The sequence below is a fragment of the Rattus rattus genome, chromosome 6, assembly GCF_011064425.1.
Source record: "Rattus rattus isolate New Zealand chromosome 6, Rrattus_CSIRO_v1, whole genome shotgun sequence".
NCBI lineage: Eukaryota > Metazoa > Chordata > Mammalia > Rodentia > Muridae > Rattus > Rattus rattus.
The window spans coordinates 14,730,561-14,874,739 of NC_046159.1; the positions used below are offsets into that span (position 1 = coordinate 14,730,561).

General features: G+C 45.5%; 2 protein-coding genes and 1 long non-coding RNA gene across 6 annotated transcripts; 1 reads left to right on the forward strand and 2 right to left on the reverse strand.

Annotated features, from left to right (window-relative positions):
- Nucleotides 1-4,587: 4,587 nt before the first annotated feature.
- LOC116903172 lies at nucleotides 4,588-5,503 on the reverse strand. Its single transcript, XR_004388257.1, has 2 exons — nucleotides 5,410-5,503; nucleotides 4,588-5,212 (listed from the first exon to the last, which is right to left on the reverse strand). It is a non-coding gene; the product is annotated as an uncharacterized LOC116903172 (long non-coding RNA).
- Nucleotides 5,504-9,095: 3,592 nt separating this feature from the next.
- On the reverse strand, nucleotides 9,096-92,651 carry Borcs5 (BLOC-1 related complex subunit 5). 4 transcript variants are annotated; one of them, XM_032905541.1, is made up of 5 exons: nucleotides 92,554-92,651; nucleotides 91,444-91,609; nucleotides 75,366-75,509; nucleotides 34,191-34,348; nucleotides 9,096-9,529 (listed from the first exon to the last, which is right to left on the reverse strand). In XM_032905541.1, the coding sequence occupies exons 3-5, from the start codon at nucleotides 75,475-75,477 to the stop codon at nucleotides 9,302-9,304; spliced, it is 498 nt and encodes a 165-aa protein (XP_032761432.1). In that variant the 5' UTR covers nucleotides 75,478-75,509; nucleotides 91,444-91,609; nucleotides 92,554-92,651; the 3' UTR covers nucleotides 9,096-9,301. The 4 variants fall into 4 exon arrangements, with proteins under 4 accessions (XP_032761432.1, XP_032761433.1, XP_032761435.1 ...); XM_032905542.1 differs by lacking the exon at nucleotides 92,554-92,651 and adding an exon at nucleotides 92,271-92,289; XM_032905544.1 differs by lacking the exons at nucleotides 91,444-91,609; nucleotides 92,554-92,651 and adding an exon at nucleotides 80,251-80,562.
- A 172-nt stretch (nucleotides 92,652-92,823) lies between these two features.
- On the forward strand, nucleotides 92,824-111,485 carry Mansc1 (MANSC domain containing 1). The gene is made up of 4 exons (XM_032905545.1): nucleotides 92,824-93,035; nucleotides 99,051-99,396; nucleotides 104,355-104,495; nucleotides 110,433-111,485. The coding sequence occupies exons 2-4, from the start codon at nucleotides 99,177-99,179 to the stop codon at nucleotides 111,329-111,331; spliced, it is 1,260 nt and encodes a 419-aa protein (XP_032761436.1). The 5' UTR covers nucleotides 92,824-93,035; nucleotides 99,051-99,176; the 3' UTR covers nucleotides 111,332-111,485.
- Nucleotides 111,486-144,179: the final 32,694 nt, after the last annotated feature.

Consider the following 144,179-nt stretch of genomic DNA (forward strand, 5'->3'; position numbering starts at 1 on the left):
GGAAATGGATTTCCTTGGCTTTTTTCTCTATGGTATGCAACAAGGGTAATATTTCTAGAATCCTCTTCGACTTCCAAACTTTCAACGGGCATTGGTAAGCAAGAACCAGTCAGAATAGAACACACTAGAAAGGTTAAGAAGGGGCTGTTGATTTTGGTTAGTTTTGATACAGGAAATCTCTTCTCCAGAGCTACCCAGCATGCTTCCTGAGGAAAGGACACATCAGAGTAGAGGTACCAAGTGGCTTCTTGGTCCCTGGCACACAATCTCTGTAGACTCAATCCTGGCAGCTGAGAACAGGAGGTGATAGGACAGGTGTGCACATGACAGTACATAGCTGCCTTTCAACTTCCTGGCTTGAGCTGTATCCTCCAGATACAGCCTCCTTAAGGCCTTAATTCACTCGCGTCAGCAGGGTGTGGGGGTGGGTAGATGTTGTCATTGTTCTTTACTGTAAGTGTAGCTAGGGGCTGACTCATATCTCAGGTTTTCTATGTCAGTGAATGGATGGTCCTTTGACTAGGATCTGACTTAATGTCCTATGGTGATTGTAAAACCAGCATAGAATGGCGTGGCTCAAAGCTGACGGGCTGGACCATGCTGAGCGCTGTGAGCCTCGTGGGCATACTGGCTCTGGACAGATAAGCTATGTGTGGCCTGAGATGAAGGCAGAGCAGAGACTGCACAGAGAGCACAGGCCACTCCAAGACACTGGTCAGCAGCCTGTTTAGACAGATATCTAAGGTTCTCGAGCTTCACAGTAAAATTGATACATTGTGTACACACACTCAGTAGTAAGAACCCACCTTCGTAAAATCTGGTCACCCAGTGAGACAGTTCCAGAATGAAGCAGCAGCTCCAACAGTACATCTGTCCTGGGAAGACTGGGGATTTGGCTTCAGTGTCTTTGGGCAGTACATTGCCTAATGCCATAGTCATGAGGGAGGTGCTCTCTGGGCTGTGCTTCCTTCCGTGTAGCTGGTAGTCATACACTACAGCTGGCAGTCCTTCATCACTAATGTCCTATCAGTTCTTGGAATCACAACTACCATGTTGAAAGGGCTGCCCCTAGGCACATTGTGGGTAGTGTGGTGGTTAGGTCTCCTCATGTAAGCACAGGGAAGCCTGAAGTCTCCTGGGACGATGCAAAATGGTGATTTTAATGAGCAAAACTAGACTCTGTGAGAAATGCTGGAAACTGTTTAGACCAGTTATAAAGTTAGAGAGGAAAGACTGTATAAATGTTTAATATGAATATAGTGTTCTTGGAGTAAGGCAAGCTGTTGAATGGTTCACTTGTGCATTTCTCATTTTGAAGTGTCATGTATGTTAATACGATGAAATAAAATCAAAACTGGTACCTGTTTATACATCAGTGTGAGAAGTGACCTCCCCTTGCTGCTCTCACCCTTGGTGGGAACCACTCTGTCTTAAGTTGCAAAAAAGGGGGCCACAGAAAGAACCACAAGTGACAGTGTTCACCATTTAGAATGAAGGTGGTCACTGATATATCACATGTGTCACTCACACGGGACAGAGGCAGATGCTGCTCTGTGTTCTCTGTGCCAAGCACACGCTGAGGAAGCCTTCCTACCTGCCTGACTTCAGGATACACAAAGGCAACTGCCTGCATGTGCACCTACCACAAACCAGTGAGTCCACAGTCCTAACAGGGAAGCCGAGGAGCACGGCCTTTAAACGGTGTCCTTGGAAGCTGAACCGAGGCTCAGGTGGCAGAGTGCTCCCCTCACACTCATGAGGCGCTGGATTTGGTCCCTAGCACTGTGTAAACCAGACATGGCAAATGGGAATCCCAGCATTCGTGTGAAGGCAGAAACCTCAGGAGCTTACAGTTATCTGGGGCTACACAGTGGGTAAGGAGGCCTGACTATGAGACCTCATTTCAACCAAAAACCAAAACTGTTCCCCATGCTAGATAGACCTTAGTGACATTTGATCATATAGAAACTTGGCCTCACCACCTTAACCAAAGTCCACACTACAGAGATGAAATGCTGCTGGCAGACAGACGGCTATAAAGGAAACCATGGGCCAGTGAGATCGATCAGTGGGTGTCAGGTACAAGAAGGAGAGAGGCAGCAAGACAGACTGCCGCTGGGAATGTTCTCAGCGGCAGAGTGCTTACCTAGCATGTGCAAGGCCCTGGGTTTGATTCCCTAGCACTTGAACCACAGAGAACACAAAACCCAAACAAAATCAAACCATTCCTCTCTCCCAGCCTATGGTATTCCTGGAACTCATCAAAGGGTTGCTCTGTAGACAACACGTTTAGGTATCTAGGCTCACCATATATTTTACATTCCAAAGTTACTGCTAAAAGAAGGCAAGAAACATACATACAGATACATGATTATATAGTATGTATATACGATTACTAATGACACAACTTCGAGGGAAACAAAGATGTGTCTTGGGTCACTGTTCCTGTGATGAAACCCCATGACCAAAAGCAAGTTGGGCAGGGAAGGGCTTTTTGCCTTACACTTCCACTGTTCATCACTGAGGGTACACACTCAAAACCAGACAGGAACCTGAAGGCAGGAACTGATACAGGGACCATAAGAGAATGCTGCTTACTGCTTTGTTCTTCATGACTTGCTTTCTCATAGAACACAGGAACCGGGTTATTACTGTGGAGTAAGTGAGCTGAGCGCTCTCACATCAACCATCAATCCAGAAAACGCACGTCAGGCTCGCCTACAGGTTAAGCTGGTGGGAGCATTTCCTCAGTTCCCTCTTTGAAAATGACTCTGTGTCAAGCTGACATAAAAGTAGTCAGCAAAGGAAGAAATATAAAATGATGCCCTTGGAGTGTAATAGGTTTTTTGTGCGTGGGGGTTGTCTTTTGTTGTTGTTGTTACTTGTTTTTGTTTTGAATATCAGGTTCTACTGTAGTCTAGATTGTCCTTGAACTCAGTGCTTAGCCCAAGACGTCCTTGAATTCACAGTGATCTTCCTGCTTAGTCTTCCAATCACTGAGACTAGAAATGTGCACCCACCAGACTTCATTATCATTTGCTTTTAACACCAGCCAACATGTATGTACCGTGCCTGGATGTAAAAGAAGAGGGAAGGCCAGCTTCAATTGCCCTTCACTGTGGTAAAGACCCTGCAGTCAGCGCTGTTTGCCCCTGAATACAGATACGCACATCACAGGGAAGCAAAGGTTCTTGGAGGCGCAGTGGAACTCTGGTTTGCAAAGCAAGGAGGGGAGGGAGGGAGGGAAACCTTGGGAGCTTACTGGCTAGAACAACAAGATGCCCTCCATGTGCTGGGTGTGGTGGCACCTGTCTGTTATCCTACCATTTGGGGAGAGACTAGAACATCAGAAAACCAAGATCATACTCAGCTACATACTGAGTTCAAGACCAACAGCCTGGGTTACATAAAACCCTATCTCAGTTACCCCTCCACAATCCCCCATCCCATCTGCCCTCTCCTCCTCCCCTTTGCCTCTATGAGGGTGCTCCCCCACCCATTCACTCCCACCCCACTGCTCCAGTATCCCCCTACACTGGGGCATCAAACCTCCACAGGACCAAGGGCCTCCCCTCCCATTGCTGACAGCCAAAGCCATTCTCTGCTACCTCTGTATCTGGAGCCGTGGATCCCTCCACGTACGCTCCTTGGTTGGTGGTCTAGACCCTGGGAGCTCTGGGTGGTTTGGCCAACGTTCTTCCTGTGGGGTTGCAGTCCCCTCCCTTCCTCCAGTCCTTCCGCCAGCTCCCCCACTGGGGTCCCTGAGCTCAGTCTGATGGTTGGCTCCAAGCATCCACATCTTCATTGGTCAGGTGCTGGCAGACTCTCCCAAAGAACAGCCACACCAGGTTCCTGTCAGCAAGCGCCTCTTGGCAACAGCAATTGTGTCAGCTTGGTGTCTGCAGACAGGATGGACCCCCAGGTGGGGCAGTCCCCAGACGACCCTTCCTTAAGTCTATACTCCATTTTTGTCCCTGTCTTTCCTTTGGACAGGAACATTTGAGATGGGTGGGTGGCCCCATCCCTCGATCAGGGGCCATCCTTATCTACTGGAGGTGGCCTCTACAGGTTCTGTCTCCTCCATCACAGTGCATTTTGGCTAAAGTCATCCCTGTTGGGTCCTTGGAGCCTCTCACTTCCCTGGCCTCTGGGACCCTCCATTAGCTATCCCCAGTTTCTCATCCCCCACTGCTACATATTTTTATTTGATTTCCTGACCCTCTGTACCTCTCTTCTGTCCCCTCCAAAACCTGATCCTTCTCCCCTTTCCCCTCCCCCTCCTCTCTCCACGTCCCTTAGTCATCCTGTCCCCTCTGTGCAGGACTGAAGCTCCCTCCTCCCTCCACGTCCCCTAGTCATCCTGTCCCCCTCTGTGCAGGACTGAAGCTCCCACACCCGGGTCTTCCTTTCTCCTAAGCTCCATATGGTCTGTGGGTTGTATCATGGTCATTCTATTCTGGAAGGGGGATATCATTTGAGATGTAAAAGAATAGAATGATTAATTTAAAAAAAATAAAAGAAAAAATAATTCACTGTTCTTCCATAAAATATGACTTTAAAGTAAAAATAATTCATTTTTAGAACAGCTATGGTTTGAATATGAAATTTACTCCATAAGTCATATGTTTACGGCTCGTTCCATCATACGGTTCTATTCTGTGGTGTTCTGTACACTGAAGGATATGGCATCTAGCTGGGGAAAGCAAGTCACTGTCCTTGTGGACAGAAACTGTCTTGGCCCACTTTCTGCTCTTCCTGGGTAGCACGAGGCAAACAGTCTCATCTTTATTTTCCTGATGTGATGTCTTATGGCTCCTCATCTGAAATACAAAAACAAACCATTCCTCCCTTGGCAGGGGCCGGGGGTACCTACCTCAAGAAACAAAGCAAATGAGTAGAGTTAGAGCACAGAGTTGACGGCAGTAGGGGAAGTGGGAGATCACTCTTCAAGGGCATTCCTGACTTACTTCCGCCAGGCTCCTCTCTTAGGCTCCACCTCTTTCCACAGGACCCTAATCAGGGGACTGGGCCTTTCGTATTTATGGGCCTTTGAGGGACATTAGCTTCAAACTAGTTCTGAGGGTCAGGGAAATAAAAATTGCTTACCAAAAATCAAGGCTAGAAACGTCCTTCCAGGGCTCTCTGACAACTCCAGGTCCTTTCTTCATCTCCATCCCAACCTGGACTGGCCAGATATGACCTGGGATCCTAACTGAGAGACAGCATAGTGGTGTTTTGATACATCACTCGGCTTCTCGGGGTCCCTTGGGAAAGACTCCAGGAGCCCTCAGCAGCTTCTCACACCAGAGCCTTCATCCATGTGCCATGAATGCTCAGAGGAGAAGCTGACACAAACTCCCAGGCTGCAGAACCCCAGCCAGCTGTGAGCAAAGTGGAGCAGGGCCTGACCTGTGTCAGCGTTCGGCTGCCTCTTCCTCCAAGTCTCATGGGAACTTTTCTGATGGCCAACTCCACCCTGAAGGAGATAGGAGGAAACCACCTCACCCCCTACACACACAGCAACAAGTCAGACTAGGAGGGCCTTCGCTGTAAGCTCTGGCCTGCCCTGATCTCTTAGAGAGCTGGCTACTCCAACTTTCTTCCCTGTGCTAGGAAATGAGACGGCAGGAGAGGTCAGCCTCAGGCTGAGCAGAGCGCCATTTCAGACACTCACTAAGCAAAGTAAAGTTAGAGGTGGCACCTGATTCCCACGCTGGCCACACAACTCTGTGGACAATTAGCCTGTCTTTGAAGGTTTATGAGCAGGTCTCTGTGCACAGAGCTGGGTTCCAAATACTCCAGAAACATGAGGAGAGACAGTGATAGTGGTGGCCTTGAAAATGCCTCCTGCCAGTCTAGGTGAAAAATCTGAGTGCCAGCTTTCTGCCCATTGAAAAGGACTCCAGGAGCCTTCTAGTTCTGAGGGTAAATGGGCCTCATGGAGCCACAGTGCATATCAAAATACCGTGTGGGAATAAGACTAAGCAGTGTGAAAAAGCAAAAATAGCATGAAACACTATGGGGAAAAAGTCAATGAATCAGAACTCAGTCGGGAACGAAAGCCTCAACTATGGACAGCTGAGCACACAAAGCAGACGCGACACTGAGACACCTGGGGAGCGCTCAGTCAGGCTGCCGTGGCTTTCACCCTGGCAGGCTCTAGAACCGCCTCAGGGTATCTAGTAGGTTTCTGAGCTACAGAACATCTGTTGTAAATTGTACATCCCAGGACATTGCTCTAGAAATGGCTGAAATCCAGTCATGAGAAAACAATGACCAGACCACTTTCACCAGGGAGCTCAGCAGAGGTAAAATGGTGGCCCCTCCCAGCATGCGCTGCAGCTCCCCAAAGCTCTCTCAGCCCACCTTACCGCCTCCCATGTGAGGAATGAAAGCATTACCCCCAACAAGGGGGGCAGAACACAGCCAAAAGCCTGAGTACTTCGCCATTAAGATACTCAGTCATTGGGAACATACTAGACACGGTAGGGAAGGGTAATGATGCCTGTCACCTCGGCAGGAAGGGACACAGAGGCAGGAAGCAGCCACAAGCTCAGGCCAGCTAGAAGTACATGGACCCTGTTTTTAACCCCCAACACCCACGAAAACAAATTACTAGGCATTACTATTTTTCCCTGTGTCTTATTTAAATCTTTTTCTCTTCCCTGTAGTTCAAATATTCATGCTATTCAACTATCTTATGCCCTACATTTAATTTGGGTTCTAAGAACATTATAAATTAATATCTGATTAAGAACCGGGACTGTTAGAGCCTGGTGTGGTGGCTCAGTGGGTAAAGGTGCTTGTCATGCAAGCCTAGTTAATCCCCAGAATCCATGTAAAGGTGGAAAGAGAGAACCAACCACAGAGTGGTCTTCTGATCTCCAAGCATGCACTGTGGCCAGCCTGCTCACCCAGAACACATCACATGCACATCACAACTAATAAAAAAGAAAATTAAAATTAAAAAACAAGATTAGAATCAGATCAAGTTTAGCTGCTACACAATAAATTAATCAGATTCACTTTAATTTTATAAAAACACCAAGGCTATTCTGACACCTGACAGACTCTCTGGATTTTGAGGACACAGTGAGGAGCACAGTGAGAAGTACAGTGAGGAGTACAGTGAGGAGCACAGTGAGGAGTACAGGGAGGAGCACAGGGAGGAGCACAGTGAGGAGCACAGTGAGGAGCACAGGGAGGAGCACAGTGAGGAGTACAGGGAGGAGCACAGTGAGGAGTACAGAGAGGAGTACAGGGAGGAGCACAGTGAGGAGCAGTGAGGAGTACAGTGAGGAGTACAGGGAGGAGCACAGTGAGGAGCACAGGGAGGAGCACAGTGAGGAGTACAGGGAGGAGCACAGTAAGGAGCACAGGGAGGAGTACAGGGAGGAGCACAGTGAGGAGTACAGGGAGGAGTACAGGGAGGAGCACAGGGAGGAGCACAGTGAGGAACACAGTGAGGAGCACAGGGAGGAGTACAGTGAGGAGCACAGTGAGGAGCACAGGGAGGAGTACAGTGAGGAGCACAGTGAGGAGCACAGGGAGGAGAGAGGGGAGGAGCACAGTGGGGAGCACAGTGGGGAGCACAGTGAGGAGTACAGGGAGGAGCACAGGAGGAGCACAGTGAGGAGCACAGGGGAGGAGTATAGGGAGGAGCACAGTGGGGAGCACAGTGAGGGAGCACAGGGAGGGGAGTAGGGGGAGGAGCACAGTGAGCAGTACAGGGAGGAGCACAGTGGGGAGTACAGTGAGGGGAGCACAATGAGGAGCACAGGGAGGAGACAGGGAGGAGCACAGTGAGGAGCACAGGGAGGAGCACAGGGAGGAGTACAGGGAGGAGCACAGGGAGGAGCACAGTGAGGAGCACAGGGAGGAGCACAGGGAGGAGCACAGGGAGGAGCACAGGGAGGAGCACAGTGAGGAGCACAGTGAGGAGCACAGGGAGGAGCACAGTGAGGAGCACAGTGAGGAGCACAGGAGGAGCACAGGGAGGAGCACAGGGAGGAGCACAGGGAGGAGCACAGGGAGGAGCACAGTGAGGAGTACAGGGAGGAGCACAGTGAGGAGTACAGAGAGGAGTACAGTGAGGAGTACAGGGAGGAGCACAGTGAGGAGCACAGTGAGGAGCACAGGGAGGAGGACAGGGAGGAGCACAATGAGGAGCACAGGGAGGAGTACAGGGAGGAGCACAGTGAGGAGTACAGTGAGGAGCACAGGGAGGAGCAGTGAGGAGTACAGGGAGGAGCACAGTGAGGAGTACACAGTGAGGAGCACAGTGAGGAGCACAGTGAGGAGCACAGTGAGGAGCACAGTGAGGAGCACAGGGAGGAGCACAGGGAGGAGCACAGTGAGGAGCACAGTGAGGAGCACAGTGAGGAGCACAGTGAGGAGTACAGTGAGGAGCACAGGGAGGAGTACAGGGAGGAGCACAGGGAGGAGCACAGGGAGGAGCACAGGGAGGAGCACAGTGAGGAGTACAGGGAGGAGTACAGGGAGGAGCACAGTGAGGGCACAGGGAGGAAGGTGGAGGCTGCAGACTCGCAGCCCTGTCAGCCCTGAGACCCAGCTCTAATCTTCAGGCCTGCCCCTGCACTCATTGCCTCTCTTCCTTCCTCAGGCCTTTCTTCCACAGAACTCCTGTGATGGGCAGCAGCTCTTTCCCCAGCTTCATGCCCTACAGACGTGGCCTCTGTAGTGCCCCTGGCACATCAGTGGGGCTCAGAGGGTCTCTGCATGAGAGAATGACTGCCTCTGGAGGGTGGGAGCAAATGTCGGTGCAAGCCTTGTTATGGAGGCCAAGGTCTGCAGGCTGACAGAAGCCTGGGCTCTGCGTGGAAAAGCAGGTGCTAACAGGAAGCACCTTCATGAGTGGGTGAAGGCAGTCTTCAATTTCCAGTGACCCACAAAAGGGGCGTGGGACGGGAAGAACACAAAGATGGTGTTCTGGCAGGACAGGAAGACAGTGCAGACCTCCTTGGTGTGATGGCGCTGCTGGGTGGAACCGTAGCTTATGTGTACAAGCACAAATCAGAGAGCCTGAGCAGTCTCACAAGGCGCCAAGGAGAACTTAACTTTCTCCACAGTGTCACTGCAGTAGCTAGACTACACTTTTAATTCAAAAAAATCTGAGCAAAATAAAAATAACTCTTGATGCAAAGTTCCTTACAGAATTCCCAGGAATTCAACTGTCCCAACTTCAGTTCTCATGGGAACGTCCATGTGGGTCAAACACATCTAGGCCATCATCCGGGCCAGGCGAAGGCTGGAGGACCTGCGCCTGAGGGGCAGGTGCCGGCTAGTGGCGCTCCCGCTCAGGCCTCATGCTGAAGGGCTCCAGGCGCTCAGCCTCTGGCAGCATGCTGTTGAGCCTCTCCATGAGTGGCACCGTCTGGTCTATGCCCATCTGGATACGGCGCAGGATGGCCGACATCTCGTTCACCTTCTGGATCTGCTCGGCGTACTTGGCGTATCTTTTCTGGCGCTCCTGCATGAAGCAAAAGAGGGTTTCCACGGACAGATCCATCTGCAGGAAGTAAGCAGAGGCAAAGGCATTATGCTCTGCTTCCCACGTCCTCTAGGGCAGAGGCCCTCTGTGTCTCGGGCATTTGCATTACCATTCATGACAGTAGCACAATTCCTGTTATGAAGTAGCAATGAGACAGTTTTATGGTGGGGTCACCGCAACGTGAGGAACTGTGGTAAAGTCCAGCATTAGGTCCCAGCATTAGGAAGGCTGAGAACCACTGGGAGGGCTAGCTGTCCTGCCAGAAGTCAGAGGAAGGTGACTAGTGTCAGAGGCGGTGGCCATCCTGAGGGCTCCTGAGACCTACTCTGGGATACTTGGGAGTGAGTGTGTGCTACTCATTCCCTGCTAAGACTCGAGCTTTCTATGACAGAACCTTGGCACCGTGTCCCTATCCCTGACACTGCGTTTATGTTTGGCTCTGTTGAAGTGAACAGACCCTTGCTGCCATGTCACCACCTACAGTGTCCAGTCCCAGACAATGCTGTCCAGGCTTAGCCTAGAGCTAACCGGCACTGTCCCCAGTCTGAGTGTGCAATGGGCCTTACCACACAGCTCACGCTTCACACATCATGAGAAAATACCCACACCGTAGACGTCTCTGTCATCAAAGGACACACAGCTGTAATCAGAGTTGTAGGAACAACAGAATTACACACAGATATCTAACCCAGGACTCAGGCTACAGTCTTCTCACTCTTCAGTCTTCGTCCCTCCTCCTCCATGAATGATTTTGGCGAAGTTGTGATCGGTCAGGAGAAACTATAGGAAGGCACAGTCCCATGCCAGAGCCCAACATGCCAATGGCACCTGCAGCCCACAAGGGAGACTAGAGCATCATGTCAAACTCTGCACACCGCCTGGAATGCCCTTTTCTCCGCTGTGCACATCTGTCACTGGTAAAGATGAAGGAAGGCACTTCCTGTGTTTTGCACTGCACCCCTCTGCAAGGAGCCTACATCCCCCATGCACCCTTCCCTTTCCACATGCACACACTTTTGAGACTCTCACTCTGCCCCAAGCTTCTAAACGTCACTAGAGCTGCCTGCGTCTCCGTGTCCCTCCTCCCCAGCCTCTCCCTTCCTGCTGCACGCTGGAGCCCAGGGTGTCTGACCAGGGAGAGCCTCAGAAAACGTTTTGACAAAAACAAGAGATCAAAGCCAGGGCCAAGGAGAGCCAATCCTACTTTTATGCAGTGAAAATGGGGGTGGAGGAGTGGAGGGGGAGGATGGATGGACAGACAGCATTAGTATTTCTTCAGCTGGTCTTCAAAGCTCAGAGGTAAAGAGGACCTGGGAGCAGGGTCAGAACAAAACCACAGTCCCCTGAGTTGGGACTCGGTGAGGAAGTGATGTCTTCAGAGGGGCTGCACTACGCAGCCCAGGGCCTGCCCAGATGCCCCCAAACCAAGTCCCTTGGGAGAGGCAGCAGCATTGGGAAGATAGAGCCAGCACCGCTTACTCAACTGCTCAGACTCCGGAATCTTCTGCAGTTACCTACCTTGCAGGGAGACCTCCTGCTCTCCATCCTTGCCTCAACCACGGGGGACGGACAGACACATGAAGTCAGACATAGGACCTTACCTGAACTGACCTCAAAGGCTCCCGTGAGCCACGGCTAAGGAGCTCGGCAATCAACTCACCGACCCTGACCTGCAGCTCAGTGGTTTTCCAACCATCTCGTGGAGAGTTTGTTCAGAGGCACGCGCTGCCCTGTGTGCCCCGTGTCCAGCTGGGCACGTAGATTCTGCCTATGCAGTGCGGCTGCTGGGGTGGACAGTGCACACGCCATTCCACGGACATGCCATGTGCCATGCTGGCCCCCACAGAGACACTCCAAAGCCACACCGCTCACTGCGCACATTAGCGCGACTTTCCACCGTCCGCCTACATGACTTTACTGTTCCAGGAAACACAGGCAGACTCAGAAAGAGAAAAGCTGCAAGGAACTGCAACTTCCACAAGAAGTCCCGACTATTTAAACAAACAATTTGATTTTCCAATAAACAGTGAACTACTGTTTATTCTCCACAACTTGATTTTAAAACCCTTGCCCTGATGTGTCCCGTGCCTGTGTTCTAGTCTGTTATGGTGGATGTGTCAGTCAGGGCAGCCTCTGGGGAACTTTCCTCAGTCGTCAACTGGTAGTGAGCTGCTCATCATCGCTCAGTCCCTTCCTCTTCTGCTGCAGCTCAGGGAGAGCACATAAGTCATGCCCACGGGGGTACCTGGGAAGAGCAGTGCCTGCCCGGGAGAGAAGCAATCTCTCATTCTCTGTGAGTCTCTGCAATGTCAGGGTCTCTGCAATACCAGCACAGTAAAAAGGTGACGCTGGTGTCCTCAAGAGCTCAGTTAACCCTCACGTCAAACCTTGTCCTCCACTCCACCTACTGTCTCTGGTAGCAGGAAGTTTCGAAGGACCTCCATACACACACCATGGTATATGTGTACCCTACACATACATAAAATAGGAAAGAAAAAGGTAATTACATACCTAAATATTCACAACACATATATTTAATAGATTTATATCCAGAAAACCAATTTGTATTGGCAGTTGATGTTGAAAATTCATCAGGTCCCATCAGGACAGCAGGGACGTCTGCATAGACACATGAGAGCGCTCCTGTGACCTGGATGAGCCACAGCGAAGCCCGGGCAGAGCGGCCCTGGAGGAGGGGACAGAGCTGGAGATGCCACACTTGACTCCAGGATGAACTATGAAGCTGCAGACGTCAAAACGGACACATCAGCCAACGGACAAAACGGAGCCCAGAAATCAGCCATGTGTTTACAGCACCAAGAACACACATTAAAATAGAGTAGACAGCCTAGATGGTCTTCCAGGGATGACTGGTACAGTGCCGGACAGACAGACACACCGAGGAGTCTGTTTGGCCGTGAGAATGAATAAAAGAATGGACCCGGGTCATCTGCAAGGAGACAGAACCGGAGACTGTCATCTTAGGCAAAACAAGCCAGGCCCAAATCACATGTTTAGTCACATACATAGCACCTACATGCCTTTCTTTGTCTTATCACTATAAACACTTCACAGTGCTGTCACCAAACCGAAATACGGCATTTGGGGTAACCTAAAGCTGCGTCCCCAGACCACAGTCGTGAATATCTGGCTTCAGAATTAACTCTTCTCTGAGGTGAGGGCATTGTTTTTACATGATCATAAAATAAATCTAGAAGGACTGTGACTCTGCTTTGCTAAACATCAAGTGACTGTGTTCTTTGTCGTGACCTTCCGACCTGTGAGATCTTACAGCCCACCTCCCTCCCAAGTTTCCTGACAGAACCATCTCACACCACCAAAGGAACCCACAAGCAGTTACCACAAGTCCTTCCTGTTCTTTATCTGTTACCAGTTTATAGTACACCAAGGATGGCCCCCACACCCCACGCTGAACCCATGCTCCGGCTCTGGCCCCCAGTCTCTTTAATCACCATTTTCAGCTGTGAATTTAAGCCACTCCTATAAACAGTGGTCAGACCCAACATGATAACATTAAAACTGTGTGAGTACACACAAGTGCACAGTTTTAGAAGCATTTTAGCAGTGCTAGGGATAAATCCCAGGGCCACATACATGCTAGGCAAGCCTGAGCTATTTCCTTGACCCATTGTAAGAAAGACAGTTTGAAAAGACACTGAGCACAAGGCACGCACCTTTAATCCCACACTGGAGAGGCAGAGGCAGACAGGTGTCTGAGTTCAAAGCCAGCCAGGGACATAGTGACACCCCAAAACAAAAACAGACTTCTTTTTTTTTACAATACTTAAATAAAAAGGAAATATGAGCTGGATATAGTATTATACATCTATAGTCTAGCACCAAAAAGACAGGAAGACTGGCCAAGTTTAGGAGACTGAGGTCAGCCTGTGTATCATAGCAAGACCTTATCACAAAACAAAATTAGACAAAACTTAAAAAAAAAAACCCACTCATGGACTTAATTAATTTCATTTCAATAAAAAAAAATTTAACAATTAAAAAAGAAAATATGTAAAAATTGATGATTCTTCTCATCATTTAAAAGTAATGTTTTAAAAAGTAACGTTCTTCTTTTAATGTGATGTCTATGTTAACTTAAGCCTCAAGATCAACTTTGATTTGGTCTCGATAGATAGTCACCTTTCTCTGCACATAATTCCTGCTTCCCAAGGAGACAACATTAGGGATATGGCATTCGGGAGCAATAGGCCCATGGGGTACAAGGCAGGCTGACAAATGGCTGCTGCTGTCTTCCTAGTTCCACCTCCATCCCAGCTCTGTTCCCTCTCTGGATAGACAATGCAACAGCATGCTCTCTTCCTCAAGAGCTAAGTGGGGAAACGCCAATCACTCAAAGACCTGTGAGGTCAGCAACAGTCTACTGGGACCTGGCCATGACCGGATTTATCTATTTGGCGATGGGCAGACTCTCCCCACAAAACAGCTTTTACCTCAGAGTTTGTTCTGGAGCCAAACATAAGTGACAATGTCCTAAGAATGGATTCAGGTTATGCCAAATGCCACGCTCTACTTGTAATCATCTAATAAAGTTATGGAGTTTTTATAGTTAACGGCAACAGAAAGTTCTAAGTCAAGACACTTCTTAAATACATTGGTGGAAACGTCAGTGAGGTGAGGAAACTTCTGCCGTAAGTCTCAGATGGTCTCTGACTGACATTCTTAGCATCCAGGCTCGTAGAAGATAGTGGTCTGTCAAGATAATGCCACAAAGTAACAGAAATTCAAAGTCATAGATTTAAATCCTGCAATTTGTATGGCTTCCAGAAATCAGTCTCAGCGTCTACTTTCTAAAATGAGGAATGAAGCACCTGTCTCATATCTCCGGTAGTGATATTAAGATATAAATGAGGGATGGAGAGAGAGCTCAGTGGTTAAGAGTATGTTGATCTTCCAGAAGACCTGAGTTTGATTCCCAGCACTGATGTCAGGCTTACAACCACCTTTAACTCCAGCCCAAGATGATCCAATGCCCCTGGCCTCAGAGGGCACCCATGCTCACGTGTACATTCCACTCATAGGTATACACACACATTCATAATGAAACCTTTGAAAAGATGCAAATGAGGTGATATATGCAAATGTGACTTGTACACATAATTATAAACTACAAGATCATATTATTCCAAGTCTTACTGAATGGAGATTTGTTCTTCATAACACTCAAAATCAAATTCCCAAATTATATGGCTACATTCAAAGAAAACTGCTTTAACGTTGCCCTTCAACACATCTGCTTAACACTGCAGTTAGCAAAGCTACAGGAGTAGCACTAGCGTGGTGTGCTAGTCTAGAGTGTGGTACAGCCTACTCTCCCCCAAAGAAGACAGAGCCAGCCACAAACCCACGAGGAGATGTCAATGTCTCTAGTCATTTGGGAAAGGAACATCAAGCCATAACAGCAGGTGCCAGCAACGGTGTGGAGAATGCGGTAATAAATAGCACTTCAGTGACCCATTTGACAATTTCTCAAAAAGTTAAGCAGAGGGTTATCACTGGCCAGCAGTTTAACATCCAGGAAAATACATGAGGAGATCAAAATGTGTACAACCTTATACATCAGTGTTCACAGCACCATTCTTCACAGTAGACAGACCCAGGAATAACCCAAATGTCCATCAGTGTAGAAGGGGTGCAAATGTGGTATACTCATAGGCCAGAATACCCTTTGGGCACCAAGTCCAATGAAATGCTGACAGAAACTATGGCTGACTTGGATAAACCTCAGACGTGTTGAAGGAAACATGACACAAATCATAGGATTACATATCATAGGATTATTTTCATAAGTAAAGCCCCACATGGGCAATATATAAAGACAGACAGTAGACCTAAGCCTACCATGGTAGGGAGTGAGAGTGGGGAGTGACACTATGTACACATTTCTAGGATAGGGCAAGTGTTCTAGAATTGGTTGTGTTAGTTACACAATCCTTGACCTACAGTAGAGAGCACCGAACTGTATCCTATAAAATGGGTAAGCTAGGAGACTTAGGTCTCAGACTTAATAGACAAACCCGATACCTGAGCTTCCTCCCACACCTGTAATAGCACTAAGCACAGGCTGTTCTTAATCTGACCTGGAATGGGATCTGTCCTGGCACTGGACCCCAGGTTGCCACTTGCAGAGGATTAGAGTTCAGAATGATGAAACCCATTGGCCATCCTGAACTAAACACTGTCCAGTGGCCCTCAAACAAACCACTGTGGCCAAGTAAAACATGACAAACCAAGGAAGGTGGGAGGGAGCACAGGCCACAGAGCAACTATCCAAAAGAGAAGCTGGATGCTCAGTCCCATGCTTTACTGTGACAATACCAAGGGACAATGAAGGGCACAAAGCATCTCTCTCTCAGGGCCCCTTCTTTCTTGTTCTGAAATTGGCTGGTACCACCCGCATTCTTCTTTTGTTTTTTAATAAGAACAAGTGTCCTTAAGGAGGACACTGAGATGTATGTGTACACAGTGAAAGGGTATAAGGAGGACACTTTGATATACATGTATACAGTGAAAGGACATAAGGACACTGAGATGTGCGTGTACACAGTGAAAGGACATAAGGAGGACACTGAGATGTGTGTGTACACAGTGAAAGGACATAAGGAGGACACTGAGATGTGCGTGTACACAGTGAAAGGACATAAGGAGGACACTGAGATGTGCGTGTACACAGTGAAAGGACATAAGGAGGACACTGAGATGTGCGTGTACACAGTGAAAGGACATAAGGAGGACACTGAGATGTGTGTGTACACAGTGAAAGGACATAAGGAGGACACTGAGATGTGCGTGTACACAGTGAAAGGACATAAGGAGGACACTGAGATGTGCGTGTACACAGTGAAAGGACATAAGGAGGACACTGAGATGTGCATGTACACAGTGAAAGGACATAAGGAGGACACTGAGATGTGCATGTACACAGTGAAAGGACATAAGGAGGACACTGAGATGTGCGTGTACACAGTGAAAGGACATAAGGAGGACACTGAGATGTGCGTGTATACAGTGAAAGGACATAAGGAGGACACTGAGATGTGCGTGTACACAGTGAAAGGACATAAGGAGGACACTGAGATGTGCGTGTATACAGTGAAAGGACATAAGGACACTGAGATGTGCGTGTACACAGTGAAAGGACATAAGGAGGACACTGAGATGTGCGTGTACACAGTGAAAGGACATAAGGAGGACACTGAGATGTGCGTGTACACAGTGAAAGGACATAAGGAGGACACTGAGATGTGCGTGTACACAGTGAAAGGACATAAGGAGGACACTGAGATGTGCGTGTATACAGTGAAAGGACATAAGGAGGACACTGAGATGTGCGTGTACACAGTGAAAGGACATAAGGAGGACACTGAGATGTGCGTGTACACAGTGAAAGGACATAAGGAGGACACTGAGATGTGCATGTACACAGTGAAAGGACATAAGGACACTGAGATGTGCGTGTACACAGTGAAAGGACATAAGGACACTGAGATGTGCGTGTACACAGTGAAAGGACATAAGGAGGACACTGAGATGTGCGTGTACACAGTGAAAGGACATAAGGAGGACACTGAGATGTGCGTGTACACAGTGAAAGGACATAAGGAGGACACTGAGATGTGCGTGTACACAGTGAAAGGACATAAGGAGGACACTGAGATGTGCGTGTACACAGTGAAAGGACATAAGGAGGACACTGAGATGTGCGTGTACACAGTGAAAGGACATAAGGAGGACACTGAGATGTGCGTGTACACAGTGAAAGGACATAAGGAGGACACTGAGTTGTGCGTGTACACAGTGAAAGGACATAAAGGACACTGAGATGTGCGTGCTGCGTGTACACAGTGAAAGGACATAAGGAGGACACTGAGATGTGCGTGTACACAGTGAAAGGACATAAAGAGGACACTGAGATGCGCATGTACACAGTGAAAGGACATAAGGACACTGAGATGTGCGTGTACACAGTGAAAGGACATAAGGACACTGAGATGTGCGTGTACACAGTGAAAGGACATAAGGAGGACACTGAGATGTGCGTGTACACAGTGAAAGGACATAAGGAGGACACTGAGATGTGCGTGTACACAGTGAAAGGACATAAGGAGGACACTGAGATGTGCGTGTACACAGTGAAAGGACATAAGGAGGACACTGAGATGTGCGTGTATACAGTGAAAGGACATAAGGAGGACACTGAGATGTGCGTGTACACAGTGAAAGGACATAAGGAGGACACTGAGATGTGCGTGTATACAGTGAAAGGACATAAGGACACTGAGATGTGCGTGTATACAGTGAAAGGACATAAGGAGGACACTGAGATGTGCGTGTACACAGTGAAAGGACATAAGGAGGACACTGAGATGTGCGTGTACACAGTGAAAGGGTGTTTGCACAGGCTATCTCTCTTATGCTCCTGACTGGAGGCACCTTCACACGGTCTCCATCCTACACCCTGGTGATTAGGTTTCCTTATGGCAGCGTCTACCTGTTAGCTGTCTCCACTTCAGAGAACATGGCCCTGCTGTCACACAATGCCAGCTCATTCTGGCCACCACCACTCTTTATTATTCCTGTCACACTGCCACTTTTTCATGTCTAATGGGATTCAGACCACCAAAAGGCTGGAGTAGGCCACACTGAGCCCAGATCTTTTCGGGGTCAGTAGGTGTTCTCTGGCCTTCTGGTCCACCTTGAGATCACCCCTTCCATTCCCACAGAAGGCTCGGCGTTCTCTTTTCTGGATGAGTCTCTTGCACAGGGACAGTGGGTGGAGGTTCTCATCAATTGTATCACAGGCTGAACGGCGTGTGTTACCACATACGGATATTCTGAAGTGACTTTGTTTCCCCAAGGAAAGTTCTGAGACCATCGTTCTAAAGAGGCTACAACAACAGCTTTTAGAACAAGCTGCAGCCACTCATTCTCACACACAGACTTTTACTCTGGAAATTAGAGAACAAAATCCACTCCAGCAAATCACAGTTGATTTACAGAAAACAAAAATACAGTGTTGGGACTGCTTCTTTTGGTAATCCACAAAGTGACTTGGAAGGTGGAGCCTCATATACAATATTCTCTGGTTCACTCATTATATTAACAGATGTGACGAGACGACTTGCAAGTTACAGCTGTGTCCCCTGAGTATCCACTAAACGGCAGATACTGCTGTACAATTTACATGCCTTACCTTTATGTCCCAGGACAGTCCTCAAGGGAGCTACCACTCTCCTGCTAAAGACGGAAACTGGGATCTGAAGACTGAATGTGCCCAAGATTACCAGCCAGTTCCAGCAAAGCAGACCCGCAGATTCATCCGCTGAACTTTTGCTACTCTTTTCTACAGACCCCATTAATTCAAATGTCAGAGCAAGTGTGATGCCTTTTCAAAACACATAATGAATGAATCAAAACACCAATCTTTAGTGCTTTCAAGCAAGAAAACACTTGATTTCTAACATAAATACTCGCATTTACTTTTTCAAAAACAAAAGTAATACATTACCAGATCTAACATGGATACTCACAAAGCAAATCTGAGCGGACACTGCAGGGGCTGGCGTCTCTTCACACACTGCACACTCTGACAGCACCACCTGACCTCACAGGGAGCTCATGACAAAGCAGGGAAAACTGAGAGCCCTGGGGGCTGTCCTCTTATAGAGGACGCCTGCTCCAGGGTAGTCGGTACCTCACCTCAAGTCACACAGCTGACACAGAGAGCCAACACCCAACTCCAGACCTCCTGCCCTCAGGAGCTACCACAGCACTGTCCGAGTTAAGTACACAGTTAGCCTGTTGGCCACATTTTCTTTTCCATAATTTGTTCTGCCTTGGCACAAAATATAATTGTATGAGATCTAAAATTAAGTTTCTCAGGACAAAATTTCTAGTTATAAGGGGAACAAAAATCTATTGTTAAAGTCAAAACTCAAAGGCCTCAACAAATGCATCTGTGTGTGTTGGGAAGAGGAAGGCGCTCAGGTGAGCCAGGCTGTAGTTAGAAAGCTGCTGGCTGAGCAGGGCTCTAGCCACTTCCTTCTGCATTACGTAAACCTCCTTGGGCTCCCTATTGCCCTGCCACTTCCTGTTGCGCAAGGACAAACAATGGGCAGACTGTCGCCAATGTTTCCATTAATTACACCACAGGCTGAGTGGCATTGATTACCGCATACTGGACATTTTGAAATGACCCCATGTCCTTTGTTCAAATACTCTACCCAAGCGTGTCAGTAAAGGACCACACTTTACTCACGTCTGAGAAAATGCGAGATGCCAGCAGCTGGGGGTCTGAATGACGTCATCACGCTGTGCCTAGTATTACTTTATGGCTTGCCCAGCTTCTCCTTATGCTGGCTTCCCTTCTAAGCTATGTCTAACTAAGAAGGAAATCTTAAAACTTAAGTAGTCTCCTAAACAAAACCTGGTCAATTCAGCAGATCATGCCCCTCCCCTGGACTGGAGAAGGCTACCAACAGCAGCAAATAAGAGAAAGAAAGAGCAGTCAGGCTGTGTGGGAGCAAGACAGGAGGCTAGACCGGAACTACGGGCTCAGTTGAAGTCAGAGCCTCACACTCACTACAGTTCTCAGCTCCAGGCCTAAGTCTGAGTGAGACCCTGGGGATGGAAGGCTAATACTAAATCCTGGGCCCCAAAAGTCAAAGAAGAAATTGAGGGAGACAGTCAGACAGATGAAGACCTCCAAACATACAGAGCTATCATTTTAGGACTCCTTGTTTCGATGTCCAAGATGAAAGGAAAGTAGTCTGTTCGAGTTAAGTAACATTCTGGTATTTTTACACTGGCAACCTGGATTAGCTAAGTGCTCTGTGATCCCTCTAAGTATGAGCTGCCCCTGTGACCCAGAGAATGACTGCAGATGTGGTTGAGATAAACTCCTCACTAAACTCCTCTGCCATTGGCCTGCAGAATGAACTGAGTTTTCAATCTGAGATGGTGACAGCAGACTAAGGATTTGGTAAGAACACCCCTGCCATCAGCCAGGAGCTACTACATATGAGCTGCACACGAGACTGGATGCTGAGTCCAGAGGCCCACACCATTTCCTACTCACCATAGGTGTAACTATGCACATTCAGTGCATAAATCGATCCAGGAAACATTTTCCAGATTCTAAGGGAGAAACAACCCTTTCCTTCTGAAAAGGGGCATGAGGGTGGTTAGGCTGGTGTCTGAGGGAGGACGAGTGCTGCAGGACGTAGATTAGTCTAGCAGGGCGGGTAGACCAGAAGGCACAGTGTAGGAGTTGAGACCAGCCAACAGTCTAAATTCGGCCAATTGTGGAGACTTCAATTATGACCATTACACATCATATGGAAGGCAGGTGAGCGTCTGACTACAGAGAGTCAAAGTCTCAGAGAAAGCAAAGGGAAAGAAATGCTGAGGTACTCTGGGGTACAGGAAGGAGCCGCCATCATGGAGGACATGTTCCGACTCTGACAGAGTACTGCTCTGCACTCCCTCTCTGTGTTTGAGATAAAGACGTTTTATTCCAGAATGACATTTGTTTTCAGAGCTCCTTAGGGTCCTCTTGTCTGAGCTGCAGTCTGGCTATTACCATACCCTTCCACATCAGCAATTTAGTCCGCCCTCAGACAAGAAAGACGCTCTCCTGACCAGCGTGCAAAGCGGGAGCTGTGGAATCCCACCAAGATGTCAGCCAAGTTTTGGGTCTGTCCCTCGGAGACTGTTTAGGGATTGCGGAGGCCTGGGAAAGGCAGGAAATGCTTTTATAAGGAGTGGTATAGGTCTTCAAGTGTCTTCCCAGCAACAGAGGAGACTTCCGAATGAGCAGGTGGCTGTGACAGTAAAGAGTAGTGAGGAGCAGACTCGTGAGCACTGGCTGGCACTGCCAACGAACCCGGTCACTGTCACGTAAAGAGACTTGCAGGTCTGCTGCTCGGTCCTAGCTAGGTCTTAAGAGCTACTGTTTGGGAAGGCCACCCAGGCCAGTTGGAGATGGCTTCTACATCTCCTTGCTTAGTGTTGGCTCCTCCCCCGGAGTAGAAGGTCTAGGAAGGGTTTTCCTGTTTGCCAGTCCTAATTCCTTGACACCTGCACAGAGCCCTGGCACAGAGCTAATTCTCCCACCTGGGGGTGAGATAAAGGTGCACGGGCGCAGAGCTCTGAGCACTTCTTAGTGTCTGTCCACTTTGACTCTCATTGCTGTGCTAAAACACTGACGGAAACCAACCTGGGGAGCAAAAGGTCTAACTGGCATTCCCATGTCCCAGCCCATCACTGAGTGTTAGCAACTCAAGCAGGGCAGGGACCTGCAGGCAGGAACTGAAGCAGAAACCATCAAGAGTGCTAATTACACCCTTGCTCTCAATGGCTTGGTCAGCCTTTCTCGAACATCCCAACCACCTCACAGGGGTGGTACCACCCAAAGCGGGCTGGGCCCTTCCACATGGATTATTAATCAAAAAAATGCTCCAAAGATCTGCCCAAAGGCCAGTCTGACAGAGGCAAATCCCCAACTGAGATTCCTGCTTTCCAAGTGACTCTAGTTGGTGTCAAGTTGACAAAAACTAATCATCAAATTTGGTGAGAAAAAAAAAAATCTGTGTTTATGATGAAGAGTTTAGGGGTTGGGGATTCAGCTCAGTGGTAGAGCGCTTGCCTAGCATGTGCAAGGCCCTGGGTTCAGTCCCCAGCTCTGGGGGAAAAAAAAAATCTGTGTTTAAGATGAAGAGTTTATAAAATAAAAAAAGAAAGAAAGAAGAAGTGAAGACAGGCCGAGGAAGTATTACTAAGAATCCACCCCTAATGTGCATGTAATTGATTAGTTAATGGGCTGCCATGTGTCCTTCTGACCTTTCGGAGTATAAAACACAGCTGAAGTCGTGTAACTTCAGTGGTTTTGTTCAGTGGTCTTGGCCTTCTTAAAGTGATCTTTAAGGACACAGTTTCACACATAACTCCTGTGCTCACCCACAGTAGGCCTTAAACTCTGTAGTTTGCTGTGTGACTGACCCAGAGTCTCCAGCTTTGCAACACACGTGCTGAGAAGTACAAGTCCTGAGAGGACACAGATGCTCCAACCATGGCCCAAAGTTTAGTATAACCTTGAGCACACCCATTCCCAGGCTCCTGTGGATGCAGTCATGCAATTGAGTTCATCTGGAGTTGTCTGAAGCCGGCAGGTTCAGCCTGTAAGACACTCCTACTAATCTTTGCGATCCGTGGTGTTCTGCCAGGTAGATGCTAGGGAGATCCCAGAGCCACAAGGTGTGAGGAACCTGGAAATCTGAACTGGACAGAAGAGAACCATCTGCTAACACAGAGTTACTTTGAACATGAGTACAAGCCCTACTTCCACAACATCTGAAACGTTACACACGCCAAGTGCATTTACGGCTGCAGCACGGCCTACCCATTCCAATACTACTCTCAAAACAGTTATTTTTCCCTGACAGGATGAGACAGCTTATCAATTTGTAGGATGAAGTAACTGAAGACTCTAGGAAGCCATCCAGTTAACGAGCTCTCGTTGTTTACCACAGGCTGAGCATTATGTTAGACTCTTCTGCAGTGTGCCAGCTTTCTATTACCATAAAAAACAAACCCTGATAGAATCCGCTTAGACGTTTCCACTAGTCTCTAAATTTGCACCACTGTGAACTGTAAGTCAGACAGGGAGCATGGGCCTTTTTGAAACAGCTTGTTTCTTGCAGCAGGCTGGCATATAGGAGCTTGAGGAAGAGGGAAACTCTGTGTCCAAGAAGCTACAGGCTAACACTACGCAGGATGGGGTTTCTTTGAAGGATTTGGCCACTATAAATAACCTGGAGATCTCCTTCCTGGGTGGCTCCACCACCTCCCAACAGTGTGACCCAGGGGACCAAACCTTTACTACATGAACATTTGGGTGACATACAAGATCAAAACTATCATAGGGCCAGTGTCCAAATCTGCTAATGTTCTTTATTGCTTCCCACGAAGAGACTCGGGACAGCAAGATCTTCTCTAAGCCCTATTCCCACATCCACAGACCAAGGGTCCTTACTACTTCCCACCCACTAGCTTTTAGACAACAGGTATTTTCTGGGGCTCCTTACGGGAGGAGGCGACCCTTGAAAGCCTCTAACGCTGCCCAGTCTGTAGAGGGAGAAGACAGGGGCTTTAGAGCCTGGCACGTGTGGCAGCACCAAGAGAGCTGACAGAGCCAGCTGTCCAGGGACACATCTGGGGCAGGCATGCTGTGGGTAAGAACAGCTCTTCACACATGCTTGAAAGTCAGTGTCTGAATATGAAGAGAGTTAAATCTCAGAGCAGGGAGAGCCAAATAACCAGGCTGTGCTCATGTCTGGCCAAAAAACACAACCCTAAATTTCCAACAGTCAAGTAATAAATTTGACTGGGCCCTCCTCCAGGATTTCTGTGTGTTGGCAGGGCAGGGATGGTGGAAAGGAGCAGGGCCAAGGCCCAAGGAAGCACTGCACAGCATGTGTTACGGCCAGAACCACAGTGAGCCCAGTCTCCCATCTACATGTCCTGCCACTCAAGGGACTTGCTGGGTTTCTTACTGCAAAGAAAGGCTGCCCTGAGGAGAAAGAGGAAGGGGGATTATAATTACATTGTGTGCTCTCAATCTGAAATTTACATCAGAGTAATGTGTAAGATAGAAAAAGAAAAGTCAGGCTTTTCTGGAAATGCTTTGTCTCCGTATTTCAGCAAAAAAGCAGCCAGCTATCTCAATGCTTTGCCAAAACCGTTGGTTTTAAAATAAAGCACTCACAACTCATTTTATAATCTCAGGTCAAGAAAGCAGAAATTGATGCCAGAATGTGCTCAAAGCAAGGACAGGAGTCAGCCCACGTTATTAAAGGAGGTTCAGTGTACAGTGGCAGACAGAGCTCTGGACAGCAAGGACAGGAGTCAGCCCACGTTATTAAAGGAGGTTCAGTGTACAGTGGCAGACAGAGCGCTGGACAGCAAGGACAGGAGTCAGCCCGTGTTATTAAAGGAGGTTCAGTGTACAGTGGCAGACAGAGCGCTGGACAGCAAGGACAGGAGTCAGCCCGTGTTATTAAAGGAGGTTCAGTGTACAGTGGCAGACAGAGCATTGCCAGGCCAGTGGTTCATGCCGGTCAGACTTGGTGAACTGAAGGCACTAAAGCCATCTTAGGGTTCCACGCTGTGGGAACCACTCTTACCCTCCGTCAATCACTGTAACACAGTACAGTAGTCAGCTCACACACTTGGTGAATGGGTCCATCCAGCTCTATATTACAGAAGGAAACCCCTGAGGGCTCCCATGCCCCCAACCCCTATCCTGCGTGCAGACTCAGAAATGGCAGCCCCCCACATTTCTTCACACTTCAGTTGAGTGCCTACTATGTGAAAAAAGAGTAACTAAAAGTGAAACGAAGGGTTCCAGACAAGGAGACCATAGCAAGGGCTTTCCTTATATGAAGTATTCGTACTCAAAGTACTTTGGAGGGCTTTTGGTGTTTGCTTTGGATTTTTGGGATATTTGCATAGACTTTACCATTTGCATACCCTTGATCCAGCCTTCTGAAATTGTAAATTTCCCCAAATCTGATACTGTTTGCTTCTCAGGTCAATGCTCAAAAATTTCCATATTTTAGAGCATCTTAGATTTAGATAACTTGATTGGAGTGTTCACCTCATAGGGTGGGGGTCGGGAGGGAGGAGACAGAGACAGAGGGAGAGACAGAGGGAGAGGGAGAGAGGGGGAGGTGGAGGAGGGAGGGAGGGAGGGAGGGAGGGAGAGAGAGAGAGAGAGAGAGAGAGAGAGAGAGAGAGAGAGTAGCAATCAGAAGACCCATCAGTCAAGTCAGTAAGAAACTTGCCCTGCAAACATGAAGCCCTGCTGTCTTTGACCCCAAACCCACATTCTGAAAGAGAGCCAGGTCTGGTGATGTATTCTTGTAATGGCAGCAGTAGAGAGATCCCTGGGGTTTGCTGGGCCAACCAGCCTAGCCTAATCAGTGAGTTACAGACCCTATATCAAGCAAGGTAACAGGCCTCTAGTAATGACACCTAAGGTGGACTTCTGGCTTTTACACCCATGTTCACATGCACACATACATGTGCATCTGCACACATACACACACAATTTCTCTTTCAATATCATTTTAGTCATTAAGTACTAGAAAAGCCTTAGGCAAATCCCAAGTAAACGTTAAGGACTGGGGTTTCTTGATCTGTGCAGTGAATTAAGACTCTTAAGGATCTGTTTCCAATCTTATGTGACCATGTGTCTTTCTGAGCAGGGACTGCAATTCTTTCCACCAAAGCTCCTGGTGCTTCTCAGCATCCTATGCTAACGGCATATACTAATGCTGATACACCTAAGAGCTAAACAGAGGCATTGCTAGAAGCAGACCAGGGTTTACTCAGATCTTTAAGCAAGGATACAATAGTAGACTAACAGCGAGAACCCATGCCTAGTACCTTCATCTTGGGTTAGAAGCTATGAACTTGTGTCCAGGGACAGCAGCTAAAGTGAAGTACAAATGTGACCAAATCATGGCCGAGATCAGTATGACAGGAGAAGCCCCACTGTCTCTGCTGTGTCTTCTGTCACTTGCCTCCTCCCTATCCCTTGTTGCTAAAATTCCTTCCCTGGGTGAGACAGAAACAAAGTCAACGGCATCTACCCCTGCTCCTAGAGTCCTAAGGACAAACTAGATAAGATTCCATCAAAGTTCGCCTCAGGGGGCCAGTGAGCTCATTACACTTACTTACATAGCATAGGTGAGGAGTTATGAGCAAGCAGATCATAGACGACCTTAAAGCAGCCACACTGCAAGGTCTGCTCTCAACATGGACGGTATCTTTCCCATGGCTACATAGATGGAACCCCTTCTCCTGATTACCTCCCACCTATATCCTCTAATCCCACCCAGAAGACCATGTGCAACTGATGCAGAATTGTATGCAATTGGTTGGGAGCAGTGGCTGGATACTCAGGTGAGGATCCCATGACCCTCCCTACCCCCTCCTCTTATGAGGGAAGGGAGATAAAGTCAGTAGGCACAGCTGTGATAATCTTTTGCAAGCAGGCCCAGCAGAATGCCCAAAGATGTGGCAGTTTTGGCCAGAAGGAATAGTCCGGTTCAACCCCCTATCTCCAGAGAAAAACACACTGGTTGACAAGCAATCTCCTTATAACTGGCCTTTCAGTACACCTGAATTTCAATGACAGATGTAGCCTAAAGTGTAAAGTGTCTGTCTGTCACTTTCAATCATTAACAGAAATAAGAAGATACCCAAAAAACCACCAAAAGTGATCAGAAGTGACCATTTACGTCCCTGCTTAGAAACCAGGGACTGCTATTTTATCACCATCTATTTCCAGATCTCCAGACAAGCCAAGGTTCCTAGGGAACGAACTGGTTTGCTATTCATACGCATTACTAGAGTCAGACCAAACAGATAGATTAACTACAAAATTTCCAAAAGTCACATACTTTTGGTATGAAAGAAATCACTCAGGGTTTGTGGGAAACCACAGTTCACAGAAAATATCTGCCTTGCCTCTCTTCAGGTTTTATCACATAGGTTGTTGAAGGCAGGGTTCTAAATGGGCCAGGACTTGGCCTGCTACTAGAATTAAGAAACTTCACATGAGTCAGTTCATGGCATGTCAGGCCCTTCTCTTTCAGTCACCATGTGCACCAAGGACAATGACTACACTGCAGTTCTGACAGTACAACAGTCCCAGTCCGAAGCACGGTGCCTAGAGTAAGTCACTTTTACTTCCTCAGACCTCACTGTTCTTCTATCTCTGAATGAACAGACCAAGAGACCGAGGCTTACAAGGACTGAGTAAACAATCTGAGGCTGCCCAACTAGATAGACAGTGTGAGGATTGGACCCTGCCATGTGGCTCTGGTGTTCACAGAACCATTGTGTTAAATGGCTCGCAAACACAAAGGCCAGAGACTAGTGTTTCAACATGAGACATCCCAAATGGAGAATGACAGCTGTAACTCTGTCAATTCATTCTCTCTCTCTCTCTCTCTCTCTCTCTCTCTCTCTCTCTCTCTCTCTCTCTCTCTCACACACACACACACACACACACACACACAGAGGGGGGGTGATATTTATGTACTTGTAATTTATCTTATTTTATGACTGGGTAGGCTGCTTTAACTGACTTCAATTTATATATTTAAATAATGAGACACTAGATCAAGGGATCTCCAAGATCTGCCCAATGCCAATATGCTATGGTCTTTAATGCAGAAGTATGAGTGTTTTCTCAAAGCACAAATCTGTTTTTCACTGTCCCTGAAGTCCCAAAGCTAACTTTTTCCTAAGACTGTCAAATGTCTCCCATCTATCTATACTCAGATCCCATGACCCGTCTCCTCTAATATTTCACTTATACCCTATTGTCCCAGGATACCCTGATATCTCAGAGAAATCCCACCTTGCAACCAGTCTCCACTGGCAGCACTGACGGTGCTCTGTCCACAGTGATGGAGGCTTTATATTTTTGTTCTATGTATTTTCATCTCCCCAGGCAGACTAACCTCTCAGTGGGCATGCCACAGTTGCTAAGCAACACAGGTTTAGTGATGGGTAAAGGGTAACCTTCCAGCCAATAAGTAAACCAGTGGTCAAAGTCTACTGTGCTGCTGGGAGGCAGCGTCTCCATTCTTGTCCCCCCCTCTTACGTGGACATATTTGCAAACATAAAATTATCATTCAAGAGCAGGACTCAAATTTCATATTTGGTTCTAATTTTGACATTGTTTTATGCTAACCAAAACCAGAACTAGCTAGGTTTCCTTGTGATGTAAACAAAGTGGTCCCAGGCGTTGTGGCCTTATGGATGCCTGCTTCACCCTCTGCTGCATATTCCTGGCGATTAATTACTACATCTCTGCCTTTCCACACGTACAGCACTGCCACTTTTCCACACTGCACGCAGATCTCTGTGTCCTTCTTGGTAAGAGCAGAGAGCCTGCGCTTGCCCCAAACCTCATTCATCTGGGAGTAACAAATCGCAACCCTTGGGGGTGCGGTGAGCAAAGATGGACGCGTGCCTCAGTCGTTTTCTCACACTCACCCACTAAAACCTAAAGAACGCACGGCACCGCCGGTGGAAATCCTGAGACTGGCACTCTCTCTGCCCTAGGAGCTGTTGAGGTGCTGCTCAGCATGGGAGAACTGTGCCGTTTTGTAATAATCGTGAGTGACTACAGATTAACTATCCTGTCTTTGAAATGCTGGAACCAGAAGGGCTTGAGGAGGGTTTATTGCTGTTTGATTTGGGAATAGCTAGATACATATGAGATACTCTGTGAGTGGCATTTATTTACACTTCTTATGTCTTACACACATAGCTTGATGATAATCATATTTGGTATTTTTAGTATGTCTGTATGGTACTTGCTGCTTGTTTATAGTGCTGGGGATAGAACACAGAGCCTTTACCCTGCTAGGCAAACACTCTTTCATTTACCCACATCCCCATCTCTGTGACTGTTTAGTGAATGTGACCGTCACATTAATTCAGATACAGAACTTTCCACCTGTGGCAAAGCTTCAGATTTTGGAGTGTTTCAGATTATGGGCTGCAACATGTAGTTTCTGTTCCTAGCCCAGCGCACAGCCCGAGACCATGACCCTGTGTTTCTCCTAGGCAAAAATGCCGGCTCTGCCTCTCCAGAGCTCCGAGGTCGCTTTCTTGCCAGCCCATCCCCCGCGGCCTGCGGGCACGCTCTCACCAGCTTGCGCTCCACTGTGGTTACCTTTCCCTGGAGCTCTGTGCTTTGCCCAATCTTCCTGTTCCAAAGTCTGGTCGAATTCTGCCCCAGCTATGTTTCTTCCCTCCTGCCCACCTGAGTCGATGCGAATGGAAAACATTGACTGGAAAATACCAGACAATCTTAGTTTAAAATCAACAGATGACACAATCGCCGGGCGCTAAATCATCGTCATAAACTCATCAACCATTCTATGTTGGAAATCTTCTGGTGGCAGAGGTCACCACTGGGTCTAACAGTTCCCGGTCTACATCCTGCCTCCTCTCGCTCCCCAATTAGCTGTAAAAGACCACTTCTTCCTCCCGTGTCCCCTCTTCCTCTCTCAGAGCCGGAAGGCCCACCTCCTCCTTTTCACCCAGCAACTGACATCTTGTCATCTTTTTTTTTTTTTTTTTTGGTTCTTTTTTTCAGAGCTGGGGACCGAACCAGGGCCTTGCGCTTCCTAGGCAAGCGCTCTACCACTGAGCTAAATCCCCAACCCCTCTTGTCATCTTTATTAGCCAATCAATTAATTAGGGAAAAGTCCCCTATAATATACTTGCACTAAAAATGTTCAATATCTCCTGACTACTCAAATTGCATCTAAAAGGTTCTCAAACATAATTTTAAACTCAGTTAAATCTATTTATATGACTGTTCTAAAACCCTGGTTCTCAACCCTGGCGCCATGTAAAAATCATGTAGAATGGTTTCATAATTATAGGTGTCCAGCTTCCCCTTCCATCTGACCAATGCCCTTAAAAGATTTTGGTCTAACCAGCTTCGAAAGAGATTTGGCACTTTTTATTTTATTTTTTTCTCTTATTGGGGACCCCGTTCTCAGTCCAATGGTTGGCTGTAAGCATCTGCCTCTATATTTGTCAGGAGACAGCTATATCAGCATGTACTTCTTAGCATCCACAACATTGTCTGGCACCAGCACTTTTTAATCAGGAAATAGTTGGTTATTCTCATAATATTCAGGTCACTATTGAACCAATAGGCCTACCTTGACCAGCTGGTTGGTACTGAAGCTCACTGAAGCTCACTGAAGCTCAGTGAGACTTGATGACTAACTAACCCCATTCCCAACCCTCAGCAGCACCGCTAGCACTCTGAACGTCACCTGGTAAAGGAGGAAATGTTTACGTCAGTCACAACAGTCAGTCAGTGACTGTGGCGTTCTTGGCTCTAAATAGACAGGCAGCACTAAATTAACAGGTATCACTCCTGCTCCCCCAAGGCTCAGGAAACACCATAAAAGAGGGGGCAGAAAGACTAAAGAGCAGAGGTGGGTAGCACTGCTGTAAAACAGGGCCCTTGCATTCATGAACTCACATCAGCTATGGTTACCTAAACAAAACAAGCTCGCCAAGATCCCAGCACGGACGGGAGACGATCCCATAAAGCCCATCTCTAGCTGAGCAGATATTGACAGCTAATGGCTCTTAGAAGAAGGTGACTCACTTCTCTTCAGGAGTGTGGCCTCTGGTAGGGTTGCCTGTGCTCCAGCAGGTGACCCACAGCCAGCACACGAGGGTAGCACGTAAGTGGGACTCAGTGGGTCATAAAAAGAAAGAGAAGGCATGAAGTTAGAAGGTGCGTGTGCTGGAGCAGAGGGGAGTGAGGGGCAGTGGGATGGGTATGATCCAAAATAGCGTATACATCTCTGAAATTAATGAATAAAGAAAAATAGTACTGGAAATGTATTAAGACAAAAAATGGAAGGAAACTATTTGGGATAAGAGGTCAGCAGAGGCATAAAAGGGAAACAATGGTAAATGAGAAGTGAATATGATCAGATTATATGATAGACATTTATGAAAATGTCATAATGAAACATTATTTTATATGGTAAATATATGCTAATAATAAGCTTTTACTTCTGTGGGATGTTAACAGAAGTTACTTAACACAACTGTTTTGAAGTGAAGTTAGTTTGGAATGTACTGGGTTTCTTTATTGTGAGACTCCTAAGAACTTCAAGTAATATGCAAAATTTTTAATATCTATGATGTGACTTTTCAGGGTGTGGTAATGAATATGCAAGAAGTTTAACCTACATGAGTTTTCAAGACTTGTTTTGGAAAGCAGTCCTTTCTAGCAGTGGTTCCCACATCCCAGTTAATGAAGGGCAGCATTAGGTATCATTTGGCAAGCTTATTAAAACAATGAATCACAAGCCACACCCATGGTGGGGAGGGGTGAACACATCATTCAAATGAACAAAGTGAAGGGACTCTTATGCATACTCAACTTTGGGGATTAGAGCTCTACAGCTCATAATGTAATTGAACAAGTATTTGAAAGGCTAGGGCTGAGAAGAGAGATATTGGGAGAGTACGTGCCTAACATGCCCAAGGTGCCAGGTTCCATACCGAGCACTGCGTAACTTGAGAGTGGTGGTGTGCACCCATAATCCCAGCACTCAGACGGAAGCAGGAGGACTGCAAGGTCAAGGTTATCCTCAGTACCAACCTGGACTACATGAGACCCCATCTCAACATATATATTTAAGGCTACATCAATGCCAAGCAGTGAGAAAGGTCATATTAAGTAGTTCTAGGTAATAGCATTTGCTACAATTTGCACATAAAGTCCTCCTCAAAATGTTCCTGATTGTCTCCAGCGTGTGGATCCACTCACTGTGAGGTGCCTGGATGATTAACCGGGGATTAACTCCTTGAAAGACTGGTGCTTGACAGCTTGTACAGGAAGATGGGGGCCTAGATGCCTGACGTCGGTCACTGGGGACGTGCTTTTGAAGGGTGTTTTCTCCCTGGCCTTTCAGCTGCCACAAGCTGCTCACCTCTGCTCCACCACATACTTCCTGCTCTGCCTCACCATGACCTAGAAACAATGGAGCCCAGGCCACACACTGAAACTGAGTAAATCTATGTCAGCTATTTCACCACTGGGACGCTGACTAACCAAGTTGTTTTATTCATTACAGAAAAACGCATATGTTCATACCTTTATGAAAACAGTGCTAAGTGGTGGCCCATTTAAACCTACTGCTACAGTGACTCCGGAACAGAGTCTCAGGGTCTCCGAGAAGAGCCTATCTTTCATTGCTCATTAAAAGCAAAGTGTCGTGATGGGCGGCCCCTCACCTGCTTTTCATGGTCAACTTCTCCTACCGGAGTTGATGACCCATGGCCGGTTGTTAAACACAGAGGTGCCATCCTCTAGTAATTTCTCCTAGATAAAGCTCTTAAACTTTCCTTCACATGATATCCCCTCACAGCAGAAATATGAGTTCTTCCTTAATTGAAAAATTTAAAATGTATATTTGCTTATCCCTTGGTGTTCCCAAGACTGTGCCATGTAATCACCTGACCAGTAAATCATTTCAGTGCTTAAGCGAAGAACCTCCTAGAGTTCCTGGTAACTACACATTTGTACTGTTTTTAAATTGATTGATTGATTGATAGAGTCTTTTGTATCAAGGATAGCTTCCAACTTGCTACGTAGCTGGGAATGACCTCGAACTTCTGATCCTGTCTTAACCTGACTTTTGGGATTACAGGTATATACCAGCCGTACCAAGTTCACACGGTGCTGGGGACGGAACCCAGTGATTCACACTTGCTAAACGAGCAGTGTCTCAACTACAGTGCAGCCCGGCCTGTACCATGTTCTGTGATCACAGGCTATTTCACATGAATGATACTGGAGCTGTTCACGAAAGCCTTTGGGGTTAAACAGGCACACTCGCTCACACACGGCAGAGAAGAACACTGAGCTCTTCATGCACTGACACCGAGAAGAGCAAAGAGTACGCTAAGGCGCCTATATTCAAAGCAAATGTCTACTATGAAAAGTGCAGCCGCTACACAAGAAAAAGCTGAACACAGGTATAACTAGAGCAAATCATGACAATAAGGCTCTACACACTAACACAGCTAACAGCCGTGGAGCAGTCTCCCTACACCCAACGCTGGACTACTGTGGGCCATTCCTCGTGTGCAGAGAAGTTAAACAAGCCCGAGCACTCAGCTGTGAAGCAGGAGTCAAATCCCAGGCTGTTCTCACCTGAGAGCACTCCTCACCAGCATGGCTGTTCTCACCTGAGAGCAGCATGGCTGTTCTCACCAGCACTCCTCACCAGCATGGCTGTTCTCACCTGAGAGCACTCCTCACCAGCACGGCTGTTCTCACCTGAGAGCACTCCTCACCAGCACGGCTGTTCTCACCTGAGAGCACTCCTCACCAGCACGGCTGTTCTCACCTGAGAGCACTCCTCACCAGCATGGCTGTTCTCACCTGAGAGCACTCCTCACCAGCACGGCTGTTCTCACCTGAGAGCACTCCTCACCAGCATGGCTGTTCTCACCTGAGAGCACTCCTCACCAGCACGGCTGTTCTCACCTGAGAGCACTCCTCACCAGCACGGCTGTTCTCACCTCGCACCAGCACGGCTGTTCTCACCGGAGAGCACTCCTCACCAGCACGGCTGTTCTCACCTGAGAGCACTCCTCACCAGCATGGCTGTTCTCACCTGAGAGCACTCCTCACCAGCACGGCTGTTCTCACCTGAGAGCACTCCTCACCAGCACGGCTGTTCTCACCTGAGAGCACTCCTCACCAGCACGGCTGTTCTCACCTGAGAGCACTCCTCACCAGCACGGCTGTTCTCACCTGAGAGCACTCCTCACCAGCACGGCTGTTCTCACCTGAGAGCACTCCTCACCAGCATGGCTGTTCTCACCTGAGAGCACTCCTCACCAGCATGGCTGTTCTCACCTGAGAGCACTCCTCACCAGCACGGCTGTTCTCACCTGAGAGCACTCCTCACCAGCATGGCTGTTCTCACCTGAGAGCATTCCTCACCAGCATGTCTTACTACTGCCCTGAGTCTGGGATGGAGTCCCCCACAGCCATGTTACCTCTTTGATTCGCTTGACCAGAGCATTCTGGTCGAAAGCGACGGCCTCTGCGCACTGGTGCAGGTGGTCTTGGTACCGGAGGCAGAGCTGCAGCACCTGCTGAGAGTCCAGCTTCTCCAGCCTGGCGTTTGTTGGGGACGTCTGTCCGCTCAAGAGCCCTTCAGAGGAGAGAGACGGGAAACGGGTAATGAGAAACACTGCTGATAAACTTGTTACTAAGCCAGCTGAAGTTCACGGAGTCGGGGAAAGAGACATTTAATTTTGCATCTTCTGCTCTAAGGGAAACCATTACAACTACCTTTTGTGGAGTCCCACCCACCCGCCACTGCTGTTGCCAGATGCCCCCCCCCCCCGCCCCGTGTTTTACTTTCTTAGCCTACTTGACGTAGAGGGAGCCAAGAGTAACCTTCTGATGTCATGAAGGGAGTTAGTGGCTCCCCAGCCGGTGCTCCTGGCCTTACCACACTACTACAAAGTATCAGAGGCATAACCCTTTGACTAGAGGAGATGGAAGTGCATATGGTTACTAATACGACTATCTGAGAAACTGAGAAAAATATATAAGGAAATTTTTAAGAATTTGATACCAAAATTAAAACAAAGGCTAGAGTACAAGCTAATCAGCCTGAAACAGTTTAGCTTTTCCTGAAATTGGTTTGTTTAGCCACATAACTTCAACAAGCAAAGAGGGCTACGTTCTCAACATCTTCGTACTGAACCACCATGCTTTCCTATAAGCGCAACGTCAGGGTAAAATTACAATCATGTACCACAGAAGAAATCGATTCAACTACAGATGCTATTACACTTGCCTGTGGTCAGGCGGCAAAGCCCTGACCTGAATTCAAGCCCATGCACTTCTGGTTGCCAAGGCAACCGTTCTGCAACTATGGTATCAAGCAAGCTCCTCCCATACATTCTCAAGACTACTGGCGTTGTATCTATTGTATTAACTTATTAAAATTTAAGACTGGCAAAATTCTTTAGTGTTAAATAGTTGTATGTATCTCAAAAAGTCAAAATAATAGTAATATTTTGCAGATTAACATATAACCTATTTTGAGGAAAACATTTCTATTCTCCAAAACACAAAAGACAGAAGGGTTATACCAGTTTTTATTTTCCCAATGTCTTTTTAGTGTTTTGCTTAATAGAAAACAATAGATTCTCTTCTCTCCTCTCCATGTAAGTTGCCATTTGTTCTCACAAAGTCTCTGAGAAACTCTGCTGGACACTTTAATAGTGGCTTGCAAATGATGTCCAAGTGCTACCACAAAAACCATCTGACCCCAGAGACGCCCTGTAGGGCCTTGGGGCTCCTCGGACACCTGCCCCCCAGCTGGCACATTCTGAGAGTCACTCATTAGACCCTAGCACGCTGTTCTTGGACGTGAGACATTGGGCATGTGCTGAGCCTCCCCTGCCAAAGCTCGTCCTGTTCCCTTCTACCATCAGCCCCTTGCTGCTCCCATACACGGTATCTCAGCCCCAAATTCTTCCTCGGCAGGATGATACACAGATGGTACACATACAGCCGCGCTGGGCCTGAGAACCCTCAGGCCTCCTACACAGTGCTCATCTCTTTATGGAACTCAGCACTAGGCAGGGTGTAACATGAGGGTTACGAGTTCAAGGTCATCCTTAACCATACAACAAATTCAAGGCCAACCTGAGTTACACAAGACAGTTTCAAACAAAATAAAGAAGGAATTATATGCCAGGCTACAATTTATGGTTTAACTATTTATTTGAAAGTATGATTTTTCTTTATATCCTTTTATTGCACAATTTTCAAACTATAGAAAACCAGAAAGAAACCCAAACTCATCTAGGTTCCATCAGTCACATTTTATAATATCCAGACCTCACCACATAGTTGTTTCTTCTTCTGAGCTATTAAAAATAAGCAGATATTAGCTGGGCAGTGGTACTGCAAGTCTTTAGTCCTAAAACTTGGGAAGCAGAGGCAGGTGGATCTCTGAGTTTGAGGCCAGCCTGGTCTACAGAGTAAATTATAGGACATCCAAAGCTACACAAAGCCCCATCTTCAAAACAAACAAACAAACAAAGCAGAGATCATGATGCCTCGATCCATAAAAGATTTCTGTCTACATACTTATAATTACTTTTTTCATGTTAAGTAAATTAAGTTTCTATATTAGTTCGGAGCAGGGCCACGTCCTTTGTTTTCTAGTTGTCTTTAGGTTGTAACAGAGATTCACACAAACTAGAGATTTACAGAGCTAAAACCTGATCTAACAGAGTCTGTTTATAAAGTTGGGTTTGCATATGGCAAATACTGGACATATTTCCTAAGATCATGTTGAAACCATCCCTTTTGTACAAAAATGAGGAGTGGGCTCCAGGGGGTGGCTGGGGATCCAGACAGAAGTTAACAGAGCCAACAAACGGCTTACTGTACCCACCTCTTCATGGAAAGCGCTGAGCGGGAAAATCATCAGGGTTAGAAACTGGGTGACCATTTTCCTGAATTCTTTTTTATGTTAAACATCATAAGAGTTACAACACAAAGCACAGTCCAGAGCTGTGTGGTTATTAAATTAGGCTATTGCCAAACTGAATTTCTCAACCCTGAGAGCTTAGTTGTAGAATTAGAAATTAATAGTATAATGTTAGACACATATTTTAAAAATGACAGAATAGAGAAAGTAGACTCTTTCTTTGGAAAAAGTTACTGGGAAGGTATAATTAAGCAACAATACTTTAAAAAAAAGGAAAAGAAATCCCTCTGTGTGAGCTAAATGCTAATGTCTTCCCCAAATTGCCACCTGAAATCCTACAGATAGATCCTTATTCCTACATCCCAGTGTTAGAATTATAGCTATGTACCATGTATGTGCATGCACTCACACATGGGAGCACACATATGAATGCCTTAGTGCTAGTTGGTGGTCAGAGGACAACTTGTTTTACATAAACCTTTAACTTTTTTTAGCCTTTAAATGTTTTTATGTATTCTTTGACAATTTCATTCATGTATAAAATTTTGATAATATTCACTATTCACTATTCTCAGATCTTCCCATGTTCCTCTCTTAATTTCTTGTCCTTTTTTTTTTTTTTTAAAAAAAACCAATTAGTTCTGCTTATGTACATACAGGTGTGGGATTATCACTGGAACCTGGTCAATCTACCAGAAGCTACTCCCCTAATGAAAACTGACTCTCCCTCTCTAGTAGCCATCAACTGACATCTGGAGAACAACTTTTGGGAGTTTGTCTTAGGGACCAAACACAAACACCTTTACCTGGATCGCCCTGCAAATCCCATGTTTGGCTTGTTTTGTAAGTTCTAGAAGTCCAACTCAGGCCCTCATGCTTCGCAGCAAACACTTTACTCAGGAGTCAACTGCCCGGCCCCTTCTCTTGCCTCTCTATAGCAAAGATGCTTCTTACTTTGTTTACTTTGTGGGTGGGTGGGTATGGGTGCAGGTGTACCAAGTGCCTTGCCCTGCTCTGCCAGCCTGTCCATCTTCCTCTTCCCTTTCTAAGCAGTCAGAATGGTGGGGCTGGTAGGGCCATGGAAGTGGCCCAGCTCGCCCAGTGCTTGTTGAGTATGCTGTAGAGCCTGGGCCTGGATGGTCAGAAAGTGACCTTGTAAACACTCATTGTGCCATGCCCACCATGTAATACTGTCCTTACAGAGACCTAAGGAAATGAAGGGGAACCACCACACTTACAATGCCAGCTGTGCTTCCTCTGTGCAAACCAGAAAGAAAGGTATCTCCAGTCAACACACAGAATCTGACCTGTGCCACCAGTGGCTGAATGTGCTATGTAACAGTAAGCCATGAACTCACCTCCCCTAAAAGAGCTTCAGCCCTCTAAAAGGGAAACCCCACAAACTCTAGAAATCACTGGTGTTGATTACACTGAGGAACCCACAATGGCACATCTCATCTAACCTAAGTCCAAGCCGTGTGATCTACAAAGGTCACATCATCAGGAAATGCCTTTTTCTTTGTAAGTCACCATACAGTTGGGCACAGTGATGTGCATAACTGTAAGTTCTGAACTTACTGGATAGGGGAAAGAAGATCAGGAGTTCAAGGCCAGCCTTTAGCAACATAGCAAGTTCAAGATCAGCCAAGGACTTCATGAGACCCTGTTAGAAAAAAGAAAAGCACAAAAAAGGGCAGAAATATAAAGAAAGTATGAGGCAACTGATTGGTAACGTGCAAACACCACCAGAGGCACACTGAGCCAGGAGAAAGCAAAGGAGGATGGTGCCTCCAATACGGAGCACTCCAGAGAAAAGACACTGACAAGAAGCCTGAAATAGAATGAAAACAATGATCCTAAGAATAGCCAACCTGAGATCCTAAACAAAGCAGGAACTTCATTTTTTTAAGCCCTCTACCTAGCATGGTACTTGAGTTCCAACCAAAACAATTAAATAGGAGAAAAAGGAAATGTGTTCAACCTGGAGGGGAGAAATAAAGTGACTTGTGAACACAGGGAAGATTTTATATGCAGAAAGTGCTAAGTACTGCTTGAATTAATAAACAAAACTTAGTAAAGTAAGAGGATGGCAAAGTCAACTCAAAAGTCAGTTGCATTTCCATGAACTAATGAGAAATTCACAAAGCACAGAACTCAAGACAGCAGTTTCAATGACAACCACACCAAAAGCACACAGTTCTTAGGGGCCAACTACAGAAGAGCAGAAGACTTGCATAATGGACATTATTGACATGGATGAAAGTCAGGGCACAAGAAGAAGACTGACTCTTGAAGTTGTCCTCAGGTCTCAGAACATTACTCAGACTTAAATAATGAATCTTCAAAACATTTCATTAGTTGAAATAAACCAAACAAAAAAGGGCAACTATTGTCTAATTCTATTTGCATGAAATACACAGAATACTGAAATTCCTAGAGAAAGGAAAGGGAATAATGGCTGTCACACTGGGGGTCGCTGTTAATGGCTTCAGAGTTCATTGTGACATTGTGGGAAAGTAACACAGCCTTGGAAAAGGGTTGAGATGATACATTATAGGTTAAATGTAGGTAACACTAAAATCAGGTTGATAAGTTTTAGATTTCACTAAGCAAACATATTCTACAATACTCCTGTAATAAGAAGGCCAAAAATTGGGGTTGGGGATTTGGCTCAGTGGTAGAGCGCTTACCTAGGAAGCGCAAGGTCCTGGGTTCGGTCCCCAGCCCAAAAAAAAAAAAAAAAAAAAAAAAAAAAAAAAGGCCAAAAATGGGGGATGGGGCAGAGACTGAGGAATGGCCAACCAATGACTGGCCCAACTTGATACCCATCCCATGGGCAAGCACCAAACCCTGACACTATTAATGATATTCTGTTATGCTTGAAGACAGGAGCATGTTGTCCTCTGAGAGGTTCCACCTAGTAGCAACTCAGACAGATATAGACACTAGCAGCCAAATACTGGATGGAGCTTGGGGACTCTTATGGAAGAATGGGAGGAAGGATTGCAACCTGAAGGGGATAGGAACTCCTCAGGAAGACCAACCAAGTCAACTAACATGGATCCTTGAGGCTCTCAGAGATTGATCCATCAACCAAAAAGCATACATGAAAGGGCTCCCTGAGCATATGCACAGAACAGATGTGCAGCTTGGGTTTCATGTGGGTCCTGGATAACTGGAGCAGGGTCTATCCCAAAGGCTGTCTGCTGTATGTGGGGTGTGTTCTTCTAACTGGGCTGCCTTGTCTGGCCTCAGTGGGAGAGGATGTGCCTAGCCTCACAGAGACTTGAAGTGCCAGGGTGGATGGATACCCAGGGGGTTCTTGACCAGATCAGAGAAGAAGGGGAAAGGAGGTGGGGAAGGATTGTGGGAAGGGTGACAGGAGGGGGCAGTGAGCTGGATGTAAAGTGAATAAGAAAATTTTAAATAAATTTAATTAAATTAAAAAAAAAAAAAAAAAAGAAGGCCAAGAGAGGAAAAGTGTGAGATCAATAGGAAACAAAATGAAAACTATATTTCTTTGCCTGGAAACAGAGTGCTTAAGTTAGGTTTTCTTTGAAGCCTCAATTTTTCATTTTAAATTTTTTTAAATGTTTATTATTTTGTGTATGGGAAGAGTACATATACCCCAGGGCTCATGTGTGGAGTCAATGAACAACTTAGGGGAATCTGTTCTCTCCTACCATGTGGCTTCCAGGGACCTAATGCAAGCCTTGGCAGCAAGTGCCTTTATCCACTGGCCTTCAAATTTTCATTTTCTTCTATCTATTTATCTATGTATCTATCTATGTATGTATCTATCTATATCTATCTATTATATCTATATAGAGAATATACAACATAGAATATAAAATAATATAAAATTATATATATTTCCTTTAAAAGGACTCATCAACAGAAAAGAGGTCTCCTTCTGACCTTTCAGCTTCTGTCCTATGGGGTCATAATGTTCAGGGCACCAGCTTGACAGCAAAACTTGAGCCCCAAGCCCTCACTAAACAACCGTTAGCACCAGATCTTGGGTTGCTCAGTTTTTTAAACTGAAAGTTTATTTTGTTCCTTAAAAAGTATTCATTCTTGAGTATTTAATTACAGCAGCATAAAGAGACTAATAAGACTAAAATACTCTAACAATGTCTTATAGAGTTAAATACTCAGCATGCTGCTCCATTTGTCAAGGAAAGCTCTGGATTTAAATTCCTTTCAAGTAACTACACTTTAACCTCTGTGTGGGGTGAGAGAGAGAGAGAGAGAGAGAGAGAGAGAGAGAGACAGAGACAGAGACAGAGAGAGACAGAGAGGCAGAGAGACACAGAGAGAGAGACAGAGAGACAGAGAGACAGAGAGACAGAGACAGAGAGAGACAGAGAGACAGAGAGAGAGACAGAGAGAGACAGAGAGAGACAGAGAGAGAGAGAGACAGAGAGAGAGATTGATTTAGACAAGAACTCTGTAGCTCAGTCCAGGCTGGCCTGGAACTCACTATGTGGCCCAGGCAATTTTTTGGACTTGGGGCAATCCTCCTGCCTTAGCTTTCTGAGTGTTGGGATTATAAGCATCACACCCAGTGCGTGACATATATTTTACTCCTATTACTGCAAAGAAACGAACTCCTTTTTGTCTCTGAAGTAAACTTACGTCACCCTTGTTTGAAAATAGGTGCAGTTCCAAGTGAGTCTTTATCTATAAGTCATTTGCCGGCAGCCTTTGAAAATGCAGGAAGGTAGTTATATGGAGCTATAAGATGAAGAGATACCAAAGATCAACAAGACCACGTAGTAGACTTTGCTCCTTCCCCTAGCGACTACGTGTAAACACACACAATGTATCCCATCATCATCCGCTCAGAGCTTGACTGAGCTACAATAAATGACTCTCAGTGAGTCCACTCGTTAGTTCTCTGAGCCCTGGGCCCCATGTTCACTGTGATAATATATCTCAATCTCTTCGAAACCATAATCACAAAGATTTCCACCATGGGGCTGAAAGGGCATCCACGTGCTAAGTCCTTGAACATGAGTTAGTGCACTGTTGCAGAAGATACTCCAGTTAGATTCGAACTCGCCCTGCTCCTACTGTCTGTAAGGCACACAGCTGTGAAAGCATGCTTCTCTGTAGAAAATGTGGCTCAACCACACTCATAAGAAATAGCACACTTATCTTTCATTCTGTACTGCAAAGAAGCAAAGGCCCCACGAAGGACAGGGAGAGCTGGGCCATCACAGGATCTCATATGCTGATGCTTCCAAAGCAGAGAGCAGCTGAGATGGCAAGTGGAAGCACTCAGAAGCCTCCAGAAATCACATTTGTGCTGCCAGTGGGACAAAGCGAGTAAGGGATCTAAAGTCACATGGATATTTTGAACAGAACTATGTGTAGTTCACGTTAAAGTTAATGCAATTAAAATTAGGGAAATGGTTTTGCAAATTGGTTAAATCAACAGCCTTAGAACTAAACTTGCCTTTAAGTTTCAGCTCTGACTACTTTTCTCTTTCAGTATCCTTATTACCTAATGAGGAAATGCTGAGTCAGACATTTATAATGAGATTGAGATCCTGTGTGTAACATCTTTAAACTAAAAAAGAAAGAGGGAGAAGAAAGGAAACAGTAGTTGCTAGTATTAATGGCAAAGGAGAACTGTGTGCACTCAACAACTTTTTATATATGACTTGTTTAAAAAAATACAGAACACTAAAATGAGTAAGACCCTGGACACTCTGGGACAAGTCTATTGACTGAATATAAAAATGCATAGAGGGTTGGGGATTTAGCTCAGTGATAGAGCGCTTGCCTAGCAAGCGCAAGGCCCTGGGTTTGGTCCCCAGCTCCGAAAAATAGAAAAGAAAAAAAATACATAGAAAGCTTAATACCCTACCAATGTTTATGTATAAAATTTCTCTATAGACATACATTGGAAGAAAATAATTTAACAAAAGCAGGCTAGAGAGCCGGCCCAGCAGTTAAGAGCACTCTGCTGTTCTTTCAGAGAACTTGGGTCTTATTCCCAGCACCTACATGGCAGCTTACAAGCATCTGAAGCTCCAGTTCCAGGGGATGTGCCCTCTTTAAGTTGCTTTTGTCAGACAATGAGAAAGGGAAAGGGCTTGACGGAAAAGCCAGCTCTCCATGGTTCAGTGGTCAAGAATGCTCACTGCTCTTCCAGGGGGCCTGAGTGCAGTTGCCAGCCAGCCAGCCAGCACCTACACTGGGTATCTATCCCAAATCTCCTGTAACTCCAGCTGTAAGGGATCATTTCAGCTTCCTCTGGCACCTGTGAGTATTCACTCACAGAAATATACATCTATGCACATAAACAAGACAATAAAAATAAATCTTTTTGGAAAGAAAAAGGTAGAGGTGGAAGGAGGGAAAGGTAGTGTGAAGGAGAAAGGGAGAGGACAAAAGAGGGAGGGGGATGGAGGGGGGCTAAAGAGGGAGGGAGGAAGAGAGGGAGAGGGAAAAAGGGAGAGGGAGAAAGAGAGGGAGAGGGAGAGGGGAGGGAGAGGGAGGGGAGAGGGAGAGGAAGAAAAGAGGAGAGGGAGAGGAGAGGGGAGGGAGGGGAGAGGAGGGGAGGAGAGGGAGGGAGAGGGGAGGGGAGAGGGAGAGGGAGGGAGAGGGAGGGAGAGGGAGAGGGAGAGGGAGGGGGAGAGGGGGAGAGGGAGGGGGAGAGGGAGAGGGAGGGGGAGAGGAGAGGGAGGGGAGAGGGAGAAGGAGGGGGAGAGGAGAATCCGTTCTAGTTCTGAGATCCTATGAGCCTTATATGCTACAAGACACAAATTAACTTTCTGGTGCTCGTGGAAGAATAGAGTTTTGCTCTAATAATAATACCCCTAAAAACCAAAGAGTTTCCAAACTGAGGTAAGAGTCAGATTTACCACTCAACTCAAATAGGACTGAAGGTGAATGGATGCCCTAATTCTGAACCATGTTATTTTCATCTTTCAGCTCTTTTCCTTCCTGGATGCTGTGCTCACCACCCTATTGGATCAAAATCTATAAACAGTCCCTGACCTCTCCTGCAGAGCTATCCCAGAGAAACAAACTTAGATGAGGATTTACACAGCCAGATTTTTATTAAAACTCCAGTGTTATCTTAATGACCTCAAACAAGACAATGGTTGTGATTAAAATGGGTTTTCAAATAATTTCCAAATGATATGGCGAATGTCAAAATGTTAATCAAAACTGTGACATAAAATACACATTTAGTATAATTGTGAGCAAATGCATATCCTAATGTCTGTCCACAGGAAGAAGAAAAATCATATAACAAATGTTATTGGTTATGCCTATATGGTAGAATATTTTAATTTTCTTTTTTATAATTGTATTCCCATTTCTTTAAAATAACCATATCATTTTTATTAAAATATGAGCACAAAAAGCTGTGTTATAGCCATCTGAATTTGTGACACAGGAAGTGAAATAAATCCTTCAAAGAAGGAAGGCTGGAATTTAAAAGTCTGTTTGTCCCTCAGACTGGCTTTCAGTGGTTGCTAGGCATGCTGCTACCTTTAAATTAAGTGGTAAGCATGGACAGCTGGACAACATCGGCTTTTATTGAGGATGTGGAACAACAGGAACACAACATAGGAAGCACGGATATAAAGTGGCACAGATACTGTGAAGGGTGAATTGGGGGTGGTAAAGCAAAGATGTGTGTGCTCTGGGACAGCAGCTTGTCCCAGTTACCTCTCTAGAGAAAACTGTGCATGTGCAAAAAGTGTGAGAAAGGATGCTGACTGCAGAATTATCAATAGGGAGACAACAGAGGAACTCAATCATTGACAGGACAAGGCTAAATACACAGCAGTGGATAAACAGGTGTATCTCAAGAGTCTAAGCAAGGAAAACGTGCCAGGAGTAAATGAAGCACGCACACGGAATACTATCCATACACAAGTGGAGTGCATATGAATACAGATAAGCCGATATCCACGAAAAAGCAGTCATGGAAAACACGAGAGTCGGACGAGGATGTCCTGTATTGTGTTCCTTAGGCACAAGGACAGAGTTTCGGAGAATGCTAAACGTGATAGCTTATTAACTACTTTTCTTGATTCTATAACCAAATACCTATCAGGAAGAAATCCAAGATGGAAGGGATTTATTTTAGCTCACAATGAGGAGCCACAGTCTACCGTGGTAGGGAATGCACAGCATCAGGAGGTGAGAGGAGGGTGGGAATGTGGAGCAGCTGCTTCCTCAAATGTCTACACTGGGGAAGCAGAGAGATGGATGTTGGTACTCTTCTGCCTTTACCATTTCCCTATTTTCATTCAGTCCAGCCAAGCCCATGGGATGGCGATGTCCACACTCGGGGCAGGTCTTTCCCCTTGTCTTCTCTGGACACATGCACAGATACAACTGAAATTTGTCACTAATGTCCTGGACATAATCAATTCTTATACTGGTTGTTATTGAGAGAGTACCTCACGTACCACAAGCTGACCTCAAACTTGCTATGTAGCTAAGGCTAGCCTTAAACTCTCCTGATCCCACCCTCCTAATGATTGGGACTACAAATATGTACCACCTGGCCTCTAGGAGACTCTTAGTCTAAACAAGCTGACCACAAAAATTAGCCATTGCACATGGGATGAGAGATTTGAGTTTATTTGTTTTTTGTTTTCTTTGAAGGGACAAAAGATATCAAACAAATATACCAAGTTATTAAGCTCTGATAAAGACAGAGAGCATCAGTTACTTCTCTGTGCCAAGATACTCTAAAGGGAAGTTCTAAATAATCCTACGATGAGCATTAGTAATCTCTATGCGGCAATCTCTGCTGAGGACAAGGCTCTGTCTCCGCACAGCAGGAGTTCTTAAACTCTTTGGGAGATAATAGTCCTCTGCAAAGTTGGGGCCAGCCGTAGTGCTTCTTCCCAAGAGAGTCTGGTACACCTTACCTTCAGCCCCAGACACATTTGGAAGTAACTAGGAACTTTCCTTAATCATGTGGTTGCAGGTAATTTTTAGTTGTGGTAAAAGTTAGCAAGGTTAGACAATTAAAGAGATGGTGACAGTGGGTGCTCAGAGAAACAGTCCATGACATAAACAAGACTTTCACTTGAAGAAAGGCTGCTAGAATGACTAATGGCCAAAGTCTTAAAATCCAGTGCCTAAAATCTATGCAACCGAAGGTCTGTCTGCCTGAGCGACCACTGGGGACGCTGTCCAAGAAATGTTCTGAGGCTCAACTAGGCCTTAGTGCAAAGCCAAGGTTATAAGTTGTAGGTGAGAACAAAGATTAGAGAGACTTGCTCACATTTCATAACTTTTCCTTTATTTGTGCATCTTATTTAATAACATTTCATCTGGCAAGTCTGAGGCTAATGTTTGGCTGGTGTTTGTGCATAGCTTTTCTAATATCACATTACATTATTTTCAGAAAGTCCAGATCAGTGGAAAACTATGACTCTCTGAGTCAGACTTGGTGAAATCTGGGGGTAAATGGTTGCTGAGACCTAGAAGCCACAATAGAAGCAAAAGGCACAGTGTACTAAATGGAGGCATAATATCTAGGAAGACACATACATGTCACAGGGCTTATGAGCTGGTACCTGCAAAGGGACATGAGATACTGCACTCTCATATGCATATGAACATCTGTAAATATTGTGTACACATGAACATCTCTAAACATGTGAACATCCAACATGCATGTGAACATCTGTCAATAGAATCACTATCTCAGAATGCTTCTCTAAAGAGTTCCAGAAGTGTACTATTCTGAGCTTGACAACGTCACAGAAAAGCTCGAGTTTCTTTGTTCCCATCTCTCCCTGTCTCTGTCTCTCATCTTTGCATGCCAACCTCAGCCACTTAATCACGCCTGCCTCTTCCCCAGCTCTGGGTGTCTTGTTTCCTCCAACCCCTTGTCTCCACCATGAGCGAGTTACCTCCTGCCTCTCAGAATGTAGAGGAAGCACCACAAGACTAGACAGCGGGTACAGCTTGGGAACCAACAATCCGCTTAAGAAGCTTTGTGCCTCTTTCTCTCTTTCCTGACAATCCCCTCCCCCTCCCATCTATTCTTCCAAACTATTTTATCCAGTTTTCAGAAATAAAATCCATTCCAAATGAAAGCTACGCAACATTGCAAGTGCACAGTTCCCTCAGACTTCCCAGGACCACACAGTTCCCTGAGACTTCCCAGGACCTTACATAAACAGATGATAAAGAAAACTGCACTGTTTTCAGCCTCCCCTGGCCCTAGAGACAATTTCAAAAAATTAGGGTTTCTGCTAACTGTCATAAAACTGGGAGCACTACTGGAATTCAGTGAGCAGACAAGCTCACCGCTCCAAAACAGCACAGAGCACACAATGAAAAGTAGCACGATGGTCCTCGATGCCAGTGGTGTCTGCAACCCCTCCCCCTCCAAGCAGGACCACAGACACTGACTGAGGTGACTTCAGCTGATTCCAGCCTGTATTTGGCCAATCTTAACACTGCTGAATTTTCAGAAATATGGACAATTAGTCACCTGAATCTGGCTGCCCAAATTTTCAACAAATTCACCTAGAACTGGAGGGAAGGGAGGTAGAGACAGTGGCCTTTCCTCCAAGGTTGACTGCTAAAAAGACTATTCTGAGTTCCATGTTTCCATGTCGTAGGACTGCTTCAACTCATCATTATTGCAGGACTATTCTGAGACAAAAAAGCAACAGGGGCCATTCCTCCTGGACACTAAATCAAGATAATTACACAACCCTCTTCAGAGATCAGCACACAGTGGCCCTCGGAGCCAGGAGAGGAGCCAGTAAACATCCCTCTTCCCCAGCTCCTGTTCTGAGGCAGGCTTCTCCTGATAAAAGCACGGCTTTTATACCACAGCAATTCTACTCACAAGTAAGTCATCCTTACATTCCTTCTCCAGCTTATTTTCCCTTAGAATTCTTTCCCCTTTGTCTTCACTCTCTCTTCCCCATCATGTACTATTTGTATGACAAAAAAAAAAAAAAAAAAAAAAAGTTGCTTCTGGCCAACTGTGACATCAACTCATTCTTATTCAGTGATGTCCAGCATGAACCTCACTCTCCCAAATGTTTGCTTAGTTCTGAAGCAACGAAGATGATTAACTTCCTTCTGTTTGCCCTTCCTATGTTCTTGATCTATTTGCAGATCTTCTGAAACATTTCTATGACACAAGGCCCTACACTCGTGTACAAAGAACTTTCCAGGCAGTCTCGGCAAGCTAAACGTCGCCCCTGTGTTACTACAGAGGGCAACATAACAAGATAGGCTGATCATCTTTAACCCCAGAAACCATACTTCTGCTTCAGCATTGTAAGAAAGAGCTAATAGATCCAAAACAGGAAAACTAAAAAAGCAAGCCCCAGACTATTCTGGATTATGTTACTTATGCGGGGAAAAAAGAAAAGATAAAAATAGTAACGATGTATTATACTACTTTCTGCTGTATACTTTAGCAAGGCATCATTTAAATGCCTTTGAAAGCCAACAATTTCACTCTACACATGAAGTAATGTAAAATTCAAAGAGCTTACTAGAAAATATGGTTGTGGTGTTTAAGTGGCCAGCAGTGATGGGTCTAGCAGACTATGTCGCTCAGATCCTCCCTTGCAAGGTCTCCTAGGCCTCAGTCCCCTGCAGTGTAGCTCCCCTTTAACTTGAATGCACAGCGAAAGGAAAAGCATCATTCCCAGGTTTAAGCATCAGGAAGCCATGTTGCCTGATACTGTCATGTTCTGGGATATGCACAAGGAACCCAGCCCACGAACTGTGACAGGGCATGACACTAACATTTCTTTCTGGGGCTCTCAGGGGTATGCTAGGGGAATGACTTAATTTAGCTCCAAATCCTACCCAGCAGTGATTGGAGAGGTGCCGCTCAGAGCTCAGTCATCTTCAGACAGCTCGCTGTTTGTGAATTCCAACATTTCTCAGAAATACAAATCGAAATAAACTAAAGAAGGAACAAGAATAAAAAATCTATATTCCCTTGTAATTGTGACTAACGAAATTTCAGGTCTTATAGCTTAGAGGTACAACACTTGCCTAGCATGCAGAAGGTCCTGGGTTCCATCCCTGGCAACACACACACACACACACACACACACACGCACACGCACACGCACACGCACACGCACACGCACACGCACGTTTCTAGAGAAAAAGAAAATCCTAGGTTGCTGCCCTGCTGTGGCTGCTGAGTTTAAGTTAACCTGAAAGAGACAAAGGAAGCAGCTATAATACAGGCTCTGAAGGTTCTAATTACAGAAAATGCTCAGGTGACTTCATCCCACCCACAGGCTCCGATGAGTACTTTATAAGCCCGTGTTCTGGAAGGATCCAGCTGCTAAGCATGGGTTTCATATGCTCCATTTAAAACATTATTTTATCAACACAATTGTTAATGGCTTCTAAACGAGAGTAGCATTTCCAACAAGAGTGCCATAAATTCCTATTAGTACTCACTCTGGGTTTAAAGAACAGAACCACAGATGGATTGTCCCCTGGCACAAACAGTAAAATAATCGTCTAACGATTTCATAACCCCTACTCCTTCCCAAGAGCACTGCATACAGCATAACTTGTGTGCTAAGCACATCAGGGCAGAGCGTTTGACATGACTGGGAGTCTACCCCCAGGGCAAAATCAACTCAGGAAACCATTAAATCTGAAAGATATCTGCTGCCCTTCCTTTCCAAAAATACTCCCACCTCATTGAAAGTTCCCTAGTGACCAGAGAAACGCTCCAAGGGGCTAGGCCATGCTGTTCAGCCTACATCACTGAAATTATTCTACTAGCTGGGGTTCAGAGGAGCCAGCTCTGCCATTTTTCTGCCTCCCCAATCGGGCATACTGTCCTTTGCTTTCAGTTTTCACACTCCAGCTACTTGGTTTTTCATCTCTTCTTTGAGATCTCTCGGATTTGCTCCTTCTACTGTCCCTCACTCAGCCAGGAACTCTGACAGTGTATCATTAGGAAACCATAGTGACTACCTAACCAGGCTATCCATCTCAGACCACTGCCCCAGTAATTACCCAAATACAGACTTTCCAAAGGCTCACTCTCATCGCTGTGTATGTCTGTGTGAGACTATGTGCAAATGCCTGAGGATGGTAGACAAACACTGGATCCCTTGAAGCTGGAGTCCCAGGCAGTTGCTGGCATGGGTACTGGGGTCAGATCTCTGGTTCTCATGATAGAACAGTAAGTGCTCTTGACCTCTGAGTTATCTCTCCAGCAACCCCTCTGTGCCCACCCCCAGAGCACATAACTTTGAAAGTGCCAGTGTCATGTTTCCTGTTGCAACAATAAAACCATAATAGCAGTTGTAATTTCAAGGCATTGCCTTCAAATTCCTCTCTTTAGCCTGAAGAGCCTCCAACAGCCACTGGAGCCAAGTACTGTGCCTATGAATTCCACTTTCTAAATGAGACCAGTAAAAACCCACACTGAATTGTCATTGCTAGTTGTACCATATCCATGTACAACTGGTTATTTTTAATTCAAATGTATAACTTGATATATTGCTTTGAAGTGTTATTATGGCTTTAGCCCATCTTTCAAGTCTACTCAGACCATTTTGACCCTTATTCTTGGCATCCATCCATGTTAGATAGTTTATCCATTATCACCCAATGTGGGTAATGGGGTCAGATCTCTGGTTCTCATGATAGAATAGTAAGTTCTCTTAACCTCTGAGTTCTCTCTCCAGTGCGCATGCGACGTTTCCGTTGCGACAAATAAAACCATAATTGCAGGCACCCACATCCAGTATATAAATATGATTTATATGTCTCAACAAATCTTCAGTGAGTGCATAGTACGTTCAGGGTTCTCTAGGTAAGTCAACTGGCATGATATAGAACAAGGTAGAAATCAAGGTCAGACCCCCATACATCTTTTGTCATAGTCTTACTTTGAAATCTGTTAGTTTGCAAGACACTGTCTTGGAAAGGGAGTGGGCTCAGAAGATAGAAAGAGGTGGAGCTGGTGCATGGAAGCCACAGTGAGGTCCTTTTGGAATCATCTACCTTCTTTAGCATCCTCTCTTTCCTTCATCCAAGCTTTTGGCATCTCCCATACTCCCAAATCCATTAAAGACCATAGTTTAATAATTCCACTCACACATTCTCCCACTACCCTGAAGGAGGGATGAGTGGAGGTAGGAAGCCTGGGAGGGATAGTATAAAAGGACAAGGAAGCAAACGCCTTTGACCAGCTCACTACATTTCTTCCAGAATTTTGCCTGGGGTTCTAGCAACTAGTGTCCTATCATTTTCAGTTAATTATCTTTCTCTGTGGCAGAAAATATGGAGCAAAAGACGTGTTACACAGCAAGGGTCTGTAACCCTTAGCATGACCTCAGCAAGTCTGACTGGACCCTCATCATTGCCTTCGCTCTGACCACGTATTCTCCTTCCCCAATCACCTTCACGCCCGCCACCTCAGAAGTGTCTCCCGACTCCACTCACAGTAGAGTTTTCTACTTCCTGTGCTACATTTTCTTCCCTTCATACTCAAATATTTCCCCCTTTCTCTCTTGTGATTTATTTAACTATTTTATTAGCAATCTTGGACGGTAAAAGGATGATGCAGGAGGTGGGTTGAGAAAAGTTCCCATTCTAGTGCTGAGCCATAAGTATCAGGTCCAGTGCTGTGAGTAGTAACACGCGCCTTTGACTCTAGCACTTGGGAGACAGAGGCAGGTGGCCAGCCTGGTCTACATAGTGAGTTCCAGGACAGCCAGGGCTGCTCATAAGACCCTGTTTCAAAAAGACAAAAACTTCTAGTCCAATACAGGAGTAAAGGTTTGCAAGTCATAAAGGAAGGAGATAGCTAGTCGTTTGCTCTGGAACTCAAGATAGTTACAAGCAATGGGGGATGGGGGGGTGATCACTTGCAATTTTCATATTCATGCCCACATATAGCAGCAACACACACTCTAAGGGGTTACATTGCTACAACTAGGCTTAATGAAGATTCAGCAGAAATGTTCAAAACTGCAGACCAGATATGGTGTTACAAGCCTTTAATCTCAGTATTTGGGAGGTTGAGGCAAGATCACTGCAAGTTCAAAGCAAATGGGCTACATAGTGAGTTCAAGTCCAGACTTTCAAACTACCAGCCAATCAATTGACTAGCAAAACAACAACAAAACCAAATCATTAGTAGGTTGTGAAGCCAAGTGGTAAGTATGTACTTAGCACATGGAAAGCCCTGGGGTTCACATGCAGCAAAGAAAAAAACTCTATAAATGCATATTAAAATATATTTATTGTGAGGGCTGGGGAAATGGCTCAGTGGGTAAAACACTTTCTGCATATATATGAGAACCATAACCCACATTAAACAAAAAAAAAGTCGGGTACAGCAGCACAAGCTTGTAACCCCAGCATAGCTGTAACTCCTGTGTGGACGCAGGAAGATCTGGGACTTGCTAGCCTACCAGTATAGCCAAAATGGCAAGCTTTAGGTTCAGTACGGGACTTCATCTCAAATAAAATAAATAAGGCAGAAGGGCTGGGAGGTGTCTTAGTGGGTACGAACACTTTCTGTATCAGCGTGAGAACCTTGAGTTTGGAATTCATGTTAAAAAATAATACAACAAAACAGAACAAGAATTGAGCATGGGTGTGCCTGTGCCTATAACCCAGCAGTGTGGGGGATGGAGACAGGAGGATCACTATGACTTGCTGGGGGCCAATCTAGCTGCAGGTTCAGCAAAAGACCATGTCTTAGGTAATAATGAAGACAGTAGTAGACCAGGATACCAGATGTCCTTCCCTGGCCTCTATATACATCTGTACACATACGTCATAAATAAGTAAATAAATAAATCATAATTAAAAATAAGATGGAATAATGACTAAGGAAAGGCACCCTAAAGTTAATCCCTCTATTCTCCACAAAAGTTATGGGGTGAGCACACCCACATAGAGACAGTGATATATACACACACACTTGTGTGTATATATGTGTGTGTGTGTGTGTGTGTGTGTGTGTGTGTGTGTGTGTGTGTGTGTGTGAATATATGAGTCTAGGAGAGTACTTTGGCCAGAGATAGTTATCTTTCTACATACTTTTTAACTGGATTCACAGAATTTGCCTCAACAACCTGTATTTTATCCCTAAGCTGAAATGACCGAGGCTCAATTGAGTGTTACCAAATTCTAAATAGGGATGAACCAAGGCCAACATACACCTCAATACAGGGCCTTGCCAGAACTTATGGCAAGCTGGGAGAGGACTGACTTGACCCACTGCTAACCCAAGAGTTATGCTCAATTCTAGAAACCCTTTACCCTGTCTCCACATAATGCCCTCACTGTGCGGCGCTGCCTGGAGACTGTGTGTCAGTCTATTCTAGAGACTACCAGGAAGCCCAGCAGGGTGATAACGGCTATCTGGCCAGTGTTGACATTATCCCTCCCTGGTGCTCAGAGCAGGCTCAAATGGCTCTTACCTGTTCTATGTGTATCCGCCTCATGCGCGTGGTCTCCTTTCATTAATTATTAACCCTTTGTCCTTATTGTAGAATTATGAGATGCTGTCTGACCAAGTGGGTTTATTGATAGGCTTATCTATCACTAGTCAATGATCACATCCAAAAACAACATGGATGTCATTATTTGATTTACTTTACTTTGTTTGCAGATAAACTGCTTTTGTGTTGGGTATTAACTATCCATGGCCAACCGTTCCTTTTTGTTGATATCATACAGTTTTCATAACTGGCGGCACTGACACCATTATCCTTCATATTTGAAGTTCTTAAAAGCAAAGTTTTACTACTGTTTTCACTTGTGTGTTTTTTTATCTCTCTGAATACTGTCGTTGTGTGTAAGTGATATGATACACACAACGGCTTAAGTCTCAGAAGAAAAAAACCCTGTGTTTTAAGTAAGCATTGTTCTAGTGATAAAACATACAGAATAGTAAGACAGGCTCTCATAATAAACTCTGCAGCGCTGATAATAAATACCAATGGAGTCTCTTGAGAGCCAGGAATAGAGCTCAGAGGTAGAGCACTTGCTTATCTTGCACAAACCTGCGTTCAATCTCAAACACTGCAGAAAATAAATAATCATAATCTTAAGTTTTATAAAGTATGGTGGCATCTAATCAGGAGTTAAGGCCAGTGTCAGCTGTCTAGTGAGTTTGAGGCTAGCCTAGACTACGTAAGACTGTTCTCAAAAGGAAAGAACAACACAAGGGACTGAACATATACATACTTCAATTGGTAGACTGCTTGCCTCTCGTACAAGGAGCTGGGTTAGAGCCTCAGAAACCTGTAAGTGGGGCATCATGGCGCATGCCTGCAGTGGCAACGCTGAGAGGGAAAGACAGAAGGGTGGAGTGCTAAAGGTCATCCGGAGCACACAGTGCACAGATAGCCTTTTAGACTGTCTCAGAACTAAAACAAACCAGTCTCAATAAATAACCAGCAGTACCTGTCACGTGTTGCACATAAGGTGGCAATATCCTCTTGAAATCCTAAGGTAAGCCTGGGTAATTTAGAATTTAGCAGACAGAAAGAGTTCTCAGTCTGCCAACAATGAGATCTCCTGTAGCCTTTATAGCTGGATTCTGCCCTGCTAAGCAGTTTAAGGTCATCTGAAATTTTCCACCTAGGATGTTGGCTGCAAAAATTATAGAAAAAAGAAAAAGTAGAAAGCTTCAACAGTACACAGACATAACTGCACAATGAGGTTGAATGAATAATCTTATACTAGCAATCTGAAAACTAGAAAAACAGATGATGGGAAGGTGTGGCTTAAAGTCAAGGCATGTGAGAAAACATTAGGGTTTTACATGACCCAAGTGGATGTGCTATCAAGAAACTTTCTTAACTTGAGCTATACTGAAAGGAATAGAGCATGCATTAAAAAAGGTCCAGCCTGTGGAAAGACACAGAGGACCCAGACTGCACTTGGAATAGGTGCTAGGTTGCACAGGTCAAACTCGAGAAGGACCAACATGGAATGCATGTAGGTTTCCAGTCAGAGGACTGAGTGACACAAAATCATGTTATTCAAGGAACCACACCAGCCTAGAAAAACAACTACTTTATAATTTTTAAATGAGTACACATTACCTTATAAGAATAAAAGACATCTTCATTTTAAAAGAAAAAGCTTTTAATAATGATTGGAGAATATTATGAAACTAAATGTTCAGATAGTCCTATTCAAATGTACATTGGTTCATTAAATTTGTTTTTGGGGTTTTTGTTTGTGTTTGTTTTTGTTTTGTTTTGAGACAGTTTCTCTATATAGTTCTGTCTGCCTTGGAACTCATTCTACAGACCAGGCAGGCCTCAAACTCAGAGATCTGCCTGCCTCTTCCTCCCAATTACTAAAACTAAAGTCATGTGTCACCATATCCAGCTTCATTAAATATTTTTAAAAGTGATCTTGGCATAAGTTCTAGAAAACTGCTATTACAGTATCTTTCTTTATAACTGTCAAATGTTTGAAACATTCCAAATTTTCTCCAACTGAAAATATTCAAACTATGGTACATACACAAAATAAACACCAGGAATGAGAAGGAGCAAGCTCTTGATAGTATGAAATAACCCTTGACTACATTATTCTAAGTAAAAAAGCCAGACTCACAAGGATACACGCTGTATGGTTCCATACAGCCCTGGAAAAGGTAAACTGCAGGAACAGGAAGCAGATCAATGGCGGTGGGGCACAAAGGTAAGGGATGGATGAGACCGACCACAAAGGTACACAGGAGAGGTTTTGAGGACTGGTGGAGTTACTGTACACCTTGGTTATGAGGGTGGTAACATAATGCTATGGATCTATCAACGTTCTCAGAACTACATATAAAAACAGGTGCACTTTGCTGTATTTAAACTACATCTTAATTTTAAAAGAATTAAAGGAAAATTTGTTGAAGTCAGACACAGAATAGGAATACAGAAAGAACAAAAACAAGAACCATTTTCAAAAACTGAGGATAGATGGCTCAGTGGTTAAGAGCACTGACTGCTCTCCCAGAGGTCCTGAGTTCAATTCCCAGCAACCACATGGTGGCTCACAACCATCTGTAATGGGATCTGATGCCCTGTTCTGGTGTGTCTGAAGACAACTGCAATGTACTCACATAAATAAGATAAAATAATAAAAAGCTGAGGGGAAGGCTGGAGAGATGGCTTAGCAGTTAAGAACACTAGCTGCTTAAAGGACCCAAGTCCTGTTCCCAGCTCCACGTGTTAACTCACAACCATTTGTAACTCCAGTTCCAGGGTGTGGTTCCAGGAATGGCCCACATAAGCATGTGTTTCGATGCCTGCCCATAGGGACTGGCACTATAAGGAGGTGTGACCTTGTTGGAGGAGCTGTAGCCTTGAGTAGGTATGGCCTTGTTGGAGAAAGTGTGCTACTGTGGGAGTGGGCTGTGAGTCTCCTGTGCTCCAGCTGTAACCAGGGAGGCACAGTGAGGCACAAAGTCTCCTAGTATCCGCAGACCAAGATATAGAACACTCAGCTCCTTCTCCAGCACCAGACCTGCTTGGACGCCGCCATGCCTCCCACCATGATAATAATGGGCTAAACCTCTGAACCTGTAAGCCAGCCCCAGTCAACTGTTTTCCTTTCCTTTATACGAGTTGCCTCGGTCATGGTCTCTTCACAGCAATGAAGATTCTTTGGGCACTGTGTGCTTGTGATGCACACACATGCATGTACATAAAATTAAAATAAGTATTTCCTTAAAAGAGTATAGTTATGAAAACACTAAAGAGAAATAAAGACTTTATCATGAAAAATAACAAGGGCAAGAGTCTTATAATAGCAACCTACACCACAGGAAATGCCAAGGGACGTTCTCAAGGCAGGAGCATGATGACAAACAGAAACCTGGAGTCTCTGGGAATGGCTGAAATGAGAGCAAATATGGAACACCATTTTCTTATTTCTAATCTGTCTGACTCACTGAGCGTCTGAAGTGGGAGTCAACGAGGCATGGTCCAAAGGTCCCAACTACGCTGGGGTTTGTAAGTCGTTACATAGGAACACAGGCACACCGTTACATAGGACACAGGCACACCGTTACACAGGGACACAGGGACACTGTTACATAGGAACACAGGCACACCGTTACACAGGCACACCGTTACACAGGGACACAGGCACACCATTACACAGGGACACAGGCACACCGTTACACAGACACAGGAACACTGTCACATAGGAACACAGGCACACCGTTACACAGGGACACAGGCACACCATTACACAGGGACACAGGCACACCGTTACATAGAACACAGGCACACCGTTACATAGGACACAGGCACACCGTTACATAGGAACACAGGCACACCGTTACACAGGGACACAGGGACACTGTTACATAGGAACACAGGCACACCGTTACACAGGGACACAGGGACACCGTTACATAGGACACAGCCCCCCCGGTACACAGGGCCACGGGCCCACCATTACACAGGGACAGAGGAACACCGTTACATAGAACACAGGCACACCGTTACATAGGACAAAGGCACACCGTAACATTGGACACAGGCACACCGTTACATAGGAACACAGGCACACCGTTACACAGGGACACAGGGACACTGTTACACAGGAACACAGGCACACCGTTACACAGGGACACAGGCACACCGTTACACAGGGACACAGGGACACTGTTACACAGGGACACAGGCACACCGTTACATAGGACACAGGCACACGGTTACATAGGACACAGGCATACCGTTACACAGGGACACAGGCACACTTATTCTTTCATCCACCATCTACGGTTCTTATCCTACAACAAAGAGCAAGGAGGCTGAGAAGCCGAAACCACTACCAGCCCTTTGAAGAAAACATTTGCCAACACCTGACCTAAAGCAAAAAGCAAGGACAGTCAGATAACACGAGTTTACAGCACACACGAAAGAAGGCTGTGTGACAGCAAGCACAAAAGATAAAAAAGAAACTGGAGTGTACTCTCATGAGATACATGGGGTGCCTGAAGTGGGAGCAGCATGTCCTACAAAAGACTGTCTCAAATAATGAAAAGGAGTGATGTGGACTGAGATTCTAGAATAAATATGCTTTTAAATCTTAATGTAAAAGTTTAAAGCCCCAGTAAAGACTAAAACCAAGACCAAGAGATATAACCCTGACAAATATAGAAAAGAAGGGGAAATGAATAAAAGAAAAGAAAATCAAAATATATTCAATCAAACTGAAATTAAACAGTGCTAAAGATAGCATTTAAAGACAGAAATTTGGAAGTGGGGTAAGACAAGGTCTTACTCTGTAGTGCAGGCAGGGCCTTGAACCTGTGATCCTCTGACTTCAACTTCCTGGGTGCCCAGCCAAGACAAATTTTCAACATGTACCAAAAACCCAGACTTGGACTTGGCCAGACTTAGTGCATGCCTTTAATCCCAGCACTTAGAAGACAAGCACCCATTTTTTTAGAAAGCGTGGGCAGTCAGTTATAATTTCAGCACCAGGAAGGCTGAGCCGGAACAATCTCAGGCATAATGGGCAGTCTAACTAATTGATGAGCTTGGAGCCAATACCTCTGTCTCAAAAAGAGATGGGCGACATCAGTGAGGATGGCATCTTCCTCTGACCTGCACATGTATACACATATGCACCTGCACAGATAGGAACACATATGCATACATACACATGCATATGTACACACATGCACACACACACACACACACACACACACACACATGCACATGCACACATGCATACACCACTAGTAAAAATAATAGCAAGAAGCAGGTATGGCAGCACACATCTTTAGTCCCGGCACTCAGGAGGCAGAGGCAGACCAATTTCTGTGAGTTGGAAGCCAGCCTAGTCTACAAAGTGAGTTCCAGGACAGCCAGGGCAGTTATACAGAAAAACCCTGTCTCAAGACAACAACAACCAAAGTGAGAGAGCCTGCTTTTTGCAATGAGCATAAGAGAAAGGCAACTTACCCCAAACTACTACTGGCTATTCCTCCAGAGGACCTAGGTTTGGTTCCCATTATGAACATGATGGCTCATGACCATCTGTAACTCCAGTTCCAGTGGATCTGAAGTCCTACTGGCCTCCACAGACACCAGGCACACAGCAGTACAGAAACATACATGTGAGCAAAACATGTATACAATATTTTGAACATACAAAGAAAAGCCACAGGCTAGGGTGAAAGCATCTGTAAGCCTAATAAAGGGGGTGTTGACAGAATGTAGAAAGGAATTCTTGTATATGTTAAAAATAATTTTAAATGGGCATAAGATTTAAATTACTTTAATATATAAAGACACATGAATAGATGATGAAAATGAAAAGAATCTTATCATTAGAGAGCTATAAATGAAAACCATAATGGCATACCATTCCACAATCTAGTCCAATGGCTATATTCAGAAAGAAAGAGGAAATGGAGTAATTAAACAATGCTCAAAGAATGCAAAATAGTATAGTCAATCTGAGAAGGGCTTGGCAGTTTGGAAAAATTAAATATAAGTTTATCACATAGGACCTAGCAATTCCACTGCTAGGAAAACGCTCACAGAAGCACATGTGTGCAAAGACCTAGAGCAGCATTTACTTAATGATAAAAACCTAAGCACTGGGTTGGGGATTTAGCTCAGTGGTAGAGCGCTTGCCTAGCAAGCACAAGGCCCTGGGTTCGGTCCTCAGCTCCGGGAAAAAAAAAAAAAAAACCTAAGCACTGGGCAGGGATAAGGCTCATTCGGTACAGTGTTCGTCTGGAATACACGAAGTCGAGATTGAGCCCTAGCACCACATGAGATGGGGTGTAGTAGTACATGCCTGAAATCCCAGCACTTTGGAGGTGGATGTAGGAGGGCCAGGACTTTAAGGTCATTCTTGGCTACACAGTGAGTTCAAGGTCAGCCTGGGCTACATAAGAACCTATCTCAAGAAAACAAAAATAAAATAACCTTAGATGTTAAACACAAGAAATAGTTGAGTACTAATACATTCAGGGAGACAGAGTCGTCATCTTTAGCTTTATAACCCACTGATGACCCTATCAGGCTTCAAGGAATAGTTCCAATCTAATAGTCTCACGGATGGCCCTAGTTTAAAAAAAAAATGCCTCACAAAACCAAACCAAAAGTCAACTATGGAAAGAGACAAGGTGCGGGGGTTCATAGGGATGAGAGGGGAGAAGTAAACAGAATACACTATATAAATGTATGAAACTTATCAAAGAACTAACAATAAACAAAATAAACGGCACGGCTCCATCTCCACCCAGTAACTAGCTAGAAACCCAGGTCCAGCGTTGCCCAGACTCAAGGCAGGTCCAAGGGTAACCTGCAACAGTAAGATCACTTCACTCAGGCCTGCCAAGCTATCTTCCTTCCGTCCTACTGAGAGGGTCTCCCAGTTTGGGCTGGCTCTCCTAAGTCCACGCAATCGTGGTTTGCAGTTCATCCTTTAGTTTCTTTCTAGTACTAAATAGTATTTTACTCCATTTTCTGGATATACAGTATTTTATTTATCCACTCACCAGCAGACATATTTAAACTGTCTTCAATAAACACAATTATTTCTTTGAGCACACTGTTAAACCAAAAGGCAAAGCATTTTCTACACATACAATGTTAGGTCACTATAGTTTCCTCTGGTCAGAATTCCTTTTCCGTCTTGATAAACACTAGAGAGGCAATTAGAGATTCCGACTATGTCTCGGAACATGTATACTTTTCCAACTAACTTGCATTTGAAATGAGCTGTAACCTGGTTCTAAAAGAAATCCAGATGCTTGGGAGTCCATGTTCTTAACAGAGGACACTGGGCACAGGGTGCAGACAACTGTGGCCAACTGTTTTAGTCTAGTGACATCTAGTGGCACAACTCCTGGGTTTGCTCCATGCTCAGAGGGTTAGGAACCTCCTCCAAACCTGAAGACTTGAGACTGACCCCAAAGACCCAAAGTACAGCAGTTTCCAAAGTCACATCCCTTGAAAGCAAGCACACAAGTCCAGGGGCTGGGGTGTGAAGCTCTGTGCTGCACCTTTGCCCAGTACGCCTGAGGCCCTGGGTTAACCCCCGCACTGCAAAGCAATCAGCACTAAAACCTCTAGCTGAATAATCTGAATTTTGAGACAATAAGTAGAATTCCAGTTTACCATCTTCATATTAGTTTATCCAATGTATGACCCATGCATCCATTCAAGGTCACTTAAAATGCTAGTGTAACACACAGATACCTTAAATCACCATCACTGAAAGTGAATCTGAAGCCAGCGCCTGGCCTCCGGCATTTCACCTGGTAACTTATTATATCCACAGTAACGCTCTGGAGATGATTTCAGATGGCACCAGAGGGTGATCACACTCACCTTTATTCTCAGCACCTGGGAGCAGAGGAGGCGGATCTCTGAGTTTAAGGCTAGCCTGGTCTGCACAAGTTCTAGGACAACCAGGACTACACAGAGAAACCCTGTTGTGAATCCATCCCCCTCAAAGAAGTTAGAGATTGAGCATCCTTACTTCAAAACCAGAAACGCCCTAAGATGCGAAGCATTTTGAACACGATGTCAGTGCTCAAAAGTTTCAGATTTCAAAACACCTAAAGCCTATGAAAATACCCAAACCTAAAAACCCTAAAACCTAAAACACTGATATTACAAAGCATTTGGAATAAGGCAAGCTTAATCCACACCAGCAAGATGACCAGAGGGTCTTCCACACCGTTCTAATTCTCGTCGACCTTAAGTCTCAGAATAGCTTTTCTTCCCTTAGGTTCCCTACATCTGTGAGCCCCTTACTTTGTGCTATTATGACAGCTCCCTCCAACCAACCCCCCCACCAAAAAAAGCACCAGGAACTGATTATAGACCACAACCATGGTCCTGCTTTTGTATCTATAGCCTAAAGATATACGATGAACAGAATCAATAAATTTGTTTAGATTGATGAATAAATATTTAGGCAGCACAGTTCTAAATCTAGAATGTAACTCCCTTCTGTTCAGGAGTTACGAACTTTATTTCCAATGAACTGAACACTGTAAGATTGTTACCAAATCAAGCTATCCAATCATCAGTTAAAACCTGAGAAGTGCAAAGAATGTAATTTTTTTTTAATTCTGGAAATATTTATAAAGCCTCATCTTTCCTAGGCTGACATTTCACTTCTAGATGTTAGTTATAAAGAGCATTTTCACACTGCCTACCCTTATGTATTCAGACTGTCACAAAGTACTAACAAACTGGAGCTTCAGAGAAAATGCATACATCTTAGGTCAAACTTCGGCAGAGTTTCAACTGCTGAGAGGGAGCACTGCTTACAGCGACATAGCCCCACATATTTGCTTTTGTTTAAATTCAGAATATAACACAAATCACAAATGTAAATAAGAAAGAAAGAATAATCAGGACATGAGCTGGCAATTATTCTAACTTCGGTTTGTCTGAGGGAGGTTTTCTTTATGGCCAAGGAGATCTAAAACTTGCTCTGCAGCCCAGGCCATCCCCAGATTACAGCAGTCCCTCGCCTCGGCTCCATGTACTAGGACTACAGGACGGATCCACCGTGTCCACACTGAGCTAACCATGAGACTAACTGAAATGAAAATCTAAGTTTACGACTGAAGTAGAGGGATGGTTCAATACTAAAGTGGTTTTCTATCATGGTCTAGGCTATGTAGGAAGAACTTACCTCAGTCAGGGAAAGAAAAGAGCCTAAGCTTAAACCAGGATTTTACCTCCTTACTATGGCTACCTAGATTACACTATACCCCAAATATAATTTTAGCCAAGAGTCACCTTGGCTTCATGTAGTTCCTTTTGTTTACACTGAAGATTTTAAAGCTGGGAGTGCCCTCTCTGCCTCTATATGGCAACTTCTCACTCATCCTTGGAGTCCGGCTCAGATGTGCTTTCCTCTGCGAAGCCTGAGTACTCTACAGGCTACGTGAATAACCCCCTTCCACACCGGGAAGGTGGCTAACATTTGAAATGTAAATAAATAAAACAATCCCCCTTCCTCGCAGGCCTATTCTTTTTAGCATACTAGCAGTGTTGCTCATACTATATCACTGTGAGTTATTTAGCTGTCTAAATTGCCAAATACTACCTGAGTTCCTGAAGGTTAGTGGCCATGTTGTCTCATCTGCATGTGCCCTGTCTGAACACTCTCAGGCACTTAGCAATGTGTTGCAAGAAGAGGCAAAAAAAGTTTTTTAAAAATGGATTAAAATTTTCTTTTTTCTACTTTTATAGAAATTACTAATTTCTACAAAGAATTAACCATTATGCCTTCCAGTCATAAACAAATAGAAACCAGATAAAGTACATGAGCTCCTCTTCAGACGCTCTGCCATGGGCAGTGCTAGACTGTCCCTAAGAGGAGGAAAACAAAGCATTCTATTTTCCTAGCTCACTGCCTGAAGGCAGTTTCCAGGATGTAGACCAGGGAGGTGACTTAGTCATGGCTGCTGTAACCAGAACAACATGGATGGGTGGCTTAGTCAACAAATCTTTCTTTCTCCTAGTTCTGAAGCCTGGAACACCCACGGCCCAGAGTCTGAACCTGGTCTGGTTTACAAATGGCAGTCAGTCTGCTTGCTGTCTGATTGCCTGGCAAAGATAAGCATGTTCCTCCTCTCATTGTCCCTTCCCATCCCCTATAACCTCATAGGAATTCCATTGCAACGTCCGGTTTAGGACTGATAAAGACACTCAGTGCACAGCAAAGGGTATCTCTGAGAAAAGCCTAGTTTTCTTACTAATGTGGAAAGAGGGCACAGTATGGGGGAAACTAGCGTCTTCAGCTGACACAGCAAACCATGGGAGAAGCGAGACCCCAGTAAAGGGACATCTGAGCTCTGCACTAGGGGGCCTGTGAATCTCCAGCTAATACCAATCTGAAATACATGGAGTAAGATTCCATGAAACTGGAGAGCCAACCACAGGAAAACAACTTCTGACTCTCATACAAGGCCAAGTATAGTTCCTATTGCCACTAGCCACAGTAGAGAAGTGGGTAGACACTGAGGCCACCAGAGTTCTCAGAGGCAGTGCTTGGAGGAATCTATCCCCTTGCTAGCAAGGGTTATGATACACTGAAGACTGCTGTGCACTAGTTGTGGTAGCCATACCTGAAATCCCAGCACTCAAGAGGTAGAGACAGGAGGATCAGGACTTCAAGGTCATCCTTGTCTACATAACAAGTGGACATAAGTCTATATAAAACCCTACCTCGAAAAAACAAAAACAAATGAAAAAGACTGCTTTGGAGGGGCTGGAGAGATGGCTCAGTGGTTAAGAGCACTGACTGCTCTTTCAGAGGTCATGAGTTCAATTCCCAGCACCCACAAGAGGCTCACAACCATCTGTAATGGGATCCAATGCCATCTTCTGGTGTGTCTAAAGATAGCTACAGTGTATTCATACATAAAATAAATAAAAACTCTTTAAAAAGGAGACTGCTTTGGAGAATAGGACTGGGAAGTAGAAAAGCCTAGAAAGGACTGCACTGATTACCAGGAACCTGCAACAGTGCTGGGCATGGTGGTGCACGTTTAATCCCAGCACTCAGAGGCAGAGTCAGCGGATCTGTAGGTTTGAGGCCAGCCTGGCCTACACAACGAGTTCCAGGACAGCCAGAGTTATATAAAGAGACTGACCCAGAAGGAGGGGAGAAAGGAAGAAAGTTCAAGAATAAATAATATGCAACATGTGCAACAGAGCCAAAGTCCAATATCCTTCAGAGGAACAGAGCAACCAAAACCATAGCATCTGCAATGCTATCAAACTTCCAGACATGCAAGAAAGAAGAGGACTTGTAGCAAACAGAGTGTTTGATCAGTAAAAAACACAGGCCAGGAAAAAAAAAAATGAATGAGAAAAAGCCAATATAAGTGCACTCAGATATCCAAACTAGAGAAAGACAGCATGAGCAGACAAATGAAAGAGACTCAGGGTGGTTACTGAAAGCTGAACAACACAGTATCTGATTTAAAAATACTGGATGGGCTTAGAACACTATAGACAAGAGGGAAAGTAGACCTCTGAACTAGAAACACAGCGGTGAAAACAATCCAGAATAAAGAAGGGGAAAACAACTAAAGTTAAAGGCTGAAAGCTGTACCAGGGCTGGAGACGAGGCTAGTAGCAGTGTGCCTGTTTGCTAAAGCCCTAGGAAGCAGAAAGGAAGCAAATGAAAAGCCCGGTGCTAGGAGGCTGCCTGCAAGCCCAGCATCTGAGGCAGGAGGATACACAATTCAAAGCCGGCTTGTCCTACATAATGAGTTGTAGATCAATCTGGGCTGGGTTTATAGCAAGACTCTAAAGACTATATGAGAGAAAGAAAAAAGAAGGAAGGAAGGAAGGAAGGAAGGAAGGAAGGAAAGAAGGAAAGAGGGAGGGAGGGAGGGAGGGAGGGAAAAAAAGGGAGGCAGGAAGAGCAAGCTGGGTAATGGTGGCTCATGCTTTCAATTCCAGCACTTGGGAGACAGAGGCAGGTGGGTCTCTGAGTTGGAGGACAGACTACAAAGTGAGTTCCAAGACAGCCTGGGATACACAGAAAAACCAATCAATCAATAAGTAAAAAGAAAAAGGAGGATGGAGTGAGAGAGAGGAGAGAGAGAGAGAGAGAGAGAGAGAGAGAGAGAGAGAGAGAGGATGGAGAGCAGGAAAGAAGAGAAAAGAGCCAATAATAGACTAGGAAAAATATCAAGTGGTCTAACAACAGATCTATTGAGTCCAACAAGAAGACAGATGTGGGGGCAAGATACTAAAAGAAATAGTAACCAATAATATTGATTAAAAACAAACAGGTATGAATCAGGCCACTGAGATGCTCAGAAGGTAAAGATGCTTGCTATGCAATTTTGGTGACCTGAGTTTATCTCTAGGTGTTTATAAAAGAGGAAGGAGTGAATACAGTCCACAGAGTTGTCCTCTGACCTCCACATACATACAGTGGCATATGTGCTGACACACACATATCATTCCTGCGCACACGCACACACACACACACACACACACACACACACACACACACACACAAATTTAATTTAAGATAATCAAAGAACACATATTAGTATAAGGTCATTATTTTAAAAAATGCAGGTATGAACAAAACCACACACACACTGGTGTAAGTATGTATGTGCACATGGATATACACACATGCATTTCCTAGTCAAAGTACTCAGGAAGTAGAGAGAATGGTTCCTTAATGTCACTTTCCACTAGAAGACCCAGAAAATACTTGGAAAAGTGCCCGACTCTGGGGATACGGTCAGGCAGGGACAGCATGATATTGCTCCAGAAACCAAGGATGTGTTCAAGGGAAAGCAGGAATTTGTCAAAGGAACATGAGAAATTAGAGTAAAATGTGCAGCTGAACATGTTGGAGCATCTGAAAAATGACAATGACTTTACTTGAAAACAAAAACAAAGCAACCAAGAAGAGGAGTCCACTGTTCCACACTGACTTCAGTAAATAAAGGAGTAACCAATTGGGGAAGGAAGCTCTTCCCAGTAATGGACTGCTAGCTGTCACTGTAGAAGACATGATAATGTTAGAGAAGAACTGTGCAAGCTGGACAGTATAATTAATTCCAACCCCCTCAAGCTGGACGTGGTAGCACATGCCCCTAATCCTAGCACTTGGAAGGTAGAAGTAGGAGGACCTTGAATTCAAGGTCAGCTTTGGTTATACAGTAAGTTAGAGGCCAGCCTGGGCTACATGAGACTATCTCAAAACATATAATAATAAATAATAATAATAAAAGAAAATGCAGCAATAGATTTTTAAGTGGTAAAAGAGAGTGGGCTGGAAGATGAGAGTCATGGTCTTGCTGGATCTGATCAAAAACAGTGAGTACTTTTGTACTCATTTTTTTTTTCTTTTTCTTTTTTTCGGAACTGGGGACCCAACCCAGAGCCTTGCGTTTGCTAGGCAAGTGCTCTACCACTGAGCTAAATCCCCAACCCCTTGTACTCATTTTTTAAGGATTTTTTATAACAACCTGGGTAAAAATGACATTTTTTAGCTGCAAGATATACTAAAATTTTTAGACCAAAAGAAAATGAAATCAGCTGGTCTCAAGGCCAACTTGAACTACAGAATAAGATGTTTTTTAAAAACAAACAAACAAAAACAGGGAAAAACAGAATGCTCAAATATTCAGTTGATCTAAAAGTGACAGAGGAAATGTATCAAGGCAGCAAGGCACTGGGCACAAATATAAAATAAACTAAATGGCAGACTCAAATCTAGTCAGATCAAGTTTTATAGGACTACATGTAGACTGTGGGACCTAACACAAAAGCAGCAACCTGCTACTGAGTACAAGACTTTTATATACTTTCAACATAAAGGCATAGCTAGATTAAAAATAAGAAAGGAAAGAGACTATGCAAATAACCATAAGAAGGCCAGGCAAAACAGATCACACGATGAGGCAACATCACAGACAGAAACTTCATAATGATGAAAAAGATCAATTGGAATCATTACTGAGCCTAAAGATAGATTCCCGAACCACACAAAGCAAAAGCTGGCAAAAAGAAATAAGGCAGCCATAGCTGGGCAGTTCAGACTTCTCTCTTAGTAAATGAAGACCTTAAATGAATAAGTCAAAAGAGATGTGAGCACTGTCAACTACACTTTGACCTAATGGACACCTAGGGAACTCAACCGCAGCACCAAGGAACCACGTCTCCTCAGGAAGACATTCAAGTGTGCATTAGCACCTGATTTTTAAAAAGTCTCTCAGGGGCTGGAGAGATGGCTCAGTGGTTAAGAGCACTGACTGCTCTTCCAGAGGTCCTGAGTTCAATTCCCAACAACCTCATGGTGGCTCACAACCATCTGTAATGAGATCTGGTGCCTCTTCTGACCTGCAGGCATACATGCAGGTAGAACGTTGTATATGTAATAAATAAGTAGTCTCAAGAGACTGGGGAGATGGGCCAGTCAGTAAGGGGCTTGCTTGACCAGCATGAAGACCTGAACTGTACCTACAGAACACATACTAAAAACAAACACAAACAAAATAGAGCCAAGCATGATGGTTGGCACTAACAAAGTGGTGACAGCAGGTCCCTGGCCCTCACTGGCCAACTATCGACTTTGTCTCAAGTGGGGGGAGGAGGGGGACAGAGGCTAGAGAGACGGTTCAGCAATTAAGAGTGTTTGTTGGTCTTCCAAAGGACCCACGTTCAGCTTCCAGCTTGGCAGTTTATGAATACCTGCATCTCCAGCTCCTGGCTACCCAATGTTGACTTGTGGCCTTCTGTGAGCAGACACACACACACACACACACACACACACACACACACACGAATGAAAACAGAGGAATTCCACCAAGATTGTCCTCTACCCTCCACACACACTCACACATAAATGCATGAACACCTGCACACACGAATTTAAGGGAAAAAGGTCTTAAGCTAGCTGGGAATGTATCGCCATGATAGTGTTGGCTTACGTAACATGTGCAAGGCCCTGAATTTCACCCTCAGTACCAGGGGGTTATGGGAACTTTCTATGTTTATTGAATAAAGTAAATACAATACATACATAGGCAGAAGATGGAACACTGAATTTAAAGGTCAGTACATGGGCCTGAGAGATGAGTACTTGGTGCATAGACATACAGTCAGGCTATCTTGGCTTGCTTGAGTACTTGCTTGAGTACTTGCTTGAGTACTTGCTTGAGTACTTGCTTGAATACTTGCTTGAGTACTTAGTGCATAGACATACAGTCAGGCTATCTTGGCTTGCTTGAGTACTTGCTTGAGTACTTGCTTGAGTACTTGGTGCATAGACATACAGTCAGGCTATCTTGGCTTGTTTGCTTCCTATTGCTATGATAAACACCACAACCAAAAGCAACTCGGGAGGAAAATATGTATTTTAGCTGACAGCTTACAGTTCATCATTAAGGGACATTGGGGCAGGAACTGAGGCAGAGACCAGGGATGATTGCTGCTTACCAACTTGTCTTATGGTGTATTCAATTTGCCTGCTTTCTTCTAAGGTTTTTACACTTTAGTTCTATGAATGCTTTTCCCTACGTGATATCTGTGCACTTTTTGTCTGCCTCGTGTCCACAAAGACCAGAGGAAGACATCAATCACCCGGGAGTAGAGGTACAGGTGTTTGTGAGCCTCCATGTTAGTGCTGGGAAATGAACCCATGAACCCGTGTCTTCTGGAAGAACAGCCAGCACTCCCCAGCCACCTCTCCAGCACTCAGTTTGATTACTTATACAATGGCCCAGGACTGCCTGCTCACAGATGGTGCCATCCTCCATATCAATAATCAAGAAAATGCTCAGAGACTTGCGTAAAGCCAATCTGATGGGGGCCATTAGGCTCCTTCTTCTTTGACCAGAGCTGGTGACCGGTTGACAAAAACAGACAAAAAACAAAAGCAAAACAAACAAAAACCTAACCAATTTACAAGCAAAGCATCCATACATATAAAGTAAAATGAAAATTTTAATTAAAAAAAAAAAGTCTAGCAGCATCAACAAACGCATGCCTTTATCCCAGCACCCAGGAGGCAGAGGCAGGCGGATCTCTGAGTTAGAGGCCAGCCTGGTCTACAGAGGGAGTTCCAGCCCAAACAGGTCAGTTACACAGAAAAACCCTGTCTATAAAAAACCAAAGGGAAAAAAGGAACGGTACATGGGAAAGTCACTAACTCATAGCTAGAGAACTAGGACAAAAGGTTGAGGCTAACAGCAAATATTTAAAATCATCTTGATGTCTATCGACATTTCAAAATACTTAAGGTCCTTAGGATCTTGTTTCTCAGGAAGAGCACTGGGCAACAGTGCCTGCAAAGAAAAACAGAGTACTCAGAAGACCCGAGCACTGTGGGATTGGCGCAGAGCAATGATATAAAAAAGAAATTTAGAAATGAGATGAAAATGTTCATTAAATATGAAAAGAGGCAGCTGTGGCCTGAGGGAAAATGTCAGGCATGAAAAGAGAACACACACTTCTCTACAGAAGCAATGAGGTAAGGATAGGGCTGTGGGGATGGCTCAAGGGAGAGGTGCTGCCTGCCAAGCCTGATGACCCACGTTAGATCCCAAGATTTCACATGGTGGGGAGAGACATGACCCCTGCAAGATGTCCTGTGATGTCCACGCATGTACTACAGCATGTGTGTGCACATGCACACACCAAAATAAGTACCTTCAAGACTGTCAAAAGCAGGAGGAACAAGGGACGTGCGGTGAGCGCCGGGTAGCAGCTTTGGCAGCAGAGACTCAAACGAAAGAGCAGAGCGAGGTAACCAGGAGGCACTGGAGTCTCAACAAAGGCAATTTTTTTAAAAAATAATTTCAGTATCTATCTCAGCAAGAGAAAACGGGTGCACTGAGCCAGACGCTAGAGGGAAAGAAGTGCAGAAGCAAAGTAAATGTGTGTGGTGTCACAACAGAAGTAGACATCTCTGAAGTCTGAGGGAAGAACAAGAACGGACGCAGGCCAGAAGCTTGCTAGCAAGAGCAGAACGCCGAATGCTCTGCGGAGGTGGCCTCACCTTCCAGTGGATTTGAGCAACTCTTTACCTGCTATTTCCTTTCACTCAGTCACGCTGGCTCTTTGCGGACTAAAACTCGTGTTGAAAAGCTTAACTCAACAGGTACTAGACACACAAATAAATCTGCAGGGTAGTCAGAAACAAGCTACCAACGTTTCCAATATGGCGTTAGGATCAGTTGTGCTTGGAGAACACTTTAAACTGTTCAGAGGAGACTGCGGCTCTGGTTGAGGCCCATCCTCTCAGCCGTGCATTTGGTACCACTTTCCGATTCAGTGTGTCTGGCAGCTGGCGGACACTGATGGATGTGGAGGACTTTAGGATGGGTCTTTCTGAATAACGGAGGAGAGCCTGGATGGAGGGTCAGTACCTCTATGAGACCTCACTCCCTCTTTACTTCCCCTCCTTTCCCATTGCTTCACTCTCCCCAGCTAAGTACAGTTCTCGGAGCTCTAAGACCCTTCATGGCTGCTCTATGTGATTTAACTCCCCCGAGGAAAGTCCAGAAAGCTGGCTTTGTTTCTTTGTTTTAGCTTTCCTTTTCTTTGTATTTAATGCCCAGGCTTGCCACAAACTGTCTTTCTGCCCCTGCCTGGTGGTGTTAGGATTACAGGCATGTACCACCTCACTGAGCTCCAAGCTCTTTAATAATCAGAATCCATTTCACATGCCTTCTGTTCTTAACACCCACTCTTAGAACACCCAACAAAGCTGCTTAGTGTCACGTAAGCCTCCATGTTGTATAAGCCTGATTCCTGGCTAGTAACAAGCCCAGTCCTTTCTTAGGCAGGAAAACAACCCCTTATGTTATACCCAAGGTCATGAACAAAAATGGCAGGTCAATTACAAACAATGTTGTATGTGTATATGCATCTATTCATCCACTAAAACTGAAGAGGATATTTCCCTAACTTTGACATAAACACAGTATCGCATCTCTCTTACGATTGCTTTTCCTAGAGAATGATAGGGTCAGCTTCATTTTAAAAAGTGAGTGGTTAAAACTTAAGTAAGAAATGTGTAGGACTTATTTAATTCATTGGAATCTTAGTAACGTACATGAAGTCAACAATTTGCTTCTGTGTTCTAGGATGGCCACACTGCTACTTTCTAGTTTTCTTCCATTTCCTAGTGAGTGTTTTACATATGAAAATAAATCCCTAACTCAGAGGCTGCTATGAAAAATAGAAATTCTTTGACTTGAAAGAATGAGAGGAACAGATATTTGTATTGTAAAGCATAAATTATACCCTGGTACATTTATGCAAAAGAATTAAAACCAAAGAATCTGCTTGCCTCTTAAAATGCAAACATTACCTCAGTCATACAAATAGCCTCAAACTCGCCCAGTCTCTGCCTCTGCAGATCACCCACCAGCATTAGATTACATCATATGACATTACGGAACAATAGTGAACTCTGTAGTAGTTGAATATATTGTTTTGAAAGAATAAGCTGTCATTAACTTGAATAAAAGCTCTCTGAAATCAAACCTAGGGGGTACAGCCTTCACTGGGTGGCCTTTTTTTTTCTACTTTAAGAAATTGCCTCACCCTGAGAGCAAGGTGAAAAAAGACAAGGCAGTGTAAAGGCAACTGTCGTGTGTCTCCTGCAGCTCCTAAGACAGCCCATCAGGCGGGGCGATGTCAGGGTAGGATGCTCTACTACAAACTGGACACCGAAAATCCAAACAAGCTTGCACACACACACACACACACACACACACACACACACACACACACACACACACACCCTGCCCCTGGGATAGCTGTGACTTATACAGCAAGCTCTGCTACAGTGGGAACAAGTCTTACTCTATGGTCAGCATGTCCCAGTGTCATCAGATGATAGGCGACTGCTATAGCCAGTGACTAGGCCAGGACTTTAAGGTGAATCCCAATGCTTTAACCTAAACAGTACTAAACAAAATGTCTATCATGAAGAGTCCTGAGGGGAGTTGGACACTATTATCATCAACTGCATTCATTAGTTTACTTAATTTTACTGTCCACCTGTCTTTTCTAATCACTATCCAAGGAATTTCTTGTTCACAGATGAAACACAAGCATCTGTAAACACTCACTGTCTGTTGTTTGTGCCTGTGCTCTGAACCATTTCTTTTTTTTTTTAAAGATGTATTTATTTACTTATTATATATAAGTACACTGTAGTTGTCTTCAGATGCACCAGAAGAGGGCATCAGAACTCATTACAGATGGTTGTGAGCCACCATGTGGTGCTGGGAATTGAACTCAGGACCTTTGGAAGAGCAGTCAGTGCTCCTAACCACTGAGCCATCTCTCCAGCCCTCTGAACCATTTCTAACCAAGAGAGTACTCTATCTTGCTTGGCTAAACCCAGAGAAGCACCCAGAGTCACCTGCCCCTCACCAGCTTTCCTATAACCTATCAATCTAGTTAGATGGTGATAAAGCTCTGATTACAACCTAGTTACCAAGGTAACCAAGTCCAGGTACATCATCTTGCAACGCACTCACTTGTATCATACATCACTCATGTTCAAGATGGATGACCTATGATGACCTTAAATTCGAATTAGCACCTCTTAATACTAAGCCTTCCCCTGGATACTTTCCTACTAGTCAGTTTACTCATGTGAATTATTTCAAATGATTCAACAACTGACCCCAGAACATTATTAAGTAGATCTCAAATTCGGTTTTGCTTTTTGTATTTCCTTCGGTGGAAAAGGGGCAAGCACTAGTCACAGAAGACCCATGAAGGATGAGAAGACTTTGGGGAGTGAGAGGATGGCCACAAGGGGAAGAAGGCACATGACAGACTGTGCTCCACAGATCCAGGAAGGGTGCAACGCACAAGATGAATGCCCAGCCGATGAGTTTCTGAAGACTGGGCAGGTAAGTCTATGTGAGGGTAGAAATCTCATTAATGTTGGCTTCTTTAGAGAATCTTATTATTCCAAAAAATAAAGAGAAAGAATGTGAAGATGGGCAAGTAACAGAATGTAGTATGTTCTTTCACCGTGCAGAGGACTTAGCAAAGCCTAATCTGGTACCAGGACAGAGGAGAGTGAGTGTGTGGATGGCCTCTTCTACAGAGTAGATGAGTTACTGTGAAGAATACGATGATCCCTAGAGCACCTGGACGTGCTATTTGCTTTTGTCAGGCACAGGACAGATGGTGTAACTAGGGTAGGACATGCGTTGGTTAAGAAGTTTCAAGTGCAATCTCTATCTGCCAGATGTCTGGTCTTGCAGAAATCACTTAAACAAATTCAATGCTGTAAGAAGTACAAGAATGGTATGTGAATATATGTAAGGTCAGGGTACATTTTAATATAAATAACTATAGAAGAGCTTTTAGAGTCTATTATACCAACTTGCTCTTGTCTTGGTATTTGTCACCTCTAGGGTTCATATTGAAATTTCGCTCCCCCCAAGGCACAGGCCAATGGTATTTGGAGGCGGGGCCTTTGGAAGGTAATCAGGATGGGATGTGGTCATGACGGTGGAGCCTTAAGATTCCATGAATGGCTTTGAGGAGAAAGAGAGATCAAGAGAGCAGTTTTCCTGCTTCATGATGTCCTCCTTCATGTCATGACCCAAGAGAGAGGCTGTCACCAAATGCCAAGAGGATGTCAGGGTCGAGATCTTCAACATCAAGAAGTGTAAGGTACCGTTCCTCTTTTCTTTATAAATTTCTCAGTCTGTGGTATTGTCATCAAAAAAAGAAAAACGAAGAAAGATGCAGGCCAGGTAAAGCACAGCCTAATTTATGCTCATGAGAGCTGGGTTTTGTTTTGGGTGTTCGGAGGAACTTCTATAGCAGACGCATCATTCAATTCACAGAAAACCATCTCCAGGAGTGGAGAGGTGGTTCAGTTACTAAAGTGCTTGTCATGCAAGTATGAGAACCTAAGCTCTATCCCCAGAAACCACATCGAACACTGCAAGTGGTAGCCCTCTCTTGTACTTCCAACCCTGGGTATATGGAGGCAGGCAGATACAGGAGGTCAGTTGGTCTGGCCTAAGTGGTCCAAGGCCCAAATGAGACATCTTGTTTCTAAAAATAAGGTGGATGGCTCCTGAGAGCAATCCTGAAGCTTGACTACATGCACCCACACAGCATTCATGCGCGCACACCCACACAGCAGGTAAAGAAAGCCAACTCCACGTAATGAAGATATGAGAACAACAAGGTTACGGTCTTCATATAAAGTACCTTGAACTATGCTAACCGGGTGGGTAATCACTCCTCTCATAAGCACACTTCCCTCTCACGCAAGAGAGTAGCCACAGTGAGCTACCAGTGCATTAGTGGTGACAGAATTTTTCCACGAGTCTGAACTAGTCAACGTATACCACAGTCCGGAACCCCCTCCCAAAAAAAATAAATAAATAAATAAAAATCTTTTCATGGAAATAATGCAAGGAAGGGCCACCCCCAGTACCATCAACTCATTCGTAGATTTACTCCATCTTTACTGTAGATCAGGTTCTATCTCAAGTGCTGGGCCTCGGTAGTGGAAAGGAACAGAAAATTCCTGTCACCTTGTAGATCACCTTCTAACAGAAAAACAGTGGATCAACTGGGCTGGCAAGATGGCTCAGAAGGTTAAAGGTACTTGCTGCCGAGCCTGATAGCCTGAGTCGATCCTCAGTACCCAAGTGATGGTAAGAAAGAAGATCCCACTCCCCAAAGTCTTCCTTTGACCTCTATGTGCAAGCTGTAACTGGCACACACACACACACACACACGCACACACGCACACACACACGCACACATACACATATACACAGACACACACACAGACACACAGACATACACATACACAGACATATATACACACAGACACACACGCGCACACACAGGAGCACGCATGCACACACGCACACACACACATACACACATACACAGACACACAGACATACACATACACAGACATATACACACACAGACACACACACACACACAGACACACAGCAGACACATGCAAACTAATAAATGTAAAAATGTTCCTAACTTACTGTAGGTCAATGGTGATTAAGTGCTACAGGAAAAATAGGCAGAGAAAGAGACTCTGATTTCAGACAGGGCACTCATGAAAGACTTTTCAGAGAATATGCCAATTAAGGAAAGACCTAAGGGACCAAGGACCCACGGGGAAAAGTGAACCTCTCCAGCTAGTCCAGACACTGCAGAGCCTCCCCTCTTACCTTTTAAAAGGGGCTGGAAGGTTGGAATCTCTTGCAGCTTGATGACATCAGGATCATTGCTGACATTCCTTGAGGCCTGAGAGCCCTGAGCTACCACCACGATATCATCCATCTTGGCCCGATGTTTAGCCGGAGATGGAGTCACTGCAAAGAGTTATACAGATCGGTAACCACGTGCTGGAAAGCCACCACTGCCCACCAACATGGTCATTAGGAAGAGTAGCTCATAGTGAGAGACTTTCTGATTTCTCTGGCTTCTCTTCAAATGACAAGCTACCTCTTCCAAGGGTAGCTGCTTTTTGTCTTTGAAACGCTATAGTGGATTAAAGTTTTGTTTTGGTTTTACTAAAAGGAAATGCTGGTGTAGTGGCACATGCCTTTAATCTCGGCACTCTATAGGCAGAGGTAGGCGAATCTAGTTCAAGGCCAGCCTAGTCTACATAGTGAGGGGAAAAGACAACAATAAATAAAACTAAAGACTATTTACGTGTGGGGTGTAACTCAGCTGGACATAACTGGACATGGTGGCTCACATCTGTGATTCTAGTACTCAGGAGGTAGATATCGGTAAATCCAAACTTCAGTAACAGGGGTTGGAGACATGGTTCACCAGTTAAAGGCACTGGTGCTCTTCCAGAGGTCCTGAGTTCAATTCCCAGCAACCACATGGTGGCTAACAACCATCTGTAACAGGGATCTAATGCCCTGTCCTGGTGTCCTACACTGAGGACAGCTACAATGTACTCATATAATAAAATAAATAGTTTTAAAAAAATCATTTGTAATTCCAGTTTTAGTTGATCCAGTGCCCTCTTGTGGTCTTCTCAAGCACTACATATATGTGGTGCAGAGACCTGATGTGGAGACAAAACACCTAGACCCATAAAAATATTTTGTTTAAAAACATTAACAGCCTTTGGAGTATAGCTCCATCTAGACTACATAAAATATTGTCACAAAGGAAGAAAAAAAGAATGTTTTTACAGAACCAAATGTAGTTACTTTCTAGTGGGGCTGGCAAAGGTAGATCATAGAGAACTTTTAATATCCTTTTTTTCCCTCCCTGTGGTACTAAGCTTCTCACATACTAGGCAAGTGTCTTACCACTGAGCTACATAGCCCTAGCCCAAGACAGACAGACTATATATATATATATATATATATATATATATATATATATATATATATATATGATGCAAACCCTCAAACATAACAGAAAGCTATAACATGAATTAATTCTTTCATAACCATGCATTTTTATTACTTAACACACAAAAGCACAGGCAGATTTTTTTTAAACGTCTCCTTCTTTGATTGTTCTGTAGTTTACAGATTTGCCCAAGGTCAGCAGCCCTAGAAACAGATTTAGGAAAGGCACTGAGGGTTTCTTGGTGACACGGAATGCCAACCATATCAAAGCCAGCCAGGTGTGTTGAACAGAGGCAGTAGTGGCCGAAACCTCTGGTTCCAACCACAAATTATAAGTCTATACCTAAGGCTCCGGGGAGCTTTGGTGCAGCACAGAGGGCAGAAACCATCAACAGGACCATTTCAGGCAGAGGCGGTGTTCAGAAAATTGGAGCATTGCTTCTGGGGTATGTCAATTTAAACCTACGAGTCTCTAGAACAAGATGTCTCTTGCCCAAATAATTCCCTGGCTGGAACTAGAATGAACTCTAAAATGTCTTAATACTCGAAAGTTCTACTGGACAATAAGTACACTCAGGCCCACCAGTCTGAGCGTAGATATCACAGAAACTACTCTGTCTTCCAGAAGCTAGCCTCTCCTGATGCCTGACCTTGCTGGGGTGGGGGTAGGGGACAGAGGACAACAATGACAGGCCTCTGCTTTTATTGCTTTTTCAGGAAAAGTTTATCCTGGCTTTGTAATTTATCTAACTTTGTTTTACAAAAGCCGTACCAGTCTTTTCTGTTACAAATTACACCACCCTCCTCTCCCCAGACTCAAAGGAAGAGGGACATGAAAGTATTTAGGCATTATTTCTTCATAAAACGGGTAAAGATGTGGGCAAAAAAATGTATACTATAAAAATTACATATAAACATATGTAAAGGCCTGGCACGGGAGGGTATGTAAATTCTATCAGAACTAAGCCCATGCTGTTGGTTCCCGGATGAGCAGCTGTGTGATAGGATGCCACACTACTTCCCCTAAAGTATGCTTCTGGCCTGACACAGAAGAGTAAGAGGTAAGCCAGTTTTGCGGGTTTGTTAAAAACAGACATGACGCTCTAGGCCTTCCAAGGAATCAAAGCACGACAAAGCTAGTGGATTCAAGCCCGACTGCAGCTCTTGAAGGAACTCGTCTTGAGGAACGCCCTTCAGCATGAATCATCCCTGCATCTGTTAGCTTCCACATTTCTGAGTGGCAAAGGTTACCATGTAGAGAGCCATTCTGAGACTCTTTTGCCGTCAGACATTTTAACTAATTAGGCTTGCAACCCTTGAGCCTATCCAGGGCACTCTCAGAGGTGACCTAAGTAACAACAACAAAAGGACCAAATGGTTTTCAACTACCAGCTGCTTTATTGAGCACCCACGATAGGTCCAGCACAATACCCTTCCGATTCCTACCCCAAACGCTTTGAGAAATCTAAAGAAATGTGAACAGAAGATACACTAGAGACTGCCGGCCATCTAGCCAACTTATCAAAAAACGGACCTGATACCTGAATGGGAAAGAGCAGTTTCTGGAAATATTTGCACCCAAACATTGAGAGTGGCCACCCAGTGCTCACAGGTCCCTTCTGAAAAAGTACCCCGACACCCTGATTTTCAGAGAACCTGATCTTAGCGGTTCTGGCTATGATCAATCCAGTGTTAGCCAAATCTCGGGCATCAGTTACGAGTCCTGGACCCGAACATTAAGAAGATCGTTTTTTAAGAATTAGGGTGAAGCTGAGCTAGCCGGTTTAGGGAACCAGGATTAGGGCGGGAGGCCACGCTTTCTCAGTGTTAGGGCACACTGAGGGTCCTTCACTGGGGCTGTCGGCTCCGCCAGCAACACCCGTGCGGGAGGTGAGGCACCGACCTGAAGCGTTCAGATCGCCGGGGCGGCTCTCGGCCTCCGCGCTCTGCTCGCTGCCCATGGCGCCAGCAGCAAAGGGACAGCGGGGAAGGGGCCGGGGAGAGTGGGGAGACCCCGCTGGACCACAGATACGCGAGGAGGCGCGGCGCGAAGGCACGCCGCCACTCGCCTTCCAGAGGGGCGCGTTGACAGAAGGCTCGCGACACCGGCGGGGCTACGGCCGCGACCGGCGGGCGGCGCTGCTGTCATTCACTGGCTCAGTTGCTTCAGCTCGCTCCTTCCGGGACGCCGATTGGCCGCGCGGGAGACGCAAGGCCTTCAGTTCCGGGTTTGAAGGTCCCGCCTCCAAACCCGAGAGACGGGGCGGGGCAGGAGACGCGCGCTGGAGGCTGGGGCGGCGCTGTCTTAAAGGGCCAGGCTTCCCCAAGGTCAAAGATGACCAGAAGATAAAGCCATTTCCTACCGTGTGTAGCATGTTTGAACAACACATGTTAAGAACTGTAATGCTGGTTATCTTCAAACAACTTTACAAAATGGGCTTGATTTTTGTTTTTGAGACAGAAGTTCACACTCTAGCCCTGGTGACCTCCAACTCTCTTGATCCTCCTGTCTCAACCTACTGTTAGAGTTTACAGGGGTAAACCACCATGTCAGGCAAAATCGGTATTTTTACCTCTATTTTACCAATGAGGAAGAAAGGTGGTCTGTAGCCCTCAAATTTCAATTCACCCTAGTACTGAAGCAAAGCTCTTTTCTAAACTTTGAAAGCAGGGAGTTTTGAAGAGGGGGAGGGCAGGCAGGAAATGCCAAGAGTCAGGTGTTTTTGTTTGTTTGTTTTTTTGTTTTTTGTTTTTTTTTTTAAGAGTTTTAGAAATAAGAAATTGTTAGGATGTGCTGCTTTCTTGACAGGTCACTATGGGACTACTAGAAGCCAGGAAGATATACAGCTAACACAGAAAGGAAACTGCTTATCTGTGCAAATCACAGATAGATGGTTAGGGGTTCTCTCATCTGCTTCAAAAATTACAAGCAGCTAGGCTTTTTGATGTATACCTGCGTTTTAAAATTCCTTCCCTTGGGGAGATATAAATACATCGACACCCTCCTACAGTCTCAACTACCCCGCCCAAAGTTCAGTCTGAGGAATCAGTGAATTTTACTAGGCTTATTTACAGAGCAAGGGTTGAGGCTGCGGGACCATGGGTAGCTTTAAAACAGCCACACTGGAAGTTCAGCACACAACATGCAGGGACATTCCCATTGTCTTACTCAGGGTTTATATTTCTGCACACAACATCGTGACCCAAACGCAAGCTGCGGAAGAAAAGGTTTACTCAGCTTATACTCCCACATTGCTGTTCATCTCCAAAGGAAGTCAGAACAGGACCCTGGAGGCAGGAGCTGATGCAGAGGCCATAGAGGGGTGCTACTTACTGGCTTGCTTCCCTCAACTTGCTCAGTCTCCTTTCTTATAGAACCCAAGACCACCAGCCCAGGGATGGCACCACCCACAATGCCCCCTCCCTACCCTTGATCACTCATTGAGAAAATGCCTTACAGCTGGATCTCATGAAGTCATTTCTTCAAGGGAGGCTCCTTTCTCTGTGATAACTCCAGCTGTGTCAAGCTGACACACAAAACCAGACAGTACATGCATTTAGCTGTGTACCTGGAGTCCCAGCCCTTCGTGTCCCACCTATGTACCCTAGCTCCACCCAGAGACAGCCCTCGCCCCCAAAGCCACCTTCAAGCAGAATTGCACACAACTGCATAACTGGTTGTGAAGAGTGGCTGGATACTCAGCTGAGAGTTCCATGATCCACCCCCACCCCTTACCCTCTCTTTCCTTCCTGGAATGAAGTCAGAACGCCCCGCTGTAGTGATCTTTGTCTAGCAGGCCCAGTTGGAATCCTGAAGTTTGGCTCATAGTCCTGTACAACAGCCTGTATTCCAGGGCTCAGAGACTGTGGTGGTGGAGACAAGAGGGTCAGGGGTTCAAAGTTGTCCTTGGGTACTTAGAGAGTTCGAGGCCAGCCTAGTCTACATGAGACTTAAGAGACAAAACAAGAAAAGGTGCTTAGACTTTGTGTATAAACAGAATACCAGCAGAGCCAGATTGACCTGGGATTTTGAACTTTCTTCTGCTATGACACTCATATGCTCCATACTTCACCTCATTTAAATTTCACAGCTCCGAGACCAAGAAATACATGATTTCCGAAGTGGTGAAAATTGAAATTATTTGGACTGTGGTTTCAAAGAACTGGCTCTTGCTTCAACTCCCCTTAACAAGGCAATGAGGGGCTGGAGAGGTGGCTCAGTAGTTAAGAGCACTGACTGCTCATCCAGAGGTCCTGAGTTCAATTCCCAGTCAACCACATGGTGGCTCACAACCATCTGTAGTGAGATCTGATACCCTCTTCTGGTGTGTCTGAGGACAGCTACAGTGTACTTATCTATAATAAAAAATAAATCTTAAAAAACAAAACAAAAAAAAAAGACAAGGCAATGAGAAGAATGCAAATAGATTTTTTAAGTTCAGCATTTTGTAGGAATATAAAGACAGACATAAAATCTACCCAGAGATCAGCATAGGCTCCTAGAACATGAAGGATGTTTTGTTTGGGATTTGGTGAGCAGTGTTGTTTTTGAGACAGAATCTCTATATAGTCCTGGCTGGTCTAGTGTTTGATGCACAAGCCCAGGTCAGACAATCTCTGGTCTCAGCCTCCAGGATGCTGGGATAACAGGTATCCCCTATCATGCCCAGCTCTAGAATGGTGAGGAAAGGTGAGGGGTTTTTGTTTTGTTTTGTTTATTTTGTTGTTTTGAGACAGGGTCTCTTGGTGATCCTGGAACTCCCTGTGCAGACCAGGTTGATATGGAACTCAGAGATCTGCCTGCCTCTGTCTCCAACTGCTAGGATTAAAGGTGTAAGACACCATGCCTGGTGTAAAGGTGGGGTTTAAGTGCCTGTATTTTTTTAACCCTAGATTTCACTTTATTTGGAGCAGGAGACAAGGGTGAGTGGTTTGGAGTACCTGTGGAGACCAGAAGAAAGCATTAGATCCCTTGGAACTAGAGTTACAGCCAGTTGTTAGCCACCTGATGTGGGTCATGGGAACCAAATTCAGGTTCTGTACAAGACCAGTACTGGGCTGTAACTGTTGACCCATCTCTCCAGCCTTTAAAGTATACACTTTAAGCGGATTGATTTAATTTAATATGAAATTCATCTGCTGACTCAAAGTTTACCAGAAGCCTGTCAGATACTGGGTACATGTTAGAGGTAAGAAAAGATTCAACAAGATGTAGCCCTCATCCTTAAGAAAATGGAATGAGGGAGCTAGAGAGGTGGCTCAGATGGTTAAGAGCACTGACTGCTCTTCCAGAGGTCCTGAGTTCAATCCCCAGCAACCAAATGGTGGCTCACAACCATCTGTAATGAGATCTGATGCCCTCTTCTGGTGTGTCTGAAGACAGCTACAGTGGACTCATATAGATAAAATAAATAAATTAAAAAAGAAAATGAAATGAGTGTTTAGACTGTAAGTTGTCTCCATTTGTGATTGATGCCTTTTAGAATGACTTATGTGTGAGTAGGAATCTGTGTTACGTGTATGAATAGCTTTTGAACATTTATATCACCTTCATATATATGAGCCTTTTAGCACATCTTACAAAAAAAAAAAACCTACTTTCTTTTTTTTCTCTTCTGTGTCTTTTGTTGTTGTTGTTGTTGTTGTTGTTTGAGATGGGCGTCTTTCTTTGTAGCCCAGGCTCACCCTAAATTCACAGCAATTCTCTTACCTTAATCTATCAAGTCTTAAGATTATAAGGGTGGAGGTTTAGCTCAGTGGTAGAGCGCTTGCCTAGCAAGCACAAGGCCCTGGGTTCGGTCCCCAGCTCCGAAAAAAAGAAAAAAAAAAAAAAAAAGATTATAGGGCTGGGCCAACATGCCTATCTTAGAAACAACTCCCTTCATTTTCCAGTGAAGTGGTTTCATACAGTGAAGGTGTGGCATTCCCAACACTAAGGGTTTTTTTCTTCTTTGTACTTATGCCTCCCTGAGCCTGGATCTTTCTCCCTTTTATTACTCAGCACATCCAGCCAGCCAGTCTCCCACACAAAAGTCTCCGTGGCCTCACCAGTACATCTAAGCAGTCCCCGAGTCCTGGAGAGCTTGTCTCTTTAATTTCTCCCTTATCTTCATGCCCAGTTTAAGGCCCATTGTTTCTTCCGTTTCTTGGAAGTCAGAAGACCTCATCTCCTTTAATCCATTCTCCATGGCAAGCCGGAGAAATGTCCAGGATACTAATATGTTCTGACTAATATAGTCTTCTTTTCTTAAGATTTGTTTGTTTATTTATCTATGTATGTGAGTACACTGTTGCTATCTTCAGACACACCAGAAGAGGACATCATGGTTGTGGGCCACCATGTGGTTGCTGGGAATTGAACTTGGGACCTCTGAAAGAGCAGTCAGTGCTCTTAACCACTGAGCCATCTCTCTAGCCTTCTCTTTTCCTTTATGTACACGGGTAACTTTCCTGCCAGATGGGCGAATCCCTGAGTGACCATGTTCCCGCTCTCTGAATTACTTGGATTTTTTTGTCCTTCCATCTTATTTAGCTAGGTGACCTTCTCCCTTTTGGATCTGGCTTGCATACATCTTAGAGAACCATCCTCTGAGATTCCTTAGCTGGCATAACTTAGTTCTGTCATATCTCACTCACTGAACTAGAAACAGCCTGAAGTCAGACCCCCATGTCTTACATCTCTGAGGTACCTAACACATATTTTCCAAATAAAAACACTTTTTAAAAAATGCATCTATGTAGATCCGAGTCCTAGGTCTCAAGGGAGAGGATCAAATATCTTGACTTCTGATTTCTGGCTGTGCCTGGAACTGAACTGAACCAATCCCACAGCTCCCTATACCCAAATCCCCTGGGGGAGAGAGCTGAACTCCCAGAAGTGTGGACATTCCTGAGACCTGAGGACAGACCACCACTTCTGCCCACTTCTTCCCACATTCCTGGCCCAAGAGGAAACTGCATAGTGCCTCTGGATACAGGAATATAGGAGCAGTCAGCGGCAGGAACTGAACCAGTACCACAGAAACCTGCACCTAAATCCTGTGGGGAAGAGAGCTGGACCCTCAGAAGTGCAGACACTCCTGAGAACCCAGGGGAAACAACTACCTTCTGCCCACCTTCCTGACCCAAGAGGAAATCTCCTAGTGTCATCTGTGCGCCCTGGGCACAGGGACCTAGGAGTAGTCTGAGGCAGGGCCCTTCTGGTTTCTGCCTGTGCCAAGAGTTGAAAGCCAGTAGCCAGGAGAGCCTACACACCTGAGAGCAGAGCTCTCTGAGCTCTCTGTTCCCAGATCCAGCTGAAAGAAAACAGGTCTGCAGGAGTGCTGAGCCACTTTCAGTCAGCAAGACAAGCCAACACCAGAGACAACCTGATGCCCAGAGGCAAGCACAGGAGCCTAAGTGACTACCTGGCATCATCGGAGCCCAGCTCTCCCATCAAAACCAATACTGGATACCCAAACACACCAGAAAAGCAATATTTGGATTTAAAATCACATTTTATGATGATGGAGGACTTTACTAAGGACATAAATAACGCCCTTAAAGAAATATAGGAAAACACAAGTAAACAAATAGAAGTCCTTAAAGAGGAAACACAAAAATCCCTTAAAGAATTACAGGAAATTGGGTTGGGGATTTAGCTCAGTGGTAGAGCGCTTGCCTAGGAAGCACAAGGCCCTGGGTTCGGTCCCCAGCTCTGAAAAAAAAAAAAGAATTACAGGAAAACACAACCAAACAGGTGAGGGAAATGGACAAAACCATCCAAGATTTAAAAATGGAAATAGGAACGATAAGGAAAGCACAAAGGGAGACAACCCTGGAGATAGAAAACCTAGGGAAGAGATCGGGAGTCACAGATGCAAGCATCAGCAACAGAATACAAGAGATAGAAGAGAGAATCTCAGAGGCAGAAGATACCATAGAAAACATTGACACAACTGTCAAAGGAAATATAAAATGCAAAAAGCTCCTAGCACAAAACATCCAGGAAATCCAGGACACAGTGAGAAGATCAAACCTAAGGATAATAGGTATAGAAGAGAGGGAAGACTCCCAATTTAAAGGGCTAGTAAAGATCTTCAACAAAACTATAGAAGAAAACATCCCTAACCTAAAGAAAGAGATGCCCATAAACATACAAGAAGCCTACCGAACTCCAAATAGATTGGACCAGAAAAGAAATTCCTCCAGACACATAATAGTCAAAATACCAAATTCACAAAACAAAGAAAGAATATTAAAAGCAGTAAGAGAAAAAGGCCAAGTAACATATAAAGACAGACCTATCAGAATTACACCAGACTTCTCACCAGAGACTATGAAAGCCAGAAGATCCTGGGCAGATGTCATACAGACCCTAAGAGAACACAAATGCCAGCCCAGGTTACTGTATCCAGCAAAACTCTCAATTAACATAGAGAAACCAAGATATTTCATGACAAAATCAAATTTACACAATATCTTTCTACAAATCCAGCCCTATAAAGGATAATATATGGAAAACTCCAACACAAGGAGGGAGACTACACCCTAGAAAAAGCAAGAAAGTAATCTCCTTGCAACAACACCAAAAGAAGAGAGACACACAAACATAATTCTACCTCTAACAACAAAAATAACAGGAAACAATCACTATTCCATAATATTTCTTAACATCGATGGACTCAATTCCCCAATAAAAAGACATAGATTAACAGACTAGACATGCATTATGCTGCTTTCAGGAAACACACCTCAGTGACAAAGACAGACACTACCTGAGAGTAAACGGCTAGAAAACAACTTTCCAAGCAAATGGTCTGAAGAAACAAGCTGGAGTAGCCATTCTAATATCAAATAAAAGCGACTTTCAACAAAAAGTTATCAAAAAAGATAAGGAAGGATACTTCACATTCATCAAAGGAAAAATCCATCAAGATGAACTCTCAATCCTAAATATCTATGTTCCAAATGCAAGGGTTCCTACAGTCATAAAAGAATCCTTACTAAACCTCAAAGCACACATTGCACCTCACACAATAATAGTGGGAGATTTCAACACCCCACTCTCATCAATGGACAGATCATGGAAACAGAAATTAAACAGAGACATAGACAAACTAACAGAACTTATGAACCAAATGGACTTAACAGAATTTATAGAACATTTCATCCTAAAACAAAAGAATATACCTTCTTCTGTGAACCTCACAGTACCTTCTCCAAAATTAACCATATAATCAGTCACAAAACAGGCGTCAAAAGATACAAAAAGATTGAAATAATCCCGTGCATCCTATAAAATCATCACAGACAAAGGCTGGTCTTCAATAACAACAAAACGACAGAAAGCCCACGTATACATGGAAATTGAACAATGCTCAACTCGTGATAACTTGGTCAAGGAAGAAATAAAGAAAGAAATTAAAGGCTTTTTAGAATCTAATGAAAATGAAGGTACAATATACTCAAACTTATGGGACACAATGAAAGCATTGCTAACAGGAAAAATCATGACTGAGTGCCTTCAAAAAGAAACAGGAGGGGTTGGGGATTTAGCTCAGTGGTAGAGCGCTTGCCTAGCAAGCGCAAGGCCCTGGGTTCGGTCCCCAGCTCCGAAAAAAAGGAAAGAAAAAAAAAAAAGAAACAGGAGAGAACATACATTGGCAGCTTGACAGCACAGCTAAAAGCTCTAGAACAAAAGGAAACAAATACAAAAAAGAGGAGTAGAAGGCAGGAAATAATTAAACTCAGGACTGAAATTAACCAAGTAGAAACAAAAAAAGATTATACAAAGAATCAACAAAACCAGAAGCTGGTCCTTTTAGAAAATCAACAGGAGAGATAAACTCTTAGCCAGATTAACCAGAGGGCACAGAGACAGTATCCAAATTAACAAAATCAGAAATGAAAAGAGAGACATAACAACAGAATCCAAGGAAATTCAAGAAATCATCAGACCCTACTACAAAACCCTATATTCAATAAAACTGGAAAATCTGGAGGAAATGGACAATTTTCTAGACAAATACCAGGTACCAAAGTTAAATCAGGATCAGATAAACCATCTAAACAACCCCATAACTCCTAAAGAAATTGAAGCAGTTATTAAAAGTCTCCCAACCAAAAAGAGCCCAGGACCAGATGAGTTTAGTCCACAATTCTATCAGACCTTTATAGAAGACCTCATACCAAGACTGTCCAAACTATTCCACAAAGAGAAACAGAAGGAACACTACCCAATTCCTTCTATGAAGCCACAATTATGCTTATACCTACAACACAAAGACCCAATAAAGAAAGAGAACTTCAGACCAATTTCCCTTATGAATATTGATGTAAAAATACTCAATAAAATTCTTGCAAATAGAATCCAAGAACATATCAAAACAATCGTCCATCATGATCAAGTAGGCTGCATCCCAGGGATGCAGGGATGGTTCAATATACAGAACACCACCAGTGTAATCCACCATATAAGCAAACTCAAAGAAAAAAAACCATATGATCATTTAATTAGACGCTGAGAAAGCATTTGACAAAATTCAACACTCCTTCATGATAAATGTCCTGGGAAGATCAGGAATTCAAGGCCCATACCTAAACATAGTAAAAGCAATATACAGTGAACCAGTAGCTAACATTAAACTAAATGGAGAGAAACTTGAAGCAATCCCACTAAAATCAGGGACTAGACAAGGCTGCCCACTCTCTCCCTACTTATTCAATATAGTAGTACTTGAAGTCCTAACCAGAGCAATCAGACAATGAAAGGAGGTCAAAGGGATACACATGGGAAAGGAAAAAGTCAAAATATCACTATTTGCAGATGATATGATAGTATACTTAAGTGACCCCAAAAGTTCCACCAGAGAACTACTAAGCCTGATAAACAACTTCAGCAAAGTGGCTGGGTATAAAATTAACTCAAACGAATCAGTAGCCTTCCTCTACTAAAAGGATAAACAGGCTGAGAAAGAAATTAGGGAAAGGACACCCTTCACAATAGTTCCAAATAATATAAAATACCTGGGTGTGACTCTAACCAAGCAAGTGAAAGATCTGTATGACAAGAACTTCAAGTCTCTGAAGAAAGAAATTGAAGATGATCTCAGAAGGTGGAAAAACCTCCCATGCTCTTGGATTGGCAGGATTAATATAGTAAATATGGCCATTTCTCCAAAAGCAATCTACAGATTCAATGCAATCCCCATCAAAATTCCAACCCAATTCTTCATAGAGTTAGAAAGAGCAATTTGCAAATTCATTTGGAATAACAAAAAACCCAGGTTAGTGAAAACTATACTCAACAACAAAAGAACTTCTGGGGGAATCACCATCCCTGACTTCAAACAGTATTACAGAGCAATAGTGATAAAAAACTGTATAGTATTGGTACAGAGACAGGCAGGTAGTTCAGTGGGCTAGAATTGAAAACACAGAAATGAACCCACACTTGATCTTTGACAAAGGAGCTAAAACCGTCCAGTGGAAAAAAGATAGCATTTTCAATAAATGGTGCTGGTTCAACTGGAGGTCAGCATGTAGAAGAATGCAGATCGATCCATTCTTATCACCCTGTACAAAGCTTAAGTCCAAGTGGATCAAGGACCTCCACATCAAACCAGATACTCTCAAACTAATAGAAGAAAAAGTGGGGAAAAGTCTTGATCACATGGGCACTGGAGAAAATTTCCTGAACACCAATGGCTCATGCTCTAAGATCAAGAATCGACAAATGGGATCTCATAAAACTGCAAAGCTTCTGTAAGGCAAAAGACACTGTTGTTCGGACAAAATGGCAACCAACAGATTGGGAAAAGATCTTTACCAATCCTATATCTGATAGAGAGCTAATATACAAAATATACAAAGAACTCAAGAAGTTAGACTCCAGAGAGCCAAATAACCTTATTAAAAATGGGGTACAGAGCTAAAGAAAGAATTCTCAGCTGAGGAATATCAAATGGCAGAGAAACACATAAAGAAATGTTCAACATCCTTAGTCATCAGGAAAATGCAAATCAAAACAACCCTGAGATTCCACCTCACACCAGTCAGAATGGCTAAGATCAAAAACTCAGGTGACAACAGATGCTGGAGAGGATGTGGAGAAAGAGGAACACTCCTCCATTGTTGGTGGGATTACAGACTGGTACAACCATTCTGGAAATCAGTCTGGAGGTTCCTCAGAAAATTAGACATTTCACTAAGGACTCAATGTCTCCTGGACATATACCCAAAAGATGCTCCAACATACAACAAAGACACATGCTCCACTATGTTCATAGCAGCCTTATTTATAATAGCCAGAAGCTGGAGAGAACCCAGATGCTCTTCTACAGAGGAATGGATACAGAATATGTGGTACTTCTCAGCTATCAAAAACAATGATGGGGTTGGGGATTTAGCTCAGTGGTAGAGCTCTTGCCTAGCAAGCGCAAGGCCCTGGGTTTGGTCCCCAGCTCCGGGGACCCTGTTGGGAGAAATTAGAGGAAGTATTGAAAGAGCTGAAGGGGCTTGCAACCCCATAAGAACAACAATGGCAATCAACCAGAGCTCCCAGGGACTAAACCACTACCCAAAGACTATACATAGACTGACCCATGGCTCCAATTGCATATGTAGCAGAGGATGGCCTTGTTGGGCACCAAAGGAAGGAAAAGTCCTTGGTCCTGCCAAGGTTGGACCCCCAGGGTAGGGGAATGTGGGTGGGGGAGGGTGGATGGGGAGGGGAACACCCTTATAGAAGAAAGGGAGAGGGAGGGGATAGGGGGCTTATGGACAGGAAACTGGGAAAGGTAATAGCATTTGAAATGTAAATAAAAAAAATCCAGTAAAAAAAAAAATCTCGGGGTTGGGGATTTAGCTCAGTGGTAGAGCGCTTGCCTAGCAAGTGCAAGGCCCTGGGTTCGGTCCCCAGCTCCGAAAAAAAAGAACCAAAATAAATAAATAAATAAAAATCTCTTCAGGTCCCAGACATAGCAATATGCACTTGTAATCCTGTTCAGATCAGAGGAAATCCTGACTGAGTGACTATGTTTTTAACATGAGCACAGCCATGTCATGGACCAGTGCCTCAGACCCATGGGCATAGCAAAGCCCTTTGGGTCAGGTTTATAGGGAAGGCAAAGCCTTTCTCTGATCCTAGTTCGAATGCTGACTACGTATGTAGAAACTCTCGGCCATAGCTTTTTCCTCCAGCAGGCCTGGGACTGCTTCCTTACAGAAACTTTCTACTGAGATTAGCTAACTTTGCTTCCTGATTTAGCCATGTACCACAGGCCCACCTCCTCAATTCAGAGCGCTAAATTCCTGGGTGGCTGTTGTGGTCAGTGTCCTCCATTAGAGTGAGCACATCCTACCGAATCCCAGCTCTTCTGGACATGCGTCTGTGTGTCTGACCTTTCTTCATTCTCTCGTTACCCTCATCAGATTCCAGAACCAAGCAGTGCAGTGTAATGCTATCCCAGCCCTCAGAAGGCTAAGGAAGGAAGAGCTTGAGTTTAAGGCTAGGCTTGGCTTTAAAACAAGGCCCTGTTTCAAAGACATAGCAAAACCTCGCCATACAATGAGGTAGTAGTAGATTTGATTGCAAACATCTGTTTCATTATCAACACGAATGTGAAATGTTTATTCTTACAGTTTTTACTACTCTGTAGATTGAAAGTAAGGCCTTGTGTGTGCTAGGAAAATACTCTACCGCTGATCTCCAGTCCTTAATTCTTTTTCATTTCATTTTATTTTTTTTAGGAAATGAAGAAATTATTCAGCAATTAAGAGCACTTGCTATTCTTGCAGAATACCTAGATCTAGTTTTCAGCATCTACAAGGAAGCGTGGCTCATAACCACGTAATTCCAGTTCCAAGGGATTCAATAGCTTCTGCCCTTCCAGGACACTAAGCAGGCTCACACAGGGTGTATTTCCATATATTCAGCCAAACATCTATACACATAATTTTTTGAGGCAGGGTCTCACTGTGTCTGTCCTGGAACTCACTTATGTAGACCAGGCTGGCATATATATATATATATATATATATATATATATATATATATATATATATATATCATGCCTTTAATCCCACCACTCTGAGTTTAATCCCTGCATCTTTGAGTGTGACGCCAGCCCGGACTACAGTGTTAGTTCTAGGATAGCCAGGGCTATAGAGAGAAACTTGTCCTGAAAAACAACAGCAACAAGAAAGTTTAATAGGCAGCTATTAGCTGCCTGATGTGGGTCCTGGGAGCCAAATTTGGGTCCTCTGAACCCTTAGCCATTTCCCAAGCTCTTAGGGTTTTAATAATTTTTTTTTGAAACACAGTCTCATTAAATTGTCTGCTAGCTTTAAACTCACTCCGTAGACAAGACAGCCGTTAAACTTGTGATTCGCCTATCTTAACTGTTAGCTAGGGTTACAAACCTATGCCTCCAGGTCCAGCTCCAGGAAGGTTTTAGTCACTGTGTTCCTCAGCGACCTGTATTCACTGCTGTGATTGAAGAATAACAAGTCCATTGTAGTGGAACAGTAACCCGGACACTTCTGTGTTGCTTGAGATATGAAGTCTATGTGACTGAGGACGGCCTGATCTTCCTGCTTTCGAATCCTAAATTCAGAGATTGCAGGCAGGTGTGCAGATAGCCTGCGACCTGAAATTACTAATGGTGGAGGTCTGCTCAGTTCCCATCCACACACACACACACACACACACACACACTCTCTCTCTCTCTCTCTCTCTCTCTCTCTCTCTCTCTCTCTCTCTCTCTCTCTCTCTCTCTCCATATCAGAGACAGAGGCAGAATACACATACGCGGCACCTTGTTGATGCAGGAAAATGCCTCCATCGAAATCCTGAATCCACATTGGAGTCTAGTTTTCCTTGGTGGCTCTTAGGTATCAAGCTGTGGCAACATTACTATAACTGGAAAGTAGGTCACCCTCTACGTACCTGGAGTTGGTTTCACACAACAGACTGTTGTTCGCAAGCTCTTTCTCTGACGTCATATACCTCCTGGAGCCATTGGTTAAAGCCAGTGTTGACTATACAGGCCTAGGACAGTCGTCTATGACCGCACCTTGAAAACTCTTCCGCACCAGCCAATGTGAAGATGATGCTGAAAGTTAGACCAGATTACATCAGTCTCTTAATGAGGTTTTATTCGTTTGGGGTTCTGTGCAATCAGGAGCAAGCGGAGCAGTCAGTGCTACCCTTACCATCTAGCCTCATTTTCTAGTTATTTGCCAACAAGTACACTTTAGTTAAACACTTCTAAACCACTATAAGGCCAGAGTACTGTGGTAAGTGTTTACGGGCGTTTTAACAACTGTGACAGACACCACTGCTTTCAGAGTTATTATCCATACCCATGAACAAATCATGACTTGAAATCCCTTGCACTTGGGAGGTAGAGGCAGGAAGATCAGGACTTAAAAGTTCATACTCGGGCTGGAGAGATGGCTCAGCGGTTAAGAGCACTGACTGCTCTTCCAGAGGTCCTGAGTTCAATCCCAGCAACCACATGGTGGCTCACAACCGTCTGTAATGGGATCTGATGCCCTCTTCTGGTGTCTGAAGACAGCGACAGTGTACTCGTATAAATAAAATAAATAAATCTTTAAACAAACGAAAAAAAAAAAGAAGTTGATACTCAGTCACATACGGAATTGGAAGCCAGACTGGTGAGAACCTGTCTCAAAGTAGCAAAAGACAAACCACAATAAACACCCATGGCAACAACAACCCAGTACATCCCGGAAAAAAGCCTGATGCCTTACAGAATTAGCTGGAGAACTGCCAGCTGTGATTGAGCCCCACCCGCTCTCCACTTGTGGAAATAGATTCTCCTAATTACGCCCAAATTAGGATGCTCTGTGGACTTTGACCAAGAAGGTGTCCTTGGATAGAATGTGGCGGTGCACCCCTGTAACACCTGAACTTTGGAGGTAGAGGCAAGAGGATCGGGAGTTGAAGGTCACATCCTTGCGTACACACAAAGAATTCCAAGCCTCCCAGGCCTTCAGAAACTGTCTGAAACAGAAGGCTGCGATGGCTGCTTACTGTGGTTGTGAAGCGAGGGACAGGAATGCGGAGCCGGAGTACACCTGGGTGAGTGACCGCCCCATCAGCACCTGTGCGTTTGCTCTTTAGGGCCTCTCGCTGCCCGACAGCGCGGTTTCAGACTCTTGCTGACCCTGAGAGTCGATCTTCCCCTCTAGTGGCTCCCAATGTGCTGGGTGCTGGGGATCTGGCGGCTAGGCTTGCCACACGTCCCAGCTGGGGCGGTCAGGCTGGATGTTGCCTGGGAAGCAGCTCCGGGTTGCAGGGCAGGAACGCGCCCTTCCCCCGTGCAAACTTTCAGTCGCTGCGACGGAAGCAGGAACTTGGTCACGACAAAATCTGCGGGGCCGGTGCGGGAGCTGCGGAGCATCCCCTGCGATCCTTCCCAGAGTCTTGTGCCGCTTCGCCGGTTCTTTGCAAAGGCGATCTATCCGTCCTTGGGCCCGGGCGCCACGGGGACCCCAGGGGTCTCTTGTTTGCAGGTAAAGGCATCTCTTTCCTCTCCTGGCTGGCCTCCGGTAGAGTCGACCCCTGTTGAGAAAAACTCCGCTCCTTTCTCGGGCCCAATTCCAGCCCAAAGCGACCCTAGGGACCAGACTAGGGCACAGCGGGGCTGTCTGGATCCCAAAACAGATGCTCAGGCGGGCTTGAAAGCACCTGCTGTAAATGGCACAAGCTCCCAACTGTCTGCAGAGGGAGGCTAAAGCATTCAGGGAGCAGCGTGCAGTGGCTCAAAGGAAGGGGAAAGTTCCCATGTTTTATGCCTTGTCTTCCCTTTTCCTTATTCAACCTGCTGTGTGATAGTCTGTAAAGGTGGGGGGCGGGGAGCAGGGGAGAGGGCGGTTGTGACTTCTTGAGAGTGAAGACAGTTGAGAGCGCAGCCCCTGCTCAGTCTCCTTGTACACCTCAGGTGTCTGTTCGTGCTTGAGGCCAGACTGTATCAGACTCTCCTCCCTTTCCTTTCCCGTCTCCAGGCTCCATGGATAGAATTCAGGAAGTCTGTGAACTTTGGAAAAATTTATCACTTCCCTATCCTCTAACTGAAAAGCAGCGTTTCCGTCAGGAATGTAGGCAAGGCCATAGCAGAGTGAACAGCGACTGTGGTTTGCCATCACTAGGATGCAGATACTTTTCATAGGTGCTATTCATTACAAATCTCTCAAATGATTATATTCAGCACTGCTTCAAAATTGATACTTCACTCACTTTTACTATTAATAAAGAAGCGCACATACATTTTGTTGTTTGAACTGGAGGTGGGATTAAAACTGGGCTCTCTCATTAGGATTCTCTCTGTCTCTGTCTCTGTCTCTCTCTCTCTCTCTGTCCTCTCTCTCTGTCTCTCTCTCTCTCTCTCTCTCTCTCTCTCTCTCTGTGTGTGTGTGTGTGTGTGTGTGTGTGTGTGTGTGTGTGTAAAGGTCTCACTATATTCCAGGCTGGCCTGGAGTTCACTAGTAGATCAGGCTAACCTAAAACCTAGGTTGGGCTATCCTGGATTTCTTGTGAGGATTTAAGGTCATGGTCTATATAAAGAGGCCGGCATGTGAAAATGATACATCTTCCCATTTTTTGTACACAGAAGCTGTAATAACAAGTGTAAACATGTGTTCTATTACCATAAAATGGCTCTGTATGCTAACTTCGTTTAAAGTTCATTATTCACTCGGGGTTCACTTGACCTGTTTTATAGTTCAGGGGGGTCTTAGTAGACAGACAAAGACATGTGTCCATTACAGCATCTTACAGAATAATCTCACAGTTGAAAGGATCTTCTGTAGTCCATCTAGCCATCCCTCTTCCCCTACTGGTAAGCTCTGATGTTTTTTTAAGGTTTCAAAATTTTCATTTTTGCCAAATGTGCTGGTACATACCTTTAATTCCAGTACTCGGAAGGCAGGCAGAGGCAGGCAGATCTCAATGAGTTTGGGGCCAGTCTGGTCTACATTGTAAGCTCCAGGACAGCCAGGGCTATGTAGTGAGACTATGTCTCAAAAGAAGAAAAAATCCTTATTTTATGTTTGTGGGTGTTTCACTTTCCCGGATGTCTGTGCATCCCGTGAATGCACTTCCTGAGGAGGCCAGAAGAGGTCATCAAATCCCCTGGAACTGGAGTTGCAGAGCCTCATAAACTACCTCATGGGTGCTGGTTTTAGAACCTGTGTCCTCTAGAAGAGCAGCAAATGCTCTTAACCTCAAAACCATTTCACCAGCCCCAGGTCTGATATTTTGGTTTGTTTTTTTTCCAGACCATCAGGAAACATTCAGAGTCAAACATGCTCATACTAACTTCTTTTATTTAGCAATATATTTTTGAAGATTTTCCTTATCCACCTGTGGCTTGACAATTCCCTTTATTTCTTTATTTCCTTCCTTCCCTCTTTTCTTTCTTTCTTTTTTTTTTTTTAAATATTTCAAAACAGGGTTTCTCCGTGTAGTCCAGGCTGTCCTGGAACTTGCTCTAGACCAGGCTAGCCTCAAACTCAAAGAGATCTGGGATTAAAGTTGTGACACCACCAACTGGCTTTCATTTCCTTTTATTACCGAGCAACATTTAAATATATGATGTGTTGTTTTTGTTTTTGTTTTTGTTTTTGTTTTTCGGAGCTGGGGACCGAACCCAGGGCCTTGCGCTTGCTAGGCAAGCGCTCTACCACTGAGCTAAATCTCCAGCCCCGATGTGTTTTATTTATGCATTCGCCTATGGAAAGGTTGATTGTAGCCCTGAGCAATTTTGAAGGCCGCTACCGTAGACATTTCTGTGCAGATTTCATGTAGAAACAAGCTTTTCAAAATTTTTATTTTAAGTGTGTGTGTCATGAACCCACAGTGCCTGAAGGGGCCAGAAGAGGTTGTCAGATCCTTTTGGAGCTGGAATTTGACAACTCTGTATCTACTCCTAGTAGCTGACCTATCTCTCCTATCTCTCCAGGCTCTCGACACCATTTTTAAAGCCTCTGAGTAGGCACAGGTAGGGCAGCTTGCTGAGTTCTGTGGTGAGATGACCTTTATGCTTTGTAAGGCACAGTCACACTTCTTCCAGAGTGGCCGTACCAGTTTGCGTTCCTACCAGCAAGGAATGGAGTTCCTGTTGGCCCAGATCCTAGTCAGCGTTTGGTGCTGCCGCTTTCTCAGATTTTTTACCGTTCTCATAGGTGCGTAGCGGTGTCTCGGCTGGTTTCGCACTCATAGATGTCTGCCTGCCTCCGTCACCTGGCACTGAGATCGGGGTAGATACCACCATGCCTGGCTCCATTTCTTAGTTTTTCTCTTGAGAGCTCTTGCTATATTCTGGCTGGCAGGCCTTTACCAGCCAGCTCAGCACTTGCCAGGCAAACATGAGAGCTGGAGCTTGGATTCCCAACCCACACAAGTGCTGGGAAGGCTGAGCAGCCTTCGAAAGGCACGGGTGGGATCCTTGGCGGAGCTGGGCAGAAAGACTCGCTGCATCAGCAAGCTCTGGGTTCGATTAAAAGTCCCTGCCTCAGAAGAGGATGGAAGAGCGGTTGAGGAAAATTCTGAACATCAGTGCCCTACGGGCATGTGCACCCACACGCGTAACACACACACACACACACACACACGCACGCACGCACGCACGCACGCACGCACGCAGAAAGAACGGTGGCTTTTATAGAGCAGCAGGGTTTTTGTCTTTTTGTTTTTTTAATTAACTAGAACGCCAGGGGCTGGAGACGTAGCTCAGTGCTTGCATGCATGTTTTCCTCCAGAGGACCTGGGTTTGGTTCTAGCACCCACACGATGGGCTTACAACCAGCCATAGTTCCAGTTGTAGGGAGAGCCAATGCTTTTTTCTGACATCTGTGGGCGCCACATATGCACACGGTTCATGTACAGACGCTAAACACCCATACAGATAAAATAAATGTGAAACAAAATTGAGCTTGTTTAGGGGTTGTGCTTTTGTTGTTGTTTCTAAAACACGTCATTTAATTAATCAAAGACTGTGAAGGCTTGTCTCCCGTTACTTCCTGGAATTGTATAGGTTTGTGTTTTATATTTAGGGCTGTGATCCACTTTGCATTTATTGCCGTGAAAGGTAAAAAGTTTGTCCCCATTTATTTTTTTCATGGGTTTATCCCATTGTTCTAGCACCGTTTTTTAAAAAAACAGATCTAGTTTATTTTCATTTATGTGTCTGTATGTAAAGATGCACACGTGTGTGCCAAGGCAAGAGAAGGCTCCTAGAGCTGGACTTACAGGTGTGTGTGGGGCCCCTAAGGTGGGAGCTGGGAACCAAGTTTTAGTTCTCTACAATAGCAGATCCTGTTTAGCTCCGAGCTGTATCTCGAGCCCCCGATGCTATATTTGAATTGCCTTTGCTCTTTTGCAAAGACTACTCATCTGTGTTTTTATATGCGACCTCCTAGGCTTCCTCCCCTCCCATTGATCTATTGGTCCCTTCTTTTACCAGTACACTTTTCCAATAACTGCAACTTTCCTCCCAACACCGAATGAGGGATGTTGGTTTGCTGACGTTAGCCTTCCATTGTGCTGACTGACTCTACAGGTCTCTTTGCTGTCCATCTAATTGTTAAAGGCATTTTGTCGTTATCCGTAGGGTAACTTACTGGGATTGAATTTATACATGGTATTGGGAAGAACTGATACCATAATAACAATCTTCCTACCACAAACATGGACTTTCCCTCCATTGGATTCCATGCTAGAATCCAAACTTGGCAAGTGCTCTTACCTGCTGAGCCATCTCACGCTGTAGCCCAGGTTGCCTGTAACTCACTATATAGCCCAGGCTAGCCTATAACTCACTCACACTAGGTAGGCCAGGTGGCCCTTGAACTCATGATGATCCTCCTGCTTCAGTTTCTGAAGGATCATTGATGAGTGTTTTTTTTTTCTTTCCTTGATTTCTCTCATTAGAATTTTGTGGGTACAAATATATCCTGTTTGGTTTTGAGACATGGCCTTCTGCATCTCAAGCTTGTCTCCAACTGACTGTGTATTGGAGGGTGACCTTGAACTTCTACCATTCAGTCTTTACCTCCTGAGGGCTAGAATTGTAGGTGTGTACCACCAGGTTCTGTGTCGTGCTGGGAAACGAACCCAGGGCCTAGTGGATGTTGTATGAGCAGCACCAACTGAGTACAACCCGAATCTCCTAAACCTGATTCCTAGAACAGCTTCCGGTGGGCTTTAAACTGCTGTGCTGTGCAGGTGTCGTAACGTTGCTCTGCACTGTCCACCCGTCTTACACATTTAGAGCATTTCTCTCAGGATAGGGCCTATGCTTCCTTAGACTACCAAAGGAGACTGTCTTAGCCAGGGTTTCTATTCCTGCACAAACATCACGACCAAGAAGCAAGTTGGGGAGGAAAGGTTTATTCAGCTTACACTGGCTGTCCATCACCAAAGGAAGTCAGGACTGGAACTCACACAGGTCAGGAAGCTGGAGCTGATGCAGAGGCCATGGAGGGATGTTACTTGCTGGCTTGCTTCCCCCGGCTTGCTCAGCTTGCTCTCTTATAGAACCCAGGACCACCAGCCCAGGGATGGCTCCACCCACAGTGGGCTGGGTCCGCCCTTTTGATCACTGGTTGAGAAAATGCCTTTCAGGTGGATCTCACGAAGGCATTTCCACAGCTGAGGCTCCTTTTTCTGTGATGACTCCAGCTGGTGTCAAGTTGACACACAAAGTAGCCAGTAGAGAGTTCATGGTCAAAGAAAGGTTAAAGAAGCAGACATTTGGAGCTGGAAGAGATGGGTCAGTGATAAAAGCATTTGCTGCTCAAATATAAGGATCTGACTTTGAGTCCTCTGCTCCTACATAAAAAGCCAGGCATACCATAACCTGCAACACCAGCGCTGTATGTGGGGCAGGCAGGGGAGAGTAGTGTCAGCAAGCCAGTCCGCCTCCAGGGAATAAGGTGGAAAGTGCTGGGTTAAGGCCCATATTCTGTCTGACCTCCACACACACGTGCACACTGAAGTGGTTACTTTTCATTATTGTTAGTGTGTATGTGTCTGTCTGTGTGTATTGTGCCAGTACCTATGCCTAGGTCAGAAGAGGGTGTGGAATCCCTTACAGTTGGAGTTATAGACAGTTTGCAAGCCATAAAAAAGTATACTAGAGGGCTGGAGAGATGGCTCAGCGGTTAAGAGCACTGATTGCTCTTCTAGAGGTCCTGAGTTCAATTCCCAGCAACCACATGGAGGCTCACAACCATCTGTAATGAGATCTGATGCCCTCTTCTAGTGTGTCCAAAGACAGCGACAGTGTACTAACATACATAAAATAAATAAATACATCTTTTAAAAAAAAGTATGCTAGAGTCCAAACTTGGCAAGTGATTGTACCTGCTGAGCTGTCTCACACAGTAGCCCAGATTGGCCTGAACTCACTATGTAGCCCAGGCTGGCCCATAACTCACACTATGTAGCCCAGGTGGACCTTGGACTCATGATGATCCTCCTGCTTCAGCTTCCCAAGGCTCATTGATGTCTTTGTTTCTTTCTTTCAGTTTTTTCTAGAGTAAAGACAATCTGTACAGTCTTCTGAGGTGAGACGAGACGAGAAGGGCCATCCTTGACCTGAAGGGTCCATCCTTGGTCTTTGAAGAGGGACCAAGACGAAGCAACAGTTCAGAATGCTCTTCAGGGGAGACAGTGTGGCTTACACATTGGTAGTCATTTCCTTCCTGACACCAAGGCTGTCCGCTGGTCAGAACTGCTTCACCAAGAGCCTAGAGGATGTTGTCATCGACATTCAGTCTTCGCTTTCCAAAGGCATCAGAGGCAATGAGCCCATACACACGGCAGCTCAGGAAGACTGCATCCGAACCTGCTGTTCAACACAAGACATAGCCGGTGGGTGGCTCAGCTTGCTGTGGCCGTGTGCTTTGTCCTGGAGGGGGTTGGAGGGTGTGGCTGGTTAGTTTGCACCAGTGATTCTCAGTGGAGCAGAAAGACAAGTGACACAGAGGCTGGGAATTGTCCACAAAGTACATTCCACCATCCCGCCTAGAGCTGTACTAAAACGTTGCTGATAAGTGTGTCCGTACATCCCTTAGATGGGTTCAAGGATGAAACTCAGGTTTCAAGGCTTACCCAGCAGCTCACTCACCAGAGGGGCATTCTTAGTAGCGGGAAGTTATTTAGTCCGATACATTTTATGACAGAAGAAAACCCAAGTTCATGGATTCAAACATGGACTTCAAATCTGCAGAGTGAGCTGAGAAGCCTGTCTTTAAGCAGAGCTAAATGTTTCAGTTTTGCTCGGACCCGGTGTAAATGGACATGAAACAATGTTATATGCCACACCTGGGCTAAGTGCTAGAGTTAGTGCATAGGACAGAAAGGTCTCTCTGTTCCGAAGCATGAAACCGCTCTGGGTGAGAGACTGTGGCATAAGGCATAGCCTTTGTCTCTGGTCTTTGTGTGAACGTTGCTTTATCTCCTCAAATGAAGCAGTATTCTCAGTAAGAGCTCTCCCCCTCAGCTCTCCCCCACCCAACTCTTTTCCCCTCAGCCTTCTTTTTACTTAAAAAAAGATTTATTTTTATTGTATATGTGTATTTGCCCAGTGCATGCAGTACCAGTAGAGGCCATAGAGGGCGACAGACCCCCTGAAACTGTAACAGGTGAGCTGCCTTTCGAGTGCTGGGAACCAGGGTCCTCTGTGAAAGCAGCATCTTTCCAGACCTGCTCTTTTAACTTTTTCATTGAGACAGGGTCTCACTAAATTGTCAGGCTGCCTTAAAAGCCATTCTGAACCCCATCCAGGCCTTGTCCATGTGATTCTCCAACATCAGCCCTCTGAGTATCTGGCATAGCGTACATAGGTCGTCCTGTGTTGGTGGCACTGAGCTAACTCCTAAACCCTTGGAATGTATGAGTGACCGGCGCAAGTCTCGTTTTCGTAAGTCTGGTTCAACTCTAACTCACGTGTGCTGATTGAGACTGCCTAACAGATCCACAGAATGCTCTAGATGTCTCTGGTCATCAGAAAGAGCAAACCCTGGTCAGAAGCCTGGAACATTCAGCCCTGTGCCCTAGTCTCCAGGGAGGACCCAAAGGGCCACTGACTTACATCGATTATACCTGTGCAGTAGCTGTCACATAGGTCCCCAAAGAATGACGTTAGGGGAGCTGCTAAGGTAGGTGGGTGAGTGCGTTTGTGTAGTCCGAGGGTAGCATACCCCAATTCCAGGAGGACAGAAGCTTCCGCGCTCGTGACCCTTCTAGACCTTCCCTTATGTCCCCCTTCATCCAACTGTTCGCCTGTACCCTTTTTGATTTATACAAGGAAGGCCCCGGGATTTGAGAGCCACGCATGTGCAAAAGCAAATTATGTCCTTCGTCTTACAGTGTAATCGTAAATATAACGACTCCTTGAGTTGGGTCATATCAGCAAATTATCAGATGGGAGAGGCAGGGTTGTGGCGAGCTCTGAGTTAGTCGTCCAGTCAGAGTTCAGGTAACCCGAGACCTGCCACCTGCCGCTGGCTTCTGAGAGGACCGGAGGCTGGCAGGATGGAACCCGTAACCTATGGAGCCCGGTGCTAAGCCCAGCAGGTTAGATCCAGAAGTGGGTTGAACTAAATTGCAGGATATCCCGCCATTGTCAGGGGTTTGGAGAACTGGTGTGGGAGGAGACCCTGTGGTAGATGCCCATCGGACGTAGCCCTTTGATGACCTCAAATTGAGCAGTACGCTTTGTGGCGCTGTGGTTTATAGAAAGCATAGTGATTTAACTTAAATGTCTACTTTTTTTTTTTTTTACTGTAAGTGTCCGCATAGAGGCTGTTGAATTAATATTTATTAATAAATCCTGCTGCGGGGTTGCTGCCCGCCACAGTAGTTTATGTTCCGGAATGAAAGGCACACACATGGTCTTTATATTTTAATATGTCCAAAGCAGACCAATAGCTGGACGACTGCCTAGCCTCTGTGTTGTTAGAATCCACCTCCGCCCCCAACCGATAACTCCGAGTTACTACTTATTAATTTCTATGTTCCATCTTGGCCATTTCGGTCCCATGTGCACTGCCCTCTGGGCCGCGATTTCTTGGCCCAGAGCCCAGGGCCCTCTCCTTGCTTCTCTACCCCATGGCAGCCTCTGTGTCTCTCCTCTCTCCACACTCTTTGTCCTTTTTTTAAAAATTCATTTATTATATATAAGTACATTGTAGCTGTCTTCAGACACCAGAAGAGGGCATTGGATCTCTTTACAGATGGTTGTGAGCCACCATGTGGTTGCTGGGAATTGAACTACAGACCTCTGGAAGAGCAGTCGGGGCTCTTAACCGCTGAGCCATCTCTCCAGCCCTCTCCACACTCTCTTAAAGCATGATGGATCCTTTCTTCCTCACCGTCCAAAAGCCCAGAAAATCCTAAAATCCCCCCTTTCTGTCCTTCAGCTAGCGGCCATCTTTTTTTTTTTTTTTTTGGTTTTTTTTTTTGGAGCTGGGGACCGAACCAGGGCCTTGCGCTTCTAGGCAAGCGCTCTACCACTGAGCTAAATCCCAACCCCAGCTGCGGCCATCTTTATTGATGAACTGAGGGCAGACTCCCAGAAGCTATGAGCAGACCCTCTCACTAAACAGTTTGGGGGGGAACGTAATTAGCATTTGTAATCCGAGCAGCTGCGAGAAGCCTCGATAGCTCTGGGGTTAAAGCGCTGATTTTAGGATTGCTGAGATAACCATTGAGTGAGAGAGAAGTGAGCACGTATGAATTCCGGACATTCCAGCTCTCGGGAGAATCACAAGTTCCACACCACCCGGGATGCCTGCCTAGAGTGAGGCCTCCGGCACTGCGGGCTCCGACAGGGCTTTCTTCCCCTGGGTTGTTTACATCAGTTATTTTGTCAAAGTGATGGGAGCAGGGACCCAGCATGGTCTTCTTTTAGGCTCCTAGTAGGTCCACAAACCCCCAATCACAGGCGAGATTTTGTGTCTCTGCGTTAATGTGCATTTTCCTACAGTCTATGACTATTGTCAGATTGTCGAGGTATCTTAAAACCGCAGTTTTGGCTCCGGAATAAATGAAGGGAAAGTTTAAAACCGAGATCCACGGGTGGCAAAGATATATGAGTATTTCACTGTAATATAAAGGTCTGGAAACCTCCGTTCTTGGAATTGAGGACGAATATCTGGTTTTCTGTGTTGCCAGAAAACATCCACACAGCCAGCATTCAGTCCTCACAGATAATATTTCTGCCTTATATAAATAGGGTTTTGGGGGAGTTTTGTTTGTTTGTTCGGTTTTTTGAGACTGGGTTTCCCGGTATAGACTGGACTGCCCTTGAACTTGTGATGACCCTCCTGCCTCTGCCTCCTGAGTACTGAGATTACAGGATGTACAACTGTGCTTAGCTTTTGTTTCAGGCAGGGTATTATATAGCTCCTGTTAGCCTCAGATTCAATAGGTAGCCATGATGGCCCTGAACTTCTGACCCTCCTGCTGTGGCCACCATCCAAGCTAGCTTTCTCCTGCTCCCTATCCCCACCCCCAATTTTGGTTCCTCCTTATTCTTGTTCCCAGTCTAAGGATTAATGTCACCCACAGTCAAGACAGGTCTTAACCACTGAGTTAATCCTTCCTGCAAGGACCACCCCGCCCCCACCCCCATCTCCCACCCCCTATCCCTCACCCCCCCACCCCCACCCCTGCTAGGAGGGTGCTTCACTGACTCCTACGTGCATCTCAAACCTATCAGGTTGACAGTGACATTAACCTTCACCAATGCTGCTGCGGGTATCACCTTGTCAGAAAAGGAAGAGCAGAGTCTGGTATTTTGACATAGGATGGCTTATAGCCAGACCAGCCTGAAACTCATTACGTAGCTGAGGATGGGCTTGAACTCCCGTCCCTCCAGCCCCCACCTCCTGAGTCCTGAGGATTACCACAAGACCATACCACCACACCTAGCTAAAACATATCTCTTACTGCTGGGTTTTTTGTTTTTTTTTCAGACTTATTTTTATCTTATGCATCTGTCTGGGTGGTTTGCCTACACATATGTGTGTTCATCATGTGTGTGCTTGGTACCCGAGGAGGTCAGAAGACGACGTCAGATCCTCTAGGGCTGGAGCTCCAGATAATTGGGAGTGTCATGTAGGTGCTATGATTCTAAGCCCTAGCTCCTAAATAACATCTTAATAACTGGAGGATTTATCTCTGGAGAACTAAACGGGCAGCTAAAAAATTGATTTGGGAAGCTCAGTGGCTAAGAGCACTGGGAGCTCTTCCGGAGGACCCAGGCTCGACTCCCAGCAACCACATGATGGTCACGACCACCGGTAACGCCAGTCCTAGAAGATCTGATGCCCTCTTCTGGCTTCTGCGAGCACTGCATGCACACGGCGCACAGATATGCAGGCAGGCAGAACACCCATATGCTTAAAACAGATAATAATAAAATTGTAAGTTGAAAAAATGGCTTTTCCAAGATTTTTTTAAAAGATTTATTTATTTTATATCAGTACACTGTCGCTGTCCTCAGACACACCAGAAGAGGGCACCAGATCCCATTACAGAGGGATGTGAGTCACCAGGTGGTTGCTGGGATTTGAACTCAGGACCTCTGGGAGAGCAGTCAGTGCTCTTAACCTCTGAGCCATCTCTCCAACCCTCCTCTGAGATTTCAAACTCAGGTTTCTAGAGCCAATCAAGCATCACTAAACTCAGGGGAAGGGAATGATCTGAAGAGGCGGCCAAGAGCAAAGTGAGCAGAGGCACTCTGCAGTAAATACAGCTCCTCCATCTTGCCCTAGTCTAGAAAGTTCTATCCCAAACTTGTGCTTACCGGCCTTTCATTGCAGGGGACAAGTCATGTAATTTGATGATCTTCGACACCCGGAAGACAGACAGACAGCCCAACTGCTACCTGTTTTTCTGTCCCAGTGAGGACGCCTGTCCACTGAAGCCAGCCAAGGGCCTTGTGAGCTACAGGCTCTTCAGAGGTAAGAAAGGCACTGTTCTCTTTCTTCGGTGACTAAATTATTTGGCTCCTGCACAAGATTTCCTGTAACAGTCTTAAGTATCAAAAAAAGTTCATAAATATTTCATGATTCGAAATTCATTAAACTAAAATATACTTTCCTGTAATAGCATCTGGAGATGTTGCCCATAGCCTCTAAGCCCGATTGCTTGCCCAAGTCGTTTGTTTTGCTTTTGTCTTTTTTGTAAGACAGGGCCTCTTCCTGATCCAGTGTTGGCAAACCTGAAACTTGCTATGTAGTCTAGCCTGGCCTTGAACTCAGAGAGGTCTGCCACCTCTGTCTCCAGGGTGCTGAGACTCAGGCTGTGTGCTTCCGTGATGTCTTTAAAGAGACTTCTTAAAGTCCACTGGTGTCTCCTTTTGGAAGCACCCTGAGGCCCCAGGAGTGGGAAAATGGAAAAACTGGTTGCTCGGGAAGGAAGATGTAGGCAGAAGATGGCCAGGGGAGATTAAAGGAGATAGAAAGAGGTAAGATCGCAAAAGTCGCTGGTGGCCAGGAAAATGGACACAAGGGAGCTGAGGTCCAGTTTTTGAACACCTAGATGGGTGGGGCCGCCATTTGTGAATTGGCTGATTCTGAGGACAGCAGTGTCAGAGTCAGGAAGTAGAGTAGAATGAGGTGTTCTCTCTTGCCTGTTAAATTGAGGTGCTTTGTGGAATGAACTATCTGGAGCACTGGGGTGTGTGATTTGTCTCTTGAGTGTGTGCGTGTGTGTGTGTGTGTGTGTGTGTGTGTGTGTGTGTGTGTGTTGGAGTTCAGGGGTTCTGCCTGAATTTTGTTCCAGAACCAGGGAAATCCAATGTGCCAAACACTTCCTTAAATGGGTGCAAAAAGCACAGATTGTTTGAATGATCCACTATGGTGATATAAATTCTAACTGAAGATTAAGTTTTCTAATTCCCATAATACTTCTATAGAGTTGCTATTTTTATAGTGTATGAAAGAAAAAAAATGCAAGATAAAGATGCTGGCCAATGGAGACAAGAGGAAAGGAAAGCGGGTCTATGTAGGAACATTTTAAGGACAAATAAGAAGGTGGAGGAACCAGGATCAAGCTGTTCTGGCAATAGCCACCAGGGGGCATCATGAGCACAGAGCAGGTTGAAGGACGGTTCTCGGCAGTGACAGGAGATCCTGGACACATGCAGAGGACTGTTTATTCCTGCAGGATGTATACGAGTTATGTTCTTAATTCTATTTATAAACCTACTCGTGTTTATGGGCTGAGTTCTTCCATTGATCATAAATTATCCTGTTTGAACTGAACTGAAATGTAAGTATCTGTTTGGGGGTTTGTTTCTGAAGGAACTTTTATTTCCTGTAAGCAACTGACTAATATTTACAGACTGACACTTTGAAGGATGACAGCGGACTCTGCTCAGTCCACAAAAGCCCTGCAGCTTAACATTCATCTGTCTTTAATAGTTTTGCAATATATCTTTTTACCAAGCTCTGTAAGAATGGGAGAATTCAGAAATCCAATAAATTGGAAACCTATTTGCTTAGCTGGTTTCCAAGAAATAGCCCCTGATTTTTTTTTTCAACCCAGCGAAATCCCTTGAAAAATGAAACTCTAAAGAAGAGTTTAAGGCCCAGGGCTGTTTCCTAAGCCCCAGAGAGAAGCCCTGCCCAGTGCAAACAGCAGTGGGCGAGGTAAGAGCAGCAGGTGTGGAGGTTCTGTGAGGTTCCGGGCTCCTTGCCAACATTTGTATCTTATCAAACCGGACTAGCGCTTGCTTTTCATTAGAGCTGAGCTCACATGCTGGAGAAAGCAAACAGCTGTTTTGGTCATTCTTGTCAATGGATATATCCACAAACTAAATGGTCTTGTTTTCTCTCTCTCCCCTCTCCCCTAGTTCTTTTTTATTTTAGAATAGTATTTAAATGCTTTATTATAACACTTTATTTATTTTTAGTGTGTGTGTGACTGTGTGTGTAACGGTGTGTGTGGGTGCAGGTACTTGTGAGTGTGCGTGAGTTTGTGGGTGTGTGTGAGTTGTGCTTGGGTGTGGGTGTGAGTGCGAGTGAGTGCATGTGAGCGTGTGTTTGAGTGTGTGGGTGTGTGTGGGTGTGGGTGGGAGTGTGTGGGAGCGTGTGGGGATGTAGGTAGTCATACTCACCATAGTGATAGTGTAGAGGTCAGAGGACAACTTGTGAGAGTTGGTTCTCTACCATGTAGGCTCAGGGGACTGAGCTCAGAATTCTCAGGTCAGAATTAACATCTTGGCAGCCCTGTTGAACCATCTAGCTGACCTCGCCCTATTGTAAGGTATATTTGTTTCTTTTGTGTGTGACCGTGTGGATCCTCCCTGGGACCTGGTGCATACTACAAGCTACACTCCCAGCCCCTGTGTCATTATTTTTTAAAGATTATTTATTTATTTATTTACTTATTATATTACACTGTAGCTGTCTTCAGATACACCAGAAGAGGGCATCTAATCTCATTACAGATGGTTGTGAGCCACCATGTGGTTGCTGAGAATTGAACTCAGGACCTCTGGAAGAGCAGTCAGTGCTCTTAACCACTGAGCCATCTCTCCAGTCCCCATCATTTTTACTAAATACCTTATGATACAGTTGGTGATGCTATGTATGTGACATCACATATAGATAGATAGAGATAGAGAGATATAGAGAGATGATAGCTAGCTAGCTAGATGGAAGAAATTGAGAGAGAGAGAGAGAGAGAGAGAGAGAGAGAGAGAGAGAGAGAGATCTGTCTATGTGGGAGGAAAAAGGAAGCTGAAGTATCCAGATTTTGGGGGTATGGGGAGAAGTGACATGGTTTAGACAGTCTCTGTAAACCAGGCTGGTCTTGAACTCGTTTTATAGCTGAGGGTCACTGTAAACCCTTGACCTTTCTCCTTCCCAGGTGCTGGTATCACAGGCACCAGCACCACAGCCAGCCCCTACTTCTATTTCTGAGCAGAGCACAGTAGCCTAGAGCGTGCGTCAGGCAGCTTTTCTGTCTTGTGTCAAATAGTAGCTAGGTTTGGGAGGCCTGGGTTGGAGCACTCTGGCCGTGCAACCAGTTATATCTATTCGGCCATTGCCCTAACCGTATAGAAGCTGCCACAGCGACTGTATACATGGTATACATGTGAACATGTCGGACATCATTAAAACTTGATTGAAGAGCAGCAAAATCAAATGGTGTATGGTTTTCTCTTGGTTATTTCCAGCCACTTAAAAATATAAACTTCATTCCCAGCTTGCACAGCACACGGAGGTAGGTAGCAGGCTGGGCTTGGATGTTAAACCCTGTCCTAGATTAATTAATTGACTCTTAAAGGTTCTTGTAGCCTGGCGAGATGATGCATTTCTATCCTACCATCGGGGTGGAGGCAGGCGGATCAGGAGCTCATGGCCAGCCTCGACTCTATATCAAATTCGAGAGTAGCTCGAGCGACCTAAGACTGTCCCAAACAAACGAAAAAGGGCCAGCGAGATGACTCAGAGGGTACGGGCACAGCAGCCAGGCCCCGATAGCCTGAGTCTGATTCTCCCCGGGACCCACGTGGTCCAAGGAGAGAACAGGCTTCTGCAAGTTAATCTTCTGACCTCCATGCACACAGGCTGGGTCCCTTCCTCCATCTCCCAATAAATAAACATTTAAAATATTAAAAGATAATAATAACAGAAAGTAATAAAGAACCATGGGAAGGTGTGAGGATTTGTGGGCGCTCCCAAGCAATCAGACCTCTGCGGTTGCCTTTGGATCTGCTAATCATACGAGGTCTACTTTAGAAACGGACATGGGAGGGACATTAAGAAGAGGGTGACGCCTCCTGTTTTTTTTCCCCACAGTTCTTTCTGACTCGTTTTTTTTTTTTTTTTTTTTTTTTTTTTTTTCTGCCTGGTCCTCCTCCTCCTCCTCCTCTTCCTCTTCCACCTCCCTCCTCTTCCTCCTCCTCTTCCTCTTCCTCCTCCTCCTCTTCCTCTTCCTCCTCCTCCTCTTCCTCCTCCTCCTCCTCTTCTTCCTCCTCTTCCTCTTCCTCCTCCTCCTCTCCTCCTCCTCCTCCTTCTTCTTCTTTTTTTTTTGAGATGGGGTATTTATTATGTACTCCTCCAGGTGGCCTTGACCTCTCTTTATAGCAGAGGATGGCTTTGAACCTCTGATCCTCCTGCCTCCGCCTCCTGGGTGCCCAGTTTATGTGATACTGGGGGTTGAGCCCGGGACTTCATGTCTGCTGGGCAAGTGCATTACCAACCTACCCTCCCAGCCTCGACCTGCGGGTCTAATGCTATCAAAACGGCCACGGTTAATACTGAGCAATTCAAATTATCTCTCGCTGCACTTGGTTGCTTTAACAAGCTTTTCGGGTTTGAACTGTGGTAAACAGCTGCGTGTGGCTGAGCAAACCCCCCTGATTGTTCCCTGGGAGCCGGGCTGAATGGTCCTACCCGTCATAACCAGCGTGGGCACTGTGGTTTCAAACATCAGGGACATAACCTAAGGCATCTGCTCCATTAACTCCAAGTTTTGCAAGTCCAAGCCTCTGGATAGCCTTCCTCTTCTGATAACGCTCTGAACCGCCCACCCCTGACTTTATTTGGAAAATGCCATCTGCCTTGTGCTATCTCTTTGGCTCAGAGTTCCTTAAGGAGTCCAGATCCTGAAGCCCACTCCTCCCTGTTTCTGTCAAACCATCCTCACTGGTCAAGGCCTGTCGTAGTTCCGCTCCCCCGGACTCCTCATTTTCCCAAGGCCTCTCTCACTCTTTCTCACCTGTCCCATGCCCAGGCCGGAACATCTGTCTCCATGATTACCTGTCCCATTGGCAGTTGGCCGGGAGCTTGCCTCACATAGCATTTTTGCCCGCCACTCCTCATCCTGTTCAGACCACTGGGGCCCAACCTGCCCTGCCTCAACCCTTGCATCTTTCTCTCCCCACCACTCTTGCTTCTCCCAGCCTCCTTGGCCATGTTTCTCTCCCTAACCCTCCTGCCTTCTACAGGGTTCTTCTCCCAGCCTCCCTGCTGTTCCCATCGATTCCTCAGTCAGCTTGGGGACCCCATATCCACTGTCTCTTTTCTTCTGTCCTACCGGGGTAGAAATAAAGGACACCGTGGGGTAAAGAGACACTGTTGTGATACTCAACAGTGTGGACTTTTCTATTTTATACATGATTTGATGAAATATCTGGGGTCTGGTTCAGTTATACCGTGCATGCTTAATACATACAGGATGGCCTTGCGTTCATTTTCCAGCATGTATGTGCAAGTGTATACACACATGTGCACAGGCGCATGCACACACACAGAGAGAGAGAGAGAGAGAGAGAGAGAGACAGAGACAGACAGAGAGAGAGACAGAGACAGAGACAGAAAGAGAGAGAGAGAGGGAAGGAGGGAAGGAGGGAGGAGGGAGAGAGGGAGGGAGGGAGGGAAAGAGTTATTAGTCCATCTTAGTTTGTTTTCTATTTCTGTGATAAAACACTGACCAAAAACAATTCGGGGTGGAAAGGGTTTATTTGGCATATATCCCTATCCCAGTCTATCACTGAGGGAAGAAGCCAAAGCAGGAACCCGTGCAGACATCTTGAGGGAAGGCTGCTTACTGGCTTGCTTTCCTGGTTTAACCTGCTTTTTCATACAACCCAGGACCATCTGCCCAGAGGTGGCACCACCCACAGTGGGCCAAGTCTGCCCACATCAATGGTTAACCAAGAAAATGCCTTGAAAGACTTGTCTGCAGGCCAATCTGATGGAGGCGTCGTCTCAGTTGGGGCTCCCCTTCCCAGATGACTCTGGCTTCTATAAATGGACAAAACAGCAACGACCAGCCAACCAGCACGCGCATCAAGAGTCAAGTCTGGGGACACAGTAAACGTTTGTAGTTTACAAATGCCCACCATGGACATTTTAACGCTTTGATTTTCTTTATGCTTTCAGATGTTCCGCTGACCAGAGCTAATTCATCACTCCAAAAGGTAACACAAGAGGAGTCTCTCTTACTTGGCCACGCCTCACCAGGAGTCACCCCTGGGGTCCCTCCCCCAGCAGGTTACCCAAAGCCCACCGGCCTGTTTTGGAGAGACGTATCTTCTCCGAAGCCCACAACCTCCCAGCACTTACAGAAATACATCCAGGTTGATGACGCAAGCACGCAGCCCCCTTCCTATGAAGGGAAAAACCATTCTCAGAGCTTACAGCTTCCCTCAGAACTAAACATGGTTCATGTGCTCCCTAAAACGCCCCCATTTCCCACTGTGGCTCCCCACGGTGGTAACGCCTCTGCCACCCTGAAACCTGCACTTCTGCTGGCCAGCATTTCAGTGACACCTAAGACTTCACGGCCGAAGGACGCCACCACAGTTCCACACGTAACCACTGTGACCTCGGAGTCCCCAGCAGTCCCCGTGTCTACAGGTTTTACACCCGTGGTTTCACCCCAGGCAGCTTTGACGACCATCCTTCAAGCACCTACAGACTCGAAAGGCATCTTCGAAACAGTGCCCTTTCGAGGAGGCTCCAAGCTAACTTCAGACACGAGGCATGGGAAGCGCCCTGCCGCCACTTCTTTGTCAACCTCAGAGTCTTCTGTTATAAACAAGACTGCTCCCTGGGAGAACGGGAGGATCAGTGTAGGCAGCATACCACGGAACAGGGGTCCAAACACCCAGCATGGCCTTTCGTTTGAGAAATGGCTTCTCATTGGGACGCTCCTCTTCGGTGTTTTGTTTCTGGTAATAGGCCTCGTCCTCTTGGGTAGGATGCTGGTTGAATCCCTCCGTAGGAAACGGTATTCAAGACTTGACTACTTGATCAATGGGATCTATGTTGACATCTAAAGACAAATTCAGTATCTCTCACTTCATGTAAGATCTCGTTGCCAAATGCCACCTGCGTTCCTTCTGCCCAGCCCATCTCAGCAGGAATTATATTTTGAAAAATAGCCCTATTTCCTCCTCCTCCTCCTCCTCCTCCTCCTCCTCCTCCTCCTCCTCCTCCTCCTCCTCCACCTCCTCCTCCTCCTCCTCCTCCTCCTCCACCTCCTCCTCCTCCACCTCCTCCTCCTTCCTTTTTGAAACAGGCTGGGGTAGCCCAGGATGGTTTTGAACTCTTGATCTTCCTACCTCTGTCTCCTAAGTTCAGGGGTTGCAGATTTTCACTACCATGTCTGGATTTTTAATTAAAAAAAAAAATTTTTTTTTTTTTTTAATTCTTTGTGCAAGGTCAGGGCCTTCTGCATGCTCGACAAGCTGTCTCCTCCTGAGCCACACCCTCAGCCCAACCACTTTCTTTGTTTGGCTTTTGTTTTTGTTTTGTTTTGTTTTTAAGAGGAAGCGAGAAGGGATAAAAGAAACTAAGTTACTGAGGGTGTATCCATCTGTCTGTAACTGTAGCTGAAAATAATTCCCAACTAAAATATTAAATATAAGGGGCTGGGGATTTAGCTCAGTGGTAGAGTGCTTACCTAGGAAGCGCAAGGCCCTGGGTTCGGTCCCCAGCTCCGAAAAAAAAAGAACCAAAAAAAATAATAAAATAAAATATTAAATATAAACTAGAAGTGTGTCTCCGGCTGTAGGTAAAGACCGCTCAGGTTTAGGACGTCTGAGTTGTGATTCATTACTGTTTCCCTTTCCAGATAATGACAACCGTTTGATGGACTGAAGTATTTTCTTTTCTTTTTTTATGAATTCCAGTAAAACTCATTCCAGATGTATCTCCCTCCAATTAAATATTTGAATAAATCTCCTGTCCCTCGGTATTGTTCTTAGTGGCACGGCCAGCTGGATAGCTTTCTGTTTTTTCCCACCAGCGACATGAAGGAATGATGAAAGCATGCGCTCGTGTTGGAAGCCGACGGCCTCTCTTCCCGTCAAGGACCAAAGAAGTCCCTTAGGGAGGGGCTTAGCAGAACGTTAGTCCACCATGGAGACAATGATAAGTTAGGTTTTTCGTTATTTGTTTCTTTAAGACAATGTCTCCTGTAGCCCAAACGGGTCTCAAACACTCCTTGGAGCCAAGGATGATCTTGAATTCCTGGCCTTCCTGCCTCCGCCATCCAAGTTCTGGGATTACTAGTGTCTGCCTCATGACTGACCGGTTAACTAGTTCTAATGTACAGCCAAACGAACCCGTTTGGGATTAGGCCTAACTTAAAAAAAAAGTGTTAACCTCTTCTAAAACTGTACCAAGTCTAAAAATTACCAATATTATTATTACTAAACGTGAACAACAGTCGATCATAGGTCTCCTGGGGGTAATGTTAGAAGGGACATGTAGCTTTTTGATCAATGTACTATACTTTTTACTGGTTAAGTTCTGAAATTTTGGGGAAATGTTGATAAAAAAAAAGTTTGCCAGATAAATGAGGGTAGGGTACTAAAAGTGTAGAAGCCCATCTGGGTCCGTTGGGCCTCTCATCTCTGAATTTCAATGCGCTTCTTGGCAAAACAAGAATGGTGGATTTATCCAGATGTGAGTAGGTTTGTACGCACTTGTGTTTGCACATGTACGTAGGGGGTCAGGGGTCAGTGATACTGTTCCTGCAAAAAACACCATGACCAAAACAACATAGGAAAGAGTTTACTTGGTTTACATTTCGAGTCAAACCTCACCAAGGATGGAAGACAGAAACGGGGGAGCAGCTAACGCAGGAACTAAGCAGAAACTATGAGGAGTCCTGTTTATGAGCTTGACCCTTTCCCATACGGTCCACGCACATCTGTCTAGGGATGTACCGTCCACTGCAAGCTGGGCCTCCTGCATCCATCCGACAGAGGCCGACATGATGGAGGAGGTTCTTAAACTGAGGGTCGATCCCTCTAGGTGTGCCACGCTGACAATCTAGATGCTACCACACATTGTTTCCTCTATCATTCTCCTCTGTATTTATTTACTTAGGTTCTTTCCAAGACAGGGTTTCTTGGTGTAGCCTTGGCTGTCCTAGAACTAGCCCTGTAAACCACGCTGGCCTCGAACTCACAGAGACACCCCCCAAACCCCCCCCCACCTGTCTCCTGAGTGTGCTGACATTAAAGATGTGTGCTACCACCACACCTCTCCCCACCTTTTTTTGTTTGTTTGTTTTTTTGTTTGTTTAATTCAAGCTCTCGCTGAATGTGGAGCTTACCATTTGGCAAGACTAACTGGCCAGTGAGCTCCAGGAATCCTCCTGTCTCACCTCCCCAGTGCTAGGATTCCAGAATGCACCATCCCACCCTGCTTTGTCAGTGGCTGGTGGGATCTGAGCTCTGCCCTTTCCTGGCTGAACTATTTTCCCAAACCTCTAAACACGGTTTTTAGAGGTAAAAATGGAGAGATGACTCAGGAGCTCAAAGCACTTGCTGCTCTTACGCAGGCCTGGGGTTCACCTGCCAGCACCCACCCAGCTACTCACATCCATCTATAACTCCAGTTCCTGGCAATCGAACACCCATTCCCTTCTAGCCCCATGCAGGTACCTAGGAGTATGTACATATACGTACAGTCTGGCGCAAACACACACTAACACACACTTTGGACTTCACATGTAACCTAAGCAGCAAACACTAGAGGGCAGTAGCGATTAACAAGGGTAGCCAGGAAGGCAGAAGAAGAAAATGACCCCAGGGCTTCTCCCCTTCCTCCTCATTTCCTCTCCCCCTCACCATCTTCCCCTCCATTCTCCTAGTACCCACCCCTCCACCACCATGGGCTAGGTAAAACGAATTTAAGAGAAAAGCTGGCCGATCGAAAGTTCTACTTTTTTCATGTATTTCCCAACTTAGCAGCTTGACACAAATCTCCAAGGAGTTTACATAAGCTTTAAGTAGGTTGAATAAATAAAGCTTTGAGATGATCTAACAAGCAGTGTTTTGAATATCCACTTGTACAGCAGAATCAGATTAATGACCAAGAGCCTTGGGACTTGAAAATGGCTCCCCTCCTCGTTAGTGGATTTGGAGAGGAAAGAGAAAGGCTTTCTCTGTATGTTTGTGGAAGCTTCCTCCTGCCTCCCTGCTTAGTGCTACCTTTCCTGGGATGAAAGACTTGCTTTTTTCCTTCTTTTTTTCGGGGTCTCACTTGGTAGCCCAGGCTGACCATGGTTTCTCAATACCCCTGCCTTCAGGTTAGAAGTACAGGATTACAGGTATGTACCACCATGCCTAGCTCTAAATGTCTCCTTTCCCTCCTCCTCTCCCCCCCCCCTTTCTTCCTTCTTTTCCTTTCCTTTGAGATAGGGTTTCATGGAGGCCGGGCTGGCTCCGAATTGGCTAGGTAGCCAAGGATATACTAGAACATCTGATCCTCCTACCTCTGCTTACTGAGTGTTGAGATCACAGACATACGCCATGGTGTTTGGTGTCCGGCTGCGCTAGGGTGGGAACCCTGGGGGCTTTGTGCATTGCTGGGCAGGCATTCTACCAACTTGCTACCCCTCTCCTTGCCCCCACCCCAACTTTGACCACTAAGCCACCCTACCCCTTTCCTTTTCTTTTGAAACAAGGTCTTACGAAGTTGCCTCAGCTGGTCTTAAAGTCAACGCTGCAGTCAGGTGGATCCTGTGCTTTTGATCCTCTTGACTCAGTCTCCTGCAGGTCTGGAGGCCTAAATGCTTCCTCCTGAATGAAGCACTCAGAGAGGAGGCTGTAGCCAAGTAGTCTAGGTAAGACACTGTGAGGCCAGACTCTGCCAGTGTCTAGAAAGGAAGCACTTGGATTAAAGACATTCTTTTTTTTTTTAAGAATTTGTTTATATGAGTACACTGTTGCTGTCTTCAGACACACCAGAAGAGGGCATCAGATGATTGTGAGCCACCATGTGGTTGCTGGGACTTGAACTCAGGACCTCTGGAAGAGCAGCCAGTGCTCTTAACCTCTGGGCCATCTCTCCAGCCCGATTAAAAGACATTCTTGTTTAATTTCTGAGACCAGGTCTCAGACAGAGTAAACTAGCTTTGTAAATATCATATAGCTGAGGCTGGCCTTGAACTCCTGATCCACCTCCTCGGTATTGGGATTTCAGGCCTGTGCCACCATACCTGGCTCGTCTACAACCATTGATTTTTCTCTTCTCGATGCAAACATTTTCACTTTTAAATATTAAGTGACAAACAAGGCTATCCTGCGAGACAAAGGGTTTGTGACTATGGCTTGTAAAATGCTCATAACAGGCACTCATCCCCGTGTCTCGGCTTTTTACTCCCAGAGAAAGCTCGTGCCTCCGCTAGGACACAGGCTTGCTTGTAGGCACATGTGAGGTACCTGGGTTGCTGTCCTTGAAGAGAACGTGCCCCTTGGTTCACTCTTAAAGGCCCACACCTGGAACGAAGGAAGCATCACTGGCCACAGGCAAAGGGAACCTGGGTCTCTCCCTGGACTTTTTACCTTATTAAGGCTGCTGCGTTCGAGCTCCAGGGATGCCTTGGTAGTCATGACCATGAGCTCCGTCAGCAGGCACAGTACCTGCGCTTTGGTGTGAAATGACTCAATGGCCTGCACTCCCCCATCCACCCATCCCATGTAGGCAGGTGGCCTGCAGAGCCAGTGGCAAAGCATCTAGGAACTCTTGACATCTCCCCCACCCCTGCCCCCGAGGTGGATCCTCCACATGGGCAGTGGGCGCCGTCTACACTGCCTCTTAAAGCGCTTCTCACGTGAGACTCCCTCCTGTTGACTCTAGCTTGTGTCAAGTTGACATAGAAGTGGGCGGTACGCTAAGCAAGCACTCTATTACTACACGCTAGCCAGAGAAAGCAGCCGGTAGCATCTGCCTTCCTCCCACAAAATCTGAGATGGAAGTACCCATCCCTTCCCACCATTTCCTTAACATGGCGGATACATAGACAAGTCAAGATACCCACCGCGCTTGTAAGTAAACTTCCCTCCTCTCCCTGGCAAGTTTCCTCTCGTCCTTAAAACCCAGGCCAAGTGTTACCCCTAACCTCTATGCTCTTCCAAGATGGCTATTATTCCTCCTGGTCTCATGTAGCCCAGGCTGGCTTCAAACTCACAGTGATCCTTCTGCCTCAGCCTTTAGGGTGCTAGGCTTTCAGGAAAGTTACCACCTTGCCTTGTACAATTTCTTTAGTAAATATTTGTGTTCCCCCCACCCCGCTCTTTGTAAGAAAAATCCATTTACATCGAAATAAAAGGAAATGAAGGTGTATATATATATATATATGATTTATTATGAGCTAAAGTCTATACTATACTTCTGATGACTAAGTACATATTGTCGCTATAAAGACTGAAAAAGAACCACCTCAACATCCTGATACCTATTTTCACTTTTTTTGGGTCATGTTATATGGCTCAGGCTGAGGCTCAAGCGGTCTCCCACCTCTTGAGTGGCCTCCAATGTAGCTTCAGCTGCTGGCACATGCTGCCCAGCCTAGGTTGTTTTTGCCTTTTCATGTGGCTAACTTTTCTACCTGGCGATGTGAAAAGTGTCTGGAAGGTCAGCACTCATCTCACAGTGCTTTTCATCTGTTAGAGCGTTTATCGCTCACCATCTGCGGCTAGCGCGCATTCCCCCTCCACCCCATTTAATCCTAATTACACGTTGGAAAGGATGAGAAAAACACTGCTCAGAGAGCTGCAGGACTCGTCCGACCTGGTCCTCCACCCTCACGCCCTTGCTTTATCTGCTTTTTCGGTTATGATGGCCTTTGCCTTGAATGGGTGATCAATACGTAATGATTAGAGGGCTTGAGGGATGTAGCCCAGTGGTAGAGCTTTGGCCTTGGTTTCTTCAAGGCCATGGGTTGGATTCCCAGCACCTCCACCGCAAAGGGGGGAGGGGCAGAATATAATACAGTGGTAGGAGTGTTTGTCTAAGATCTGTGAGTCCCTGAGTTCAATTCCAGCATAGCAAAAGAAAGAGAGGGAGGGAGGAGGGGAGGGAGGGAGGGAGGGAGGGAGGGAGGGAAGAGGGGAGAAACCTTGTGGTTAGTTTTGACTAACCTTTTAGACTTCCAGTACTGTAACAGCTATTGGGTTTTCTTTTCAGGGCACAACAGGAAAGGCAGATGTGGTCGGACAGGAATTCTAAGGGTTAGGGAATGTGGGCAGACTTTCTCTGCTCTCTGCTCTACCCGGATGTTAGCCGCTTTATACTTCTACTACCAACATTTCCAGCCACGATAATGGAACCCTCTTTACTGTAAGCCAAAAAATAGTCGCCAACCAAAGGGGAGATGGTAATGTGGTAGCCTCGGGAATTCAATTTCCCCAAAAAACGTGTTTTTAAAAGACTAGAACCTCATATTCCTAATTCCAGTGTTGGGGAGGCAAAACCAGGTAGCTCTCCGGGGCCTGCAGGGCCAGCTACTCTATTGCTTGTGGGGTCCAAGCAAGTAAGAGAGTCTGTCTCAAAAAACAAAGCAAAACAAATCCCACTTCACCCACAGCGTAAACTAACACCTTACCAGCAGCTGCCACATCCCCTTCCGATCATGTACCCTTACAGGCTTTGCATATCATAAGCTTAGAGAAGGAAAGAAGGACAGGATGAAGAAATCAGATGTGGCAACGGAGGGGAACTGTGATCTGGAGCGGTGCACACGTTCATAAGCGGGTAAGCCAAGGCGCGCAGGTACAAAAGCACCAGGGCCCAGACAGATGAACCACGGCAGGCGAATGACGTGCCAGGCTGGCCTTAAACTCTCTATATAGCCAAGGACGACCTTGAACTCCTATCATCCGGTGTGCACACCAAAATCTGGTTTGCGTGTGCTAGACAAGCCCCCGTTGAGCTTCCTTCCTGGCCCTATTATTTAACGGTTACTGAAACTGCATACGTGATGCTGAATGCATTAACCTAATGTCCCCTAACCAGTAGGGCATTCAGTGCTGGGCTGACCAGGTACAGCAGCAATAAGATCAAACGTTGTTGCCAAGAATCCTCCTCCTTAAATACACAATAGTGGCAGGCACAGGGACAGCTGCACTTATTTTTTTGCAGACAGCAAGGAACCACCAAAATGCATTCTTTCCCATTCTCCCTTCCTTCTAGACAAGCATCCTTATTCTCTAATTGGGTGCCGTAAATCTCAGTTTCCAATCTTAAGACTTTGGATGGGGATAAGAACATGGGAAAGTGGGGGGGGGGGAGAGACAGAGACAGAGACAGAGAGGGAGAGAATGGCAGGCGGGCAGCAGGCCTTGCATGAGAGGAACTGTGTCCATCCTGTCTCCATCCCCTCTCCCCATCCACAGCCCCAGCCACAATCACAAACTATACTCCTGGCTGGATCTGTGACCTCCCACCCACTTTCCTGCAAAAGGCAGAAACTTTTGAGAAAAACAAGAGGGCTGATGGCATGGGCTGAACTTTCAAATGCTAAATGACGGTGAAAATTTCTTTGGAAGAGAAACTATCTTTGAAATTGGGCTACATAGTAGAGTTAATGCAGCCCATATGTCCCCCTACTAAAAGTTAGAAAAACAAACCAAAAACAATACTTTCTCGCCTGCCAGGCTGAAATATGATCTACTGCCTAATATCCACTCAACCCAGGGCCAAATACTTTAAAATGGTAATGATTCCAAAGGGCAGGCTGGCCTCGGCGCATAAACAACAGACCCTAAAATTTATGTTCCACTCCTAGCTCTGGGCAAGTCACCTAATCTCCTAGTTCCTTCTCAATTTTCTTGGCTCTAAAATGGAGGTGGGGGGGAGACGGGGGTATCAATCAGTACTTTGGAGGTGTTTATGAGCCACAGCAAAGTGACTGTAAAGTACTTTACAAATGTTTAATAACGGTGCTGTTTTCATAACCGGGCTCTATGACATCTTTTAATATCCATCCAGCGGCACGGAAGTAAACGGAGACAATTCAGATGAGCGTGGCGGACGTTTATGCCGAGCGAGCGCCGGCTGCAGGTGTCAGCCACCCTCTCTTGTACCTGGCAGAGACTTGAAGCAGAGTTGGTGAAAAGATAGCTCAGAGTGGAAATGGGCAGCTTTCGATAGGCTGGGGTCTGAGGTCATTGGAAAGGGGAGGTGGAAGCAGGCTCCGGAGAAGTCTTAAGCAATTGGTGTGGGAGTTGTTGCACTTGGCTTTCTGTGTTGGCAAGTGAATGGAACTCTGGGTAGAAGACAGTTTCTCACCGCAGAGGTCGTGGGTCAGAGTTTACTGACCACACTCTGTCTCGCCATGGTCCACAGCCTGTGTTTTCAGTCTCTCCATGGAGTATTCAAGAAGGAAGCGTTCCAGTTAGCTCCGAGAGGCGAGCAAACACTTGCCTAGCAGCCTAGGAGAAACTTGCACGCTTGATGCAATATAAACACTTCTTTAAAAGCAAAGCAAAGCAAAACAGCTTTCTTTTGGCCAGGTGTGGTAGCGCACGTTTAGTTAGCACTCAGGAGGCTGAGGCAGGCAGATTTCTGTGAGTCAGAGGCCTGCTCTTGGTTGTGAAGGTGCCGAGTTGTTTTAAGGTCCCGAGTCCTTGACTTCCCCCGAAATGACAGACTGTAACAAAGTTGTGAGTTAAACCCCCCTTTTCCCCTAAGTTGTTTCTGTCAGGGTGTCGTGATAGCAGCAGGAAATGTAACTAGGAAACAAGGTCTTTCAGGGATCCGGGACCTGATGGGTTGGGCCAGGATGACCAGCCAATGAGCTTCAAGGATCTACCTGTTTCCATCCAAGCCTTTCAGCACTGAGTTAGAAAGGCCTGGAACTGCCTGGGATTTACGTGGGTGCAGAGGGTCTGAACTCTGGTCCTTACACTCTGAGGCAGGCATTTTACTGATTGAGCCATCTTCTCAGCTCCATTTAAATATCCCCCAAAGGAGTAAATTCCAGCTGCTTCGTGAAGGTATCTGAACAATGGAGAGCTCAGAACCCACCTGGCTTACTGAGGAAGCCTGAGGCCATCTTAGGCTACTTAGTGAAACTCTTTCTCAAAATAAAAACTATGTTGTTTTTTTTTTTTTAAAGGACTGAGGATATAGCTCAGTGGCAGAGTATTTGTCAAACATATACAAGTCCTATGGTTCAAATCCCCAATATCACCAAAAAGAAAGAAAAAACACAAGCGAAAAAGAAGCCGGGCAATGGTGGCTCGTGTCTTTAATGCCGACAGAGGCAGATCGTTTTCTCTGAGTTCAAGGACCTCCTGGTCTAAAGTGAGAGTTCCAGGACAGTCAGAGAAACCCTGTCTCGAAACTAGATAGATAGATAGATAGATAGATAGATAGATAGATAGATAGGAAGGAAGGAAGAAGAAAAAGTAAATTCTCAAAACAGACTGCTAAACTGACCATTTTCACTCTCTTGACACACAAAGAACATGCCATTAGACTAGCGATCAGGACAAAGGAGCTCTAACAGGAGACTGAGTCCCCCTAGAGCCCTAGTTCCTTGTGAACAGGCTGGGAGTCACTATCTGTCTGGCATAATACCCCTTTGGTTTGGGGTCTAAGTGGCCTTCATGTCTGGAAAAGGACCCTATAAAACAACCAACTTACATCCTGTAAAAGAGGGGTTTTTTGAAGTGAGGTAAGAAAAAATACAACATAAACTTTTGAAGGTCTACTGTGTCTTAAATTTCTCCACGTCCACTTAAGAGAGTGGGTCAGATTTGGACTGTGCAGCCTTCTTGCCACACAACCCCCAGCACTCCACACCTCAGCTTCTCCATTCTCAGTCTCAGTGAATAAAACCACCAGGAATTCCAGGAATTTCTCTAGGCCTGAGCAAAACCTGCTTTGGGCTTCTACTTCTCACTAATCCATCCATTTCTTAAAATGACTTTCTCATTGTCATTCTAGCATTAAACAATTATCAGTTTGTAACTTTTGGGGGGGATGGGGGAGGCAGTCTCATGTAGCCCAGGCTGGTCTTGAACTTCCTGTATAACTGAAAATGACCTTCAGCTTACAAAAAAAAGAAGCTTGCTCCTTGCTCCTCCTTTGCTCTTGCCTTCCTTCCCCCCCCCTGCCCCGCTCTCTCCCTATCCCCCCCAATGTGATCACAGCCAGCCTCTCCCTCTCTCTCTGTCTCTCTGTCTCTCTGTCTCTCTCTCTCTGTCTCTCTGTCTCTGTCTCTCTCTCTCTCTCTCTCTCTCTCTCTCTCATGCTCTGAATAAACTATTCTATACTAAAAAAGAAAAAAAGTTAATTTATTTTTATTTTGTGTGGATAAGTGTTTGCACACACACACACACACACACACACACACACGTATGTATATGAGTGCCTGGTGCTCATGGAGGCCAGCGAAAGGGCATTAGGTTCCCTGAAGCAGAAGTTACAGATGGGTTTGAACCCCCACACGGGTGCTAGGAACTGATCCTGGCTCCCCTGCACATGTGTTTAGCTGCCAAGCCATCTCTCCAGCCCCAAGCTTGAACTTCTGATCCTCCTGCCTCCGTCTTCAAGGGCTTCAGGCTGAGCTGACTATAATTTCTCTTTTCTTTTTGAAACAGGGTCTTATGTAGCCCAGGTTAGTCTCAGACTCAGACCTTGGATCCCCGATCCCCCTGCCTCCACCTCCCACTCCAGGTCTGTGTGCCACCAGACCTGGTTCTGTGGGAAGGTCATGCTCTGACAATGCTCTCATCTCACACATCCATTCACTACCTCTCCTTGTCAGGCACTTTATCAGGAATTAGAGAGTCAAGGGTAATTGTTTTTGCTGTCTTGTTTTTTGAAATAAAATCTTACTATGATGGGCTGATTTAGACCCTGCTAATATGAACAGGCTGAACGTTGGCTTGATTCTAGACTCTTGATTCTGCCCCTTGAGTGAAGGGATTTCAGGTGTGCGCCATCCTGCCCAGTTCAAGCACAATTAATACATAAATAGTTACAGAAAAGTGTGCCAAATATGACCCCTGGAGACGCGAACAAAGGAATATGAAGAGAAGTTTTCTTAGAAAATTAAGAACTGATTTAAAGTTCAAGGTTATCTTTGGCTACGTAGTGAGTTCTAGACCAGCCTGGGCTGCAGAAAACCATGCCTCAGGGGGAAAAAATGATCGATAGGTGATAAATAGGTGATAGATAGATTTAAAAAAAACGAGAACTAGCCAACAGATTATGGAGGCTGAGAAGTCATGTGATCTGTAGGATGAAGACCCAGAAAAGCTAATGCTTAGTTCAAAGACTTGAGAAGGAGATAATAGTAAAACTCCTAGTTCAAGAGCAAAGGGAGATGAAATAGGAGGTCTCATGCAGTGTATGTGTGTGTGTGTGTGTGTGTGTGTGTGTTAGTGTGTGTGTATGTGTGTGTTAGTGTGTGTATGTGTTAGTGTGTGTGTTAGTGTGTATGTGTTAGTATGTGTGTTAGTGTGTGTGCATGTTAGTGTGTGTTAGTGTGTGTGTTAGTGTGTGTGTGTTAGTGTGTGTGTGTTAGTGTGTGTGCTACTGTGTGTGTTAATGTGTGTGTTAGTGTGTGTGCTACTGTGTGTGTTACTATGTGTGTGTTAGTGTGTGTGTTATTGTGTGTGTTAGTGTTTGTGTTAGTGTGTGTGTGTGTGTGTGTGTGTGTGTGTGTGTGTGTGTACGTGTTTCTCCTTTGTTTTGTTTTCTTCAGGCAATCAACCAATTGGATAATGCTCACTCACATCAGGGAGAATAATTACTGAGTTAAACTCAAACACTAATTCTCACAGTCACACCCAGAAATAATGTTTAATCTGGGTGACCCTTGGGCTAGCCAGGTGGATACAAAGAATAAACTGTCACGCCTGACTTACTACCTGGCCTTGCCTTTTAATGCAGGTGACGGCCTCCTCCCAAGCTGCTGATTCTTGTCACACAGGAAAGAGGGGAACATTAAAATAGCAATGTGGCATAAGCCTATGTACCAGCCACTCAGGAGACTGGAGCAGGAGAGTCACAGGCTGGAAAAAAAATTTAAAAAAAGGGCTATAGCCGTAGCCCAGCGCTTCCTTAGCACATATGAGGCTGTGGGTTCAATCCCCAGCAGGGAGGACAGAGGAAAAAAAGGATCTAGAGCAGAAAGGCTGTGGATCCTCAACAGTGTAGACATGCGGTATTAACGCCACTGAACTGTATACTTAAAATAGTTCAAACAGCAAATTTTGATATGTGTATTTTTTTTTCTTTTTCTTTTTATTCGGAGCTGGGGACCGAACCCAGGGCCTTGCGTTTGCTAGGCAAGCACTCTACCACTGAGCTAAATCCCCAACCCCGATATGTGTATTTTTTGACAATTAAAAATATACTTTATTTGTTTATTTATTTTGTGAGTATGTGTGTGGACATGCGTACGGAGATCAGAACAGGTTGGTTTTCTCTTTCCACTAGATGGGTCCTGGGAATTGAACATAGGTTGTCAACCCTTGACCCTAGCGAACCGTATCAATTGGCCTAAAATTACTTTAAGTACGATTTCGGGTGCACGGACTCCTGCAGCCATGAAGAGGGGTGCGTCTGTAAACGCCACAAAGTGGGTGAACTGTAAACTCTTAGATTAAGTAAAAAGCCAGACACAGATGGTCATGTCGCAGGGCCACATTGTGTGAAAAAACCAGAACAGGCAAAACTCATGGAGACTGAAAGCAGGCGGACCCACGGTTGTCAGGGGTTGGAGACAGGGAGAAATGGAGAGAAACTGCTTGTGAAGCCATTAAACGAACACGTGCTCGTGCCCCCTACGTGGTACTTGATGACGACGATAAAAGACCAAAGGCTCATCCAGGTACCGATCTATATTTTAAACTGTAAAGTTACATCATTTGTTTGTGGGAGAGCAGGGTGGCAGGGGAGGGCATGCTCATAAAGGTCAGAGGACCAGGAGACAGTCTGCCTTCTACTTCCATTATGTAGATTCAGGGATTGAACCCTGGTTGCTATGATTGCAGGGCAAGCACTTTTTCCCAACGAGCCATCTCACAGGCCTGCTCTATATTTTAATCTATTTGTTTACATATATATATGTGTATATATACATAGATCAATAGATATATAGATCGATAGACATAGATATATATAGACATAGATAGATATAGATATATGTTATATATATTTATTATATATATGAATTATTTATTTATTGTATGTATATTAGTACACTGTAGCTGTCCTCAGACACACCAGAAGAGGGCACCAGATGGTTGTGAGCCACCATGGGTTGCTGGAAATCGAACTCACGACCTCTGGAAAAGCAGTCAGTGCTCTTAACCTCTAAGCCTTCTCTCCAGCCCTGTTCATATGTTTTTAAGTTGACTATCTATTTTCTAAGAAGTTTCCTATTAAACAGAATGCCATGTCATACCTACAGCACCTCACACATCTGTGTTCTCCACCAGTTATTGATTGATTGACTGATTGATTGATTGATTGATTTTTGTTTCTCAAGACAGGGTTTCTCTGTGTAACAACAGCCCTGGCTATCCTGGAACTCACAGTGATCCACCTCCCTCTGCCTCTAATTTTTAAAATTGTGTGCATGTGTGTGCGTGGGTGCCTACGTGTGTGTGTGTGTGTGTGTGTGTGTGTGTGTGTGTGTGTGATGTGTGTTTTGTGCTCATAACTATAGGTGGCTGCAGAGCCATGGAGGTCAGAGAAAAACATTAGGTCCTCCAGAGCCCCATTAAAATGCTTTCTTTTATACGTTGCTTTGGTCATGGTCTCTATTCACAGGAACAGAAAAGTAAGACAAAGAGATAGGAGATGGGTTAATTAAAACTGAGGATGTATAAAAAAAAAGCCTTTAGAAACACGCCACTTTATAACCTAATCTTCAGTACCTCGTGGCAGCTCACATCTGTAATTCCCATACACAGAAGACAGAGACAGGGGCTGGAGAGATGGTTCAGTGATTAAGAACACTGACTGCTCTTCTAGAGGTCCTGAGTTCAATTCCCAGCAACCACATGGTGGCTCACAACCATCTGTAATGGGATCTGATGCCCTCTTCTGGTAATTCTAAAGATAGGAACAGTGTACTCACATACATAAAATAAATAAATCTTAAAAAAGAAGACGGAGACAAATGAAAAACAAAACTTGTTTGCCAGTTTCGCCTTGCCTGCCCTAGGATCCACGGATGGAAAGGTTTTTAGAGGAAGTAACTTGGAAGCAGAGCGCCGAAGTCACGAGTGAGCTCCTTGCCTCTTGGGTGTACTATCCTCTCATCTTGGCCCTGTGCCCCAGGAAGTATCCTTTACGGAGTGAATGGATGACTTCCTTCCCCCTCTGGCTTCCTGTACACTTTGGCTCAACGGGCTTGCCAGCCGGAGAGCAGAGAGACAGAGAATGCGAGCAAATGTGGGCGAGGTGCTTATTCTCCTGGCCTCTGGGGGGATGGGCTTCTGCAGCCCGGTGGTCTTCCTCCGGAGGCCCCCTGACTCTACACCTCTTCTGCTTGGGCTCTAAGGTTCTGGCAACCCTTCAGTGCGTCAAGCAGACGAGTTAGCAGTAAAGCTCTCTGTGAACCCAGTGCCCTTACAGGGAAGTAAACAGTTGGCTCTCTCCTCCCACTGTGCGGGTGCCAGGATCAAACTCAGGTTGTCCGTCTAGGCGGCAAGTACAGAACCTTTGATGGTGGATCCGCTCTCACTGGCAAACACACCTGATGCTTTTAATATTCATAGAGCAGTGCTCAATCCGGTGTTGCTTTATTTTACGTTATTGTTTTAGGCAGGGCCTCCCTATGTAAACATTGGCCACGAACCTGCCATCTTCCTGTGTTTGCTTCCCCAGTACTGAGATTACAGATGTGCTCTACCACACCTGGCTCAATTAGCAGTTTAAAAAATGGCGGTCCTGGCAATGGAACCAAGGACCTCACACATTGTAGGCAAGCACAAAAGCTTATCCCCAGTCTCCCAAAAAACAAAACATGCAAAAACAAAACAAAACAAAAAAAAAAACAACCAAAAAAACAAAACAAACAAACAAAAAAAACCCCAGAAAGACTATTTTTGTTGTGTTTGAAGCAGGAGTGCATGTAGCTGGATTAGAAACTGCTATTAGCCAAGGATGAGATTGAGCTCCGGATCCTCCCCGCCCCCCTCTACCTCCTGAGTGCAGGGATTACCGGTATAAACCTATCTTTTCTTTCTTGATTTTGTTTCTTTGCTTATGAGATAGCATATTACTGGTCTAGAAGCCTTAGCCCACGGGGAGTGGTGCCGTCCACAGCTAAAATGGTTCTTCCTACCTCTGTGCACCTAATCCAGATCTATCCCGGGCATTCTCAGGGGCTTCGTCTCCTAACTGAGTCTAGACCCTGTCAAGTTTACAGTATTAACCGCGGTAGATGTCACCAAAGTCCAGGCTGGCTTTGAACTCGCTCTGCACCTGAGACAGCTGCAGTCTCCTGCCTACTTCAGCCTCCTGCGTTACTGAGATCCCAGCTTGAGCCACCACACAAGTTTCAATTTGCATTTTCAGCAAAACAATAAATAAATTTCCCACCTGAAATCCTTACCCCTGTTCTCAATGGATGGAATTTCCCCTTTTCCTGAATGTTTCATTTATTCTTTTTAAAAGGGGTGGGGGAGGGGATGGTAGCTGGGAAGTAGCCAGCATAGGTGGGTTAGAATAGATCAGGATCTGCCCAGCTATAGGGCACTGAGCTAAAAATAAATATAAAGGTCTCTGTGTCATTATTTGGGGACAAGGGAGGTGTAGAAAAGCACCAAATAATACTTCTACCCTAGTTTTATATTTATGTATAGTGTGTGTGTGTGTGTGTGTGTGTGTGTGTGTGTGTGTGTACATGGGTGTATATTATGAGAGTACGGATGCCTTTAGCCATCAGAAAAGGATATCAGATTCCCTGGAGCTGGAATTTATGGGCAGTTGTGAACCCCGGAATATGCATGCTGGGATCTGAATCAGGTCCTCCGGAAGGCCAGGAAACTCTCTCAATCACTGAGTTATCTCTAGCCCTGTTCAACTTGTCCTTATGTCAAACACAGCTTGCTAAATGGCCTCTTTATCTGAGTTCTGGGAAGTATACATTTTGCTATTAAAGAAATTAAGGCCCATAAGCTTACCGTACATATCGAATATTCACAAAAACCAAAACCAAAACCAACCAAACAAACAAAACCCTCATACTCTTCATTAGCCAAGAAATTCTCACCAGAGGAAGCAGCGGTGGTCCCTAACCACGTTGTGACTCCGGATCAAGGGACTTCCATTCTCCACCCACTCCTGCGTGAAAATCAGGTTCCTTTTTGAACTTTGAAGTGTGTGTTAACATCTGCAGGCATCCTAAGGGAAATTGGCACGAGGTACATCGTGTATGCTATTTTTAATTCCATGGGGAGGGGGGGCAGTTGAGGGGCAAGGATAAATTAAGTTTCTCTGTACGAAACTTGGAATAGAACTGCTTTCAGAAGTCTACTTAAACAAAAAGAAAAAAAAGGTTTTCACAGCCACCAACAAACACAAGAGCTCACCCCACTTGTCATCTCCATACAGCTTATGATGAGGCTACAGTAATAAATCCTGGATGTTGGATGAGCTTGCAAACAGCTTTTTCCTTCCTCTTTCTCTTAAAAATATTCATCTTATTTTAGTCTTCATTTTGTTTTTATGCCCATGAATGTTTGCCTGCATGTTTATGCACTGCGCTCGTGTGTGTGTGTGTGTGTGTGTGTGTGTTACCCAAAGTGGCCAGATGAGGGCGTCAGATCCTCAGAAGCTAGAATCCCAGCTGGTCACGAGCCACACTGTGGGTTCAGGGAATTGTACCCAGGTCCTCTAGAACAGGCAATGCCATTATCTGCCGAGTCATTAGTCTAACCCAAGTTTATGTATTTATTTTTTAAATTATTTATTATGTATAGTGTTCTGCCTGCATGCATGCCTGCAGGTCAGAAGAGGGCACCAGATCTCATTATAAATGGTTGTGAGCCACCATGTGGTTGCTGGGAATTGAACTCAGGACCTCTGGAAGAGCAGTCAGTGCTCTTAACTGCTGAGCCTTCTCTCCAGCCCCCAAGCTTATTTTTAATTTTGTGTATTTGTCTTCATCTCTGTGTGGGAATGTTCGAGCACGTGCAGATGCCTGAGGTGTCTTGGAGGTACCTCCCGGAGGGAGAGATGTAGACAGTTGTGAACCACCTGGCATGGGTACTCAGGGCCAAACTAAGTTTCTCTGGAAGAACAGCAAGCACACTTAATGCTGAGCCATCTTGCCTTGTGATGGTCTGAAGGGGAGTGGCCCCCACAGACCATGTGTTTCGATGCTTGGCCTATAGGGGGTGGCACTATTAGGAGGTGTGACCTTGTTGGAATAGGTGTGACCTTGTTGGAATAGGTATGTACTCGTTGGAGGAAGTGTGTCAGCTGTGGGGGCCAGCTTTGAGGTCTCCTATGCTGGAGACCAGTGGGACATACGGCCTCCCTCTGCTTCCTTCAGATCAAGATGTAGACCTCTCAGCTCCTCCTCCAGCACCAGTCTGCCTGCATGCACCATGCTTCTCACCGGGATGATACTGGACTAACCTTCTGAAACTGTAGCCCGCCCCAATTAAATGGTTCCCTTTCTAAGCTATTCCTGGCCTGTCTGTTTCCCTTCTTTCTTTTTTTCTTTTCTTTCTTTCTTTTGTTGTATTTTTTGTTTTTGTTTCGTTTTGTTTGTTGCTTTTTTGTTTTTGTTTTGTTTTTGAGACAGGGTTTTTCAGAGTAGCCTTGGCTCTCCTAGAACTTGCTCTGTGGACAAGGTCACACAGATCTGCCTGCCTCTGCCTCCCAAGTGCTGAGATTAAAGGCATGCACTGCCTGGCTAGCAAGCATTCTTCACGCTGAGCCATCTCTCCAGGGCCATATTTTTCTTTCTTTTTAATGTTTTCTAAGCATCTATTTATTTTGTTGAGGGAGGGCACATGTGGAAGTCACAGGACAACTTGCTGGAGACAGTTCTTTCCTTTCAACCACATGGGCCATAGGTTTTGAACTCAGGTCTTTAGGCTTGCTAGCAAGCACGTTTCCCCGGTGAACCATCTCCCTAGCTCTATCTTTGCTCCTTCCTTCCTCTCTTTCTTTTCTTTCTTTCTTTCTTTTCTTTCTTTCTTTCTTTCTTTCTTTCTTTCTTTCTTTCTTCCTAAAGCAAAAATGAATCTCGGAAAGCATTGCAATTGCAGTTTTAGAAGGTATTTTATAATTTATTTAATATTTAGGAATGCATGTAAGGTAGAGGTGTGCTATCAGCTGGGATGTGAGAGTAACAGAATGACTGACGAAAATAACCTAGATTCTAACCCACCCTGCCCCACCTTTTGGAGGCCGAGCAGAGGACGCCACCACAGCAAACGACTATGGAATGGAGAAGAGGGAAAGAAAGAAGAGTGGAGTAATGCGTGCGTGCGTTGTGGAGCGAGGCAGAACTGGAGACGAAATACAGTGACAGATCTAAGGGTAGGCTGAGGTCAGCAGCGGAACCGGTAGTTGCCCAGCGGGTCCGTGGCAACGGTTGCCCAGGAAGTTGCGTAGGATGGTGCGCGGCAGCCTGAAGTTTAAGCAGATGCAGACTCAGTCCTTGAACATAGTAGCATCAACGCCCTGGCTCTGGGTAATGATGGCGGCCTGAGATGAGGAACGGTTCACTTTCTGGACAGAATATCCGGGAAGGACCACCGTGGTCCTTGATGCAGCCGAGGGCCATGTGTGGGTCAGTGGTCCTGATGTAGCTGGGGACCAGGTAGACGTCCAAGGCCGGTATTACCACCTAATGCCCTTTGGATGAACACGGTCTATGCTGGGGCGAAACCATGTTGGTATCTGGAGGGGCAGGGGACCGGGGGAGGCATTTTGAGGTGGGTAGCCCGTGCTGATCCCATGGTGATGCCTGGGTCCAAGGCCACCTACTGTGGCCAGGATCTGTGTCGATGTGGAAACAAGCCAGGTCAGGCTGTCATCCTCAAAGCCCAGCTGAGTGGCCCTCTTCCAGCAGCAAGGCTCCACCTTCTCTAGGCTGTACAATCTCACCGAAGAGCACCACCGGGCGAGAACCAACTGCTCAAAGCATGAGCCTACGGGGAGCATTTCGCATTTAAGCCAGGATAGTACAAATCCTCATGGGGTAAGGGTGGGCCAGGTAGGTCAGATGAGGCAGAGTAGTGTTAAGAGAAAGCGAAACAAACGTAGCTAATACAGCGGGCAGGCCCTAACCCTTCAGCTATTCTTACATGTGCCGAGGATGAGTTTATCGGTCAGGAGCAAGCTGGATCAGCCATGACTGGATCAGTTGCAAGTCATCTGTATGAACAGTAGAGTGCTCCGTGGAGTGGCAGGGGCTCCCGGAGGTTGCAGAAAGACAATAATCAATAGGACCAATGTTAAAGACTTGCAGAAGGAAAGAAAAAAAAAGAAAAGGAAGAGGAGTGGAAGGAGGAGGGAAAGAAGAGAAGAAAGAAAAGGAAGGAACAGTGAAGGTTGATTTCTATCTCCTCTTCTTCCTCCCTCCCTCTTCCATCTCTCTCTCTCTCTCATTCATTCATTCATTCATTCATTCATTCATTCATTCATTCATTCATTCATTCATGTTCCCCTACCTGTTTCTAACACACCAAAGCCCAATTCTGAGTCTTTCAAACAGAGGAGGCACAGGGCTGTATTTTTAGCACTTGAGAATTAGAGGCAGGGGAATCAAAAGTTCATCTTTGCCTTCCTAGCCAGTTCAAGGCCTTCTTGGGCTATGTGACAACCTGCCTGGCCCCTTCCATCCTCCCCCCCAAAGGAGGAAGGATCTTAAAAAAAAAATGATGGAGGGATGTTGTCAGCAAGGAATCAGGACATCTCAAATCACAGGGACTTTAACCTTGACCTTGATTGTCCCCCCAAAAAGAATAGGAGAGTTAGGAAGTGGGGAGAGAAACAGATGTGGGTGCCAAGTGTTGTGAGAGAAATGCAGATCTGCAGGCCGCACCTGGAGGCCGGGTGCTCTGGCTTGGCTTGGCCTGAGCCATCTCGGTGCTAAGCCCTGCAGGTGATTGTGCAGCCAGCTCAAGTCTGAGATCGAGCCTGCCAGGAATTGTTTATGTAGCACCTACCTGCCTGTGCTGCTGCAGGGGGAGACTGTTTTCAGCCTTTTGTTTCAGGAAGTGTTTTCCACTTTGCTCTTCGGTATTTGTTGCATCAAGGTACACCTGGGTGTTCAGACAGACAGACAGACACACTGAGGAGGGTGTCTAGCACTCACAGAGTAGGACCCCTTTAGCTCCATTTGATATTGTTCTTGTTGGACCAGGTACAACATCCATTTTCTTTAAATTGTGTAGTTAGCCTGGTCTGGCGGCACAGAATGGTCATCCTCGCTACTCAGGAGACCGAGGCAGAAGGGTCGCACGTTCAAGGTCTGTTGGGGCCACAGAGTTTAAGAGCAACCTGGATAACTTACTAAATGCCCACGCACGCATGCACGCACACACTGGGACTGGGGAGACGGCATACATCGTGGGTAAGGTCTGTCACACGGCCACGAGGACTTGAGTTCAGCATCACAGAACCCACAGAAACAAACTGGGCAATGCTGGTGCAGCCCTGTAATCCCAGCACTGGGGAGGCAGAGGCAGGTGGATCCCCGGGGTGTGCTGGCAAGTCCAGGTTCAATGGACACCTGAGGAGAACAAAGGCTCCCAGTGATGCTGTAGACAGCAGAATCACTGTGGACATCAGGCTTGGCTTAGTTAGGATGGCCGCTACCGGATGTCCCAGGAGCCGTGAACAATTGATTAATGAGACTGTAGGTAACGCATCATGTAACCAACTCTGGCAAGAAGCCACTTTTGTATGATTTTTCTATAAAATGTCCTTGGGACAAAAGGCGCGTGCTCTCCGCCTGAAATAAAGTACGTCCCATGTGCCAGCAGCCCTGGGGTCTCTCGTCTCCTGCTTATCCTCCATCTCTGAAATCCTAACTCGTCTGTCAGGACCTCATCTCAAAACCTAGGATGAAGGGGCTAAGGACCTGGCCCAGCAGATGGCTCTACCAGCCCGGCCTTCTGTGTTCGACCCCTTGTGCTGCCTGTCTTTACGTTAACTTGGCACAAGCCAGGGTCATTTGGAAAGAGGGGACCTCCGTTGAGAAATGCTCTCTGGGGTTGGGGATTTAGCTCAGTGGTAGAGCGCTTGCCTAGCAAGTGCAAGGCCCTGGGTTCGGTCCCCAGCTCTGAAAAAAAGAAAAAAGAAAAAAAAAAAAAAAGAGAAATGCTCTCCCCAGATTGACCTGTGGGGCATTTTCTTGATTGATAATTAACGTAGGGGGGTCCAGCCTATTGTGGGCGGAGTCATTCCTGGACTCCACCCTGGTCGTGGGATGCATAAGGAAGTCTGAGCAAGTTGTGAGAGCAAGCCAGTAAGCAGCACTCCTCCATAGCTTCTGCTTTAGTTCCTACCTCCAGGCTCCTTCATTGGGTTCCTGCTCCTACTCCTCCAATGACGGACTGTTGCCTGGAAGTATGAGATGAAGTAAACCCTTTCCTAACTAAGTTGCTTTTTGGCCATGATGTTTGCTCTCCGCAATAGAGACCCTATTTAAGACATCCCTGGAATCCATGTAGGGTACAAAGGAGATAATGAAGTCTACATAAGTTGTCCTCTGACCTCCACATGAACACTGTGGCATGTCTGCCTACAAACATTATATAAACACAATAATTGATGATAAATGAAATCTAAACAGATAAGGTACAATTGAAGGGGGCACCAAATCTTGAAACCTGGCCCTCCATACATAGATACATTCGAGTGTACATGTAACCATAGCAACCCCTAATCCCCACAGGGATGAGTACATAGCTCAGTGGTAGGGGTATGTCTTAGTCAGTGTTCTGTTTCTGTGAAAAGATACCATGACCACTGCAACTCGTATAAAAGAAAGCATTTGATTAGGGCTTGCTTATAGTTACAAAGGTTTAGTCCATTTTCACCATGAAGAAGCATGGGGTTACACAAGCAGATGTGGTGCAGGGGAGTAGCTGAGAGTTCTACATCCAGATCCATAGGCAACAGGAAGAGACTGGATTTTCGAAACTTTAAAGTCCACTCCCAGCGACACAAGTCTTCCAACACCTTCTAATCCTTTCAAATAGAACTACTCTCCTGGTGACCAACTATTCCAATCTATGAGCCTATGGGGGGACATTCTCATTCAAAACACCACAGGTTGCTTACTTAGATGTGGGAGGTCCTAGGTCTCCAGTACCACTCCCAAATAAAAAGCACACTTTTATATATACAACTTTAGTGTTTGTGGCTTTTGTTTTGTCTGTTCTTTGAGATGGAGTCTCGTTGTGTAGCCCAGGGTTGCCTCCAACATATAATCCTTTGCTTCAGCCTCTCAAGTGTTACGATTGTAGGCGTGAGTCACCACACAAGTCTATTTGTTTATTTTAAAATATTATCATTGTATGTGCATGTGCATGTATGCACTCTCATGCCGATGCATGCATGCCAGGATGCACATGTGGAAGTCAGAGGATAACTGTTGGGAATTGGATCCCTCTTTCCACCGTGTGTTCCAGCTATTGAATAGGCTCTCAAGCTTGAAAAGCAAGTATTTTCACCGCTGGGCCATCTCAAAGGCCTTCACCCACTGGGCCATCTCAAAGACCCTTCACCCACTGGGCCATCTCAAAGGCCCTTCACCCACTGGGCCATCTCAAAGGCCCTTCACCCACTGGGCCATCTCAAAGGCCCTTCACCCACTGGGCCATCTCAAAGGCCCTTCACCCACTGGGCCATCTCAAAGGCCCTTCACCCACTGGGCCATCTCAAAGGCCCTTCACCCACTGGGCCATCTCAAAGGCCCTTCACCCACTGGGCCATCTCAAAGGCCCTTCACCCACTGGGCCATCTCAAAGGCCCTTCACCCACTGGGCCATCTCAAAGGCCCTTCACCCACTGGGCCATCTCAAAGGCTCTTGGTATTTTTACCTTCACTTTTTCCCTTGCCTCAAGTTTATAGATGAAGGGCCACTGATTATGTTGTGTTTCCTGAGACTGTCTCTCCAATGCCTACATATGTAAGTCTGCATCTCTAAACATGGAAGACCCCGCCTTCAGTGCTCTCAACTGTTAATTTCTTGTGTCTCCTACTATGGAGTCCTGATAGAACTTCTCTACAATGAGAATTCTGTGGAAGGGAACTAAGAACAATTGAAGACAACTTGCCCTTGTTCAGACTGGATAACAGATAAATTGGATAAAACTGGATAAATCCTACAGATCAGGACTTCATAAACCTCCATTCAGGATGGCTATTTCTTTGGCATGCATACATTTTTACCACTTATTCAAAATCGAACACCAAATACCCAAACACAACTCGGTCCAAAGACAGGCTAATTTTATACTTACCAGCTAAACAATAATGGTAGGGAAATATTAAAAGTCTTTGTTTTCTGTAAGTAAATCACTATGTTTTTATTAAGAACAGAAACTTACATGCACAGTAAAGACACTGCAATTCAAAATGTATGGCAGTTGCAAACCTCAGCTGAGGTGTCTCAAGCAGCATTGGTTAGCGTTGTGTAGTGTGACTGCATGCATGGGGGCAAGGTATGCCCATGTCATGTGCTTGGACCTAAGGCTTCAGGATGTCATGCAAGGAAGCATGGCCAGAAACAGTTTGGATTTACTGTGTTTGATTTTAAAGTATCTTTTGGTTGTTGCAAGTTTGCTGTAGCCGGATTTTTTTTAAACAATGTCCATATTCAATTCATAAGCCTACATCGATTGTGACCCACAAATCAAAACACAAATGAAGCAAAGGTAACTTGGCAACGAAATCCTTTTTGCAAAAAGCATTTGCCAAGACCCAAGCTAGTCTAGCAAGCACACTTGGCCAAGATGGCCTCTTCCTTTTATCCACGACATAGGTGGTGACTTTGTCTCATCCTATGGATGAGAGCTCTGCCTCACAATCTATAGTGAATTACTGATGGGTGTGAAGGGGGAAAGCAAGGTTCAGGAAATGTGAGTCCTTATCAGGTCACTAGCCTTGATAGAGAAAACCTATCTTGGATAGGAAAAAAACACATACCCACTGCTATGTTAACGTATGGATCTCAGAGGGCACATATAGTCCTATAACACACTCAGATGAAAGATATGCGTAAAGTTTAATGTTAGGAAAATGGCCCATATACAGTGAGAATGAAACAGAAAGGAGAGGGGTTTTAAGTCCGTGAAGGACTGGAGAGATTCCTATCTGCCCTTCTGAACAAAGTCTTGAGAAAAAGTGGAAAGTGGCTTTGAGAGGGTGGAGATGTAGACTTGCAACGGAAGGGACAGTGCCAGCAAATTCAGGGAGGCTAGAACAGGACAGCAGGTCCAGAGGTCCAGAGATGCTCAGAAGTCAGAGCCTAAGAGCTACTGTTTGGGCTCTAGAGAGGGACTTAGGAGACAACAAAATGTATGCCCAGAACTGTCCTGGGGTGGCAATGACAGTCCTCAGTCCTTCAGTTTGGGACAAACTAGGATGGTTGGTCACACCGGGAGAGACGCTATGAGGCAGGTCACATGCGTCATGGAAAGAGGCACACTTGATCCATTGAGCCACGAAGGGATCAGGGTGTATTTAGGAAAGAATGGCAGAGGGCTGTACTGCCAACCACAGGAGCCAAAGAGGTCAACACCCAGGCTTTGCAAGGAAGGACAGGCTCAAGTCTCCAAGCTTCTGCTAGCCAACGCATGTGGAGAAATTAAGATCAAACAATGTTAAAGGGGAGAGTGGCATAGACAGCAGGGCTAGGAGGGAGGAGTGTGGAGTCCCCAGTGCATTCTTTGTAGCCAATCGCGTGGCTGTATGAGCCTTGTCCTCCACATCTGTGAAATGGGATAATACCTACCTCCCTGGTTTGTTTTGATGATCAAACGACCCAGTGTGTGTAAAGTAGAGTGGTAGACTATAAAGCCCTCCGTGAGGTTACTAATAGGAGCACTGTCGCGCCCTGCCTCTGTCACACTCAACCACATCAGTCTGGACAGGGTGGATCTGATTATCGTCGCATTACTTCCTGCTCTTCAATAGCATTGTGTCATCATCAATAAACTCTGAGTGTTAGCTGGCTTGAAGGGGGTTGAGAGTTACCGGGGAGAACCCCTGGGGAAGAGACAGTCCAGAATCTTCTCCCCCGCCGCCCCCCACATATTGTAAACATTTAAGATGGGGAAGAGGGAGGGAGCCAGCCAAAGAGCTCAGCCACACAAGCTAAATTACCTGAGTACCCACGTGTGTAACGAGAGAACTGACTTCCCAAAGCTGGCCCTGACATTTATGTAAATACATGTGTTTTCCCTACACACACACACACACACACACACACACACACACACACACACACCACACACGCACACAGGCACACATGCACACGCATAAACACAGGCATGCACACACACACATATACACCCAAGTAAATACAACAGGTAAAGTGATACTTAACAGAACAGGAGAGTGAGGTGTGGGATATAATGCCTCTAGCTCAAGTACTAAGAGGCTGAGGCAGTAGGATTGCTTGCTTGGCCCCAGGAGTTGAGGGTCTAGCCTGGTTATACAGCAAGATACACCCATCAAAAAAAAAAAAGGGGTTGGGGATTTAGCTCAGTGGTAGAGCGCTTGCCTAGGAAGCGCAAGGCCCTGGGTTGGGTTCCCAGCTCGAAAAAAAAAAAAAAAAAAAAAAAAAAAGAGTACACAGGCAGATAGAGTAATAGACAAGCAATAATAAAAGAAAGAAGAGACGAGGGACAGGAGAGAAGGGATTTGTTCTCGACTCCTAAGTGTGCCTGCAAGGGTGAGTTGAGGCAGTAGTCTGCTCACAGGGAGCCCCCTGTGGCAGAGGGCAAAGCTAAGGCTCTAAGTTCAGCTGAAGGGCGCCTGGCGTGTAGGAAGCCCTGGGCTTGATTCGCAGCTCCACATAAACTCAGACCTGCCATTTCAGAACCCGAGGCAGAGGCCGGAAGACCAGAAATCCAGTGTCATCCTCTGCTAGGGTGAAGTTCAAGGTCAAACTGGGAAACAAGAGACCGACCCTCCCTTCCTCCCTCCCTCCCTCCATCCCTCCATCCCTCCCTCCGTCCCTCCGTCCCTCCTCTTCTCTTCTCTTCTCTTCTCTTCTCTTCTCTTCTCTTCTCTTCTCTTCTCTTCTCTTCTCTTCTCTTCTCTTCTCTTCCCTTCCCTTCCCTTCCCTTCCCTTCTCTTCTCCTCTCCTCTCCTCTCCTCCCTCCCTCCCTCTATCTCTCTCTCTCCATCCCTCCCTCCTTATCTTCTCTCTCTCCCTCCCTCCCTCTCTTCTCCCTCTCTCTCTTCCTCTCTCTCTCCCTCTCTCTCCTTCCCTCTCTCCCTCTCTCTCAATACAGTACAGTCCTATCTTTTCGCCCTGCCTCAAAGAAAACACATCAAAACCCTCACATTTCTTCATCAGGGCTCTGTTTTCTCTGTTGAGTTTAGTTCTTTCTCTCTTTACAGTTTAGATTACAGGCCAACACATGGCTTACCATGGTGAATGGTGTCCTTTTCTAGTCTCTCTCTCTCTCTCTCTCTCTCTCTCTCTCTCTCTCTCTCTCTCCCTCCCCGTCCCTCCATCCCTCCCTCTCCCTCTCTCCCTTTCTCCCTCTCTCTCAATACAGTTCTATCTTTTTGCCCTGTGTTCTAGGGATCTAACTCTGTCATCAGGCATGGGTGACAAATGCTTTGACTCCCTGAGCCACCTCCTCTGCCCTCTTCTTTTTGTTTTGTGTTCTTGAGACAGTAGCACATGTGGCTGAGGGTGGCTTTTGACTCCTGATCCTCCTGTCTCCACTCTAGTGCTGAGATTCTGGGGGTACGCCACCATGCCTAGCTTCTCCCAGCTCTTGTCCGTGCTGTCTCTTGTCTCAGTTTCTTCTTGGTGTACATACCCTGATACTTCAAATATGATCTCAGAGTCTGTCACCAATGTGTGAAGTCTACTTTGGTTTCCTCAGGGAAGCCTAGACATCTGCGAGCTAGGAGCATCTTGGGCATTTTTCTAGTGTAGGAGAGAATGTGTTGTGTCATGTATTAGACACTGTTGTGAGAATGATTTACCCAGAGGGTGTAAATAAGTAACCGCCCATCTCTGTAGAGTACCAGTGACAAACCAGAGTTCTACGTCACAGCTTGTGGAATCAATAAATTTATTGGGATTGCTTATAGAACTCAGGTGGAAAGGTCCTTATAGGAATGTAGGTGACTCCACACAGCTACCCTGTGGAAGGTCCCACATCAGCCTCCCCGACAGGTTTATAGACACAGCTCCTCATTCTATTAACCTTTGACTGTTTATATACTCGAGCACCTCCTGAGATCACGAAGCCACAGGCATCAGGACAGAAACACAACTGGTGAGGAGGGATGGATGGTGCTGAGTGCAGCATGGCCTTGGTAGGGGCACAGTAACATGGTTCCTGCCCCTGGGACAGGGTCAGTAGGCTTGGATCTCCACGAATGTCAGTGGCTGTTGTGGGAGTAAGGCTTGTTTGTATACAAATGTACATATTACTTCTTCAAGGAAAGTCTTCCCTGTTCACATTAATGACTCCATGATAATCAGGGACAGCATAAGTTCTGGAGATGAAGGTGCTAATATCTGGAGGTGGCTAATGTCTCAGCAAAATGCTAAACACTGGGACCTTCAGGACAGCCCTTAAGGCTGTGGGAAAGAACTCTAAAAACATGGGCTCAAAAATAACATAATTTCTCAAAAAATAAGGATGCAATATGAACTATTCAGAAATCTAAAGGAACAAAAGCGGCCATGCTGTGAGCCAACGTGTCAGAAAGATACTAGGGAAGGAGATAAAGAGATTTAAGGAATGAGATCTCACCTAGCTAACTTGTTTGTTTGTTTTTGTTTATGCTTACAAAGGCAGACAGATTCCTGAGTTCAGAGTTGGTCTGTGACAGAGCAAGGTTAGGTCCAGGTGTGGTAGAAATGATAATTTCAGGGCAGGGTCCCACTCAGCTAATTCATCTGTGCTTAATAAAGGCAGGCGGATCTCTGAATCCTTTTTGCAATGTTAAAAGAAAACGTGTGCTCGTTGTCTCCTAAGAATTAAGGAGCTGTTGATTCGTAGGATAATCAAACCTGGAGTAAATGACTGGATTGATCTGTAAAATAAAAGACTGGGCTTGTGATCTGCAAGAGATGAGCTATCCAGAGAAATTTTTAGAATAAAAAAAAAGAACTGCTTGGAGAACTATCAGAAAATGGGGGGAGCGGGTGAGATCCCAGACACCCCTTGCTCAGAACCCATCTCCAAGCCAAGGCTGGTCCTTGGCTTGGCAGGGTGGTGGTGGTTGGAGTCTCACGTGAGAGTCAAAGACCCTTTGCATCCTCTCTTTCTCTTACTGAGGAATTCTTGCGACTGATCACAGCCCTTTTGATAAAGACAATGGCGCCTATGTTTAGAGGGTGGCGCTGCTTGTAGAATTAAGTTTCAGGTTATACTCTTCCTTTTAAACTCAAATCTGCCATTTTCTCCTTTGGATGAGGCTTAAGAGAAGTACCCATACAGATTATTAAGAGCCTACATTCTGGAGCCAGATGACCCGTTTGTGAGACCTTAGAGAAATTACTCTTGGTCCTACACCGCTCACAAATGTAACGTTGGAGATGTTTGCATTAGTGCATACTTCAGAGACTACTTTAAAATATATACATTTGTGTGTATATGTTTATATATGTGTATATATTAATTTGTGTGCAAGTAACCTCCCCACCCCCTTTTTGTACAGCTAAGGATTGATCCTAAGGCCTTGTCAGACAAGCTTCCTATATCCCAGCCGTGTTTTTAATGTTAATTTTAAGATAGTCTCACGAAATTGCTCAGGTTGGCCATGAACTCACCCATAATCCAGGAAGGCCTTGAATTTGCAGTCCTGCCTCAGTTTCCCTGACCATCTGGAATTCTAGGCTAGGAGTCTCTGGCCCATCCTTCTCTACCCAACTCTGACCACTGAAAGTCAGCTTGTCTAGAGACCTGCAGGTGTGTTTTCACATGAAGTAAACTTTAGTAAGGTAGATTGTTTTCTCTATATTTTGAAGGCAAAACCAGATTTATATGTCCCTCAAATACGGTATTCCTCTTCGTCCTAGCTCCTCAGAAATGGCAGGGCTGCTGCTGGGTTGGCCATTTAGGAGCGGAGGTGGGAGTAGGAATAAGACGGTGTTTTATGGGCCGGAGAGATGGCTCAGGGGTTAAGAGCACTGACCGCTCTTCCAGAGGTCCTGAGTTCAATTCACAACCATCTGTAACGGGATGTGGTGCCCTCCTCTGGTGTGTCTGAAGACGGCTACAGTGTACTCGAATAAATAAAAATTAATAAAAATTTTTAAAAGACTGCGTTTTATTTTTCTAACACTCGCTGTTATAGCAACGATAGCTTTATTTCTTTTGTTTTGCGTGGCAATCTCACAGTTCAGACTCAAGCTAAAAGCTTGTCAATCGATGAGATTTTTAGTGAGAAGCAGAGGGAAAAAAATATACTGTCGGGAAAACATCCTAACACCACAAAACCTTTTCAGAGCATGAAAGATGAGAACAGACTCTCTTGCTAGAACTCATCGTTGAGGATGGAACCTTGAACCCCCGAGGCAGAGTTCCTGCTGCTGCTTTACTAACAATGCAGCTTTAAACCTACTCGAGAAGGGAAATCTGTTATCAGATGACTCACGTGGGGAAATCCAGTTCATTGGTGCCAAAGATGAAAGGAAAAGATTAGGCGTTTAAATGTCGAGGTTCCACTCAGTCCTGTGAACGCACTAACTACTACAGCTATCTTGGATGGAGAGAAAAGAAAGAAGGCAGTAGCTCGAGTTCAAGAAAATAAAAAATGTTCAAGAGCCCTGTGGATCTAAACAGTAAAACTTTATGCTTACAGCGTGTTGATCTTTCAAGTAGCCTAACTACTTTTATTTCAAAACATCCTGGAAGATTTTCTTTTTTTTTTTTTTTAGTCCACTATCAAGCTGATCAGTGGTCTCGAAAGACTTTAAACATATTTTTTTTATTGTTTATTTATTTCATGAGTACACCATCACTGTCTTCAACACACAAGGAGAGGATCCCATTACAGATGGTTGTGAGCCACCATGTGGTTGCTGGGATTTGAACTCAGGACCTCTGGAAGAGCAGTCAGTGCTCTTAACCGCTGAGCCATCTCTCCAGCCCCTGAAAGATTTTCTTAATAAACTTTATACGAGTAAACTTCTTTGTCTTCAGATATTTGAGATTCAGAACTGGATTTCCCATCACCCCCAAAACTTCTTAAGAATTAGTTCCGAAAGAACGTTTCCTCTACTTGTAATGAAGGGCTAGGTCCAGTTGGGGACTCACTTGATTTCTGAGTGCTCTGCCTCAGTCAGTGGACTAACGGTTGAGAGATTCACAGTCCGATGGTGATGTCCAGGAGACAGGGAGCAGGCCACTGGGGCTGTGCCTGGAAGGGTTTGATTTGCTGCCTGGACACCACAAGATGAGCATCTCTGTGGGGGCTTCCGCCTTCCACCATGATGCTCTGCTTCATTGTAGGTGCTGAAGCCACCAGCCAAAACAAAGCCTTACTCATTTACATTACCTTCCTTGGGTATTTTGTCACAGCCATAAAACGTCTGACCACACCCATAACACCCATATGAAAAGTTTTATGGCATCCACTTATAGAGAAACTTTGAATTGCTCCTCGCTTCTGTCTCTGTCTCTGACTTTGTCTCCTCTGTATCTCCTCTGTCTCGGTCTCATTTTAGTCGAGCCCAGCTTGGAATTCTCTATATAGGTCAACCTGCCATCAGACTTACCACGATCCTCTTGCTTCTGCCTCCGGAGCACACGTCACTGGGTTGCAGTCATGTACTCCTCCATTCGCTTTTCTTTCCTGGGCTTTCCTCCCCGGCATCTGTTGGAATGAGGCGACAAATCAGATGGTGAACTTCCTAAAACTCTAGGTAGCCATACCAATCCTCGTTGGGTTTGTTTCTTGGGTTTGGGGATTTTGTTTGCTTGTTTTTGCTGGACAGGAAGTGCGGTCACTGCCAGTCACCCAGGAGAGAGAAAGGACCAGAAGGCTGATGCTCCTCCTCAGTCAGTGCACACAGGCGAATGCTCAGCTCGCTTCACCCACTGGGAGGGGCTGCGTCCAGCAACTGCTGCCTTCTGTACCTATCTGGGCAGAGATCCAGCATATGAAGATTTGCCTGGCCTTAGACTTCATGATTGTACGATGACATAGTAGTGTGTATTCCAACAGAGCAAGACAGAAGCCACCATTCTTTGTGTGTGTGTGTGTGTGTGTGTGTGTGTGTGTGTGTGTGTGTGTGAGTACATGTTCATATGGGCATGTGTGCTTGTGTGTGGACATGGGGAGGCCAGCGGTTGATGTCAGGTGTCTTTCTCAATGGCTCTCTATACCTGCTACTGTCCCTTTTATTGTCCAGCCTTTAGGTCACACTCTGTCATTACTCCAGCGGGTCAACCTTGTCTAGTGTAAGACAGAGCTCACAGAGGTGTGACTTCCAAGAGATGAGAACCGTGGGAGACCGTTGGACTTTGATAAAACTCTTCTTCATCAAATCTTGCCTTAGTGGTTGCTTTTCAATAGGCACATATGCCCGTAGCATGAGGTAGAATATGGGTAACCTATCTCTCTCTCTCTCTCTCTCTCTCTCTCTCTCTCTCTCTCTCTCTCTCTCTCTCTTTCTTTCTTTCTCTTTCCTCCTTTCCTCCTCTTCCTCCTCCTCCTTCTTTCTCCCCCCCCTCTCTCTCTCTCTCTCTGTCTCTCTCTCCCCCCTTTTCTGCTTTCTTTCCTTTTTCCCTTTCTCCCCTCCTCTTGTTTTTGAGACAAGATCTCATGTAGCTCTGCTTCTCACCCCCACCTCACAAATGCTAGAATAGCATGCTCTTACCTTTTTTATTTTAAAAAGATATACCGAAGATTGGCGACTTAAAGTACTTGGCATCAATCAATTTTCCTTTTTTTAATATGAATGTATGCACGTATGTCTTTATTTATTATTCTGTGTGTGAACAAGAAGCAAGCGAGACAGAGACAGAGAGAGAGAAACAGAGACAGAGACAGGGACAGAGAGAGAAACAGAGACAGAGACAGGGACAGAGAGAGAAACAGAGACAGAGACAGGGACAGAGAGAGAAACAGAGACAGAGACAGAGAGACAGAGAGAGAGACAGAGACAGAGACAGAGAGAGACAGAGAGAGACACAGAGAGAGAGACACAGAGAGAGAGACACAGAGAGAGAGAGAGAAACAGAGACAGAGACAGAGACAGAGAAATATTCTTGGAAGTCAGAGAATCTTTGAGAATCATGTGTTTCTCTCTATCTTATGTGGTTCCAGGGATGGAAGTCAGGTTGATGGACCTGGGTGGCGAGTTCTCCCCTACACTGAGCCTTCTTGCTAGCTGGAGTTGGTCTCATTCCTATGCTTCTCTTCCTCCTCCTCCTCCTCCCCCCCCCTTTCTCCACCTTCTTCTCCCTCTTCTATGGATACACAATGCTTCGCTGCTCCTTATGTGCCTCACTTCTTTGCTGTTGCTGAAAGCGGGACATTTTGAACACAATCCCATGACTGAGACTCAAAGTCTCATTTCCTTGGGATTTTCTGGCTTTGTTTGCTGGGGCTTGTAGCTGTTGGTGTGGCGATTCTTCTAAACTGCTTTTCTAATGACGCCTCCTTTGTATTGTGTGGTCTCTGGAGATTATTACTTTAGTGGTCAGCTAATGTCTTAACAGAATTTTCCTTTA

Coding starts and splice junctions, on each gene's coding strand:
- Mansc1 (XM_032905545.1), top strand. CDS start 99,177: ATGCTCTTCAGGGGAGACAGTGTGGCTTACACATTGGTAGTCATTTCC. Junction 99,397..104,354: donor TTCAACACAAGACATAGCCG/GTGGGTGGCTCA, acceptor CTTTCATTGCAG/GGGACAAGTCATGTAATTTG. Junction 104,496..110,432: donor GAGCTACAGGCTCTTCAGAG/GTAAGAAAGGCA, acceptor TTATGCTTTCAG/ATGTTCCGCTGACCAGAGCT.
- Borcs5 (XM_032905540.1), bottom strand. CDS start 78,475: ATGGGCAGCGAGCAGAGCGCGGAGGCCGAGAGCCGCCCCGGCGATCTG. Junction 34,349..75,365: donor CTTCCAGCCCCTTTTAAAAG/GTAAGAGGGGAG, acceptor TCTCCTCTGAAG/GGCTCTTGAGCGGACAGACG. Junction 9,530..34,190: donor TGGTCAAGCGAATCAAAGAG/GTAACATGGCTG, acceptor TACTTCCTGCAG/ATGGATCTGTCCGTGGAAAC.